The sequence below is a fragment of the Mercenaria mercenaria genome, chromosome 2 (assembly GCF_021730395.1).
Source record: "Mercenaria mercenaria strain notata chromosome 2, MADL_Memer_1, whole genome shotgun sequence".
Classification (NCBI taxonomy): domain Eukaryota; kingdom Metazoa; phylum Mollusca; class Bivalvia; order Venerida; family Veneridae; genus Mercenaria; species Mercenaria mercenaria.
In genome coordinates this window covers 32,775,442-32,900,167 of record NC_069362.1, presented here as the reverse complement: position 1 = coordinate 32,900,167, position 124,726 = coordinate 32,775,442, and the positions used below count along the sequence as shown (strand labels likewise).

Genomic DNA, 124,726 nt, shown 5'->3' with positions numbered 1-124,726 from the left:
CGCCTGATTCCTATTAATTTATTTGTTTCTGCACTTTTTATGTATTTTGTGGGCACATTTCTGGCCAGGTTTTGCTTGGTAGTCGTGGTTTTCAGCTAGTTCACGGGATGATCGCAGCAATTTGTTTACGGGAAGCTCACAGCTACTTGTTCGCGGGAAGTTCGCGGCAACTTGATCACGGCAAAACTAATTTGCATGTGAAAAGTGAACAGCAAACGAACATCCCGCGAGCATTGTATCAATTGTATCAAAGTGTTCGCGGCATGTTCGCCTGATATTCGCGGCATAATCGCAACATTTGTTCGCGGCAAACTATAACAGTTTCGTAAGGGTAGGTGTGTTATCATTCTTTCTTTCATTTATTTGTTTTATAATTTTACAAACATAAAACAAGGTTTATCTATCAAAAGAGCATATAGGTAAGTCAGTTCTCATCTTCAGAATAGGTCTGCATGGTGTTTATAGCCCTGTAACCTTACCCGATCGCTACGCTTGCTCGGTTCACTAATCCGTCACATGTCTATATAAATATTATGCAGTCTTCGAACAATAACCATTTCTTATTTATTTACCTCCCTCTCTCGCCCCCTCCCGACTACGCCATTGATCTGAAGATGACAACGATACAAACTTGTTAATTTAACCAGTTAGATACCTCACTTTTCTGCGTCCATTTTAAAGCCGCGAGAAATTTTACCGTCAGTTTATAAAATGTCGTGGGCAACTTCCAGATCCGCAAGATTTTATGTCGAAATTGTATAAAATATCGCGGCCAAGAGAAATTCTCGAGTTTTTCTGTCAAACTCCTGTCATAAAATGTCGCGGATTAAAAACGAAACCACGACATTTTCTGTCTGCATAGTAGAATAAGCCATGCAATCATATTCTTAATTTAGGTAGCCGATTGCCGTGATTTTAATCCGCGATATTTTTTTATGATGCGTACCTTATAAAAAGTCGACTTTAAACATTTAAACCTCGAGTTTTTATGCCAAGAAACGTCTCATAAAAAGTCGCGGCTTCTTTAAAAAAAAGTCGCGTATTTCCTACCCGCGACTTTTTATGAAAATGCGAATGCACAGCATGATTCACCCGGAACTGAAACGGGTTTTAAAAGATGTATAGGATGTTAACATAGCAGTGAGCAGTAGCAATAGCACTATCAAAGGTGGAAAATGTGAAACTTGCAGTAACAGTAGCAGCAGAAGCAGTAACAAAAAAGTGTAATCGGCAGTAGCAGCAAGAGCAGTAGCAAACGCGTTAGATTGGCAGTAGCAGTAGCAATAGAAGTAGCAAAAACGTGAAATTGGCAGTAGTAGCAGCAGCAGTAAAAAACTTGAAATCGGCAGTAACAGCAGTCGCAGTAGCAGCAGTGACATTAGTATCAGTAGCAGAAGCAACACTAAAGTAGCAGCAGAAGCAGTAGTAGCAGTTGCAGTAGCAGCAGCGGTAGCAGTAATGGAAATAGCAGTAGTAGCAGAAGAAATAGCACAAGTTTTATTACTACTGCTACTGCTGCTATTGCTACTGCTGATTTCATGTATTTGCTACCGCTGCTACTTCTACTGCTACTGCTACTGCTGCTTCTGATACTGCTGTTACTAGTACTGCTACACTACTGCTACTGCTGCTTCTGATACTGCTGGTACTACTACTGCCACTGGTGCTTCTGATACTGCCGGTACTGCTGCTGTTACATTGCTACTACGGCTACTGCTGCTGCTACTCCTGCTTCTGTTACTACTGCTGCTACTACTCCTGCTATTGCTGCTATTGCTACCCTGCTACTGCTTTTCTGCTATTGCTACTGCTGCTACTTCTACTACTGCTATTCCTACTGCTGCTTCTGTCACTACTGCTACTACTGCTAATCATACTGCTGCTTCTGCTACTATTGCTACTGCTGTTATTCGTACTACTGCTACTGCTGCTGCTGCTACTACTACTACTGCTAATCCTACTGCTGCTTCTGCTACTATTGCTACTGCTACTACTGCTTATCCTATTGCTGCTTCTTTTGCTATTGCTACTGCTGCTATTGGTACTACTGCTTCTGCTACTGCTGCTACTGCTACTGCTTCTATTATTTCTGCTACTGCTGCTACTGTGCTACTACTGCTGCTGCTACTGCATCTACTTCTGCTTCTGCTGCTTCTGCTGCTGCTGTTATTGCTGCTTTGCTGCTGTCACTGCTACTGCCTATTTCATGTTTTTGCTACTGCTACACCCAACTTCATATCAATTTTTAATGTAAAAAGGACAGGTGTATTCAAATCACTCCGTCTGCATAAAATGTCGCGGCTATAAAACTCGCTATTACTCGCCGCGACATTGGTTTAAGCATATTTATTCATCTATATTGTATCGCATAGTAATTACAATTATACAGTTTTGCACATAGTATAGACAAGTGGATTGAATTGAAAGCTTAAGCTTATAGAAATTCTCTCCACTGCATACTTAGTATTGGTACAAGATATAGCGATCTAAAAGGATAATTGGACAAAATAAGACTGTATGATAAAATTATTTTCTTTTATATAACTTTGAATTTAAAGTAATGGAAATGGAGACTAAAGAACTGATGTAGTAATAATGTTCAGGAGATATAGGTTTAGTACATGTAGAAGAAAGCGGTAAGAGCGACTTGGGGATGGATGTCTAATCGTTACTTTTTGGATACTTACTTTCGCCTCAGTCAAACCGTTTCTTTTTACAATGTAGAGGTGACGATGAACCAAGAAATGTTTTTTCATTGATCAGAAGTTAAAGGTATAGTTCGGACATGTAGAGGAAAGCGGTAGGGAGCGACTTGGAGATGGATGCGTGATCGCTACGTTGGGATAGTTTCTTTCGCCTCAATCAAACCGTTTGGATTTTTCAATGTAGTGATGAACAGCAAGAAATATTCTTTCATTGTCTTCATCCTTTAATGCCATATTTCCAAAGAGAATAGTCTTTAGAGTAAAAGGACAATATCTGCTAATTTCATTTGTAAGTATTATACGTATGTTGTCGTAATGTGTACATTGAAAGAAATAATGATAAGTTGTTTCAGGCCGTCCGCATAAGCAGAGGGGTGATGCGGTAATATTTTTGGAGAACAGATCATCGGCGAGTGAGCTGCAATTGGTCCGAAGGCGGGTGTGAAGAATCTGATTTTTTCGCCGTCCGCTATAGAGGTAAACAGGAACTTGATTATTTGCTAGAAAAAAGTTGTCTTTTGAAAGATGAAACTGAAGGAGAGTTTCTAATAACGTTGAAAAGCACCATTTTTCTCTTTTCACATTATCCACATGCGTATTAATTGATGACTGGTCTTTATTAAACAATATGTGTGTGTGCGCGCGTACGTGCGTGTGCGCGTGCGTGCGTGCGAGCGTGCGTGCGAAAACAGCTATACACACTGTCGTTTAGATTAGTATTATGTAATTCCTTTTTATCTAAACTCCAAACGATGATTTTGTTCAACGACAAATCACTGTTTGGGATATATTATTTCTTAAAATGGACCTGGTCGTGTTAGAATTTTTAATCGGAAATGGACTGACGGACGGACAGCCTGACCGTCCATTTACTTATGCCTTCCCGTTGAGGGACATAAAAACTATGCAATTGGAGTGTTTAATGCAATAATTAGGAACATTCCGTTTTGGTCGCCATGCCATCTTTTTAAATTTTTCAAATGATTTTATTCAGTGAAATATAGATTTGATGTTTAACATGTTACCAACCGTTAACCGGTTCCGAGCAAAACAGTTCGTGGCGGACAAAACAGTTCACCGATATTTTTGCAGGCATCTGCATTGGGATAAGTATTCTATATCCAAGAATCGGTTGGTGCAAAATATGTTAAAGATTTTAATTTCTGTAAAAAGTAGCATGAATGAAGAACATACATGTGCTTCCCGTTTATAGGTAATCTATATTTAGTAAGTTATGGCGCGAGTTAAAAGTGTTTTTTTTTTTTAAAAAAATGTGAAAACGAATGTTTATCGCGGTGTATTTAATTCACTTTTCAACATAGGGCTATTGTATTAACGTCAACCTTTAAAATAATGTTTGCTCTGAATATTATCCAACTTTTAAGCGATTAAAACGCAATATTCAACTAGTTATAGACATTCAAACATGACATGGTCGAAAAAATGTGGCGGCATTGCACAGCTCAAAATTATTGTGTCGAGCAGGAGCGTCCTGTGTCTTTTTTATTTAATTTTACTTTAATAAATGGTCTAAATAATCATAGTAATAATCATTACTATTTTCCCGAGGTTTGAATGCAACCAATCTATAAATAGTTTATTACATGAGATCTGAATTAGATTTTCAAGTTTTGTTAAATACGGAACACTGCTTGTTTATTTGTTGATAATATTTCAGTTCGGCGAGCCTCACTTGTGGTACTACACTGTTCTCCGCCAAAAATACCTGTCAATTTCTCCCAATGAATCAGAGTTGGAGGACGGATGATTTTAGAAACATTGTCTTCTTTCAAATAGTCATAGAGGACGTAAGTTCCATCCGGGGACTTGAACTCGAACTCGCAGCCTCATATGTATAGCTCTCCCTAATGATCTAAGTGAGTGGCCTTTGTTTGAACTATGGACTGACTATTTATAAGGATTCTTATAGTTTAAATAGTCTAAATGTCGACGTATCCCAGTAGGCATACATTTTATTTATTGAGTGGGTTCTATGTCAATGCCAGATAGACAACTGAAAACAAGTATAACTATACTAAATATATTATTGTACAAAGTATGTATTACTCAGTAACATGTAACTACAACGCTACAATGACCAGGTATCGCGTGTAATGTAGCGTTACACATAGTACCCAAGCATTGGAGATTTAGGTACGGATGACAGGTTAGTAATTGTTAATAATGAACAGAAGAGAAAGGGGCAAGGTTTTGAGAAAATACTGGACTGACATATAGGTCAGGTATAGGGTTAAAACAGTTATAATATGATTTATCATGGTTTATCATTGATGGCTTCACGTCAATATAGAACGCTGAAAATAACAAAATATCAGTGGTGTACTGTTAAAATAGCGTCCTATGACATAAACATCCAACCAGCTGCCAAATATTTCCATTTTTACTCAAAAACGTATTGGATTAGTTCCGGGTTACAGAGTTCCTACCAGTGAGTCAGCAAAGACACTTATTGATTTCCTTATTGATTAAGCTATTACTTTCATTTCGGTACGTCCATTACTGCAAAACGTAAATTTATTTGATGTTCTATAAATGATCTGCTGTTGTCAGAATAATAAACACGACTTTTTAAGAGTTACGAGCTCGATATCACTATTTAGACACTATTCAATAAACTAAAATCACAAAAGAGGCGGAACTGCTCTGTCTCGCCACACAAGTAATTTTGAGCTGTGCAATGCTGCCACACTTTTTAAGACCAGGTCATATTTGGATGTATATAACTCGTGGAATATTGCACTTTGCTGGTTAAAATAACAATTGCACAATATTCTGAGCAAACATTATTTTAAAGGCTGATGTTAATACTATAGCCATAAGTTGAAAAATAAATTAAATATATCGCGATTAACTTTTTTTCGTTTTCGCATTTTTTCAACAAAATCACACTTTTAACTCGCCATAACTGACTCAATATACGTTGCTTTTAAACGGGAAACACATGGTATGTTTTTTGTTCATGCTATTTTATAGAAATAAAAAGATATTTTACATATTTTGCACTAATCGATTCTTGGGTCGAAAATACTTGCCCCAATACAGATGCCGGAAAAAATATCGGAGAACTGTTTTGTCCGCCTGGGTGTGGTTACCTCTAATATAGAAATGGCATTTAAAAGACTATTAATTAATGAATGATTATGTCCTAGTTGAGAAATAACAGAAACATATTTAAGTATTGAAAGTATTCATGACATATTTCTCTTGTAAGTATTTTAGAGAAAGTCTGAAGTATTATAGAATTAGGGGAGTTTAGTTGCTTTGATTATAGTTTTGGTCATTTTTCCCCATTTCTTCAGTAGTACAATAAAGGACCCTGCATGCAATTGTAATTTTAAAGCGGCATGCTTCCAGATCGTTCGACAACAATTTTTTTAAGATATCTTGAAATAAATGCCATATTTCTTAAGAAGGTTTTAACTTAATTACTGACAAACTTTATGTTACGGAAACACATGAGAATTTGCTGTTTTTACTACTTTTTACGATGAAAATTGAAAAGCTTTTGTCATGCTTTTACTCCATGTAAACTGTCTTGATTATAAATATCTATATTTTGAAGTCATTATTCACTACTTCAGCTGAGCGCTATTGGTTACGACGACGGGAAAATGTCTTTATTGCCGCGGCGGTCCCAGCGCGGTCGTCTTTTTTTCTTGATTTGGAACTTTTATAATACTTTAGAAACAAAAATTCATATTCTAATGTTCATAATATGATCAAACTTCAATTTGAAAGAAAGATTTTTTTAGCCAAATCTTGAGGCATGCTGCTTTAAAAACTCGCAAGACTTTATGGGTTAGCTGGCACTACATATCAAATTTTCTCTGTTTTAATTACTTAAAAATATCTCAAAATATATTAATATTAAAGTACATTTGATTTTTCAGGGTTGATTTTTTTTAAGTAGAAATAAGTGATAGGATTTTATTTTTCTGTGATTGCAACATGTATTCTATGAATTGTTCAAATTTCATGTCATATTTATTTTATTTACTTTTTATTAATGCAGAGTAATATATATTTCTTATCACTGAAAATGATTGTATTATATATATTACTATAAAATGGACATGTTTGCCAAATAAAACTATAACTACCTCCCTCTCTAGCTCCCTTCATGACTACGCCCTTGATCTGAAGATGACAACGATACAAACTTGTTAATTTAACTAGGGAAGGAAAACAGTGCAACACAATGTATAAAAACATTATGCTTACCGGAGACTTCAATGCTAAGAGTAAACTTTGGGGGGAATGTGACAGACAATGGGGCAGGTGAGCTACTTGAAAATTGCAAGTGGTTGGAAAATTTTATTTGCATAAATGATGATGAATCAACTAGAAGGGAAAGTAACAGTGTTATAGATCTTTTTGTCATCAAACCTCATATAAACAAGGATGTTAAACTTTGCAAAACGCTTGACCATGAAAATGTTCGGTCGGACCATATAGCAGTTTTGTTAGATATTGAAGACTATCTAGACCAAAAGTTCACAGAAACAGAGAGATACTGTATGAATGAAATGGATATGTACATCATCACTAAAGATGAGTTTTCTTCATGGAAAACTGAGAACTTTGAACTGTTAAATATAGAAGAGATATACACATGTTTTCTAGAAAAATTTCATAAATGCATGTCAGAAGCTGTACCAAGAAAAAAGGTAAAATCAGGCAACAGAAGAATACACCAACCTTGGATAAATGACAAAGTCAAAACAATAAAAACAGAACTAAACACGTCAAAGAAAGTATTCAAATAGAGGAAAACTCCAAAGAATCTCCAAAGAATAAAAGAATGTGAAGAAAGATATGAAGAAGAAGTAAGAAATGCTAAGGATGAATGGATGAACAATATGTGCAGTAATATTGATCAATGTTCTAATCCCAAGGAGAGATGGAAATCATTCAAACAATTAACATCATATCAGGTTGAGGATTTCCAGTATTCTTCCTCTTGTAGACAGCAGTGATGAAGTGATTTTTAACAAAAAAGAAAAAGCCAAACTTCTTGAACAAAATTTTTTTGGTGGGAAACACTTAGATGGTATGACTTTTGATGAGAAGTTCAGAGCAGAGGTTGAAAATGAGTTGGCACTTATCAAACTGGAAAGCATGACAGATGGGGGTGAAGATTTCCTAAATAGACATATTACATATGAAGAGGTTGAGGCAGTACTACAAACCTTAAAAAAGAACAAAGCACCAGGTCCTGATGACATATACACTGATCTACTTTTACAGTCAAATCAACAACTCATTGAGGTGATAACCTACATATTCCAACAGTCTTGGAGTAAGGGTGTACTTCCAGGTACTTGGAAAAGTGCTACTGTAAAGTTTCTACAGAAACATGGGAAAGATTCTTACCACAAACCAGGGTCCTACCGACCAATAAGTTTAACCAGTGCCCTTGGCAAATGTATGGAAAAGATAGTATACTCCAGAATATATGCATACTCAGAACACAAAGACATCATAGATGCAGAACAAGAAGGCTTCAGGAAAAATCATAGTACCACACAAGCAGTTACGATTGGTGCAAAATATATATGATGGTTTCAATGAAAACAACTACACACTAGCTGTATTTCTAGACATGGAAAAGGCCTTTGATACAGTGTGGAGGGATGGTTTGTTGGTCAACATGTACAGATTTGGAATCAGAGGGAAGATATGGAATTGGCTATCAAATTTTTTAACAGGTCGGAAAGCAAAATGTAGTGTAGTAGATGAAATGGGAGAGGTCTTTTCATCAGATATGGGGTTACCACAAGGATCTGTGCTGTCCTCTTTACTGTTTAATCTCTACCTGGCAGACATATTCACACAGGTAAAAAGTAACAAAGTAAAATTTGCAGACGACGGTCCCCATTTGGAAAACTGGAAATGATATACACCAATTAGAAACATCATTAAATACTGATTTAGAGGCAGTGCAGGCATGGACCCAGAAATGGCGAATGAAGCTCAATACAGAGAAAACTGAATACTCAATATTTAGCCGAAGAAAGGATGACATAGATCAAATACAGATTACAGTGAACAAGAAAACACTACTAAAAACAGATAAACCAAAAATTTTAGGAGTTATACTTGACAAGGAACTTTCTTTCAAAGATCACATTGAATATGTGGAGAGGAAAGGATTACAAACATTGTCTACATTGATAACAGTAGCAAAAACAGAAAAAATAAGTGTTAAAACATTGTTAACCTTTACACTAGCTTAGTGCTACCACAGCTTGAATATGCAGCTCCAGTTTGGCAAATTGCTAACTGTCAACCCCTTGAAAAAATTCAGAGGAAAGGATTAGCTGCATGTCTGCCTAGGATTACCTACTCCTTCCAGTAAAGATGCTGCTGAAGTGCTTTCTGGGGTTCTACCACTTGACTTTAGAAGGGAGGAACTGAGCATTAGAGAGTGTGGAAAAATATTTGCAAAAAACAAAAAGGAAAACTAGAAAGTTACATGGGAAAACACACAAATTTAATTGAAAAATTCAGATCTCCTTTTGGCTACATGTTAACACAGATAGAAGATATGAAGTCACTGACCAACTTGACAATGAATAGTATAGAACCAGAATTTTCCTACCTTGAATATCTACAGCTGTCCGAACGAGACTGATTACAGGAACAATCTTGTTTGTTCCAAATCTAGAACCAATAAACAAGTAGAGGATGCAAAGCAAATTATCACAAATATACTATCAGATGTAGACAACAGAACAGCCATGGCTTTTACAGATGGTCCCTGCAGAGGAAGTCCAGGTCCCTGTGGTGCTGGAGCTTGCATCCTTCCAAACACAGAGTTAGTTGAACTGAAACAACCGGTATCAAAATTATCATCCATCCTTGTGGGTGAAATGGTGGCTATCAAGTTAACACTTAAAACAATCCTAGAAGAGTGTAAGAGATTACAAATCAACAAGTTAAAAATATTAAGTGACAGTCAGTCTGCTATAGGCATTGTTAATCTTGGATGGGAGAATAAAACACACAAATTCTTGTCATCAGAAATACTTCAACTGTGGAAAGATCTAGAAATGGCTGGAGTAGACATCCACCTTGATTGGACCCCAGGACATGCTGGTATCAGTGGGAATGAGACAGCAGACAGACTGGCCAAAGAGGCAGCTACAGAGGCAGGAAAGCATGACAGATGATGAGGTAGTTACAAGTCAAGCAGATATTGTCATGCTGCTAGAGGGTCGGTAGTATGAATGGCAAAGAAGATGGGATATCAATGAGAATGGACGACATTTATATCAATTCAGGCAAGAAGTTAAACCTAAGTACATCAATTTTCAGGGACTGAAGAATAAAAAAATATTGCTCCAGCTGCAGAGTGGGTATTGCCTTAACGAATACCAAAATAAAATAGGAAATAAAGACACGCCATTCTGCAGATGTGGAGAACCAGAGACTGTGATACACTTTATAGACGAGTGTCCCATATATGAAGTTCATAGAGAAAGGTTAAAGCAGGAGTTATTCCTTAACATGGGTATCTGCATGAGATTTCAGCGCTGAACTTTTTCTTGTAAATTCAGCAGAGGATCCCTACAAAGAACACAGGGAAAACTTTTCAGCTATAATTGATGACTTCATTGAAGCATCCAGAAGATTTGTTTAAGCCTTTTTATAAAATGAAAACAACCGAATTTCGCAAAATATTATACCAAGAGTCTATAAGAGTACATACTAGAGAAGAAAACGTACAACGTGTACGGTATATACCGGGGAGACAGCACGGCCATTAGAAATGAAACGAAACGAAAAGGAGGAAATAAAAGAATTTTTCATCACTTTTATGACGTGGCAGCGAGTTTCACGTCTGTTTACGTTGTCATATTAAAGGTTGAACCAAGAATTGTCTTTTCTAACGAGAGAAAGATGACAGAACAAGAGATTGCACGGTGAAGTATTCGTAAGTGTAACTTATTTCGGATAGTTTTAATTTACAAGATACAAGATACAAATTTTTATTTATAGTCGGGTTGTAAATATAATAAGTTAATAACATTAGCTATGAATAGCTATTAGCCGACTTAACAAATAACAGTCACATTACAATACAAACAAATAAGCACATATAAAAGCACATGAATTATCAAGCATATTAATAACCCATTATACATAATACAACTGCAGGACTTCAAATTATACAAAGTAAAAGCTGAGAGGTTTGTGCTAATCTTGACCATAGTCTAAAAATAAATTAAGATCTAATCAGTAAAATTCTGAAAAAATTATATATAACACAAGAGTGCACCAGCTAAAAAATGTCTTCAAAAATCAAATATCACCTTGAATCAGATTCAAAGAGACTGATTAGTAGCACCTATCTCTCAGGTAATATATTAAATAGTTTCTGTAAAAATGCAAACTTAATCATATACATTTTAAACAGAAACATGCAAACTAAGCAAAGAACAAAAGCAGTTACCGGTTGCAAAATACATAAGCATATAATTGGTATCTAGCACAACTATAAGCTAGCAGAGCAAATAAACAACGGCATGCTGAAGTATGCAATTGGAAAATATGTATTGAAGTTAACAGTAAACAAAACAAACGACATGCAGTACATAAGAAGCATTGGCATAAATACAGTAGCAACAGTTATGCATGTATTTGCTTGGCTTTTCCTGCAGTTATGCTTTCTTTAATTTTCTTGCTATCATGTAGTAGTTGCTGTTCAGTTCACCTCATGTCTGATCCTGAGATGATAACTTCCTTTAGCTTTCTTTTAAATTATGCATTTTTTGTGCTTGTTTTGATGGTTTCACTTTTTTACATTTATTCTCTTATGGCAGTTTTTAGGTCACTGACCTAGAACAGCAGCTGTTACATGGTTTTTTAACTCAATTACATGGTCTTAAATGTACTGCTCTACATGGTTGTTAAATATAACATCTATCAGTATCACATTCAAAATGCTGCCATGTCATTTTTATGTTTCTTTCCATGTGCTAATATGTATGGTTTGTTTTATATACCAGATCTCCTTGATTGTGCAATGCTATTATAATGTTCTGTCTTTGTGCTAGATGTAATTTTAAGGTTAATTTGCAACAATAATTATTTAAATGTTCATATGTTTTGTTTTTTTAAACCATGTCCTTCTTTTACAGCTTGTTTTACTATTGTTCCTTATTAATTTGTTAACATATAGTCGGTTCAAAAGCACCTAGAGTGCTTATGTTGTATTGTTACTTGTCTTGCCGACTCAAAATAAAATTTATCTTATCTTATCTTATAAGAACAGCGGCAACTCCATCCATTCCAAGCACTGATCAAGCTCCGGAACTGATTTAGGTTCGACTCGTCTCTAAAATGTTGAGGAAAGGAGTTCCAGAGCTTGGCAGTGCAAGAACGGAAGGAGTTGCTACCATATCTTGTTGTCCTTACCTGTGGCACTTCTGCAGTGTTTGAATACCTAAAAGAGTAAGGTTTATTATCAATATTTATAAGGTCATGAAGATAAGCTGGAGACTGTTTATTAATTATTTTAAAAGTTTCAATAGCAATTGTCCTTAGACACCTAACTTTCAAAGATGGAAGCCGAGACTGATTTAGAAGAGTTGCATAATCTGAACAGTAGTCATTATAAATGAAACGTAAGGCCCTTTCTTGTATTTTTTCTATTTTCTTAGTGTTAGTTTCTCCGCAGAAATGCCAAGCCAATGGACAGAAGTTAAAATTTGACATAATAAATGAGTAGTAAATGTTAAGTTTACCTAATTTACATAGATTATGTCCAATGCGTTTTAATACATGCAACTGCCTAGATGCTTTTTTGCAAATGCTTGAAACATGAGAATGAAAATTAAGTTTAAAATCTATAGTTACTCCTAATAGTTTTACTTCCTCATCACATGGAATAATGTTATCATCTAGATTGAAGGAGATATTACATTTCTTTGTCTTATTACCAATAGCAATAGCTTGGAATTTGTCTGGGTTTGCCTGCATTTTATTATTTGAAAACCATTTAATGAGTGATAAGCTATCATTTTCCAAAGTAGTTACAACAGTATTAATATCATGGTCTGCATGTGATAGACTAAGAGTGTTGTCATCAGCATAGTTATATAATTTACTAACTTGTACAAAATGAAAGATATCGTTTATGAAGATGTTGAAAAGAATCGGCCCTAAAATGGAACCTTGAGGAACTTCTTTATAGATGTCTTTAAAATCACTGCTAAATTGACCTAACTTAATGCACTGACTCCTATTACTAAGATAACTTTGTATTAATTTTATGGAATTTTCGGATACACCATATGCTTTAAGTTTCAAAATCAGTAAATCATGTGGTAGACAATCAAAAGCTTTAGAAAGATCCATTAAAATTGAGGCTACATATTTGTTCTCATCTAAGGCTTGTTTCCAGTCTTCTACTATCCTTAAAAGGGTCGTTTGACACCCATAACCTGACCTAAAAGCGGATAAATACATGTTAAAATGTTGTTCAAAAAAGTTTACAACTTGAATATTAATAGCTCTCTCAAAAATTTTTGATAAAATTGGTAGAATACTGACAGGGCGATAATTCCCTTTCTCTAGTGTACTTTTCTTTTTATGCAGTGGTGTCACTTGGGCAATTTTCAAGCTATCGGGGAAAACTGAAGTTGAAAAGGATTTATTTACCAGAAAAGTAAGATGACCCGAAATTGCTGGTTCAGCCAGTTTAACAAGTTTTGAAGATACATGGTCAGCTCCAGTAGCTTTCTTTATGTTTAACTTATTGATTTGCTTACAAATGAAATTTTCTGTAACTGGCTCAAAATTTAATTCTGATTGGCATGATTTATTATTTAAAATAGCAGCAATACTTGGATGGTCTTCATTTGGGATAAGATTGTCATTACCAATATCTCTAGCCACATTCACAAAAAAATCATTAAAAACTTTACAGACTTCTTGTTGATCAGTAATAAGTTTATCTTTTTCTAATAATATAGTGTCCTTAAATTTAGTACAACCTTTATTTCGTGGGCTTGGTGCATGAATGTTGTAACTATGATTTTTTGTGAAAATCATTTTTTTGCATTAAATGTATTATTTTAGACATGTTCACTATATGACAAAATATCATAAATATATTCTCAATGTAACTAGCAAAATTCAAAAAATGCACAAAAGTTGTATCTCAAATCGTATTATTTTCGTTGTGCATGAATGTTGTATCTCAACTTACAACATATGCGCACACTGGTACTTCCTGACAGTTCTGTGCATGACTGTTGTAAGTTAAGGTAAATAGAGTTATAAATAGCACAAAATTCAATATGATAGCATTTGAAGACTATTTTTAAGATACATGAGTGTAGATACTACTTATGACATCATCACTTGGTATACTTTCCTGTATAGAATGGCCTAAAAATAATGGGGGAAAAAATAAAATGTTATATTTTGATATAAACAAGAAACAAGTATTTTTGAAGGATATGACCTCAGATCAGCCTTGTCTGAACCTTTAAACAATTAAGCTATATCTCTTGCTTATGATTTAAAATCTTATTTAACATTTTAAGAAGACAAGCTTTACTGGCAATGCATTTATTAAATAATATGAGACTATTTTTATATCCGACAAATAGTCATAAGAAGTATTTTCAAAATAGTGAAACACTTATTTCTCAGCCCTGCTGGACACAACAGATTCTAGCTGCCTTTGCATCCAGTTCAGATCATGATCAGTCTGCACATCCATGCAGTTTAATCAAGATCTGCACTGTTCACCATTCTGTCAGTATATTTTTGTTAAGCACCCCTTTTAACAGTTAACGGTACTGACCAGAATGAAAGACGGAAAAGTTCATAATACCTTAAAGAGCTGACAGAGTTTTCTAAAAAAATTCCTCAAAATTATATTTTTCAATTTTAAATTTAATATAAAAAAACTGCCTCCATATCTGACATTCTTTGGCGGTATATTAAAACAAACATTCAAATAATTGTGTTAAATGCTCGGTAAATTGAATGAAAAAAGTGCATCTTTCTTGTTTTTATGAGTGAGTTTTTTTTTCTAATATAATTTCAAGCATTTCAAAAAGGAAATTTTGAGATTTATTACAGGTATGTGTACATGCACGTACATTAAGATCCATACATATATGTAAGTGTCTCCTAAACTTTGTCTGAAAAAATGTAATCAGTTAATTCCAAACACGTAAATCTATGTTTTATGACATATTGCACGTCTAAATTGCATGAAAATTTTAAAGGTCTAAATTTGGACTTCTTAGATGCTATTTGAAATAAGGAATAACATCCTTCACGCACAAACCTGTACATATATGAAACAGCAACCCTATATTGATACTTAAACAGAAATGCATGTGACTCCCGAAATTAATTATGCATGACAATGATGTGCTGCTGCCAATATATCATCAACAAGAGCTCCGCCAAGCGGGGCAATATACGCCCGATAGGTTACATCAGAGGATGGGAGCAAAATTTAAAGAATTTGACTGTTGAAGTCCAAAAGACAGGAACTCGGGTTTTTTCCCTACGGCCAGTAATGAAAAAGTTTCAAAATAAGCTATTTATAGTTACGTAAAAGGGAAGTTATTCAAAAAATAATAATTGTAAGTGAACAAAAAAGGGATCTGCCAAATAAAAACAAGAGCACTGCAATGCAGAGCAATATATGCAAAGCAATGTCATATTATGACCTTTGACCCTGAGGCAAGTCATCCAAAACGTGCTCTGCACGTCGTCTCCGTGTGATGAACATTTGTGCCAAGTTTTTTAGAAATCCTTCAAGCAGTTCAAGAGTTACAGAGTGGACATGAAATTGCTAACAGACAGACGGACACCGGGGTAAAACATAATATGTCCTTTTGGGCATATAACAACACAAATAGCTTTAGTTTCTCAGGATGAATTACCTTAATATGAACAATATCATAGTCACCTGCATAATATAATTTTATTAAAAACGTTCCATATGGAAACTTCGTTTATCAATACAAAAGCCTGTAATGTCAAAATGGCGGCGCATCCAGGGATATTTTCATTTTGATGGTTGAGTTGAATAATATTAGGTGTGTACAATAGGCAATTTTACAGATTTCCCTAAATCTTGTAAAGTTTTACTATTTAAAGAGAATTCCTATAGTTTTTTTCCTTTCATAGAATTTTTTTAAATTCACATATATGATAGGAAAACTTGTGCTGAAAACAATGAACAAATAAAAACAATAGGTCACCAGGCTTGTTTTTGTGAAAAATTGTTTTGAACACACCCACTGTTGCTGAAACTGCCAGCGATTTTTCAACATTTTCATAATTTTCTGCTTTTTTATAAATACCAACCAAAATATACATCAAGACAGCACAATACGGTTTTTTTCCTTTTACAGATTTTATTATATACTTATTTGATATTATAGTCAAATTTGTAATACTCTATCCTTACAATAATGGGTACAAATGAAAAAAAAATTGTTTCATATTTACTTTTGTGAACTTTTTTCAATGAAAAATACCCATAGTGAAGAATATATTTTTTAATTTTGAAAAAACTCTTTAATAGAATTTTTTCTTGTTTTTCTTATGTATAGGTAATTGTATTGTGAGCATAAAAATGGCTAAAAATGTATGGGTCACCAGGCTAAATTTTATGCTAAGACCGCTAGAATACAACACCTGTTCGGACGGAAATGGCACGAACCTGGCCAAATTGATTACATGTATGTCTGCTAAAAGTTAAAAAAAAGTTTTAAAAATTCTTAATTCTTTCTGTAATTGAATACTAAATAATCTGAAAGGTGATATTGTCTTATCAGTACTAAGTCAATTATCTTACATTATATGAACAACACTGTCTTTGTACTAAAATGCGATGTGAAAACACAACCACAAAAATAACAAGATACCTGTCAGGCATGATACTTGTCAATACAACATAAACCAGTATCAACATTTGATTACTGGTAAAACTTATCAAAAATGTTATTTCATTCAAGATTCGTCATATTTAAGATTGTCTGTAACATGTTTCAACTAATGTTGACTTCAGTTCAGTTTTCCATAGAAAGTGTCGGCTGCGCAGAAAGATGCGCATAAAAAACTATAGGAATTCCCTTTAAAAGGATAGTATCTTTTGCCATTTTTAGCTCAATTTTTTTAAGAAAAAGTACTAGAGATATTGCACTCCCTGCATTTGCATTGATAAAAGTTTTTGATAAAAAATATCTCTATTACTAGCAAAGCTATTAACTTATTTATTTACTATCAAAGTCTACACCACTAGAAACAATCCCCATAACTCTTGTTTTTTAATTTTGACAGAGTTATGCCCACTTTTTAACTTGAATTTTTTTATGAAAGTTTTATAAACTTTTTACGAACAAAGCTATAATTCACGAGTCAAGCACTGAGAAAAGTCAAGCATGCTGTCTTATGGACAGGTATTTACACGAAAGACCATTTTTCAATGTAATCCATTCCAATGGTTTGTTTGTTTTATTGTTCTTTCCATAAGTGCTTTTAGACATAACTAGTTAATATTATACTTTACCATAATTCTTGGAATGAACAGAGGCAGACCCTTGTATAGGGTACATGCAACTTACTGTTATAGTTACTGGATGTTCTAAGGATTTTAAGTCAGTCATGACTGCAATTATTTCTCTTGTCACAGAAAAATGAAAACTTTCCAAACATTCCTGAATTTTGTCAGATATTGTCTGAATTTTTTACGCTTTTGACGGTGTCTTTAGGAATATGACCCTGCCAAGAAACATTTATATAGTTTTCTTGGCCTTGGTTTCCTAAATTTGGTTAGTTTTATTGCTGAAAAATAAAAGATAAAAGTATGATTGTATCAAAACTGGACAAAAGTATTTATGTAACTGTATAAAGTTGTTCCTTGAAATGTGAAATACATTTTGAAGAGCTGAAAAAACTTTTTGTCAAAATACATTATGTGAATGATCTAATTAAGTAATTTTTATGTTTAATCTGTTCAAATTTTATTCCCTGTTATATTCCTGATATGATTTAGTTTTAATACTCAGCTTCACTGGAATAATGCACACTTGATGTTGTCTGGAGTTTTAGTTACAACATTTGTGCACAATATTTTCCATTCGGATTTCAGTGCGCAAATGTTGTATCTAAGTTATATTTAAAAATATCAATTTTGGTGGAAATAATCTGTGTTCTCTGTTTTCTGCTCATAAGCATTTATCATAAAACAATAAATAAATAAAGGAAACTTTAGTTTTAATTTATATTTCAAAATAAAAATAGTTTTTTCTCTCTCCTGTAAAGTTTTCAAATTATGACTTACAACATTCATGCACCAAGCCCACGATTTGTGAGGAAAGGTTTTACGGTTGACCAGAAATCTTTGGATTTGCACCCCCCTACACATCTATCAATAAAGTATTTATTTAATGATTTTCTTCTCAAGCTGGTTACTAGATTTCTATATTTTCTAAAATTTTCCCAGTTTTTAGTTGTTTTATTCTTTTTAAATTTATTGAAAAACATTCTTTTTTTATAAATAGCTTGTTTCAAAGTTTTATTCATGAATGGTACTGGCTTCTGCAAAACCCTTTTCTTTTTCAAAGGTGCATGCTTGTTTGCTACATCTAAAAAAGTCCTGCTAAAATCATCATATAATAAATTCACATCATCCTTTTGGCAGTCTAATTCAGAAATATGACAAAGTAAGTCTTGATTAAAATTTTCAACATCAGAATGTTTAAAAGTTCTGTATGTGCAAAATTTATTATTCAGTTTTTGGACATCATGTTTAAACTGAGCGCCAATAAAGTTATGGCAGTCACTCAGACCACAGTCAAAGTTACATGTATTGGAAATAAGATTTGCACTATTTGTTAAAATAACATCAAGGAGTGTAGGATCACTGTGATTTTGGAAACAAGTAGGATCTTTAATAATGTTTTCCAGTGCAAAAATATCACAAGTATAACACAAATTTCCGGATAAATCTCTATAAATCGTAAGTTCGGATTAATGTTCTCCGGATAAAGCGGTATTAGTCATGATAGTCACAGTAAAGAGCAGGTGTTCTTTTTTTTCTTTATAAGACTGAAAACCTTTTAAATGCTGCAGTACACACCTCAAAAGATTAAACTCGGAAAGGACTTATTCTTAGATCATATCAGCAAAGAAGTATAAAATACACAGAATGGCAACTGGCTATAATCTCGCGTGAGCTCGTGTCAGAGCGTGATTCAGCGTTATCTTACTAAAAACAAACATCGGCAAGCATGGAGTTACAATTTGTACCTTTAAAACTACATTTAAAATACATGTTAGCTTCTAAAACAAAATTAGGTTAATTTGAAATGGTCTTAAGACACGAAGTACACGGTTTTTTTTGCCATCGAAAGAAGCGTGGTCATATTTTACCGATGAATAATTGCTTTCGCATACAAAATGGCGCGTGGAGAAAGCACCACTTCCTGTAAACGAGATCTCGTTTTTTTGTCACGGGAGGTTGGCGAGATTTGCTCTATATGCCTTTCAAGTTGCCAATCTATTTATTTTTATAGCTCTTTGATATCCGATATTATATAAAAGAAGTCCACTTTCACCATAAAGTCACATAGATTTCTATATATTTGCCTACATTGCTAGCTGTTTTTGTTAAGATTGGTATTACATCTTGTTACTTTCCACTAGCCAAACCTAATGTATGGATTCACAGGGGCTAGGTATTTAGCAGATGGAGTTTCTTGTATGATTGTTCCCTTTAATTTATAGGAATGCATGTAACATTACTTCTTGCTTAGAAATCCTGTCTGATAATACCCCTGAATATATACCTACATCAAATACAGTATGTATTTCACTAATTTACTGTGACTAAAAAGTAAAAAACCCTGTATTCAGTTGCAATCACCTACTGAAATATATATTCTTGGAGGGAGGGTCTTTTCACCCCAAGACAGCCCAAAACACCCATAGACACCCTAAGACACCTAAAAAAACAATAATTATCCTATTGTTTGGTATTAAAATGTCAAAAAATAACATATTTTAATGATTTAGGTGATAATTTTCTTTTTTCTGAATCATAAAAAAGGAAACTTTAGAACATAATAATTCAACGGGAATAATCCAAAAAGCTTAACTATGATAGAGCCTAAATGAGATCCAGTTATTTCCCTTCCATACAGAAGTTATTGTGTTTGTAAAATATGTTAGTAAATTTGAGTAAAAAGTCAAAATGTTTTTAACTGTAAGGGCATCCGGGATCTGCAGAATGACTATATCCAAGGGAAACAAATAAATATGTAATTTACATAGTAAACTTTACCTCCCTTTCACATTAATAACAAGTTCGTTTCAGCTGATATTGTTAGATGTATTTCCTTGAACAAATCTACTCTGCATGTTATCTTAACTGTATAAGCATGTCTTTAAGATATATATTTTTAATAAATGATACAAATAAATTAATATTCTAGGTGTCTTGGGGTGTTTTGGGGTGTCTTTGGGTGAAAAGACCTTCCGTATTCTTAGATAAGGAGATTCTTTTTAAAAAGTTACAGGTGGAGGAGGAAATAAATAAAAATAAAATCCACAAAACACCTCCAAGTCAATAAGAAAGATAAATAAAACAATTTTTTCCAGACTCTCTTTATTTTCAGCTCACCTGTCACAAAGTGACAAGGTGAGCTTTTGTGATCGCGCGGTTTCCGTCGTCCGTCCGTGCGTCCGTCCGTAAACTTTTGCTTGTGACCACTCTAGAGGTCACATTTTTCATGGGATCTTTATGAAAGTTGGTCAGAATGTTCATCTTGATGATATCTAGGTCAAGTTCGAAACTGGGTCACGTGCCTTCAAAAACTAGGTCAGTATGTCTAAAAATAGAAAAACCTTGTGACCTCTCTAGTGGCCATACTTGTGAATGGATTTCCATAAAAATTGGTCAGAATGTTCACCTTGATGATATCTAGGTCAAGTTTGAAACTGGGTCACATGCCTTTAAAAACTAGGTCAGTAGGTCAAATAATAAAAAACCTTGTGACATCTCTAGAGGCCATACTTTTCATGGGATCTGTATGAAAGTTGGTCTGAATGTTCATCTTGATGATATCTAGGCCAGGTTTGAAACTGGGTCAACTGCGGACAGAAACTAGGTCAGTAGGTATAAATTATAGAAAAACCTTGTGACCTCTCTAAAGGCCATATTTTTCAATGGATCTTCATGAAAATTGATCTGAATGTTCACCTTGATGATATCTAGGTCATTTTCGAAACTGGGTCACGTGCGGTCAAAAACTAGGCCAGTAGGTATAAAAATAGAAAAACCTTGTGACCTCTCTAGAGGCCATATTTTTCATGAGATCTTCATGAAAATTAGTGAGAATGTTCACCTTGATGATATCTAGGTAAAGTTCAAAACAGGGTCACATACCTTCGAAAACTAGGTCAATAGGTCAAATAATAGAAAAACCTTGTGACCTCTCTAGAGACCATATTTTTCAATGGATCTTCATGAAAATTGGTCAGAATTTTTATCTTGATAATATCTAGGTCAAGTTCAAAACTGGGTCACATGAGCTCAAAAACTAGGTCACTATGTCAAATAATAGAAAAAATGACGTCATACTCAAAACTGGGTCATGTTGGAAGAGGTGAGCGATTCAGGACCATCATGGTCCTCTTGTTTGTTTTTATCCAAATGCCATTAAAATTTATTATGCAAATTTTTAAAGTATTAAGTAGAATATTGGTTCTTTGCACTTAGTAATCAGTTAAAATCAATTTAAACTTACACTGTTTTTAGTTTGTCTGAGCACAAAGTGCTAGTTAATCCCCCGCAATGAGTGGTGGGGGATTATAGGAATGGTCTCCGTCTGTCCTTCCATCTTCCGTCCTTCTATCCTTCCGTCTTCCGTCCTTCCGTAACATTTTGTGTCTGCTCTGTATTTCTTAAACCCCTTGAAGGATTTTCATGAAACTTGGGTCAAATGATCACCTCATCAAGATATGTGCAGAACCCATGAGTAAGCCATGTCGGCTCAAGGTCATGGTCACAACTCAAGATCAAAGGTGTGAGCCTTCCATTTTATGTCCGCTCTGTATCTCCTAAATCCCTTGAAGGATAATCATGAAACTTGGGTCAAATGATCACCTCATCAAGTCGATGTGCAGAACCAATAAGTCAGCCATGTCGGCTCAAGGTCAACGTCATAACTCAAGGTCGAAGGTTTCAGCCTTCCATTTTGTGTCCGCTCTGTATCTCCTAAATCCCTTGAAGGATAATCATGAAACTTGGGTCAGATGATCACCTCATCGAGATGATGTGCAGAACCTGTGAGTCTGCCATGTCGGCTAGTGGTCAAGGTCATAACTCAAGGTCAAAGGTTTGAGCCTTCCATTTCCTGTCCGCTCTGTATCTCCTAAACCCCTTGAAGGATAATTGTGAAACTTGGGTCAAGTGATCACCTCATCAAGACGATGTGCAGAACATATGAGTCAGCCATGTTGGCTCAAAGTCAAGGTCACAACTCGAGGTCAAAGGTTTGAGCCTTCTATTTCGTGTCCGCTCTGTATCTCCTAATTCCTTGAAGGATAATCATGAAACTTGGGTCAAATGATCATCTCATCAAGACGATGTGCAGAACCCATCAGTCAGCCATGTTGGCTTAAGGTCAAGGTCACAACTCATGGTCAAAGGTTTGAGCCACTATCCGTAACAGTGGTGGGGGATATCTACAAAGTGTTCAAGGTAAGCTGTTGTGATCACTCTGTGACCATTGTGCATTAATTGTTGTGCATCGTCCATCATGCATTGTCAACAATTTGACTGTTACATTAACACTTTTAAGGTTACAGTTTTAGCTTGATCATAATGAACTTTGGTCAGAATGTTACCCTCAAAATTTAGGACAAGCCTTTTGCTGGGTTATCCTGGGTCAAAAACTAGGTAAATAGTTCAGTTATTTGGAAAACCTTGTTAACTCTCTAGAGGCCACACTTTGTCGCAGTGTTAGTCTCAATGAAATCTAAGAAAAATTCAAAACTTGATTACCTAAAATTGAAAACTAGGTCAGTAGTACAAATCATAGAGAAACACTGTTCCATTTCTAGAGGCCACATTTTGTGTTTAGATCGATCTTCATATAACTTTACCAGAATGTTTGTCTCTATGAATTCTAAATCAAGATTAATCCTGGGTTACCACAGGTCAAAAACAGGACACATGGACAAACAATAGAAAATACCTTTTTTATCCCCCCAACAAAGGCGAAGGGGATATTAGAAATGCTCTCCGTCGGTGTGTGCGTGCGTCCGTCCGCAACGATCTTTGTCCGAAGCATAACTCCAAAAGTACTGGAGGGATTTTCTTCAAACTTCATACACTGATAGAACACATTGGGAGGAAGTGCAGTGTGCAAGAACAATAACTCTACCATGCCTATTTTTGAGTTATTCCCCTTTATCTTATTTTCTTAAAAACATTTGTCCGCAGCATAACTCCAAAAGTGCTGGAGGGATTTTCTTCAAACTTCATACACTGATAGAACACATTGGGAGGAAGTGCAGTGTGCAAGAACAATAACCCTACCATGCCTATTTTTTGAGTTATTCCCCTTTATCATATTTTCTTAAAAAATTTTGTCCGGAGCATATCTTCTTCATGCACAGAAGGATTTTGATATATCTTGGCACAAATGTTCACCACCATGAGGCAGTGTCATGCGCAAGAACCAGATCCCTAGGTCTAAGGTCAAGGTCACACTTAGAGGTCAAAGGATACAAGAATGAAAACCTTGTCAGGAGCATTTCTTCTTCATGCATAGAGGGATTTTGATATAACTTGGCACAAATGTTCACCACCACGAGATGGAGTGTCATGCGCAAGATCCAGGTCCCTAGGTCTAAGGTCAAGGTCACACGTAGAGGCCAAAGTTCAGATACAAGAATGACTTTGTCCGAAGCATTTCTTCTTCATGCATGGAGGGATTTTGATGTAATTTGGCACAATTATACACCATCATGAGACGAAGTGTCATGCGCAGTTCCCTTCTTTAGAATTACTTCCCTTTGTTGTTACTTTAAAAAGCTTTAATTATGTCTCCCCCCTCTGGGGGAGACATATTATTTTTGCCCCGTTCGTCTGTCCGTCCGTCCGGTCGTCGGTCCGTACGTCACACTTCATTTCCAATCAATAACTGAAGAACCATTTGACCTAGAACCTTCAAACATTATAGGGTTGTAGGGCTGCTGGAGTAGACGACCCCTATTGTTTTTGGGGTCACTCTGTCAAAGGTCAAGGTCACAGGGGCCTGAACATTGAAAACCATTTCCGATCAATAACTAGAGAACCACTTGACCCAGAATGTTGAAATTTAATCGGATGATTGGTCATGAAGAGTAGATGACCCCTATTGATTTTGGGGTCACTTTGTCAAAGGTCAAGGTCACAGGGGCCTGAACATTGAAAACCATTTCCGATCAATAACTAGAGAACCACTTGACCCAGAATGTTGAAACTTTATAGGATGATTGGTCATGAAGAGTAGATGACCCCTAATGATTTTGGGGTTACTCCGTCAAAGGTCAAGGTCACAGGGGCCTGAACATTGAAAACCATTTCCGATCAATAACTAGAGAACTACTTGACCCAGAATGTTGAAACTTCATAGGATGATTGGTCATGTAGAGTAGATGGCCCGTATTGTTTTTGGGATATCTCTGTCAAAGGTCAAGGTCACAGGGGCCTGAACATTGAAAACCATTTCCGATCAATAACTTTTGTACCACTTGACCCAGAATGTTGAAACTTCATAGGATGATTGTACATGCAAAGTAGATGACCTCTATTGATTTTGGAGTCACTCCGTTAAAGGTCAAGGTCACAGGGGCCTGAACATTGAAAACTATTTCCGGTCAGTAACTTGAGAACCACTCGACCCAGAATGTTGAAACTTCATAGGATGATTGTTTATGCAGAATAAATGACCCCTATTGTTTTTGGGGTCACTCCATTAAAGGTCATGGTCACAGGGGCCTGAACATTGATAACCATTTCATAGGATGATTGAACATGCAGAGTAGATGACTCCTATTGATTTTGGGGTCAGTCTATTTAAGGGGCCTGGTCATGTAAAATCATTTATGGAAAATAACTTGAGAACCACTTGACCTAGAATGCTGAAACTTAATAGGATGATTGGACATGCAGAGTAGATGACCCCTATTGATTTTGAGGTCTCTTGATCAAAGGTCAAGGTCACAGGAGCCTGAACATTGACTTGAGAACCACTAGGCCAATAGTGTTGAAATTTAGCGGGATGACTGGACATGCGAAGTAGATGATCCCTATTGCAGCCAGCCATCAGTGTCTCTTTGACTTTCGCTCCTGACCCCTATTGACTTCTTGCCTATAGGACTTTGCATTGGGGGAGACATGTGCTTTTTTCTAAAAGCAATTTCTAGTTGTAACTTTTTCATTTCTAGTTGTAGGGAAAAATCGAGACCACTTTTCTGTAGTACAACATGCATGCTACATCCAATTTTGAGGTGTATTTTGACCAATCTCTACCTGTTAAAGATTTTTGTGTGGACATACAATTTTTTTTTTTTTTTTTTTTTTTTTTTTTTTTTTTTTTTTTTTTTTTAAGATTAACTTCCCTTAGTTGTTACTATGTTACTATAAATAACTTATATTGTAACATTTTTATAACTGACCATAGGGAAAAAACAAGACCACTTTTCTGTGGTACAACATAGATGATACTTTCCAATTTTAGGTGTATTTTAAGGTATCTCTACCTGGTAAGGAGTTTTTTTGTGGACTTAGAAAAACAAAAGACTTACAATGATTACTAAACAACCACAAAATTAAAATTCCATTTGTAAATACAGCTGCTAGAGTAAAGAAATTTGCTGTGACGGGCGTATATTGTGACATTCTGGCACTCTTGTTCCCTGTTAGCTTTCCTTTCCTTGTATTTACAGTAGCCGTATAGAAAAACATCATAGCTATACTGTTCATGAAAATTAATAAAATTTAGCAGTAAACCACCTCACCACTGACTTATTCTTTCTTCCACATTTTTAAAACCCCTGATGCGGACCACAACTCAACGGTTCTTCAAAGTTTTCCCCAAAATTAATACTTTCAGACACTAACTTGCCAGGAACTTTAGCCTTCAATTATAATATGCCTGGCGGGGGGATTAGCCATGTCTAACATGGCTCTTGTTTACACTCTAGGGGTGATCTTCATAAAACTGTGTTAGAATGTTTGCCACTCAAGTTGAAAAATAATAAAAATGACATAAATATTCATAAAATGGAAGTTCTTGTCAATCAAATCCCATGTTTATATATATTGTAAATACTTTAAATGAAGTTTCTAACAGAATTAGTCATCTTGGTTCTTTCATATGTATATATAGTGAAATAAGGGATGTAATGCAAATTAGCTTTGAAGATATGATAGTAATGAAGATTTATTCCTTAGAAATTTCATAAGTATTATTTTGCAACAAAGGGAAGTAAATAATGCAGACTTGCTGAAATATTTTGTTCAAATAGGCCTTTATTCAGTCCTTAATAAAGCATAATGACATACCGGTATATGCCATGGGGGAAGGGTCGGTAACGTACACTCACATAGCAGTGATATAAAGTTGTACCTTAAACGTAAAGTTGATTTTCATTGAAAAAATCGAGCACATCAAACTTGAACAGAAGTTTAATTTAGTAAAGTTTAAAAAGCAAAGAATCTTTGTTGACTTGCAATGATTTATACATATTCTGAACTTCTTAGAAGCTGCCGGGGCTCTTTCCACAGACAGTTTATTTATAACATTGTACACATGTGACATAGCCATCTTTATACTGTTTGTCTATAAATATATTGTAACAAAGGTTTTGTTGGGGGATGGTGAGTTTTCTGTTTTGAAAAAGCAGTTAGTGTAGTAAATCACTTGCCATTTGACATAGAAATTGTGTTTTTAGCTCACCAGAGCACAAAGTGCTCAAGGTGAGCTATTGTGACCGGTCATTGTCCGGCGTCCGTCGCATGCGGTGTGCATCGTCCGTCAACATTTGCCTTGTGAACACTCTAGAGGCAACAATTGTGGGCCAATCTTTATGAAACTTGGTCAGAATGTTAGTCTTGATGATCTCTTAGACTAGGTCAAGTTTGAAACTGGGTCATGTTGGGTCAAAAACTAGGTCAGTAGGCCAGATCAAAGGAAAAACTTGTGAACACTCCAGAGGCCACATTTGTGAGCCAATCTTTATGAAACTTGGTCAGAATATTTGTCTTGTTGATCTCTAGGTCAAGTTCAGAACTGGGTCATGTGGGGTCAAAAACTAGGTCAGTAGGCCAGATCAAAGGAAAAGCTTGTGAACACCCTAGAGGCCACATTTGTGACCCAATCTTATGAAACTTGATTAGAATGTTATTCTTGATGATCTTTAGGTCAAGTTCGAAACTGGGTCATGTTTGGTCAAAAACTTAGGTCAGTAGGCCAGATCAAAGGAGAAGTTTGTGAACACTCTAGAGGCCACATTTGTGACCCAATCTTTATGAAACTTAGTCAGAATGTTTTTCTTGATGATCTCTAGGTCAGGTTCGAAACTAGGTCATGTTGGGTCAAAAACTAGGTCAGTAGGCCAGAGCAAAGGAAAAGCTTTTGAACACTCTAGGGGCCACATTTGTGATCCAATCTTTATGAAACTTGGTCAGAATGTAAATCTTGATGATCTCTAGGTCTAGTTCGAAACTGGGTATGTTGGATCAAAAGCTAGGTCAGTAGGCCAGATCAAAGGAAAAGCTTTTGAACTCTCCAGAGGCCACAATTTTGTGAGCCAATCTTTATGAAACTTGGTCAGAATATTTGTCTTGTTGATCTCTAGGTCAAGTTCAAAACTGGGTCATGTGGGGTCAAAAACTAGGTCAGTAGGTCAGATCAAAGGAAAAGATGTGAACACTCTAGAGACCCAATCTTTATGAAACTTGATCAGAATGTTATTCTTGATGATCTTTTAACAACAGTAGTTGTGCATGGGGCATGTTAGGTTCTTTCAACAACAAAAATTGCAGAGTTATGGGACTTTGGGGGGGGGGGTGCGGGTGGTGTACATTCATCACTTTTAGTGATAGCTCTAGTTATTTCAGTTCTCTGGAAAAAATAAGGACCGTTATTTCAGTTCTCTGGAAAAAATAAGGACCGTCTGACTTGTAATACAAGAAAAAAAACACTGAGGCCTAGTGATGGCATTGTAACAATCTGTGTGTCAAAAAGTTCACCATTTCAAATGAGTTTTTAGTCTTGACTGATATAACACTGCAAATAGGTATATGTATATAATAAAAGTGTCTTTAAAACATTACCTTGATTTGCAGTGATGCGTTTTGCTCTCATGGATTTGCAAGGCTGGATTACTCTTAGGCATGTGCCTAATGGATCCATTACTGGCAAAATCCAGAAGTGGATTGGCTTGCTTTGTATCTGGAAGTTGATTGATTAACTTAGTACCCAGAAACGGATTGATTTGCTTAGTATCCAGAAGTGGATTGATTTGCTTAGTATCCAGAAGTGATTTGATTTGTTTAGTATCCAGAAGTGGATTGGCTTGCTTATTTTCCAGAAGTGGATTGATTTGCTTAGTATCCAGAAGTGGATTGATTTGTTTAGTATCCAGAAGTGGATTGATTTGCAAAGTGTCCAGAAGTGGATTGATTTGCTTAGTATCCAGAAGTGATTTGATTTGTTTAGTATCCAGAAGTGGATTGATTTGTTTAGTACCCAGAAGTGGATTGATTTGTTTAGTATCCAGAAGTGGATTGATTTGCTAAGTATCCAGAAGTGGATTGATTTGCTAAGTACCCTGAAGTGGATTGATTTGCTAAGTACCCAGAAGTGATTTGATTTGTTTAGTATCCAGAAGTGGATTGATTTGCTTAGTATCCAGAAGTGATTGATATGCTTAGTATCCAGACGTGGATTGATTTGCTTAGTACCCAGAAGTGGATTGATTTGCTGTTTACCCAGAAGTGGTTGATATGCTTAGTATCCAGAAGTGGATTTATTTGCTAAGTATGCATAATTGGATTGATTTGGAGAGAACCTGGAACTGGATTGATTTGCTTAGTACCTAGAAGTGGATTGATTGTCTTATATATAATAGTACCCAGGAGTGGATTGGTTAATTTATATAGTAACCAGAACAGAAGCGGATTGGCTTGCTTAGTACACCAAAGTGGATTATTATGGCAGATGTTCCTGGATTTTGTATTGGTAGTGGCCCTCTCTGGAGCATTGTGCAATATGTTTGTGGATTCTGTATTGGTAGTAGCCTTCTCTGGAGCATTGTACCAGATGTTTGTGGATTCAGTATTGGTAGTTGTTGTGTCTTGAGCATAATGCCAGATGTGCCTGGATTCTGTATTGGTAGTGATCCTCTCTGGAGCATTGTGGCAGATGTTCCTGGATTCTGTGTTGGTACTGGCCCTCTGGATCATAGTTGCAGATGTTCCAGGATTCTGTATAGTTAGAGATCCTCGCTGGAGCATTGTGGCAGGTGTTCCTGGATTCTGTATTTGTAGTGCCTCTCTCTGCAGTGATGTTCCTGGATTCTGTAGAGCAAAGTTTAAGATGTTCCTGGATTCTGTATTGGCAGTGATCCTCTCTGGAAAATTATGGCAGATGTTCCTGGGTTCTGTATTGGTAGTGATCCTCTCTGGAGCATTGTGGCAGACGTTCCTGGATTCTGTGTTGGTACTGGCCCTCTGGATCATAGTTGCAGATGTTCCAGGATTCTGTATAGTTAGAGATCCTCTCTGGAGCATTGTGGCAGGTATTCCTGGATTCTGTATTTGTAGTGCCTCTCTCTGCAGCGATGTTCCTGGATTCTGTAGAGCAAAGTTTAAGATGTTCCTGGATTCTATATTGGCAGTGATCCTCTCTGGAAAATTATGGCAGATGTTCCTGGGTTCTGTATTGGTAGTGATCCTCTCTGGAGCATTGTGGCAGGTATTCTTTGATTCTGTATTAGTAGTGACCCTCTCTGGAACATTGGCAGATGTTCCTGGATTCTGTGTTGGTAGTGACCCTCTTTGTAGCATTGTTCCATATTTTCATGGATTCTGTATTGGTAGTGATCCTCTGGAGCATTGTGGCAGATGCTCCTGGATTCTATAGTGGTAGTGACCCTCTTTGGATCATTGTTCCCTATTTTCATGGATTCTGTATTAGTAGTGGCTCTCTCTTGAGCATTGTGGCAGATGTTCCTTGATTCTACTGTAAACCTAGAAATGTTCGTAGATACTATATTTCGCGTTTTTCAAAACATGAACATTTTCGTGGATACAAATCTTCGCGGAATCATATCCATCGCGAATCCCGCGAATATGAAGTCGCAAATGAACATATTTAGTATAATAAGGCAAGTATCACTGCATAGTTGCATTTATAGTATTCTTGAAAACATTCAGTTTTTTTGTACCCTTCAATTATAAATACACCCTAATCCTTTTTATCGGCATATCAACGGTTATTCACACCTCCAATTATTGACAGTCAGTAAATTGCTGTTATTACACTGTTATTTGTTTGCCATTTAAATAAGCGATTAATCCACACTTAGCAGAAATAGACACAATATTTTACTTACAAATAATATATCGTATTGGCTGCCGACTGCAAATTGCATGTATATGTCGTTCGATAGATGCATATTGTTTTTGTTTTTATCCCCTGTTTGCCTTACGGATCCATATTGAAAATGCTGTTGCTTCATAAATAAGTAAATTGTAAATTAATTGAAATAATGTTGATTTGTGCACTCATGTTATACAATTACAGTACTAGAATATGAATTATTAATATCCAGGTATGTATAAGCACAGAACCATTTTATAGCGATCTGTATAAGCTGAAGCTAGAATCTTTCCTGTTTTTGTAAGAACAGAGTTTTTCATGGCTATTTAATTTCATGGAAATATACTACCCGCGAAAGGTGCTAATTTAAAAAGCGCGAAAACAATTCTAGGTTTACAGTATATTGGTAGTGACCCTCTTTGGAGCATTGTTCCATATTTTCATGGATTCTGTATTGGTACTAGCTCTCTCTGGAGCATTGTGGCAGATGTTCCTGGATTCTGTATTGGTAGTGACTCTCTCTGGAGCATTGTGTCAGATGTTCCTGGATTCTGTATTGGTAGTGACCCTCTTTGGAGCATTATTTGATATTTTCATGGATTCTGTATTGGTAGTGACTCTCTCTAGAGCATTGTGGCAGATGTTCCTGGATTCTATATTAGTAGAGACCCTCTTTGGAGCATTGTTCCATATTTTCATGGATTCTATATTGGTAGTGACTCTCTCTGGAGCATTGTGGCAGATGTTCCTGGATTCTATATTGGTAGTAACCCTCTCTGGAGCCTTGTTCCATATTTTCATGGATCCTTGCACAAAACCTAGCTTGGCCTTAAATTTAGATATAACATGCTGTGATTTGGTAGTATGTAAAATTACTTTTTAAAAATCAAATAGTAAAAATGAAGTGAATTACATGAAGGTCTTAAACATTTCAAATAGCTCCAATAATATTATATGGATAACAATTATGCTGGTAGATAATTTGTATGAAATGGTCAATATGTGACATAATTGAAGTTTGTGATTCCTTACAGATAAAGAAGATTTCAAGTCCAGTGATCTACAAAGCATAAAAAATGACGCAAGCAAAATTTTTGGGTCAGTTTAAAGCGTTAGTCTGGAAAAATGTTCTCTTGAAGAATAGAAACAAAAAACAGACATTTCAGGTAACCCCAATCATTTTAATCTAAACCTTGAAAACAGTTAATATATTGCAGATTTGTGAAAAATTAGTGTGAAATCATTAATTTTCATGGGGAACTTATCTTCATGGATTTTATGGTTTGGTCAATTTGAAAGTTAATTCCAATAAAAAAAAAACACTTTTTATATATATAAATTTTATTTTATCTTCAAAAGTCCCATTCTGCACATTTATGTTCCCACAAAGTAATTGTTTTGACCAGAACCACAAAATTTCTCGCCCATGAAATGAAATGATTTGACAGTTTAATCAGATAATGTTCACTCCAATATTAGTTTAATTTTTACCAAAGGTGTTTTCAGAAAGTGGTTGCTAGATCAACTTGCTAATTACTTGTACACATTATGTGATATGGCCGCATAAAATCGTGTGGATAATTTAATCTTTTAGCTATTAAAAGAGATTAAAATCATATGATAAGAGTATTAATCAATTCTATGCAACAAAGAATAAAATTAGTAATTGATAGTTATGTCTCCCCCAGGAGACATATTGTTTTTGCCCTGTCCGTCCGTCCGTCCATCCGTCCGTCCGTCCGTACGTCACACTTCATTTCCGAGCAATAACTGGAGAACCATTTGACCTAGAACCTTCAAACTTCATAGGGTTGTAGGGCTGATGGAGTAGACGACCCCTATTGTTTTTGGGGTCACTCCGTCAAAGGTCAAGGTCACAGGGGCCTGAACATTGAAAACCATTTCCGATTAATAACTAGAGAACCACTTGACCCAGAATGTTGAAACTTCATAGGATGATTGGCCATGAAGAGTAGATGACCCCTATTGATTTTGGGTTTACTCCGTCAAAGGTCAAGGTCACAGGGGCCTGAACATTGAAAACCATTTCCGATCAATAACTAGAGAACCACTTGACCCAGAATGTTGAAACTTCATAGGATGATTGGCCATGAAGAGTAGATGACCCCTATTGATTTTGGGGTCACTCCGTAAAAGGTCAAGGTCACAGGGGCCTGAACATTGAAAACCATTTCCGATCAATAACTAGAGAACCACCTTACCCAGAATGTTGAAACTTCATAGGATGATTGATCATGAAGAGTAGATGACCCCTATTGATTTTGGGGTCACTCCATCAAAGGTCAAGGTCACAGGGGCCTGAACATGGAAAACCATTTCCGATCAATAACTAGAGAACCACTTGACCCAGAATGTTGAAACTTCATAGGATGATTGTACATGCAAAGTAGATGACCCCTATCGATTTTTGGGTCACTCAATTAAAGGTCAAGGTCACAGGGGCCTGAACATTGAAAACCATTTCCGGTCAGTAACTTGAGAACCACTTGACCCAGAATGTTGAAACTTAATAGGATGATTGGTCTTGCAGAGTAGATGACCCCTAATGATTTTGGGGTCACTCTGTGAAAGTTCAAGGTCACAGGAGCCTGAACATTGAAAACCATTTCCAATCAATAACTTGAGAACCTCTCGACGCAGAATGTTGAAACTTCGTAGGATGATTGTTCATGCAGAGTAAATGACCCCTATTGTTTTTGGGGTCACTTCGTTAAGGTCAAGGTCACAGAGGCCTGAACATTGATAACCAGTTCTGATCAATAACTTGAGAACCACTTGACCCAGAATGTTGAAACTTCATAGGATGATTGAACATGCAGAGTAGATGACCAATATTGATTTTGGGGTCAGTCTATTAAAGGTCAAGGTCACAGTGGCCTGTTCATGTAAAATCATTTTTTGGAAATAACTTGAGAACCACTTGACCTACAATGTTGAAACTTAATAGGATGATTGGACATGCAGAGTTGATGACCCCTATTTATTTTGAGGTCACTTGATCAAAGGTCAAGGTCACAGGAGCCTGAACAGTGACTTGAGAACCACTAGGCCAAGAGTGTTGAAATTTAGCGGGATGTCTGGACATGCCAAGTAGATGATCCCTATTGCAGCTAACCATCAGTGTCTCTTTGACTTTCGCTCCTGACCCCTATTGACTTCTTGCCTAAAGGACTTTGCATTGGGGGAGACATGCGCTTTTTTACAAAAGCGTTTTCTAGTTAGATATTTGGAGAGTTAACTGTGTTTTGTATGTCCTACCTTAGTATTGATATTATTTAAGAATGGGCAATAAGACTCTAAATCTAGCTCTGTGTTTGAACAGTTGTCTGTTTAAACAAAAACTACCACAATTTTGAAAATAAAAGTTGAAAAATTGTTTATTTTCTTATTACTAACATCTAACCACCATGTATATGCAAAAAGTTTTCTAACAGAACCGCCTTCATTTTAATGCAAAATAATATATCCATGCATAATTTTTTCTGTGTATTTCAGGAGATACTCATGCCGATTTACTTCATAGCCATTTTAGCAATGATAAAGTCCTTTGTTAAACCAAAGACCTATCCAGAAATAAACAGCTTTCCAGTATATTCGTTAAATGATACTAAAACCTTGGGTTCATTTGGTGGTAAAATTTTGGTAACACCAAATACCTCACATTCTCATAAAGTGTTGGATGAAACGACAGATATATTGCACAGTATATTAAAAAACAGTGTATTTAATGTCTTATATTTTGACAATGAAGATGAAGCTGTGCAGGCTTATAAAATGTCACCGCAAAACGTTGCTGCAGGTGTGATTCTGCATTATGATTCAACTAAATCGCATACCAATTTAAGCTACGCTATACGTGTTCCTTATTCAGACATAGCAAGCTCCGATCCAGGCAATATATATCAAGATCAGTCACAATGTCGTAATGGTAATGGACTTGATGGGTCTAACTGTGCTGCAGCCACATATATCTACACAGGTTTCTCAGCTATACAGCTAGCAATTGACACAGCCTTAACAAGAATAAATTTCAACAATTCCAATCTATATCCACCAGAAATTAATGTTCAGATGATGCCTAAACCTGGATATATTCCTGACACAAGCTACATACAGATTTTATCATCTTTGTATTTCATCATTGCATACTCACCTTTCATTAACTTCCTGACTGTAAACTTGGTTGCTGAGAAGGAGAAGAAAATCAAGGAAGGCATGAAGATGATGGGACTTAGAGATGCAGCTTTCTGGTAATACATTCATAATTATTTATTGTCAATGTAAAACGATATATATAGCTTTATGGTTATTGTTTAGCTCACCTGAGCACAAAATGCTTGGAATGAGGTATTGTGATCACTCACTGTCTGGCATCCACCCGTCTGTCTGTCCATCATCCGTCTGTCAGCACTTTTCTTCAAACTACATTCTCTAAAACCATGTGGTAGAAGTTGATGAAACTTAACCTGGATGTTCCTTGCATAGTCTTCCAAAGATATTCAAACCTTTCCACTTGGTTTCAGATAGGGGCTGCCAGAGCAAAAAATTGAAAATCTTCAAATGACAACTCCCGATAAACTGCTAGACAAGTCTAATTCTAAAATAATTCACACAAATGGTCCTTGACTGACCCTCTATCCAGATTATTCTGATTTGTCAGAGCCCGGCATGGTCACTATTCTGTCTATGTATAAAGTGGAAATTTTAAAAATCTTTTCATGTGGAAACTGCCGGCTGGATTTCAAATAATTTCACACAAATAGCCCATGTGTGACCCTGTATCATGATTGTTCAGATTGTTTTGATTTTCAAAAAACATGGCCACCAAGGGGCAAGGCCACTTTTCCTTATATGTATATAGTGTAAACTTTAAAGATCTTCTTGTAAGAAACAGCAGGTCCAGTTTTCAAGTTATTTTACACAAATGTTCCTTTGGTGACCCTTTAGGAAGATTGTTTTAATTATTCCGATTCGTCGAAGGCATGGTCATTTTTCCCTTTATGCATATAGTTGAAACTTAAAAAATCTTCTTGTCAGAAACAGCCGACCTGACTTTTGAATAATTTAACACAGATGTTTGACCCTGTACCAAGTTTGTTCAAGCTATTCCGATTGGTCAAAAAAAATAAAGCCACCAGGGGGCATGTTACCTTTTCCCTATTTGTATATAGCCCGCCCGCTTAGCTCAGTAGGTAAGAGCGTTGGTCTACGGATCGCGGGGTCGTGTGTTCGATCCTCGGGCGGGGCGTATGTTCTCCGTGACTATTTGATAAACGACATTGTGTCTAACATCATTAGTCCTCCACATCTGATTCATGTGGGGAAGTTGGCAGTTACTTGGGGAGAACAGGTTTGTACTGGTACAGAATCCAGGAAAACTGGCTAGGTTAACCGCCCGTGTTACATAACTGAAATACTGTTGAAAAATGGCGTTAAACCCAAAACAAACAAACAAACAAAAACTATTTGTATATATTGGAAATTTTAAAAATCTTCTAGTCAGAAACAGCAGGCCCAATTATAAAAAAAATTGCACAAATGACCCTTTACAATGATGGTTCAGATCATACTGATTCTTAAAAAAACATTGTGCCGCCAGGAGACATGGTCAGTTTTCCCTATATGTATGTAGTTTGAAACTTAAAAATCTCCTTGTTTGATATTGTCTGTTTGTATTCTATGTTATCATTTCCCCAACCTCTTACTCCTCCCACCCCCATTCCCCAACTCAAACAACCACATGCATGCACATGCAGGCATGCACACATGCAAACAGGCATTACCAGTTCATATCTATTTAGTAGAAACTCAATGTAAAAAAGTTATTCTTGTCAGAAAGCACTGGCACTATTTCAAAGTAATTTCACAGACATTTTCTTTATATAACCATCTACCAAAACTGTTCATGCAAGAGGCATAACTTATCATGGACCTCTTGTTAGCTCACCTGTCACATAGTGACAAGGTGAGCTTTTGTGATCGCGCAGCGTCCGTCGTCCGTCCGTCCGTGCGTAAACTTTTGCTTGTGACCACTCTAGAGGTCACATTTTTCATGGGATCTTTATGAAAGTTGGTCAGAATGTTCACCTTGAAGATATCTAGGTCAAGTTCGAAACTGGGTTACGTGCGGTCAAAACTAGGTCAGTAGGTCTAAAAATAGAAAAACCTTGTGACCTCTCTAGAGGCCATATTTTTCAATGGATCTTCATGAAAATTGGTGAGAATGTTTACCTTGATGATGTCCAGATCAAGTTCGAAACTGGGTCAACTGCATTCCAAAACTAGGTCAGTAGGTCAAATAATAGAAAATCCTTGTGACTTCTCTAGAGGTCATATTTTTCATGGGATCTGCATGAAAATTGGTCAGAATGTTCATCTTGATGATATCTAGGTCAAGTTCGAAACTGGGTCACGTCCAGTCCAAAACTAGGTCAGTAGGTCAGATAATAGAAAATCCTTGGGACCTCTTTAGAGGTCATATTTTTCATGGGATCTGCATGAAAATTGATCAGAATGTTCATCTTGATGATATCTAGGTCAAGTTCGAAACTGGGTCAACTGCGGTCAAAAACTAGGTCAGTAGGTCAAATAATAGAAAATCCTTGTGACCTCTCTAGAGGTCATATTTTTCATGGGATCTCCATGAAAATTGGTCAGAATGTTCGTCTTGATGATATCTAGGTCAAGTTCGAAACTGGGTCACGTGCGGTCCAAAACTAGGTCAGTAGGTCAAATAATAGAAAAACCTTGTGACCTCTCTAGAGGTCATATTTTTCATGGGATCTGCATGAAAATTTGTCAGAATGTTCATCTTGATAATATCTAGATCAAGTTTGAAACTGGGTCACATGCGGTCAAAAACTAGGTCAGTAGGTCAAATAATAGAAAAACCTTGTGACCACTCTAGAGGCCATATTTTTCATGGGATCTGTATGAAAATTGGTCTGAATGTTCATCTTGATGATATCTAGGTCAGGTTTGAAACCGGGTCAACTGAGGTCAAAAACTAGGTCACTAGGTTTAAACATTGAAAAACATTTTGACCTTTTTAGAGGCCATATTTTTCAATGGATCTTCATGAAAATTAGTGAGAATGTTCACCTTGATGATATCTAGGTCAAGTTGAAACTGGGTCACGTGCGGTCAAAAACTAGGTCAGTAGGTCTAAAAATAGAAAAACCTTTTGACCTCTCTGGAGGCCATATTTTTCATGAGATCTTCATGAAAATTGGTGAGAATGTTCACCTTGATGAGATGATATCTAGGTCAAGTACAAAACTGGGTCACGTGTCATTAAAAACTAGGTCATTATGTAAAATAACAGCAAAACCTTTTGACCTCTCTAGAGGCCATATTTTTCAATGGATCTTCATAAAAATTTGTCAGAATTTTTATCTTGATGATGTCTAGGTCAAGTTCAGAACTAGGTCACATGAGCTCAAAGACTAGGTCACTATATCAAATAATAGAAAAAACGACGTCATACTCAGTTCATGTGGTGACAGGTGAGCGATTCAGGACCATCATGGTCCTCTTGTTTTCAAATAGGGGCAATCGAGCCCTTGTAGGGGCAGCCAGAGCAAAAAATAGAAATATCTTAAAACATCTTCTTTTCATGGACTGCTTGATAGATCTTCATTATACTTGGTCTGTAACATCTTTACAAGGTCCTATCCCAGTTTTGTTCAGATGGGGCACTTGGCCCCATTTAGGTTTCACTAGAGCAAAAATAGAAAAAAACTTAAAATTACTTCTTTTAATGAACTGCTGGGTGGATCTCCATGAGGCCTGGTCTGTAGCATCATTGTAAGATCCCTTCCTAAATTTGTGGTAAAATGGTAGCACTTGGCCCATTTTTAGGGGCCACTAGTTGATACTAAACAAAGTTGTTACCATTCATGATTCAGTGTGTCATAAATATTTAAAGGTCAGACAGTCAAGGTCAGATGAGCGACTAAGGGCCACAACGGCCCTCTTGTACACTTAATTATACCCCTAAAGCATAGGTCATGGTACAGGTCATATGCACATCTGTCCATCTTTCTGCTTGGTATCTTAAGAATGATTTGACCTTTGATCCTCTATGTTTGCAGGCACATTGCCCATAGGAAATGCATGACCTTTATTGATTTTGAGGTCATATGGCCATAGGTCAAGGTTACAGTGACTTTTAGTACAAAAAATATTTCAGTGCAGTATCTAGAACAGGCCTTGACATACCATCCTCAACTTGGCAGGTACATTGCTCACGGACAATGGGAGACCTGTGGGAACTTTGAGATCAGCGGGTCAAAGGTCACTTCACAGTAACTGTTAATGCAAATATTGTTTCCAGGCAGGTTGCCAATGAACGGTGGATGGACCTTATAGATTTTGACTTTAGTGGGTCAGAGGTAAAGGTGACACTGACTGTTTGGCCGAGTGTTTGCACACATATCTTCCCTATATTTTTAGAAGAAATTGACCTGCAACTCTCAAAGTTTGCAGGCACAGTGTTGGTCGGCAGCATATTTTGACGTCAAAGGTCATGGTCACAGTGGCTGTTAGCACAAAAACCTCTTTGCTACATATTTTGAGAATTACTTGACCTTTGGCCCACAAGCATAGTCAAAGTGACCTCTAGACTGAATATCTTTACTGCTCAATAAGTAAAGTAGGCTGTCGTAGGAAAGTTGCTTGCAGTCAGTAGATGATCACTGTAGTTTTTAGGTCATTTAGTCAAAAATCAAGTTCACAGCATACATAATTGTATACCCACTGGCCTCTGACAGGCCATCTTGGGATCATATTTGTTTAACGTTATATTTATGTTACTATGGCACTTTCTATCTGTACTTTTTTACCAGGGTTACCATATAGGAATTTTACAAGCGAGTTCACTACATTTTAATCAGTTTTATATTAATGTATTTATATCTTCATTACAAGGTTGTCATGGGGATTTGTGTATTCAGTGATCATCATTGTTGTGACCTTGGTCGTCATAGCGATAGCATACGAATTTAAGTTCTTCACAAACAGTAATATGTTGCTGTTCTTCCTGATGCTGGTCTTGTATGGTCTGTCTATCATTGGAGTGTCCTTCTCACTGACACCATTCTTCAGTAAGGCTCAGGTAAGCTGATACCAGAAAATGTACATTTGTTTGTTTAGTGTTGAGTTTTAGATGATAAATTTATTTATGGCCGATTGTGATGAAAACTTGAAAATTAATATTGAAATCCAGTATTTGTATGTGAAGAATTGACTTCACAGCCTATTAAAAATTTGAAGTTGTTACACCTTGTCCTGTCCCACATCTTTTTACAGCTGCATTTAAAGTTTAGCAACATGACTTGCTTGAGAAAACTATTTTCAAATTATTGTCAAATATATCATATATTTTAAAAGCTGAAGCTTGTATATCAGTACATACAAGTTTCTTCACCATCATATTTAAAGTAATCATAGAAAGCTTACATAGACTGAAAAAGTGGCAACAAAACACAGGCAAATTATTGCATGTATACATACTACTTGCAGCTTCCCATTTAAGTCAGCTATTTTTATTCTTTATTTTTTTTATGCCCCCGAAGGGAGGCATACAGTTTTTGAACCGTCTGTCCGTCTGTCGGTCTGTCCGCAATTTTCGTGTCCGGTCCATATCTTTGTCATCCATGGATGGATTTTCAAATAACTTGGCATGAATGTGTACCACAGTAAGACAATGTGTCGCGCACAAGACCCAGGTCCGTAGATCAAAGATCAAGGTCACACTTAGACATTAAAGGTCATTTTTCATGATAGTGCATTGATGGGTGTGTCCGGTCCATATCTTTGTCATCCATGGATGGATTTTTAAGTAACTAGTTTACGCATAAATGTGTGGCACAGTAAGACGATGTGTCGTGCGCAAGACCCAGGTCTGTAGCTCAAAGGTCAAGGTCATACTTAGACGTTAAAGGTCGTATTTCGTGATAGTGCATTGATGGGCGTGTCTGGTCCATATCTTTGTCATCCATGGATGGATTTTCAAATAACTTTGCATGAATGTGTACCACAGTAAGACAACGTGTCGCGCGCAAGACCCAGGTTCGTAGCTCAAAGGTCAAGGTCACACTTAGATGTTAAAGGTCATTTTTCATGATAGTGCATTGATGTGCGTGTCCGGTCCATATCTTTGTCATCCATGGATGGATTTTCAAGTAACTACGCATAAATGTGTTGCACAGTAAGATGACGTGTCGCGCGCAAGACCTAGGTCTAGTTATTTCAAAATCCATCCATAAATGACAAACTTATACTAACTCAAGTAAGGTCAAGGTCACACTAACAAAATACCCATTTTTGGTAAGTCTTTCCCACTGACAGATAATTTTATGACCTTGACTCCTGAATGACCTTAATCTTGAAGATCCAATTGTCCTAAACTCTAACATCGGCCATAACTATTCATTCAAAGTGCCATCGGGGGCATGTGTCATCCTATGGAGACAGCTCTTGTTTTATAGAGAACTTGATGAGTGGTTGAGTTTACCCATTGTATTGTATGTAGAATAATAATCCAGGTAAATGTTCACACATACGAAAAAGGCCTTGCATTTTATAAATTTTTCATAAATTAACAGCTATATCATCCTAAATGTAGTAAATAAATTTGCCATATGTTCTATATAAAATAATCTTCTGAGAGCTGTCACACATAGCCAGGCACGTTTGAAAGAAGGAATAGAAACAATATGTCCCTAAAATTAATGATCTTCAAACCGCAAGAAAACTCCAAGAAGAGTAGTGGTCATCTCAGACATATGTTTTGTCTGACTTGACAACACTTTGGAAGGTCTTCCAATTTGATAGCAAAAATATCGGTATAAACATCTGTAAGGCGTAAAAAAAAGAATTGTTTGTTTCCGGTATCCCGACCTACCCTAAATTTTTGGCCCGACCCTAAATGTATAAACATGTGTAATATGGTATGTTTACATTTCTATAACTGCAAAATATATTCTTGAGAATGCAACCAAAAGTCAAGTGTAAGTCCACAATGAAATAAAAACAGAAACTGACACGTAACACATGAAAATGTCATTTTAACTGGGAGAAAATTGTGGATATTTTCTTTCCACCATTATCTGACCTAAGCCAGTATAATTATGCAAATTGGTTACCAATTTCGAGCTTTTATATCTGAATAGATTGATGACATTGTATTTCCAATAAATCTAAATGGTGATAGTTTTAATCATAGTCTATCATTCATTATGTAAACCTTTTTATGCCCCCCTTCGAAGAAGGAGGGGTATATTGTTTTGCAGATGTTGGTCGGTCGGAATGTAGACCAATCCGTTTCTGGATGATAACTCAAGAACGCTTGGGCCTAGGATCATGAAAGTTGATAGGAAGGTTGGTCATCACCAGCAGATGACCCGTATTGATTTTGAGATCTGTATGTCAAAGGTCAAGGTCACAGTGACCCTGAAAAGTTAAACAGTTTCCAGATGGTAACTCAAGAACACTTGGGCCTAGGATCATGAAAGTTGATAGGGAGGTTGATCATAACCAGCAGATGACCCCTATTGATTTTGAGATCTGTATGTCAAAGGTCAAGGTCATAGTGACCTTGAACAGTTTAACAGTTTCCGGATGATAACTCAAGAACGCTTGGGCCTAGGATCATGGAAGTCGATAGGGAGGTTGGTCATGACCAGCAGATGACCCCTATTGATTTTGAGATCTTTATGTCAAAGATCAAGGTCACAGTGACCCTGAACAATTAAACAGTTTGTGGATGATAACTCAAAAACGCTTGGGCCTAGGATCATGAAAGTTGATAGGGAAGTTAGTCATGACCAGCAGATGACCCCAGGCCTATTGATTTTGAGGTCAGTATGTCAAAGGTCAAGGTCATAGTTACCCTGAACAGTCAAACTGTTTCCGGATGATAACTCGAGAACGCTTGGGCCTAGGATCATGAATATAGATAGGGAGGTTAGTCATCACCAGCAGATGACCCCTATTAAATTTGAGATCAGTAGGTCAAAGGTCAAGGTCACAGTGACCAGGAACAGTAAAATGGTTTTCGGGTGATAAGAAGGCTTGGGCCTATAGGATCATGAAAATTGTTAGGAGATTGATCATGCCCAGCAGATGACCCCTATTGATATCGAGGTCATTAGGTCAAAGTTCAAGGTCACATTGGCCAGAAACAGTCAAACAGTTTCTGGACGATACCTTGAGAACGCATGGGCCTAGGATCACGAAACTTAACAGTTTCCAGATAATTACTTGAGAATGCTTGGGCCTAGGAAACTTGATAGGGAGGTTGGACATGACCAATAGATGACCCTTTAGATTTTGAGGTCAGTAGGCCAAAGGTCAAGGTCACATTGACCCGGAACAGTTAAACTCTTTCTGGACGATACCTTGAGAACGCATGGGCCTAGGATCACGAAACTTAACAGGGAGGTTGATCATGAACAGCAGATGCCCCTATTGATTTTGAGGTCAATAGGTATAAGGTCAAGGTCACATTGAACCAGAACAGTAGAACTTATGTTTACAGTGAGCATATAACTTCTGTTCCTTTTGTAATTACTGAATGCATCAAGGGGGGCATTTCATGTTCTACAAGCTCTTGTTATAAATCTTTATTTATCATAAAAAACCCCCGAAAAAACAAAAATGTTATGATGTCTGTACTAGCTGGTATTGATACAAATGCAGAACAGGAAATTATATTAATGTAGAGTGTAATTGTATACAAATATGTTTACAGGTAGCAGGGGGTGTAGCCAGTGTGTCCTCAATGTTGATCAGCTTGCTGTATCTGATAGTGAGTCTGACCAGAACGTACACGTCTGCAGGTGTGGAGTATACTATACCTGTGTGGGGAAGGTGGCTTCTCTGCATACTCTCTCCTGTAGCACTCGCTTTAGCTATAGATCAGGTAATCTGATGTATCAAGATGCAAAAATATTTGTAGTAAATTATAAAATACTGTAAACGCACATATTTTCGCGGGGTCAAAATTTCTCAAATTTGAAATTTTGAGTATGTTCTCGAGGTTTGATATTCGTGAAATTGTAAAAATGGCATCCTGTTTGAATTAGAGTTATACTAATGGTAATATTTATGGGAGGATTAATTTTTGCGAGATGTCGGGCCTTGCAAATAGAGAGAAAATTAAACCCTTGCAAAAATTTCTGCTTTTACAGTATATGATATTCAAATCAAATTTCAACAGCATTTATTGAAGTTGAATATCTTATATAAATGCTCCTTACTTAAACTAAAGAGATTTTTTACTGTTAAGTAGCGTAAATACCATTACATTACATACATTACAGTCATGGTCTTTTTGTGATATTTTTAAAAACATTTCATTGCTTACATAATAAATTGCTTTATTTTCAGGCAATATATCTAGACATAGTAAATCCAGATGGTATGACCTTTTCTACTCTCACTGTAGGAGAGTTTCCTCTACTAGGACCACTGCTCATGTTAGCTGTTGACACTGTGATGTACTTCATACTGGCTGTTTACCTGGATAATGTTATACCAGGTAAATTTTATGATGTAAAAGAGTTGTTTTACTACAGTAATTGTGTAATATATGTTTGATGAAACACTGCAAACACTGTTGATTACAGTTGTATTAGTCTTGGACACTGTTCCAGTTTTATCATTCAGGGGTCGCTGACTTAAAATCACTTTTCTCTCACTGATGAGGTTTTGAACCTTGCTTGCCGCATTAAATTCTTCATGTAATGAAGCAGTTCAGCTGGCTTATGGAACATCAGTGTTTCTACCTATGGTGAATTAATGCATGGAGGAGTACCTGGCACCGCCACCACCAAAAGCTGGAAAGTCGCCATATAATTGTGTTGGTGTGACAAAAAAAAAAGTTTTATTCAACACTGTGGAAATAGACTCTAACTTCATAGCAAAACATATAAAATATATTTTTTACAACAGGCAACTTTCTTTTCTGAAGTGGATTTATCTTTATCAAACTAGTCGCCCAGTATCAGACATCACCCTTTATATCATGACACAAGTTTCATAACTCTAGCTCAGATATTTCTTGAGTTGTGCCCCTTTTTACTTGGAATTTCATTTTAAATGTTTTGCACTTTAACTCTGTCTCTGTGTTTACTAAATCCATTTGACTCAGACCTTATAATGTTAACACAGAAACAACATTTTTTCCAGGGATAGACAAATATTTGGGGGACCCATACGTCCCAATTTTCTTCACATATTTGAACTTACCTTCTTAATTCAGAAACTTTACAGATGAAGTGTTTTGTTTCTGCTGACAAAGCAGGGTTGTAGAGGAATTAGTCATTCTGGTGATAGCTGGAATTTCCTCAGATATGCCCTATTTTGTTATAAAGGATCATAAAATCAAGTTAGCTCTCTACTCTGAAGCTGTTGTTTCAAGTTTCTGATAGATGGAACACAGTTAAACACAACAAACCATCAGGCTATACTTCATGGAAGTTCAGACTCTTAAAACACAGTATTTAGATATTTTACTTATTTCGTTGGTTTTACGTCTTGCCAACACAGTTAAAGTTATATGACAACTTTGCAACTTTTCATGATGGAAAAAGCTACAGTTGCCCCACTGAGCATTATTTCAGACAAGCCAAGGTACCTGGGTGGAACCACTGATCTTCCCCTAGCCAGCTAAATGGCTCCCTGACATGAACAAGTTCATCACTCCAAGAAGCTTTTGAACCCACAGAAGTGAGGGGCAAGTTATTCGAAGTCGGTGATCTTAACACCAAACATGGAGGTCCCTAAAATATGTAGAAACATGGCAGTGTACCATAGGGTAAATCTGGCACTATAGATGAAACACAATAATTTGATGTAGTCACATTATGTTATTTTCCAGTGACAGTGATTGCACCTTAATGATCAAGTCAATTTACCTTATTTTGTACTATAATTGTATGTAGACATAAAGACAACAGTCATCATTTTCACTTGTTTTACTTTTTTCATGAATATGATATTTGTGGTTATTGTTTGTCAACAAAATCAAATTACGGAGTTTTCACTATAGGTGAATATGGACCAAGACAACCACCATGGTATATAGTTTCACCCTCGTACTGGTGCAGAAAGTCTACGACAGCAGGATCTTTTACCAACCAGAGATTCTCACCTTTTGCATATAACAGTGATAAGGATGGTGACGCCAATATTGAGAAGGTCTCTGATGAGATGAAGGATAAAATTGCTGTTAGGTAAACGCACACAAGACATAACACTGTAGCTTTGTACAGTATAAGGTGGTGATTTATCAATGAAAACTGTTTGCTAACCACATACTTATCAGTATGAGTCCATGACATCCATATATCAAGACATTGATGACAGTAAAATTTAGGTCTGGAATTTAAACTTGTCATTTGAAAAGAAGATCTGATCGCTTTATTGAATCTTTCAACTTGTTAGGATAGTCCGAGTTCAATGGATACCTATCTGGCTTAAATAGAACTGTATTTTTTCACAAATGAGATTACTTGCAGGTTTTAAACCTTCATCAGTAATATGGTGTGTTTATCTGTTTTCAGCATTGATAGATTGACAAAAGTATTTGCAACAAGTGATGGAAAAGTGAATGCAGTGGATGGTAAAAGTTTTATATTTTAAAAAGTAATTAAGACCTGTCATCTTCTATTGCAGCCATTAAGCGTCACATGCTGTTGTAGCTATTAATTCCAGGTTCATTTGACCAAGGTTTTGTTAATAAAACAGTACTCGTTGTTTCTCAGTTTATTAGTCTCTGTGGCAAAGTTTTATTCGTTCTTGAAGTTTCAAGTTCTTTTGTCTTATTTCAATTCGTTTTAGCTTGCCTACTTGAAGAATAATGAGTGTTATTGTGTTTACACGGGCATCAGTATACTTTCATGTTAGATTGTTTTTCATGGTTGCAGTTTCACATAAACCTCATAACAACAACCACAAATTGGAATTTTTGTTTTGCATTCACAGGGTTAAGTCTGGATATATATGAAGGCCAGATAACAGCTTTACTAGGTCATAATGGAGCTGGAAAGACCACAATTATGAATATACTTACTGGAATGACTGGACCTACATCAGGAATGGTTCAAGTCGCTGGTTTGGTATGTATGCAATATGATCCCTAGTAATTGTAATATCCTGAGTCAGCAGTTTATCAAAGTGGTATAGTAAGTGGAAGTATGTTTCATTCTGCCTGTAACATGAGGGATTTGTTTGGATCAGAAGAAATCTACACTCCTCATTGGTTGTCATATACTAAAAATTAAATCAGATTGTGTGGTTTTAAAATCACAAGATTGTTAACTTACTTATCATAAAGTGAACATTTTATAGTTGCATTGTAAAATGTTCTAATTTGATTAAACAGTAGTTCAGAATGTTTTTATAATATACATGTATACAGTTGAATATCGTTACCTCGATATCGGTTAGCTCGATACTCCGTTTAGCACGATGTGTTGAGTCGGTCCCGATTTTTCCCTATTTATCTTAATGTAATTATCATTACCTCGATATGATTAGCTCGATATTTTGTTTAGCTCGATGAGACTTTTCAGTCATGTCAAACTTACCTGTATTGTTTTTATGCCCCCGAAGGGAGGCATATAGTTTTTGAACTGTCTGTCCGTCTGTTGGTCTGTCAGTCTGTCTGCAATTTTCGTGTCCGGTCCATATCTTTGTCATCCATGGATGGATTTTCAAATAACTTGGCATGAATGTGTACCACAGTAAGACGACGTGTCACACGCCAGACCCAGGTCCGTAGCTCAAAGGTCAAGGTCACACTTAGACATTAATGGTCATTTTTCATGATAGTGCATTGATGGGCGTGTCCTGTCCATATCTTTGTCATCCATGGATGGATTTTCAAATAACTTGGCATGAATGTGTACCACAGTAAGACGATGTGTTGCGCGCAAGACCCAGATCCGTAGCTCAAAGGTCAAGGTCACACTTAGACGTTAAAGGTCATTTTTTATGATAGTGCATTGATGGGCGTGTCCAGTCCATATCTTTGTCATCCATGGATGGATTTTCAAGTAACTACGCATAAATGTGTGGCACAGTAAGACGACGTGCCGCTCGCAAGACCCAGGTCTGTAGCTCAAAGGTCAAGGTCACACTTAGACGTTAAAGGTCGTATTTCCTGATAGTGCATTGATGGGCATGTCCAGTCCATATCTTTGTCATTCATGCATGGATTTTAAAATAATTGGGCACGAATGTGTACCACAGTAAGACAACATGTCGCGCGCAAGACCCAGGTCTGTAGCTCAAAGGTCAAGGTCACACTTAGACGTTAAAGGTCATATTTCATGATAGTGCATTGATGGGCATGTCCGGTCCATATCTTTGTCATTCTTGCATGGATTTTAAAATAGCTACGCATGAATGTGTGGCACAGTAAGACGACGTGTCGCGCGCAAGACCCAGGTCCGTAGGTCAAAGGTCCTAAACTCTAACATCAGCCATAACTATTCATTCAAAGTGCCATCAGGGGCATGTGTCATCCTATGGAGACAGCTCTTGTTACACCTGGTTTCGTCGATATCACAGTTTGTCAAAAAATATCCAGGTTATTTGTAAGGTGTGAAAATCAACCTATTGTTGTCCGGCAATGCATTAATCATATTCAAGATAGTTTGTGGGTTTGTTTTGTTTGTTACTTCATCTTTAATCCACTTTAAATGTCAGAGAGTTTGCATTTAATTCCCAATAATAACTCTTATAAAACACCATGCAAGCAGGAAAGCTGTTTTCCAATGTAACAACTAATGTGGATGAAATATTTTCTGTTTGACGGAGTAAAAATCTGCCATTTAGGATTGAGTAACAATAAGTGTATTTAACTGGCAAATTTTCGCTAGCACAGGCAAACTGACTGGTCCACTAGGAACATTGCCACTGCATTCTGACTTGTTTCGGGAAGGAATAAAAATGTTTATGTTTAAATGTATATTTTGAAAAATAAAAAGTTGTTTGTATGTATTTAATTAAGATGTTTTATTTATCAATAAAATTAAAATTGTATTTACGTTTTATATTATTTCTTTCCCCTTTCAAACCATCTGAAAAAAACATTGGATATAATGACTGGATATAATGACAATATAGACGTCCGACACAAGTACAAAGTAGTCCCAGATAGTCGATATCTTTAGTCGAACTTCGGATAAGTCGATGCAGTTTTAACAGTCCCTTGAATATCGAGGTAACGGTATTCGACTGTAATTATTCGATATTTATATAGCACCCTTGTCATTTAAACATTTATGGCAGTTCATCATCTGCGAGCATTTATACAGAAAGATTTGACTAGAGGGACAGAATAAGACAATGCCCTCAGTACAGAGAGAGGGAGAGACATTAAGGTGCAGGCATGTAAGGCTATATTAGCATAGCATTGTATGAATAGTTAGCATGGTTCTTTAATCTGCAAGGTGTAGGGCATTGATACATGCATAGCCTTCTTTCTTGGAAAGAACCGGTACTGGCCTCTTAGTTTGGTGGCGGGGGACACTCATGAACATCTCAGAAATTTCCAGTGCCTGGATAGGTTTTTGAACTCTGGATCTCTGAATTTGACAGTAAGGTGTCACAGGACCACTTTATAGCCACTTTGCCAACATTGCCAGAGATGAATAGTGTAAATTACACAAATTGTTAATAGCCTCCTATAAGTTAATATCAGAACTGGATAATTTTATTTTTAATAACTCCTTTCAACAGGATGTGTCTAATCCAAATGATATGGCAGAAATACGGAGTATGACTGGGATTTGTCCTCAAGCGAATATCCTGTTGAGATATGACATGTTTGGAACACCCTGAAAGTTGTTTGGCAGGATAAAAGCAGACTGAAGATTAACAAAGATGCAGAAGTAAGTAAGAGTCATTTTCATAAACAGTAACAATTTTAGCTTGTGAAAGAAAAATATGACCAAACCCGTCTGTAGAATGTCCCCTGGACAAGCAAGGTTTTCCCAGTAAAAGTGCATGGAATCCCATGAAAATATGCTATTGACCCCTGGAAAACACTGGGGGGGGATCCACCACTCCCTGGAAAATTTCCATGGAAAAGTGACGTATTCCAGGGTTACACTGGAAAGTTTTCCAGGTCACACAGGAAATTTCCCAGACACACAGAAAATTGCATGGTAAAATGTCCCTCCACTAAAAATGGGTATGGAAATTTGTTGGAAAAATTCCCCTGGACACAGAAGTATTTGCACTTAGATTATTTTTCAAAATGACTCAAGAAACATCACTAGACTTGAACTAAGTCCATTTTCTGGCTTTTTTTAAATAAAAAAGTACAATGTCAAAATATATTATTTGATTTTTAATGTCCAAGTATTCAAAATAACCGCAATGACCTGAAGATTTCAAAACGCAAAGAAAAAAAAAATAAAAAAAAAAAAAAATTTTTTTTTAAGGCAGTATTATACTTGAGTTTTTAAAAATTTGATGTAATCATCTAATTAATTTAAATCAGTCAAAAAATGTAGTCAAAATTCCCTGGTAAAGGTTCGAACTTATATTGATCATGTTTTAAAAAAAAAATATTTTTTATCTTGTTAAACACTGCAATGCTAATCATAAGAAACAATTCTTAGGAAAAGACATGACAATACTTAAAACTAGATCTTTTCCTACATATACCTGCTAAAATAAATAGCATTTTAAGAAATTAAGTCATGTACATCTCATTGATATGTATTTGTTCATGAATTAAATATTCAACACTGTCCATTTAAAACTTTATAAAATCAAAAAAGTTCCCCAGTCAAACAATTTTTCCAACAACATAGAATATACAACTTGGAACAAGTAGCACTATTCATATAGAAACAGTCCCACAGCATGATAATCCTTGGATAGTAGAAAGATCTGTACAACAATTATATCAGTTAATCCCTATGGATTGCTTACTGTTTCTGCTGCTATAATGATGTTGCAGAAGAAAAAAGTTTGCTTTAAAAGTAAATTCAGTTTCACTAGTAAGGTCCCATCTCCTGGTGATTTTATTTGGTTTTTCATTGCAAGGATCTCTAATTTAATGTCACAAACAGACATTCCCTACAGACAGAAGTCAATTATTTACTGGTCAAAAACATGTTATTGCATTCATTTCCTTTCTATTTTGTTTGGAAGCAAGCACCATATACACCTCCTACTGTATCAATACCATCAAAGTTCACCCAGATGTTCTACTGGAACTATACCATGTCATACATGTTCCTGCAAAAAAAGAAATGTCTTTCAAAAACAAGTCTTAGAATGTCACAGAACATATAATCAAATATTTTTATATATATATAAATATATATATATATTATGTCCCTACACCAAATGAAAACAAAAAAATAAATTTATATCCGTTCTAATTACAACAAAAATTAACGAAAAGCACTGAGTCATTTATAAAGAAATAATACCAGCTAAACCCTACAAACACTACTCTATTAAATTACAATGGAAATAAAGTGAATATAACCTTGAACAAAGTGGGTGAGACCTTGAACCATGTGACCTGGGTTTTTACATGCTGTAGTTGTCTTGACGAGGTACAGCCATTGATGCTAATATATATGAAAATCCTTTTCAGTGTGAAAAAGATATTAAGTGGACACAAATTAACAGGCCTCTTATCTAGTGGTACTTGAACGTTGACCTAATGACCATGGGAAGCGCATAATGGTGACAATTGATCAATTTGATGCGAAATCATACTGTATTTAGAAGGAACAGATTGGCCACTAATTAAACTATTTATCTTTGACATTCAAGTGTGACCTTGACTTCTGTGTTGCGGGCTTTGCATGTCACCCGTGGTAAGGTTACAAGGAATGCAAGTTTTATGCAAATCTTCTATGACTTTTGCTATGAGTGGAAACAAAGGTCCTCAGACCTTCACCTTGATCTAATGAATCATGCTTCTTCATCATCAACTTAAACCTTATCTTGCGTGGACCCGAATTGGTCTCCATTACGACTAGTGTAAATCATGATCATCACCCGTACATTACCATGCAGTCTGATCAAGATTGCATTGTTTGTCATTCAGTCAGCATCTTTTTTGTGTTAAGCCACCCCTATAGCATCCACATGTATAGGGTACTTATAATAATCCAAATAGAAAAATGGACAAGTTTAAAAAAAAAAAAAAAAAAAAAAAAAAACATATATAAACTTTAGCAGGGTAAGGGTTAAAATGGTAAATAATCTGATGCTAGTTTCGTGAAAGTCATAAAAGTGGTTTACAAAGTTGAAAGCAGACATGAAATAAAGCTATTTGATCTCCAATTGACTTGATCATCCGTGGCCATGGTTGTGGTGCTTTGCAAGCCAACTGTAGTCTTTGTGACCTAAACAACTGATGTTAAAATGATGGCAATCTTCAAGCCATTTAGATAAATAAAATAGTGGACACAAAGTGAAACAACTTGAACCTGAAGTGACTTGTGTTATGTGCCTCCTGTACATTGTCCCTTGAAAGGCTAACAGTTGATGCTGTTTACGGAAAATCGTTATTGTAGTTAATAAAGTTTAGTAAGTAACAAGCAGACACAATGGACAGAACTTTAGACGTGTTGACTGCAAACTGTATCCAAATGTGATCTGTGGGTATAAATATTTTGTTAAAATAAACTTGACTCAGCCCAATACAGTTTTTATATGTAGCAACAAAATATATAAACTTTACCACAGTAAGTGCAAATATCTTACCCTTGAAAAAAATTAACTCTGCAATTGTGGTACACGTCTTTGGATGATAGACCCTCTGTTTCTCCACACCTCTGCCCAGTGCAAACACTTCCTAGTTCATTTTCCAAAAGAAGCTTTTTATCCTCTACGCATTTACTTGATCAAAATTTGGCATCCTCTTACTCCAAAACAAATAGTGTAAGAATTTTTTTCTTAACTTTAGAGCACTGCATGCCGTACATCATGAAAGCCATTCTTTTTTTTTGCGTGCAATCCCTTCGAAACACTAACAAAGTCATCTTCAACATCAGAGTCCTTACCTATTCCTTCAGTTTGCATCTTCACTGTGTTGAAACTTTTACTGACAGAGGAGTCACTTTCACAACTTTACATTATAGCATCTGCATTTGAACCAAACCTTATCAGAGCTTTCCAGTCCATGTTTTTTTGCATGAACACCTTAGTTTTGCTTTCCATCTGGTAAATGTCTTGTGCAGATCAATACGCCTTTTGAATGCTGCAATGTCCAAAATCTCTGATTACAAACATTACCATTCCCATGTAATAGACTTATTGGATCCCTCCCCGTTAAAAGATTCAAAGCAAAGTACAGACCAAGCCCACACGTGGGCCCCACAACTCAACAAATCTTTACATAGGGGGTAAGGTTATGAACATTCAAACTCATGAATCTCTCTCCATACAAACTGCATGTTTCTGACAAATGCCTTGCAGAAGTATCTTAGCTCGTTGAAGACCCTGGGGACTGATTCCTTCTTGGAGAGAACGTAAACTGCTTCAACCAGGCCCCTGAAATGGTGTTAGGTAAATGTCCGGCAAGCGCTCTTTCAAACATGGCAACGAGTAAAACATAGCCAATTCCTATTTTCGGATGCTTCCAATTGGTGTATGTGTTGTTAACACCCGGGGTAATCATGGATAACATACAGGGGCTTAATCCTTTTCAGATCCTTGTCAACTTCTCCCATTCTCTGTGATATGTTGAATTGTTCAGAAGAGTGTTGTCTTATCAAACCAGAGCTCTAACATTTTTCTGAGACACCTAGTAATGTCCGCTCTTATAATCCAATACCACATTATTGTGAATGAAAAATATGGCAGATACCATAACACGCTCCAGTCCCCCACCCCCTATTACACCATTTACCCTTCTCTTGTACTTTCTTGCAGAGTCTGCATTTTCTCGTAATAGTCCTCATCTGTACGCAGTCTGCTGCGTGGTCTCTGTACAAGTAGGCCCTACAGTGACCCTTTCCGCTTGCAACAACCTGTCCTGGCTCCATGCAGTATAAACATCCGTTTAATCCGTTGTGTTGCGTCATTGCAACAACATAAGCTCTTGCTTGCAAATCCATAGTTGCTATAATCAACATAGCTTTCACGGTCCACAACCAACATCGTCTCAGGACAAGTAAAAGTAAAGCCCTGCTGGTACATAGACACTAAATCAAATCACAAATGGGTTTTCAAAAACATGTTCATTTTTGGTTTCCCCACTCCTTGCCACACCCCCCACAAAACCATGTTTTATTCTAGTATAGCGCTCCTTTGGTGGTAACCGTTATATAAGCAGGTACACTGGCCACAGGGATGTAGAAGAGCTCTTAAAAAGAGGAAGCCGTCCAAATAAATAATGACAATGTTAAAATTTGAGACATTATGAAGAAATCCACCTTGTGCCTTTAATTTTCTGTATTCATTTCACATGTGATTCACAAATATGTTCTGACTCATTGGATTCTAAATTCTTCTATGGATCTCCAACACTTCTCTTTCAAGTATTTCTTGGAGCTGAAACAATCTTGCTTGTTCAAAATAGTACTTATAACACTGAACATCTTTCCGGATTCCATCACATCCAGGTGTGATGCAAAATCAGTTCTGTGTCAAGATATTTTCTTGCATTTATTCACTCAGTTACATGTTGTAAGTTCAAGTAACTTTATTAAAGCCACAAGACGCTTTTAGTTTTCTACCACTGGTGTTCACCTATATTATTACCTGGAAGATGTAACTGCAACAAGTTGTAATAAACACCTGAGAGCTGTGTCTGACAAATTGTGTCTTGTGGCAAAGGCACTTGTAGCCACAAATGATCATTCTGCTTATTCACTTTGGTACAGGACTCAGTTTGGTGGAATTACATAAAGAGATGATCACTTACGATGGAGACACTATATTTCGGTGTATGTTTTCAGTGTCCGCACAAGCCTGTTCATCTTTCATCTTATGACTTTGAACTCATAACAGTATCAGATCCTGAATGATGAAACAACAATATCCATGGTCCCCTTGTATCATATAAACATTCTCATGATCATTTTTCATCATCAGAATCTTGGAAGAGTCCATGTAGGATGTCAACTGGATCTGAGAAAAAAAAAAAAAATTCCATGTCTCTTTCAGTTCAGATGATTGATGTTTTCTGTTAATAAAAAATAAAACTTTGATAAATTTTTTTGGACCTTATTCTTTACATTTATGACTGATAAAATACAGCTTCAGAGGAGATGATGTAACAAGAGCATCCCTGTACAACAGCAACGCTCCGACCTTACTCTGTGCATGATTCTGAATCAGAGCTTCGCCAGAAAAAAACTTATGCAACTTTAACCAAAAATATTAAGTTTAAAAAGGGGTAATAACCACTGTCAAAATTCAAATCAAGTTATGATGTTGTTTCTGCTGTGTAGACCTTTGATAGTAAATAACTGCTTTAATTTCAAGTCAATAGCTTGATAGTAACAGAGATATTTGACTGTAATCAAAAACTTTTAACGAACCGCAAATGACCAACACCAGGGAGAGAGCAATAACTCTACTTTTCCTTAAATAGAAAGTCAACGCAAAAATGGAAGAAAATGGGGGGGATGCTGACCCCAAATGTCCTCATAAACAGCTCACCCTTAACTTAATAACCTTTTTTTTTTTTTTTATCAACAACTAAAATATTTTCTTTTGAATTAAAATGTAGTGCATTTGCCTCATATTTAAATACAGCTTTACCTAGGGATTAGTCAGTGGTATTCTTTTAGATTATTATAAATTTTTTACCTCCATTGAGTATTCTAGGGACACTTTTGTTTCCTCCGTTTCATATAGCCGGTAATCCTTTGTTGGGTTTCCCGCTGAAAATATAAAAACAAACATTTTCCCCCATAAATTATTATTTTCTTACTATATACACATACTTAGAATTTTGGCTAAAAAATGATCTTTCCTTTCTCATCGAAGTATGGTCTTATTATGAACATTTAAAAATATTTTTTGTTTCAAACTTATTCAAAAATGCGAAATCAAGAAAACAATGAAAGTCTCTGTAAGACTGCTAAAGACAAATATTAAATTTGAGTCCATTTGAGGGCGGTAACTCGCAGAACCGTGATTTAACCTGAAGATTCACATGGAATATAACCTTTAGCCTGCTGCGGCAGTCGATTCTGCTTTGCGACCAATGCAGACCAAGATCAGTTGCTTGGGGCACGGGATGGGTGGGGGGGGGGGGGGGGGGGTGGTGGAAGGATGGGAGTGGATGGGAGGGATATGGGAAGTGGGAGGTATGTTTGGGGATTGTTTGTAAAAGGATATTGATTATATGCTATTTGTACAATAATTTGAATGGAGGGAATAGTCATATAATAGGAAAGGTCAGGAAGAAAGGTTTATTGATATGCATTCGTAAGAAATACATCATTAATTTCAGTTACCTAAAAAATTTAGTTTTTGTGTGTGAGTGTTTTTCCAATGATCTGGAGCTATGGCCTTTAATACCGTGAATATATGAAGTTGTTCATATTTGGCTTTACCTACAACATTATGTTGGCAGGCTATAGGACTTTTAAGTGTCGTTTCTACTTAATATTTTCCACACAACTCAATAGACCAGTACTTCCAGCAGTTCGTACTAAGCTGGCAGCACAAATGGCTGCTTTCATCCATGCATCTATGATAAAGAAAAAAAAAAAATTAAATCATTGAGCAATTTTTCTGTCTGAAAACAAAAAACGAGAAACTGAACTGAGTGACTGTTCCAGAGAATCGAGCTTTACAGTAATGCAAGTATACTTTCACATTAGGTAATGGATTTTTAAAGTTTCACGGAAGCTAAAAAAGCGCCCCAAGCGGACAGAAAGTAGTTATCTCAGCAGACTAACAGTGAATAGAGAACTTTATTTGACTGCTAAAAATTATTCATCAATCGTATGATATTCGCAGTAACATCTAAGTATGATGGCACTAAATGTAAACTTTTCACAGTGAATAGATTTCTCTTGAATTTTCTCGCTTTCTTTTGAGTTAAAAAGTGAATAGTGTCTTTGTCTATATTTTTTTTAAGTTAGATCTTATTTCTTTTGAGCTCCGCTTTGAGCTTTTGCATCGTTTCATATTATATTCTTGTTTTGATCAAAGAAATCCCACAGGCCAAATTGATACATTAAAATTATGAACTATCAGCATGGACAGTGTTACAACAATCGGCATATTTACCGCCAAGAAATTTGTAACATTCATTTCATGCAGACAATTTTTTTGCAAACCTACGTTCCTATTTTTCAGTGGAAATACAACTAATATTTGGCTCAAATTACTTTCTATAATAAATATCAAACAAATTTTTATACAGCAAGTAATCAATTTTGGCCTCTTTTTAAATGAAATCTGTCGGCAGAAATTAATGATCAAATCTGTTCAATTGCAACCAAAAACGGATGCTGGAAGAACAAATCTCAAACAGCAATTATAATTTCAAAATCCAGAAAGCAGTAGCTAAACTTTTTCATAAAAATACTTGCAAAACTTGAACACGGGGTAAAACCTGCTTCAGGCAAAAGTCTACCAGAAACTGTTGATATTTCACCTTATACCAGAAGTGGTCCTGTATCATGCATGTACAGATTTCAGATGACAAACATTTGGATAAGTCAGTACATGGTGAATCTTTTTAAAATGATTAACCGTTTTAAATGACATATAATTTTAACAGCGGGGTACATATGGTAGTGATGTTTTAGAAAAACACTGCAAGTCATTACATTAATCTTATTTACTCACAGACAGCGAGTGCAGGCGTTCATAAAAAGTCTCCCCGACATCATCTCAGTGTTTTAATTTTCTGGTCCTTCGGATCATTGATATCAACTCATTTTACTTAGATTGAGATTGAATACCGAGTGTTAGGGGGCTTGGTAGTGTTTGCATTTTCAATAACTTCTCATGAACAGACTCAATCAAACCGAGTCTGCAAAATTTATCACAGTTTGCCTTGTTCTCGTGCTTCCAAAGGATCTGCCTTCCAGAATTTATAACATACCAATGTTTCTAATATTGATAAAATTTGTGTTTTTAAAATGTTTAGCCCTTAGAAAAACGATCAAATGTTTGCAAAACAGGACGTATTTGCTTCTGATTCTAAAAATATATAACAATTTTTGATACCCAACATGGTACCCCTCTCCTAAAAAATTACTGTGATTCATCAATTTCATGTACCCTGCTGCAAGAAAAACATTAAGAGGATTATTGTTATCGGGCAACTAGAAAGCAGGCTATGCGTCCGGTTACCTGACGGTTAGACACTTACTGTAATAAAAATCTCGCCAGAAAAATGTAAACAAAAAAAAAAGGAATATCAAATAACCATTCAAAATCTTCAAACTCAAAGGGGACGAAGTGAGACGAACTTGTTGAAGACGCGATCGAAAAAACGGGGACGAAATAATTTACTTAGTCTCCATTCTGAAAGCTGATTCATTTATGATTTTCTTTAAAATATATTTACCAGAATTAACGAAGATCTGCTGAATCTTATAAATTATGTTCACACAATAGTTTGTTTATTATTTTCCAGTAGTTTGCCGAGCATCATGGGATAGTAAATGCCGGTCTTCCTAACTTATTCGAATCGTCCGTACAAAAAACTAACTTGTACGAAAATGTAATGACCTATATATAACCATATTATACATGATAATTTGTTATTAATATGCCCAAGATACGAAGAAACCAGAACAAAAAAACTGTTAATCATGTAACTTAACTATATTTCGTATCAAACTGGTTACGTATTTACCGAGCACACCTGTTTTTGGAACGGACTGTCCCGATCAATGGCGATCACTCGCATACAACAGTATAGTAAATCAGCTATAGCGCTATAAGACTTTAAAACGAACGTTTGATTGTTTTCAGGTGATTTCATTCGTAAAAAAATGCGGGGGGGGGGGGGGGGGGGGGGGGGGGGGGGGGGGGGGGGGGGGGGGGGGGGGGGGTGGGGGGGGGGGGGGGGGGGGGGGGGGGGGGGGGGGGGGGGGGGGGGGGGGGGGGGGGGGGGGGGGGGGGGGGGGGGGGGGGGGGGGGGGGGGGGGGGGGGGGGGGGGGGGGGGGGGGGGGGGGGGGGGGGGGGGGGGGGGGGGGGGGGGGGGTCACCTCCTGGAAAAAAATATAAAAATATCAATAAGTCATATAAGATATCTCGCGATATTGCAAATCACGCGAGATGCACCAGCATCCAGCCTCTCGCGCCAATTTGAAACTCGTGAGATTTCAAGACAGTCAGTTTACGACCAGAATCAGATTCCGACCAGAAAACATTAATATTCGTTGGCTTTGATTGTTTGGGTATACGAATGACCCGATTACTGGTAATATTATTAAACCTAAGTTCCATCGTAGAACCACAAAGCCTTTTCATTGAATACAAGGAAGGAGAAACGGTCCCGAGCAAAGTGCCACGGGGTTTCGGGATGTGCAGGGAGTCTTGGAAAATTACAGGTAATTCTACTTTCTAGTCGAAAATTCCTCCGCATTTCAGCTTATTGTGATATCGCCCCACAGAATGTTTTATGTAGCATAAATTAAATAAGTAAATCGATCAGTATTATCGCCACGTAATAATAACAGCACGTTGAAGGAAATTTTATACAGTGAAAGCTGCCATAAAATCATGTGCACGGCCATGCAAAGGGTAACAGAACTAATTGTAAAGAAGACTGATATATCTAGCAGTTAGCTTCCAACCACCATAACAGATGCTGTATTCTGATGTATATTATTACAATTTCTTGAAGTAAAATATTGGTAGCTACTGTAACCATATAATTTTTCTGACATGTGGCGAAACATTGGCACAATTCCATTACTGGAAAGACGAAAGACTATGTACATATTGCACTCCAGGAACAGATTTTTAGTAGAAGTGCCAATCTGTACACCCGAGTGCAGAGGTATTCATTAGCCTTACTCATTTTGCTAACAGGAAATTTGACATACATGACTGCTTCGATCCATATAATTGTACTCCAGAGTTGAAATATCGTTAAATTATTTTGACTTGTCGGAATCCGCCTCCGTAGACAACGTAAAAATATCAAAATGTAAAATCGGTCTGCCCGAGGTCTCATTATTTAGACTAAATGACTGCTATCCCTCTAGTTGGATTTCACGGGACAGTGACAGTCCTAAGTTATCACGCGGTCCCAGTTTGGACTAGTAATCAATATACATGTACAATTTTTTCAGATGAGAACGGACGGAAAGATTTGGAAGATATTTTGAAGGGCGACAGGTTCATGCTGCTTGTCAAGAAAATCAAATCAGTTTCAAGCAATGATGCTCCATCAGAAAACCCTCATCAGATTCAGACGGACAATCTGCCAGAGAAGCACGAACAAAAGAAAACCCCAAAAGGCAAGATACAGAGGAAAAAAGAGGTGATTAATATTAGTCAAAATAATTTGACAGTCAAGATTGTTTTATATTTGTGAAGGGCAATCTATCCATAAATCTTTGAAGGACCATAATGATGGAGGATAAATCACAGCCATGTAAAGTTATTCAAGTTTTATCACTTGTGCATATTGCCGTGTAGACCCGGTAACAATCGTGTACAGTAACAGCTTAAAATCACCATAAACCCCCTTTTGATACATGTAAGTTTTATTTTCAAATTTATCTCATGTTTGCAACAAAAAATCAGCATTTAAACCTAAATCGGCAGTAATGACAATTTCATCGGAAATTTTCTTCACTATTTTGGTCTTTCAAGTGTTTGGTGCCAGTTGAGATATCGCCCCTAAGAGAAATCGATATTTTCTCAGACCGCGTCAAATTAGTTAGACTAACAAAAATATATATTTACCTTCAAGGTGGTCCTTTGACACCAGGATATACAAGAATTGCTGCTTGGCTGGGATATCTATCTCTGTTCAGTATAAATTGCTGGATAGTCTTGTATTGTTAAGTTTGTTAGTCCACATCAGTGAAAAGCTGGTTCTGTGCACAACTGTGTATTTTTTTTTATAAGCACATTTTGAAAAAGCGACATGTTTTCAATGATTACATGCATATTCTGCTGGGCCAGGCATTACCAAATTGGTGTCCATTCAGTTATAACAGGGAATTGGTACATGTTTAAAACTAAACCAAACTGATAAGATATATGGGTACAGTATCAAAATGTCAAGTTCATACAAACCAGTCGCATCAATATCTTCCCAGTTATTGTCCTTGATTAATATTTACAGATCTGCTGGAGTAGTTTTTTTTAATGATCTCACAATACCTTTAAACAAGTGAGAATTAGAGAAACATAAAGTAACATTATCTTCATTGTGATCATGAGTCTTTTGAAGATGAAATATTTAATTCATGCAGCAATCAGAAAGCTGAAAAATAAAGTCTACTGAACTTTTGCACCGACTTTAATAAGGATTTATGACAATAATTCTGGCTTTACCTGGGTTGACTGATCGTTTTTTTTTTTTTTGTTTATACAGCAAAAGGAAATAAACCACCCAAAGAAAAACACTGGAGATGTGGCAGATGACTTTGGGCTTACAAGCTTGGAAACTGGGGGGGATGTGTGAGAGGTTTCTGACAAATGTAAGACACTTTTAATTATTAGTCAAAAAATTAGTAAGTTTTTCCATATAATCAAAAAAAAATGAAAATGAATTTACTTATCACAATTATATTTACCTAATAATTTGCAGGATTAAGATTTAAATAACCAAATATTGTTGTGTTTTCTCTGATACAACCAAATTTTTTAACATTTGTCCTTGAAAAGAGATATATTGAAAAACCCCATCATCTTTTCTTTTTAAAGAGTTTTGATACACAGTGTTCTTGCGACCATTTAAAAGTAACAACAATAGGACGGGGGTTCTAGTGGGATCAGGTGTGGGCCGCTCAACCCGGGTCGTGGGTTCGAGCCCCACTGTGGGTCACACCATGACTTCTCATATGGCATCAGTTCTGTTTTTCAGATAAGCGGACTTGAGACTGTTTAAAAAAACTGAAAGCTTTCATCACAGTCAAGCTAAAATAAATTAGTAAAACTAAAGTAACATGTGTTTTTCTTTAAAATAGACAAAACACTTTAGACGGTTACGGGAAAAACAAAAAAAAAAACATCAGGTCCTGCATGACGAGTCGGTACTGAGAAACCCAAGCAAGGAAATGAGAGTACAAAAAGGTAACTGAAATCTTTAATATTTTGCTTGAACAAGATATTTTAATATTTATAAAGCTTCGAAAACAACATAACAACCATTAACTGTCTTGCAGTGCAATATAAATTGGGAAAGAGAAAGCAAGTTCATCAGGCCGGGCCAAATTTTCGAATTAATTTTAGATTAAAATGGGAAAAGAAAAGCAAGTTCATCAGGCCGTCAAATTTCGAATTAAATTTAGATACATGTAGAAATTTAACATTTACAGTTTGTTTACACAGTTTTGTTATATGTGCACTTTTTATTTCACAGCTCCAAGACTGCATGGGGAGTTACCCATAATTTTAATTGCCTGAGAACCTTTGAAGTTTGTTCAGCAGGACTTGTAACAATGCCAACTGCAGAATAAAACCAGCTGGAAAACAATTTTTCAGTGTATGTGGAACTATGTCCAACAGGTGATAATTTTGCATTATATTGGATAAAATAAGCTTTAAACTTAAAATTCAATTATTATAAGTAATTTTAAACACACTAATAAAAGTATTTATTATAAAATGTAATTACATTATCCCTAATTTTCTGCAGAGCTACATTAAGTCATCTTGATCCTTGAATTGTTAACTGTATGTCCACAGGACTATAAGGAAAGGTTTAAGAATAAAACAATTTCAATCTTGTGTTTCTTTGTGGAATAATTCAATCTGTACTTAAAGTACACATGAAAATTTGTATTACAGCTCTTCATAGTTGAGGAAAATAGAGTATCTAACAAAAGTTTCAGATGCAGTGTAATGCAACACCACAGAATTTTAGTGGGAATATGTACTGTGAACACAATGCAGCAAGCGGAAATGTATCAGTAAGTGAATTTAGAGTTTAATAGTTTAACATTTAATGAAATATCTTTCAAACATTGACATGGACTAAAATCGGGGGGAGGGTTTTGGGGGAACATAACGGATTTAGACTGGTAATACAAACACATGGTTCTGTGCCGCTGTTGGTCTATAGTGTGACAAAAATTGATACCAGACAACACTTCCACTGGAAATACTAAAAGTAAACAAAAATCTTAATAAAAAGGATGAAAAAGCCCTGTCACTTGAATGAGTAATTCATGGGTTTCTAACAAAACATTTTGTGTCAGACTTTGTCCACACCAGACAAAGCTTGTTTAAATTGATCTATATGATAATTTAAACTGCAAGTCAGTGTAATAACCCATTTTCTTTCCAAGTTATAGATTTGTCCCTGTGTAGTTTTTCAAACTGTTAAGGAAAATTGGAAAAAGTCCTGTTTTTTTTATTCATTTCAGGAACAGACCTTTAGTGAATGTTAGAAACTAGTAGTGTATCGTTGGAAAGGTGCTCCCGAATGTCAGCAGATAAATTGTGTGGCGGTTATTCAGATATGTAGCTTAATTATCAAATAATTAATAATAAAACAGCTTAAAATTTGACTTTGTATAGGCTCGAATTATTGTTTACACTTGCATATCAAAAACTGATACGCTGTAGCTTTTTTAATTTTGCAGACTTGTTTATCACCACTATTTTAGTAAATGTGACTTTTCACTTCAAATTTTCAACATTGGAGACCCAATTATATAACTAGAACATTTTTCTTAATTATTAGCATTAGAAAGGTCCAACTTAACTTAATATTAAACGAGCAACAGTTTTTATCATTATAGGTTCAGCATAGAAACATAGCTTTGATCTAAGTCTTGCAGCTTGTTTATCATCAGTCAGTTGTTAAATATAAATGAGAGCAATAGACCTGAAACATTGCAAACCTTTTTATCATCATTAGAGAGTACTTTAGCCAAGAACAATAACCTGATATCCATATCTTTACACAGAATTACAGCAGCAGCTTTTGAGCCGGATAAAATGGAATGGATCATACAGTAAGCAGCAACTTTCATTGTTCCGTCTACTTTTCAAGGAGGAAGAGTACATTGGGAGGTCACTTACTGGTTTCGACATCAAGATCTGGGGAGAACGCCTGCAGAAGACCAAGATCGACTTGGCAGGATTTTACAGTAGATTTATTACCATGAGTTTTTAGCTCCACTTAACGGAGAAAAGGTTGCTTATGCTACTTGCCCCGAAGTTGCCGCATATCTGGAAAGTGGCTTTTACTTAACCCCAAAGTCGGCAGTCCTTTTTTATGCCCCCACTTTTGTGGGGAGGTGCATACAGATTTGCCCTTGTCCGTCTTGCCTTCCGTCTCTGTCCAAGAATGTTGTGTCGCGCTAGCTCCCCAAAATATTTTACGTAGAGTCACAAAAAAAAACCCTTTACAGGAATGTTGGTCCAGCATGTTAGTTGTGCTCCTGGGTTTTCGGCGTCCGGATACCTTCAGTTATGTAGGAGTTTGGCCCCTGGACTTAGTAAAAATTTGTCATTTTAATGTGTCTCCGTAAGCTCCAAAATTATTTGACTAGAGTCATCAAAGTTTACAGTAATTTGGTCACATGTGCATTGTGCACCTGTGTTTCGCGTCCGGATTCATTCAGTTTCATGTAGGAGTTATGCACCTGAATTAGTTAAAATTGTCATTTTAATGTTGTGTCGGCGGCGTAGCTCAAAAAGTATTTGACCTAGACTCACCGAAGTTTAAAGGGATATTGGTCAGCATTTGGTTGTGCCCCTGGGGTTTCGCGTCCGGATTGCATTCAGTATTGTAGAGTTATGTAGGCCCCGCCCTAGGAAAAAATTTGTGTATTTGTCATGTAGTGGGGGCATCTGTGTCCCATGGACACATTCTAGTTTGGTTAAAGTTTTTCGGCAACCTTTGTATTTCCTGTAGACACTTCTTGCCTATACTACTTCAGATAAGGGAGGTTGGAGGAAACGTGCGCTTTTTTACAAAGCAATTTTTCTAGTTGATATTGATCTGACGTGAGAGTACTCCACAATATTCACAAAACATAGTCATGAATTTCACTTATTTCAACATAACGATGTTATCCTGAAAAATGGACTAATTAACATGTTCCTAATAAAAAAATGATTTTTCTCATTCAGATGTAATAGCTCAGAATTTCCAGCATAAAACCCCCGGTGATGGTGCGGGAACGGTTTAAGGGACTTGGTCAACCATCCAGGACAAAGGCGCACTAAAATGGATGCAGCGTCACTGTGTTATAAATGACATTAATGCTTGATAAATATCAAAATGGATTGTGGTTTTGAACAAAATTTAAATGCTTTTATTCATTATACATTAATGCTTTGTTCCTTATATATTTTAAAATAAATTGTGGTTTTAAATTAGATTAATGCTTTGTTTTACTTGCATGAAATACATGCAGATGTATGTCCCTTGTTCAGAGATTAACATGTTTCTTTTTCCAACAATTTTCAGTAAATGTTTTGCACCAGAACATATCGGAGATGTGAAAGTACTTCATCTCTTTAAACATCACACAGAATTTTACTGTCTTCATTCTGTCGGTTAATGGAAAGTTTGGCAGAACAGGAGTTTGAACAAAGAAATTAATCATGAGGAATCTTTTATTCCTGACTGAGCTACTAGGGATCAAAATCAGGTTTGACTACATAATTTTTCAGTAAGAAACTCGGCGAGTAATTTCTGCTTTGAAGTCTGTGACTGACCCCATATGCCTACCTTTTCAAATTTCAAGCAGCAATACAATGGAAAAAAATCCATGGAAACTAGGGAAAATCCATGGAAATATGCCCTGGATAGACTGGACAATACACCAGGAATCCAGGGGAAAATTCCAGGACACCATGGATTATTTCCGGGTGAACCGGGGAATATTTCCAGGAGTTTTCCGGGTAAAACCGGGGAAATTTCCAGGAGTTTTTCCGGTAACCGGGGAAATATTTTCCAGGGAACTGGGGAATTTTCCATAACCGGGGAATATTTCCGGGTGTATCGGGGAAATTTTTCCAGGGTACTACTATTAAATTTTTCCATGGAACACGGGTTTTTTCCCATGGAATCCGTTCCAATACTCCTGGAAAAAATTTCCATGTTTTTTTTCCATGGAAATCCCTGGACATTCTCAGACGGGAAAGCCTTTCATTGGCACTACCTTAAAAAATTTTTCCCAGGTTTTCTAATGTTCTAAAATGTTCCATGGGGGGTTTTTTTTGCTTTCAATGTTTTCGTTTCAGAACACGGGTTTAAAAATTGCATCCTTTTTTAGCTCACCAGCGCACTGTGAAAAGGGACTTTAGAAATCTCCTTTGTCCGGGTTGCGTCTTTGCAGTCGTCTGTCTCCGCCTCGTTTCAAAAATTTACTGTTAATACCTAAGGTAAATTTTTGGGCCCAAATCTTAAAAAACTTGGCAAATGTTACTCTAAAAAACTTGATGATTCGGATTTTGGGGTCTCTGGGCAAAACTAGGTCACCATTAAAATTTCAAAGAAAAGCTTTTTAACCTCGGGGGTCAAAAATTTTGGCCCAATTTTAATGAAACTTATCAAATGTTACCCTCTAAAATCTTGGATAATTCGAATTGGGTCATCTGGGTTCAAAAACTAGTCTCAGGAAAAATAAAGGAAAAGCTTTTTTACCTAGAGTCAAAATTTTTGGGCCCCAACTTAAAAACTGGTCAAAATGTTACCATCAAAAAAATTTTGGACAAGTTTTGATAGGGGTCATCTGGGTTAAAAAACATCCCCGGTCAATCAAGGAAAAGCTTACTAACACCAAAGGGGTCCAATTTTGGCCATATCTTAAAATCTTGGCCAAATTTACCCTCAATAAAATCTTGAAGAGTTTTATATTGGGTCATCGGGGGTCAAAAAACTGGGGGCCCAGGTCAAATAAAAGGAAAAGCTTTTAACAGTAGAGGCCACATTTAGACGAATCTTCATGAAACTGGTCGGGATTTTAATCTTGATGACTCAAGGTCCGTTATCTGGGTCATTTGGGATAAAAAACGGGTCACCAGGTAAATAAAAGAAAACCGGGTTAAACACTGAGAGGCCCATTTACCCCTTTTATCAAATAAAACTTGGTCAAATGTTATCTGATGATTTTTTTGGGTCAATTTTTAATCTGGTCAGGGGGGTCAAAAAACTGGGTCACTGGGTAAAATCAAGGAAAAGCTTGTTAACACCTGAGCCACATTTAAACGTATCTCATAAACTTTCAGAATTTTAATCTTGATGATCTTTGGGTCAATTTAAAATCTGGGTCAGTGGGTCAAAAACTATCACCGGATTAAAATAAAAGGGAAAAAGCAGTTAACATTTTAAAAGGCCACATTATGACCGTATCTTAATGAAACGGGTCAAATTTAAAATCTGATTATCTTTAGGTCAGTAATCAGGTGAGCGATACGGGGGCCTTAGGGCCCCCCTTTTGTACTTCTATTCCATCATTTGTTCTGTAGAAATGGGTTATTTGGGTATAAATTTCATTTTTGAGTATAAAAAAATGTCTTAACAAAAAAGGAACTCTTTTTGTTATGAAAATTTTTACAACGCAGTTTAGCAGCTTTATTTTTCATGTGTTATTCCAAGCATTCGGGCAAAAGGTTTATTTTAATAATTTTTATACCCTCTGTCAAAGAGGGTGTGTATTGTTTTGTTCATTGTATTTTCACTTGGCAGACCATTAATTTTGCTTCCTAACCAATAACTACAGAATGTTTGGTCTCGCAATGGTCCGACTGCCTTGGATATTATTTTGGGGCCAAGTTTTGGCCATCATAGGTCAAAGGTCAAGGTCACATGACCTCAAATTAAAAATTGTTTCCCTCAGTAACTAAAAGGCTTTTGTTTACAGTTGTTAACTCACGATATTTATGTCGGGGGGTTAAAGGGACAAGGTCACAGTTCATCAAAACTCAAAACATTGCCACTTATTTACTACAGAACCTTTGGGCATAAGTTTTCAAAAAAATTAGGAAAATTCCCTGTGTTGGCACATGCCCTAGATTTTGGTTAAAGTAGGTCAAAGATAAGGTCATATGACCCCTGTTTAAAAACTGTTCCTGTTAAAGAAACCTTTTGCCTTGGGTCTCTTAGAATGGTTGTCTGTACCTAGAAAACCCTGTTTTTCAAAGGGGACACAAAAAATAACATTCCCCTTGCCCATTAGGTCTTATTAATTATTATTATTATATACCACATTTAATAGCACCTTTTCATAAAAAATACGTTAAAAAAGTGCTTTACAAAAAACATTTAAAAAATTTTTCAAAAAAAAAGGGAATTAAACTATAAAAGAATTAAAATTACTAGGGAAAAAAGATCCCAAAGCTTTTTAAAGGGAAGGGGGGCCGATCAAAACAAAACAAAAGACAATATCTAAACTTAACGCCTATCAAAGACCGGGTCAAGCAGAATAAACAAAAATTTCTTACATTTGAACAACAAAATTAAACAAAATTTTTCTCAAATGCATTCACACAGCAAAGCGACCCCAGAGGGGTAAATCGCTACCTAAAGGGCCCGGAAAACACCAATACCCCCCAAAAAAAAAAAAAAAAAAAAAAAAAAAAAAAAAAACCCCGCCAACATTTTCTGTCCCCGGGGAGTTTTTATAAAAGAATTAAATTGGGCCGGGCAAATACCTACATTTAAATCAAAAAAAATCAGTGGAATTTAGTTGCCAAAATTGTATGAAATAATGCGTCTTACGTTTTTTTTAAATTTTGCAGGGTCTTGCACTCTTTTTATACCAATGGGGGCATTCCAAAACCTCGCAGCGTTCGAAAGCTCCTTCCCAAACGTATTGTTCGACTTTGGGGGCACCATTTTTTTAATGCAAATTCTGCGTCTCAATTCTGGATGGTGTAATATTTCTACATTTCGCTACATAACTGGGATTGATTTTGAGTGCCTTATATTTATGTGTTATAATTTTGTATTTACCCTACATTGCACGGAAGCCAATGGTGTTCACCAGAACAGGCGTATAGGGTCGTATCTGGATTTTCGGTTACGATTCAGCTGCCGTTTTTTTGGACATATTGCAGTTTGTTCATGACCTTTTCAATTCCATATAGAAGAGATTAAATAATCCAAACGGATGTAAAAAGAATTGTTTAAGATTTGTTGCGTTTGGGGTTATATATTGTCTGATTACAAATTTTTCCGAAACTGTGCATAGAATCCTACACCCAATCACATTTTTGCTCCACCCATTTCGAACCCGGGAAAGCACCGGGTTCCTACCGCCTGATTGTTTGATTTCAGAGCCGTCACTTTCCAGATATGTTGAAATAGATTGTGTTTTGTTTTCAATGAAAATAGATTATTTCTTTTTTTCAGCATTGATTTCAACATTTTATTTTTCCCAAAACTTACTAACCTTTTAAAAACAATTTCACGCGAGAAGGGTCCCCCAAATAACATTTTATTTTTGGTTTAAATATTGATAAACGCAAATCGCCCGCATAAAAATATTTTTCAGTCCGTGCTTTCTGCAGATAGCCCACGGGTTTTTGTTCTTTGTGTATTTTTTTGGGTTCCCAAAAACCCCCTTGGGGGTACCTGTATTTTCATTAACTGGGGTGATGCTCCCATCATAAAGGGTTTGTACCCCCACAAAGGTATCACATCCATCAGGGGCTCCCTTAAACCCCAAAAGTGACGTTAAAAGGCGATAATCAACGTCCCTGGTCAATAGTGTCAAATCTGCAGAGAGATAAAGCTCAAAAGAATACCCACATTTTCTTACCAAGATTGAAAAGTCTTTTTGAATTTTTAAAAGGGGGGGTTTGGGTTGAGGGGGAATTTTTTAACAATTGTTTAAACTCATAAGTTCGTTTTTCCTCAGAGATTTAAATTCGAACACTACCACTTTTTCTAAGATTTTAGACAAAACCAATTTTGACACAGCTATAGTTTTTTGGGAAAATTAGAATCTGTTTTGGCTTTTTTAAAGAGGGCTTATTCGGGAAAGTTTTTAACCTTTGGGGACATCCAGCATCTAACCCCTTCATAATTGTTGTTACACTGGGTTTATTCCAAAACTTCTTTAATAACCAGTTGGGGTAGGATCTATTTTGCATGATTTTTTTCGCTGCTTTTTGATAATTGATTTCACTTCGCTTCGAGGCTTGATAAAAATCACAAATTACACCTGTGTATTCATTTTTTATTCATCTAATCAATACAATTTTGGGTTTTCGATGCTAAACGTTTCTGATTGTTTCGACTTTCCAATAAAGAAGTCACTGAAATCTTTTTGCAGATGCTGTGGAGAATTTTATGGTAAAACCCTGATTTGTATCCCCAAAAGATTTTGGTAATTTTGATAAACCTTATGATCACTGCCCCTTAGCAATTTTGCCTGTTTTATTCAACACAGCTTTTTGCTCTTTTTTCACTCAGCAACTTGTTCGGTAAATTGGGGATCGATTGTGACTTACTTTCAGCCATTTTCCCTTCTAATTTTTTTTGTTTCTGATGTTTTTTTCTTTTTGGGGTTGCGCGGGATAAAACCCAAGGGGAAAGAAGGTCTTAACACAAAAGTTGGGAGTCAAAGGGGGGGTTTTTCTACTAAGAAAATTTAAATGATTTAATTTCCGCCACAAATTCATCGATATAGTATCAATGGGGTCATTGTGTGTTAAAGAAATCAAAATTCTTTGTATGTCTTTTCGAAATAGTCAAGTCGATCGAACGTAATTTTCCTTACCACAGTTTTTTGTACTGGGGGGTTTGAACTTTTAGCGTCAAATATCACAGCAAAATATCACGGGCTCTTTTCCCTTTTAACAAGTCCAGGACTATGACCTCGATATTTAAACCGTGACAAACATTATCTCTGGTTATCACTACATCCAAATAGCCCAGCTAATTTTTGGGTTTATGACATTTAAAAGCGCCACATGCCTAACTGCTTTAAAAAATTTTTGTGTCACTATTTTTCCGGGAAATCAAAAGGGAATTTAATTTTCCCCACAATGATGGGGGTTTTTGTCAAATTTTAATATTTGTTTTAAAAATTGGGGCCCTTTTGCTCCAGGAAAATATTTTGTTTAAAAAAAAACCCTTTTTTTTTGGGAAAGGGTGGCCGGATATAATGGCAACCTAGCCTATGGAGTTCCGCCGTAAAACATTAACCAAACCAAAAATTTGGGGAAAAATTTTTGTCTTTTTTTGATTTAAAATGTTCACTTTTAGGCCCTGTGAAAAGGGGTCGCCCCCCCCCGCGCCTACCACTACAGGACTGTTTCATTTTTAAAAGTCGGCCCAGTTTTCCCCAGCACCTTTGTCAAAAGAGCTACCAGCCATGCCCCGTTATGGCAACAATGTCGAAATTCATTTTTAAGGGTGAAGTCACATATGGGGATGTTTATTTTCAACTGATCTGTATTTACGGAGCAAATTTGATGTTTTTCTGCCCCTGAACTAATGTACATTTTTTAGTTTTTTCCTATCAATTTTATTTTTTACCCCATTGTTGTGTCCCATGCTCGTCTAATCTGTTTTTCCCCTCGAGTCCCTATAAAATGAATTAACGAAACTCTTTTATCTTTTGATAATCATGGATTAGGTCCCCTTTTGTCACTTGGGAAATTGCCCCAAAATTGTGCACTCTATCTTTTTAAAATAAACCTCGGTGACATTTGCTCACGAAAAAACCCTTATTCGCAGGGTATGCGAAATGAAATTTGGCAATTTTAAATTGCAATAAAGATTTTTTTAAAAAAACAAAAAAACTTCAAAAACCAAAAATATTCACCTTTAAAATTTTCAAAAATTTCCCAAACCCCGACTTTTTTGGAATCCCCTATACCAATTTTCAAATTCTGAACAAAATAAAATTCAAAAACTATCAATATTTTAAGCACTGAAAAATCGCCCACACCCGGCGCATAAACAAAGCACAACACATTCCATTATAAAACTTTCCCGAACTTACTTGCTGTTTAGAGAAAATTTCCCCTTTTTTTATATTTTAAATTTTTTGAAAAATCCTTTTTGCTCCCCTATCCAGAAAAGGGGGCTATCACTTTCCCCCCCCGTTTTCGTCGGGGTTGGCGTGACTCTCTTGGTTAAATTTTTTTGGGACCTTTTTTTTTCTGTCAATCTTTGTTTTTAAAAATTCTTTTATCTTACTGTAAAATTTTTCATAAAAATTTTCCAGCTACAACAAAATATTTAGGGCTGAGCCCCCCCAAGTCAAGGGCCCAAGGTTTTACTTTGGTTTTTTTTAAGGTTAAAATTTTTCGGGAACCTTTTTTTTTCGTCATATCTTGTTACTGTTCTTAACTTTCTGTAACTTTACATAAACTTGTCCACATACAAACAAAATTGATCGGGCTGAGCCAAATTTACCCAAGGCAAGGTCCCCAAGGTGTTTACTTGTTTTTTTTTAAGGTTAATGTTTTCGGGGAACCTTTTTTTTTCTGTCATTCTTTTTTTTCTTTGCTTAACAACTGTAACTTCACATAAACATTGTCCAGTATCAAAAAAAGTATTTAGGGCTAGGCCCCTTATATCCAAGTCAAGGCCCAAGATTATTTTGAATTATTTTTTTGTTAAATTTTTTTGAAAGCTTCGTTTTTGACTATCTTTTGGGACTTTAAAAAATAATACTTTAAATTAAATGTATTGTTTATAAACACGCAGTGTGGGTAAAACCCCTAATTTAATTTTTTTTTGACAAATTATGCCCCTTTTTAATTTAAATTTTTTTTTCAATCTTCGCTTCGGATACTACTTAATGCAAATAAAAAAAGACTTTAAATTTAAAAAGATCTTTTTCATCACCCTTGCATGTGTGGTAACAACCCCCTAACTCTGATTTGTATTTTTGACCGAATTTTTCCCCCCCCTTTTTTAAAAACTTAATTTTTTTTTCAAACTTTTTTTTCTGACTAAAATTTTGGGTTTTATGTAAATAAGACTTGAAAATCAAAAAATACTTTTTCATCCTCATCTGCTGGTTTTAACAAACCTAATAACAAAATTTTTTGGGATTTGATGGAATTTTTTCCCCTTGTGTACTTCCTTTTAAGTAAGTCTCTTTTTTAAATATATTCATTTACTGTCAAGTCCCAAATAGTGAACGCGCTGTTTTAGGACACTTTGTTAAAAATGTCGTCAATTGGTATAAAAAATACATTAAAGTACGGAATCTTAATTGAAGCTTTTAAAAAAAATCAAAGGCTTCCTACCGCTTTCCTTTAAAATCTTTTCTAACAACTCCCACTTAACAAAATTTGCCTCAAAATGTACCTAAATTTTTGGTTTATAATTTTTTTTGCAAAACTTGGGGTTTTTTCCTTTAGATACAAGCTCTTAAGGGGGTGGTCTTGCGAACAAAATAAAATAAAACACTGGGTGGGCAAAAAAAGCTGTCTTTGCCATAGCAATCATTGGAACCCTAAGGTTGGGTTTTATGATAAATGAAAATTGCTTTTGAAACTTCACTTTGATAAAATCATCATTTCTGAAAATTTATACCATTTTTCTGTTTCGATGGAAAATTTTTTTATTCCCCTGGGTCTGATTTATTATGAAAAAAAAATTTTCTTCTTCAGCATGGAGGGGTTTTTATTAATTGGCACAAATGTTCACCCTGTCATGCATGAAAACAGTTTTTTTAGGGCAAGTCAAGGGCACAGAGGGCCCGGGCAATACAGAAGATTTTTCCAACATTTTTTATTTTTTGCATGGAGGATTTTGAAGTAACTTGGTGCAAAGTTTCCCCCGTAAGACAGGTGTCTGTGCAAAACCCGGGCCCTAGTTAAGGTTAAAAGGGCACATAGAGGGCAAAGGTCAATTACAAGAATGACAACTTAACAAGGTCTCGACAGGCGTATTGTGTGACTGTGGAATCTTTGTTAAATATTACAAAGGACAGAAAAATAAAATGCAGGCACCAGCTATGAGGGTTGTTCAGTAGATCTAAATAAATATGTAGACTAGCTCTACAACTTTGTTCCATTTATTTGCAGTTTAGTATAACAAATAGCGTTATAACCAATAACATGTCTGCTTCCAACTGTAATTGTTAAAATAGTATGATACAACACAGGATAAAACTAGAGGTTATAAGCAATAGCAATGTGCTATTGGCCCTGTCAGTGTTTTGGTATCTTAAATGTAAAAACATCAATACCTGCAAGTAAAATTACATAAGTTTCTGCAACAGAAAATCATGTTAACATTGTCGATGTATTTCTGCAAGAGTTAAGTGCTGTAACCATAATATTTATAGTAAATTAGACATTCAAGCTTAAAATGAACAACTTTTTAGCTCACCTGGTGAGTTTTTCTGATTGTTCGGCGTCCGGCGTCTGTCAACATTTAGCTTGTGTATGTGATAGAGGCTGTATTTTTCAGCTGATCTTCATGAAATTTTGGTCAGAATGATCACCTTGATGAAATCTAGGCCGAGTTCAAAAATGGGTCATCTGAGGTCAAAAACTAGGTCACTAGGTCAAATCAAAGAATAACCTTGTGTATGCAATAGAGGCTGTATTTTTCAATTAATCTTCATGAATTTTGGTCAGAATAATTGCCTTGATGAAGTCTAGGCCGAAATTGAAAATGGGTCATCTTTGGTCAAAAACTAGGTCACTAGGTCAAATCAAAGAAAAAGCTTGTGTTTGCGATAGAGATTGTATTTTTCAATTAATCTTCATGAATTCTGGTCAGAATGATTATCTTGATGAAATCTAGGCCGAATTTGAAAATTGGTCATCTGAGGTCAAAAACTAGGTCACTAGGTCAAATCAAAGAAAAAGCTTGTGTATACGATAGAGGCTGTGTTTTTCAATTAATCTTCATGAATTTTGGTCAGAATGATTACCTTGATAAAATCTAGGTCGAGTTCGAAAACGGGTCATCTGGGTCAAAAAAATAGGTCACTAGGTCAAATCAAAGAAAAAGCTTGTGTATGCAATAAAGGCTTTTTTTTTAGCTCACCTGTCACAAAGTGACAAGGTGAGCTTTTGTGATCGCGTGGCGTCAGTCGTCCGTCCTCCGTCCGTGCGTATGTGCGTCCGTCCGTAATCTTTTGCTTGTGACCACTCTAGAGGTCACATTTTTCATGGGATCTTTATGAAAGTTGGTCAGAATATTCATCTTGATGATATCTAGGTCAAGTTCGAAACTAGGTCACATGCGTTCGAAAACTAGGTCAGTAGGTTTAAAAATAGAAAAACCTTGTGACCTCTCTAGAGGCCATACTTTTCAATTTATCTTCATGAAAATTGGTCAGAATGTTAACCTTGATGATATCTAGGTAAAGTTTGAAACTGGGTCACGTGCCTTCAAAAACTAGGTCAGTAGGTCAAATAATAGAAAAACCTTTTGACCTCTCTAGAGGCCATATTTTTCATGGGATCTGTATGAAAGTTGGTTTGATTGTTTATCTTGATGATATCTAGGTCAGGTTCAAAACTGGGTCAACTGCGGTCAAAAACTAGGTCAGTAGGTCTAAAAATAGAAAAACCTTGTGACCTATCTAGAGGCCGTACTTTTCAATGGATCTTCATGAAAATTGGTCAGAATGTTCACCTTGATGATATCTAGGTCAGATTTGAAACTGGGTCACGTACCTTCAAAAACTAGGTCAGTAGGTCAAATAATAGAAAAACCTTGTGACCTCTCTAGAGGCCATTTTTTTCCATGGGATATGTATGAAAGTTGGTCTGAATGTTCATCTTGATGATATCTAGGTCAAGTTTGAAACTGGGTCATGTGCGGTCAAAAACTAGGTCAGTAGGTCTAAAAATAGAAAAACCTTGTGACCTCTCTAGAGGCCATACTTTCAAGGATTTTCATGAAAATTGGTCAGAATGTTCACCTTGATGATATCTAGGCCAAGTTTGAAACTGGGTCACGTGTCATCAAAAACTAGGTCAGTAGGTCTAAAAATAGAAAAACCTTGTGACCTCTCTAGAGGCCATACTTTCAAGGATTTTCATGAAAATTGGTCAGAATGTTCACCTTGATGATATCTAGGCCAAGTTTGAAACTGGGTCACGTGTCATCAAAAACTAGGTCAGTAGGTCAAATAATAAAAAAACCTTGTGACCTCTCTAGAGGCCATAATTTTCATAGGATCTGTATGAAAGTTGGTCTGAATATTCATCTTGATGATATCTAGGTCAAATTCGAAACTGGGTCATGTGCCGTCAGAAACTAGGTCAGTAGGTCTAAAAATAGAAAAACCTTTTGACCACTCTTGAGGCCATATTTTTCAATGGATCTTCATGAAAATTTGTCTGAATGTTCAGCTTGATGATATCTAGATAAAATTTGAAACTGGGTCACGTGTGGTCAAAACTAGGTCAGTAGGTATAAAAATAGAAAAACCTTGTGACCTCTCTAGAGGCCATACTCTTCATGGGATCTTCATAAAAATTGGCGAGAATGTTCACCTTGATAATATCTACCTGTCAAGTTCAAAACTGGGTCATGTGCCTTCAAAAACTAGGTCATTAGGTCAAATAATAGAAAAACCTTGTGACCTCTCTAGAAGCCATATTTTTCAATGGATCTTCATGAAAATTGGGTCATATGGAGACAGGTGATGATTCAGGACCATCATGGTCCTCTTGTTTCAATTAATCTTCATGAATTTTGGTCAAAATGATTGCCTTGATGAAATCTAGGTCAAGTTCGAATATGGGTCATCTGGAGTCAAAAAGTAGGTCACTAGGTCAAATCAAAGGAAAAGCTTGTATATGCGATAGAGGCTGTATTTTTCAATTGATCTGCCTTGAGTTAAGTCAAAATGATAACCTTGATAAAATCTAGGCCGAATTTGAAAATGGGTCATCTGGGGTCAAAAAGTAGGTCACTACGTCAAATCTAAGAAAAACCTTGTGTATGCGATAGAGGCTGTATTTTTCAATTGATCATCATGAAATTTGGTCAGAATGATTGCATTGATGAAATCTAGGTCAGATTTGAATATGGGTCATCTGGGGTCAAAAATTAGGTCACTAGGTCAAATCAAAGAAAAACCTTGTGTAATAGAGGCTATATTTTCCAATTGATCTTCCTGAAATTTGGTCAGAATGATTGCCTTGATGAAATCTAGGTCAGATTTGAATATGGGTAATCTTGGGTCAAAAAGTAGATCACTAGGTCAAATCAAGGAAAAACATTGTGTATGCGATAGAGGTTGTATTTTTATGCCCCCGAAGGGAGGCATATAGTTTTTGAACCGTCTGTCCGTCTGTCGGTCTGTCAGTCTGTCGGTCTGTCAGTCTGTCCGCAATTTTCGTGTCCGGTCCATATCTTTGTCATCGATGGATGGATTTTCAAATAACTTGGCATGAATGTGTACCACAGTAAGATGACGTGTCAGGCGCAAGACCCAGGTCCGTAGCTCAAAGGTCAAGGTCACACTTAGACATTAAAGGCCATTTTTCATGATAGTGCATTGATGGGCGTGTCCGGTCCATATCATTGTCATTCATGCATGGATTTTAAAATAACTACGCATGAATGTGTGACACAGTAAGATGACGTGTCGTGCGCAAGACCCAGCTCCATAGGTCAAAGGTCCTAAACTCTAACATCAGCCATAACTATTCATTCAAAGTGCCATCAGGGGCATGTGTCATCCTATGGAGACAGCTCTTGTTCAATTGATCTTCATGAAATTTGGTCAGAATGATTGCCTTGATAAAGTCTACATTAAGTTTGATTATGGGTCATCTTGGATCAAAAAGTAGGTCACTAGGTCAAATCAAAGAAAACCCTTCTGTATGCAATAGAGGCGGTATTTTTGATTTGATCTTCATTAAATTTGGTCAAAATGATCACCTTGATGAAATCTAGGTCAAGTTCGAATATGGGTCATCTGGGTCAAAAAGTAGGTCACTAGGTTAAATCAAAGAAAAACCTTGTGTATGCAATAGAGGCTAATTTTTTTTCAACTGATCTTCATGAAATTTTGTCAGAATGGTTGCCTTGATGAAATCTAGGTCAAGTTCGAATATGGGTAGTCTGGGGTCAAAAACTAGGTCACTATGTCAAATCAAAGAAAAACCTTGTGTATGCGATAGAGCCTGTATTTTTCAATTGATCTTCATGAAATTTGGTCAGAATGATAGCCTTGATGAAATCTAGGTCAAGTTCGAATATGAATCATCTGGGGTCAAAAACTAGGTCACTAGGTCAAATCAAAGAAAATACTAACTTATACTCAAGATTTTTGCTCCAATTTTAATGATAATTGGTCAGAATATTTTTTTCCATGAAATCACTAGGTCAAACATGTTTACACTGTTATGGTGTGTTTCTCAGGTGAGCGACCTAGGGCCATCTTGGCCCTCTTGTTCTCTGTAGCAGTCAGGTTTTCGTGCATAAAAGTGATGTTACAAAAAGTATAGAAATACATGTATGAACAAAAACATTAAATAGTGCAAGACACTTTCAGAAACTTTCCAGTTACTGTAGAAAACAAAAGATTTAGTTGACATGTCTTAAAAGACAGCTCAATCATCCACTATCATTAATTATAATAACTTAGTAAGGCATAATACATCTATAAACAGACTGTTACTATTTCCAGTGAAATAAATAAAAAAGAATTCCAATAACTATATACATTTACATCAATGAAATGTGTTGTTTTGCATTCACGGACAGTGACATCCTGTTAACAATGAATTTTCTTATTCCTCAAATGATACACTTGAGTTTTTAGTTGCTTTCATTTTCTGCAATGCATACCCCTTACACATCAGTGATCACAGCACAAACATAATGCATGGCAACAATATCAGGTTTGGTAACTACATAAAAGATACTATATTTTAAAATGGTGTAATGTTAATACCTCTTTATTGGCCAGTTTTGTAGTTACGGCATCAGTCTACCTTTTTCTTGAATGACTGTCAAATTACATGCTTATAATTCAGAATTTTTTGTAGATATTTTTAAGCATATGTTAATGGATATGACAATTTAAAATGTTACAGTTATACATCATTTAACCATGTTAACTGTATAATTGTTATTTTGAAAAAAAAAAACTGAATCAGAGGAGATAGTTATGATAACTTCCTTTGGCAAAATGGTTTAGTTTGAGTGTTTTGTAGTACCTACTTAAGTTGGCTTAGTACTTCAAATAATTATGTCCCCCACTCTGAGGGAGACATATTGTTTTTGCCCGTCCGTCCATCCGTCTGTCCGTATGTCACACTTCATTTCCGATCAATAACTGGAGAACCATTTGACCTAGAACCTTCAAACTTCATAGGGTGGCAGGACTTATGGAGTAGACGACCCCTATTGTTTTTGGGGTCACTCCGTCAATGGTCAAGGTCACAGGGGCCTGAACATGGAGAACCATTTCCGATCAATAACTTGAGAACCACTTGACCCAGAATGTTCAAACTTCATAGGATGATTGATCATGCAGAGTAGATTACCCCTATTGATTTTGGGGTCACTGCGTTAAAGGTCAAGGTCAAAGGGGCCCGAACAAGGAAAACCATTTCCGGTCAGTAACTTGAGAACCACTTGACCAAGAATGTTGAAACTTCAAAGGATGATTGGTCATGCAGAGTAGATGACTCCTATTGATTTTGGGGTCACTCTATTAAAGTTCAAGGTCACAGGGGCCTGAACATGAAAAACCATTTCCGATCAATAACTTGAGAACCACTTGACCAAGAATGTTGAAACTTCATAGGATGATTGGACATGCAGAGTAGATGACCCCTATTGATTTTGGGGTCACTCAGTTAAAGTTCAAAGTCACAGGGGATGAACATGGAAAACCATTTCCGGACAGTAACTTGAGAACCACTTGACCCAGAATGTTGAAACTTCATAGGATGATTGGGGGCCCGAACAAGGAAAACCATTTCCGGTCAGTAACTTAAGAACCACTTGACCAAGAATGTTGAAACTTCAAAGGATGATTGGTCATGCAGAGTAGATGACCCATATTGATTTTGGGGTCACTGAATTAAAGATCAAGGTCAAAGGGGCCCGAATAAGGAAAACGATTTCCGGTCAGTAACTTGAGAACCACTTGACCCAGAATGTTTAAACTTCATAGGATGATTGATCATGCAGAGTAGATGACCCTTATTGATTTTGGGGCCACTCTATTAAAGGTCAAGGTCACAGGGGCCAGAACATGAAAAACCATTTCCAATCAATAACTTGAGAACCACTTGACCCAGAATGTTGAAACTTCATAGGATGATTGGACATGCGGTGTAGATGACCCCACTATTGATTTTAGGGTCACTGTATTAAAGGTCAAGGTCACAGGGGGCTGAATATGGTAAACCATTTCCAGTCAGTAACTTGAGAACCACTTAACCCAGAATGTTGAAACTTCATAGGATGATTGGACATGCAGACTAGATTACCCTTATTGATTTTGGGGTCACTTGATCAAAGGTCAAGGTCACATGGGCCTGAACATGGAAAACAAATTCCATTCAGTAACTTTAGAACCACTTGACCCAGAATGTTGAAACTTCATAGGATGATTGGTCATGCAGAGGAGATGACCCCTATTGATTTTGAACTGACTCCGTTAAAGGTTAAGGTCGCAGTGGACAGAAATGGAAATCCATTTTGACAGTTTATAACTTCAGAACCATTTGACCTAGAACCTTCAAACTTCATAGGGAGGTAGGAATAACAGAGTAGGTGACCCCTATTGTTTTTGGGGGTCACTTCTTCAAAGGTCAAGGTCACAGGGGTCTGAACATAGAAAACTCTTTCCAGTCAATAACTTGAGAACCACTTGACCCAGAATGTTGAAACTTAATAGGATAATTGGACATGCAGAGTAAATGACCCCAAATGATTTTGGGGTCACTTGATCAAAGGTCAAGGCCACAGCAGCCCGAACATAGAAAACTGTATCCAATTCATAACTTGAGAACCACTAGGCCCAGAATGTTGAAACTTAGTGGGATGATTGGACATGCCAAATAGGTGATCCCTATTGCAGCCAACCATCAGTGTCTCTTTGACTTTCGCTCTTCTCCCCTATTCACTTCTTGCATATACGACTATGCAGTGGGGGAGACATGCGCTGTTTTACAAAAGCATCTTCTAGTTACTTTTCTGGTGGAATAAAATATCTAGATGACTAGTAAAAGATGCTTGCCTTTTCTATTCACAAATGGTGACAGAATGAGCAACCTGACTTGTTGGTTCTATATTTAAAGCTGTACACATGATAGTTTGATGCTAAGATATTTCGAAATGCCTTTTTATGATCTAGATTATATTCCTCGATGAGCCAACAGCTGGCATGGACCCATTTTCCAGAAGACACCTTTGGTCAGTTCTGAAAAAGAAGAAGGATGGTCGTGTTATTTTGCTCACCACACATTTCATGGATGAAGCTGATATATTAGCTGGTATATTTTTACCATGTTTACTCCAATTCTGTTTAGTTATTCAGACAACAGGACAGCCTTGTGGTTAAGTTGTAACACACTTGATGACTGTCAATCCAGAGGTTTTTGTGTTCAAATCCTAGTACAGATTCTTGAAATTTCTGAGATCTTCTTCAGTTTTGCTGACCATGCTAACAGGTGTGTACTTGTGTTATCCAGGAAAAGGGTCTTCTTGTCTATAGGTGCTTTACACAGAACACATTTAAGAACCACTCTGTCTGTTCACAAAAGGTAGACTATATGAGCCATACATGTCTCAGTCTGTATGTAAAACTTACCTGTCTCAGTTATCTGGGGAATTTCTCCCACTGTTGTCAGATTGCTCTGTATCTGCACTAGTGGAGGATAAATCTTACCTCTTATGTGTTCAACTGTTTGTATGTACGTAAAGCAACTTGAATCAGAATTTTTCCAAAAATACATCTTTGTGGCCTTGTCATTTATTTTTCTAGGTTGTAAGCCCTGTTGTCATAACTTATATGTTTTGTGTTATAAACAACACATTCCAATATTTGATAGTAGAAAATATTAGTTATTTTACAAAAGTATTACTTCGAATGTCATAAGCTGCTATGTTTGAGTTAACCTTTTATTGAAGAATGGCTTTCGTATATCAGAAATAAGATCTTTAACAGTCAAACATAAAATGATTTACAGACAGGAAAGCCATTATAAACAGAGGGTCCTTGAGATGTTGCGGTTCTTCATTGTTTCTGAAAAACAGATTTGGTATTGGATACCATCTGAGGTAAATGTTTTATATTGTTTAAAATAGAAGTGTAATCTTATGGCATCTGAGTCATGTAAGTGCTGTTTATAATTAGTCAGTAGTGTAAGCTGGATATTCCATGCCTGCTCTGAAAGGTGATTTTAATCATTATACAGTAATTCTTTTTAGCTTACTGAGACGATTTCACAAGAGCTATTGCTATATCCCTAGCATTGGTATCCTGTATAAACAACATGTTAATGATTCTTAGAAAGCTTATATTTTAGTTACTACAGTAAAACACCGCTCGCTTGAGGTCGCAAGGGGACGAGCAAACTGCTCGAATTAACCATGTGTCATGCTCGAGCGATTGAGTTACCGATGCTTGACCCAGTCATGGTAATTTCACATAGAAAATAGAAGAAAATCGGCCGGGACCACATGAATTGCTCGAGCGAGCCCAGGTACTCGAGTCATCGGTGCTCGAGCGAGCGGTGTTTCACTGTATGTATTACGACTGAATTGAACTTCACACATGATGCACCATGATAAAACTAACTGAATGATGTAGGTTCCATAAATCTTGCTACTATTTTTATGAAGTTATGCACTTTTTAGCTCACCTGTCACATAGTGACAAGGTGAGCTTTTGTGATCACGCAGCGTCCGTCGTCCGTGCGTCCGTCCGTGCTTAAACTTTTCCTTGTGACATCTCTAGAGGTCACATTTTTTGTGGGATCTTTATGAAAGTTGGTCAGAATGTTCACCTTGATGATATCTAGGTCAGGTTCGAAACTGGGTCATGTGCCATCAAAAACTAGGTCAGTAGGTCTAAAAATAGAAAAACCTTGTGACCTCTCTAGAGGCCATGTATTTCACAAGATCTTCATGAAAATTGGTCAGAATGTTCACCTTGATGATATCTAGGTCAAGTTCGAAACTGGGTCACGTGCCATCAAAAACTAGGTCAGTAGGTCTAAAAATAGGAAAACCTTGTGACCTCTCTAGAGGCCATATATTTCACAAGAACTTCATGAAAATTGGTCAGAACGTTCACCTTGATGATATCTAGGTCAAGTTCGAAAGTGGGTCACGTGCCATCAAAAAGTAGGTCAGTAGGTCAGATAATGAAAAAACGTTGTGACCTCTCTAGAGGCCATATTTTTCATGGGATCTGTATGAAAGTTGGTCTGAATGTTTATCAACTGGGTCATGTTGAAATAGGTGAGCGATTCAGGACCATCATGGTCCTCTTGTTTGTATTTAGCGATTCTTTTTTCAATAAAATTCTGTTTGCAGTTGTCAGGGGCTTAGTCCTACACTCCTAAAATGACTACTGATATTTAGCATATACTTGGGATTTACTGTCCATCTTGTAACAAGCAAATACCATAATTATTTAAAAAAAGAAATTATTTAGATTACAAAAAAAGTACAGTTCTGTAATATCTGTTCAGTGTGGTTGTGGACCAGGATGGGGATGCAGACGGAATAAAGTGTCTTATACGTGACTTCATACCGGAGGCTGAAACAAACAGAGTCCATGGTCAGGAACTAGATATAACATTACCCCTGGCACAGGTTTCTAAATTCGCAGGTAAGTCAAGAAATACTGGAGAACATTTTACAACAGTGTATCTTACTTTTACCTAGTACAGAGTACCAGCAGAAGAAAAATTCATATGTTTCTTTTCAAAACTGTAAACAGTAATCAAAAGGGGTTATGAAATTAAGGCCAAATGGCTTAATCTTTTTTTGTTGTTCATACAGTGGATTAAAACACTAAAACAGCAACTAAAACCAGAGGTCTGGTGTGTATATATCAGTAGAAATTGTGTAATTTATGTTCTCTTAGATATGAAACATATGAGAGTAATGCAGTATGAAATTAACAACTGGATATTGTCATTCAGCAGACTTTGTCGACAGAACAATTTAGTAGATTGGGACTGCATTATTTTTGTGTTATTGTCATTTACAGTTTAAGTCAATGTTTTTGTAATTTTATAGAACTGTTTAAGGCTCTTGAAGAGACAGTTGGCAGTGATGATAATCTTGGTATATGTAGCTATGGTATTTCAATGACAACACTTGAGGAAGTATTTCTAGAACTTGGTATGTATGACTCGTTTATCATCTGAAAACTAATTATGGTTAATTAGTGTCTGTTTAGATATGAAATGTATGGCTGTGCTTACTTTAAACATAGCCATATGTATCACACCCATACGGATATTAATCAAAGATTCAAGTTTTTATACCCCCGAAGAGAGCCATATTAGTTTTCACCTGTCCGTCCGTTCGTTAGTTCGTTCGTCACAACGTAAACTTTTTGCATGAAGGTACTTTACTCGCGAACCACTGCACCCAGGAGCTTCAGACTTCACATGCTGATAGTACTTATTGAGTACACGACCCCTACTGACTTTGGGGTCACTAGGTCAAAGGCCACCAGGTCAAAGGTCAAGGCATTTGTCACCATTAGTGACAGCTCTTGTTCTTTCTATTAATATTCTTCCATTTGTTCCAGTGTTGCTTACTATTGAACTGTTAAATGTTTGAAAGATCACAACTACCATTTAATGGAGGTTGTTTGAACAACTAAATTTCCAGCTAATGTAAGATTTTCGTAGGTAGAATACATGTATCTGCTTTGACATACCTTAACAAGTATGTCAATTGAACATGACATCTGCAGTAATTGTTTGGCCATTGGGGTCAATAGATCCCATAGAAATCAGAATTCAAAGGCTGTTGTTGTTTTGTCTGTAGGAACACACCCAATACATTAAATATAGATATTTAAAATACAGTAAGTTATTTGAACGAGTCAAATTTAAAAAAAAGCTAGTGAAGGTTTGTGAAATAAACATCTTACTTTTAAATAGTGATTATTTTCTTAGGCTGGTCTTACTGACTTCTATAATGATATTTTGTGTTAGTCTGTTGTTAACTTGTTAAATCCCAGAGTTTGTTATTAGCTCACCTGAGCACAAAGTGCTCAAAGGTGAACTTTAGTGATCGCCCTGTGTCCGTCGTCTGTCATCGTCCGTCCGTCATCGTCAACAATTTGACTGTTAACACTCTTGAGGTCACATTTTTGCCCAATCTTAATGAAACTTGGTCAGAATGTTACCCTCAATAAAATCTTGGACGAGTTCAATATTGGATCATCTGGAGTCAAAAACTAGGTCACCAGGTCAAATCAAAGGAAAAGCTTGTTAACACTCTAGAGGTCAAAATTTTCCTAATGAAACTTGATCAGAGTGTTATCCTTAATAAAATCTTGGACGAGGTCGATATTGGGTCATTTGGGGTTAAAAACTAGGTCACCAGGTCAAATCAAAAGAAAAGCTTGTTAACACTGTAGAGGCCGCATTTATGACTGTATCTTCATGAAACGTGGCCAAAATGTTAATATTGATGATCTTAAGGTCCAGTTTGAATCTGGGTCATGTAGGATAAAAAACTAGATCACCAGGTCAAATGAAAGGAAAAGCTAGTTTACTCTGTATATGCCGCATTTATGACCATATCTTAATGAAACTTGGTCAAAATGTTAATCTTAATGATTTGTAGCTCAAGTTCAAATCTGGGTTAGATGGGGTCAAAAACTAGGTCAAATCAAAGGAAAAGCTTGTTAACACTCTAGAGGCCATATTTATGACTGTATCTTCATGAAACTTGGTCAGAATGTTAAACTTGATGATCTATAGGACAGGTTCGAATCTGGGTCAGGTGGGGTCAAAATCTAGGTCACTAGGTCATATCAAGGAAAAGCTTGTTAACACTCTAGAGGCTACATTTATGACTCTATCTTCAAGAAACTTAATCAGAATGTTAAACTTGGTGATCTTTAGGCCGAGTTTGAATCTGGGTCATGTCGGGTCAAAAACTAGGTCACGGGTCAAATCAAAGGAATAGCTAGTTAACACTATAGAGGCCACATTTATGACCATATCTTAATGAAACTTGGTCAGAATGTTAATCTTGATGATCTCAAGGTCAGTAGGTCAAGTGAGCGATACAGGGCCTTTATGGTCCTCTTGTTTTTAATGTTGTTTTTGCTTCTTATATATATACATTTCTTAATTTTAAGACTGCAGTTGACTTGCAGCATATTACATTTGTTTAGACACTTAATCCCAACTAACAAAGTATATGGGGGCTATATGACCCTCTGTTAGTCTGTATGGTCTGTCCATCTGGATTCTTGTCCACTCCATATCTTCTTGACTGCTGGGAAGATTTTCATAAAATTTGCATCAGTTATTAACTTCATCAAGGCAGCATAGTGCATAAACCAGGTCACAAGGTCACAATTGGCGGTTAAAGGTCAAATAGCTTAACTTTGTGTCTGCTCCATATTGTAGCACTTGCAAGATTTTCCTAAAATCAAGTAACAGTTGTTTACTTCTTAAAGGCAAAATGCTGAGCGCACAACTCAAGGTCAAGGTCACATCTGAAGTGAAAACTGAAAATAGTTTGACTATGTCCACTCCATATCTTCTTACCTTCATTTGAAGTTTTTCACAGAGCTAGCATCAGATATTTATCACACCAAGACGATGAACAGGCTGTACTATCAAGGCATCTAGGTTAAAGGTGAAGGTCACACTTAGGCCATAGGTCAAATAGCTTAACTTTATGGACGCATTGGTCTAGAGGGCTAAGATGCTTTCCTACAGAGATGAAGGCCCCTGGTTCAAATCCTGGCTACTCCCATTGCAGTGTGTCCTTGGGCAAGGCACTTTATCATGTTTTTCTCAGTCTACCCAGCTGTAAATTGGTACCATCGAAACTTGCATCAAATATTTTTCCAGTCAAGATCACATAAAACCAGTGTCAAGTGTTTAACTTTATCAAGACAACATGCAGAGTTAAGATTACCTGAGTCTTAACTCCAAAGTCATGGCCACGTTTAGAATTCAAAGATCAAACGGTTTAAATTCATGTCTGCTCCATCTCTTTGTAACTGCTAGAATGCATTTTGCTGCATGAAATGAGCTTCTTAAAATGAGCACCAATAATTAATCTCATCCAGACAACATGCAGAGTGCACAAACTCATGTTATAGGTCCAAGGTCCAGGTCACAGATGTAAAGATCAGATATCTCAAATTTGTGTCTGCTTTGTAATTATCTTCTTAACCACTGGAAAAATTTTCATAAAACTAATGACAATTGTTGGCTTCACCAAAATGACATGCAGAGTATACAACCTTAGCCAGTAGGTTCAAGGTCAAGATTACACTTGAAGGAAGGGGCATAGGTCTTGATCTCAAAATTTTTGTGGAGTATCATGCAGTTACCTTTAATGACAGCTTTTGTTTTTGTTCTGGAGAAGTTTCTTTGATAGACTAGTCATTTCAAATGTAGAGAAAGGAATAATGTAACCTTTATTTGGCTAAGTTTCTGTTGTTTTTTTTTTATTTCTAAATTACATAATGTAGATTGTTTATGTATGTTTTTTTTAATTCATTTTTGGTACACAAACAGAAAAAGATGCTGACCTCTCAGAACCAAAATCAGTTATGGAAACAAGACTTGTGAATGACACTGAGAATGAGGTCCATGAGCATATTAGTATGGCACCACTTGGTGAGCAGCCCTTAGATGGTGGGAAGCCCTTGTTGGAAGGTAAGACATGAGTATATCATTATGCCACTATTTGATAAGTAGGTCGTAGATGGTTGAAAGTTAATGCTGGAAGGTAAGTTACGGACATTATCATTATGTTACCACTTGGTGAGCAGGCCTCAGATGGTGGAAAGATAATACTGTAAGGTAAGTTATGAACATTCCATTATGTTACCACTTGGTGAGCAGGCCTAAAATGTTGGAACGATAAATCTGGAAGGTAAGTCATGAACATTCCATTATGTTGCCACTTGGTGAGCAAGCCTCAGGTGGTGGAAAGATAAATCTGGAAGGTAAGTCATGAACATTCCATTATGTTGCCACTTTTGGAAAAACAGTACTTTAAAGTAAGACATAAATGTGTAGTTATGTTACCATTCCGGATGCAGGCAACCAGTGGTAGAAATGTTATGCTTGAAGTCCTGTATCAGAGCTGCCAAAATTAATTATAACGTTATAACGTTCTGCTCTGATAAAATCAGATGATGTTCACTAAAAATCCAACAGGGAAAGTCCCAGTCAGAGAAAGCAGAGGCCCGTACATCCTCATGGAAAAAGATGTCCTGTCAATGTATGCACATACAGAGCTGCTGAACAAATAACCTAAAACAGGTGAAAAAATAATAGCACAGAGGTAGTAGTCAGAAATATACTTGAAAAAGGAATGCAACTTGGAACCACTAAGATAAACTTTTCATTATTTAATTATTTTTTGCTCACCAGAGCAGGAAGTGCTCAAGGTGAGCTATTGAGACCGGTCATTGTCTGGCATCCTTCGGCGTCCGTCGTGCGCCGTCCATGGTAGTCGTGCGTCGTCAGTCAACATTTGCTTTGTGAACACTCTAGAGGCCACATTTGTGAACCAATCTTTATGAAACTTGGTCAGAATGTTAGTCTTGATGATCCCTAGGTCAAATTTGAAACTGGGTCATGTGGGGTCAAAAACTAGGTCAGTAGGTCAGATCAAAGGAAAAGTTTGTGAACACTCTAGAGACCACATTTTTGAACCAATCATTATTAAACTTGTTCAGAATGTTAGTCTTGATGATCTCTAGGTCAAGTATGAAACTGGGTCATGTTTGGTCAAAAACTAGGTCAGTAGGTCAGATCACAGGAAAAGCTTGTGAACAATCTAGAGACCACATTTTTGACCCAGTTTTATGATACTTGGTCAGAATGTTAGTTTTGATTGATCCTTAGGTCAAGTTGGAAACTGGGTCATGTTGGGTCAAAAACTAGGTCAGTAGGTCAGATCAAAGGAAAAGCTTGTGAACAAGCTAGAAACCACATTTGTGACCGAATATTTATGAAACTTGGTCAGAATGTTAGTCTAGTTGATCTCTAGGTCAAGTTAAAAACTGGGTCATGTGGGTTTAAAAACTAGTCAGTAAATCAGATCAAAGGAATAGCTTGTGAACACTCTAGAGACCACTTTGTGCCCAAATCTTTATGAAATTTAGTCGGAAAGTTAATCTTGATGCTCTTTAGGTCAAGCTTGAATCTGGGTCATGTGGGGTCAAAAACTAGGTCACCATGTCAAATCAAAGAAAAAGCTTGTTAACACTGAAAAGGCCACATCTATGACCATATCTTCATGAAACTTAGTCAGAATGTTAATCTTGATGATCTTCACCAAAATTGTTATGTTATATATTTGAATAGACATTTATGAACTGTTCAAATTTAATTCAGATGGCTCAGACATTGGACTGCTTTCTTTTTTATTTATACTAATTTATGTTTGCTTGCATGTTGTGATGACAGCACCAATCTTATTGGAATTACATTTGAGTCTGCTTCCTGGAAAAACAAGTACTTGTGTTATATGATAAATTGTGAACCTGCAACGTCAGGATTGTTTGGGTTGAGTCCAAGGAGATCATGACCTCACATTTTCATATGACTTTAAAGCTATTGATGGAAAATTTTAAACAACTTCTCATGAATTGCTTGTGTTGGATTTGCTCAAGTCTATTCAGATAGCTCTGACTGACTGCCGGAACTAAAAATAGAAAAAAACTTTGAAAAATTTCTTCTCAACATGAACATTTGAAAAGACTTTCACCAAATTAAAACATGACCAGAAGAATTATTTGATAACACTTTCATGTTGTTTTGCATGACTGCACTTATGGCAATCAAAGCTAATAGTAGCAAAGAATCTTTTCAAAAACTTATGAAATTTTTGTCAGATATACTACAGAATCCTTGGAAATACTTTTCTCAAGTATATTTTAGATAGTTACTAAATAGTCATCTGGGCTTAAACTCAAACACTTCTGAATGATTTCTTCTCATGAACCACTTGATGGAAGTTTTATAAACTTGGTCAGAAGTACCCTTAAATGGACCTCCTCAAATTGTTTTGCTTGAATGCGCTTAGGGACCATAGTAGCTAAAATTTATAGATGTTTGAACTACAGTTCACGAAATGATGGATCTTGATTGGAATCAAGGTCAAATATTCAAGGTGAGGTGAGCAACTTACTGCCTTCTTGTTATTTATCATACACTGAGCCTCGGACGTTATTTTTATTTTTATGCCCCCGAAGGGAGGCATATTAGTTTCCAACTGTCCGTCCGTTCATCACAATGTACGTTCGTCACAACGTTAACTTTTTGCATGAAGGCACTTTACTTGTGAACCACTGCACCCAGGACCTTCAAACTTCACATACTGATAGTACTTATTGAGTACACGATCCCTACTGACTTTGTGGTCACTAAGTCAAAGGTCAAGGTCACCAGGTCAAAGGTCAAGGTCCTGCGGGGGGCATTTGTCACCATTAGTGACAGCTCTTGTTTATTTTGGTACAAACTTTTAATATTTATGGTTTTAGTTGCTTTCGTTTTTAACGATGTTAACATTTGTTTGCAGTGCAGCTCAGGCATATGCCTGAATCAGGTAGGAAATATGCTCAGTGTTCTTAGTGTTTTGACTTTATAGAACTGGAGCTTGCTTAGCTGATGATCTACAACTGGATTAAATTCATTACCTTCAAATGCTATGCAAAGGATATTTAAAGGCATTTGCTGTATTGTGAAAATCCTAATTCTGCTTGCACATTTGTTTTGCTAATTGTACACAGTGCATGATATCAGTACTTTTGACACAACATTTTTGGTTGTAATTCTCGAACATTGCATGAAATTATTGATCAATATATACCAAAATTTAATCTTTTTTGGCATCCGTAGCGATACTTTTCTCAAGTCTGTCCAGATTATTACTAAGTACCCGTCACTGCTAAAAAGCAGAAACTCTTTTGAATGAAAGTTCTACAAACGTGGCCAGAAGCACCCTTACTAAGATTTTTCTCAAATGAAATGATTGTTATGCCCCCTGCACCCCACCTTCAAAAAAAAGACGGATATGTTTCCTAATGATAACTGAGATTGCTTGGGCTTAGGATCATAAATTTTGGTACATAGGTGTAACATCATGAAATACAGGTCAGGCTTGACTTTGAGGTCAGTAGGTCAAAGGTCAAGGTCACAGGGACTTGGAACAGTTAAATGGTTTCCAGATGATAACTTGAGAATGCTTGGGCCTAGGATCATAATATTTTGTAAACAGGTGAAACATGATAAAATCACAGTGACCTGGAACATATAAAAGGATTTTCGGACAATTACTTCAGAACGCTTTAGACTAGGATCACGAAACCTAATAGGGAGGTGGGTCATGGTAGCCCCTTTGAGTTCCAAAGGTCAAAGTTCAGAGTGATCCGGAGCATTTAAACCTTTTCCGGACAATAACTTGAGAATGCTTGGGCTGAGGATCATGAAACTTCATAAGGAAGTTGATCATGACCAGCAGATGACCTATATTGATTTTGAGGTCAGTAGGTCAAAGGTGAAGCAAGTTTGGCTTTGACATTGACTTAGTTCTGTGACAACGCCATATTGTGGGGATATAATTTGTCACTCCTTTGACAGCTAAGTTGATTTTGTTACACATTTACCTTCACAGCTTTCCTAGCCTTTAAAACTAAAGGACTGGCGATTGCTTTGTTGATGATCGACAGCCTGATAAAAGTCATCTTCTTTTAATGTATTCACAGAACATTATTGGATAACCGTTTACTATAGCATGGTTTTCCCTGAAGCACAAAATCTTGCGTTTTGGTACATTTTTGTCTGAAATAACTCCAAAAAATTGTTACTTTGTGCCATCGATGGTGCAGTGGTAATAACTTAGTCCATGTCAACCATCCAGGACTTTCAGTCTCATTTTCAGAAAATGTGGGTGTTTTTCTTAACTAAAAATAGAGTCTTATTTTAGCAAACCTATCAAAAGTAGCGAATTGGTCAGCTAACTGAAGAATAACATTTTAGCAGCTGCAAGACAATTTGCCATACTTAAGTAGAGAAAAAAAAGTAACAATCTAAGTGTGTCAAAATTACAGTACCTGCTCAAAGAAAAGACTAATATTTTATATGTGAAATGTCGGATCAAATCAGACAAAACTAGACTAAGTATAATAATAATCATAGGATCTTCCGAACAAACCAATTATATAGATAAAGTATACAACATTACATAATGCATTACTTTAAGTACTATGTCCCCCCCCCACTGAAATTTCAAATAACCCCTAAATACTAACCTTTGGGGGACATAATTATGTCCCCCATTTTTGAAAAGTGCTATAGTCATATTGTGAAAATATTTGTATTGCCTGCATGTTACTGTTGTTAATGGTGCATATTGTGTGTTATGCATACTTTGTTGCCTAACATTGTGGCTATAGTTCTTTAATGTTAACACTAAGGGAAGTTTTTCTATAATGCTTTTTTATTTGCAAGCTTATATAATAGAAGGTTTTAAAATAACTTCTCTTAAAACCATTTAAACATAATTTAATTTGTAGTTACCTAAATAGGGAATTATTTCAGTTCTTTGTTATTAGTATAAAATTAACATACTAAAGGAGTTGACATTCATTCTTACAATATGTAACTCATACCTCCATACATTGTTTGCAGGAACTGCACTATCCATGCAAAGATTTAAGGCATTGTTTAAGATCAGGTTTCTCAGAAACAAACGCAATGGACAGCTACTGTTTTACCAACTATTTCTTCCAATCATATTAGTTGTAATCGGACTGATGGTAAATAAGAATTCAAAGAATAATCTTGAGGTAAGTGTATTATATTACAATGGTTGAATTATCCTCTGAATGTAGACCTCAGATATCAGAATGTATTTAAGTAAAAACCAAGCATGACTTACTTGGCTTTACCTGAACCAAATATTACTTTACCTAAATGAAGCCTGACTTTACCCGAACCAGGCCTGATTTTACCTGAACCAAGCCCGACTTCATCTGAACTAAGCATGATTTACCTGAACCAAGCCTGAGTTTTCCTGATTCATGACAAGTGCCATTTAGATGTATACACTTGAGAGAAACATTTGAATTATACCAGCTCTGTATGTGTCAATTTTATTACTTAAAATATATTTTTCACAATAATATACACCTTGAATGTTAATTCTCTTCAGTAATATCAATGTATGAATACATAATTATAAATATTTAGCAAAAATATGAAATTATTTTTGTATTGAATTGTTTGCAATAAGATTGATTGTTATGAAATGAATAAAAAAGTTGTTACATGTGCAGTCACCATTCGTGGTAACATCACTTGAAAGAAATGAAAACCAAGGAGTTTGGAGTGAAAGTCCTTTCGGCAAAATATCTCCCTCCTGTAGTTCAGTACTGTTGTATTAGTGATTGCTTACTTTCTGTAAATGTCGTTTCTTATACGGTAGATAATTTATTATTGTGTTTTTCTAAATTTAGGGAAGCAATCCTAAATCTCTTGAAATAGGCCCGTACTACTACAGTAAGATGAAGAATAGCCCTTCAACCAAGGGAAGATTTGGTCCTATACCATCACTGTTGGTGCATGATGATGTTGGTGAGTCGGTATAAGGCATGTATATGTACACGTACAAGTATGAAATCACAAAGAGAGGTTTTGATTTCATACTGGTATGTGCACACATACACAGGTATGTGCATACAGTAAATCCATAGTGTATACATAATGTAATGACTTTGCTTGTTGTGTTCTGAATTATGACACCACTGATGCTTAAGGAAATAATGAATGATATTTTACATAGGCACATACATGTATAACACACCCGCCCGCTTAGCTCAGTAGGTTAGAGCATTGGTCTACGGATCGCGGGGTTGTGAGTTCAATCCTCGGGCGGGGCTTATGTTCTCCGTGACTATTTGATAAACGACATTGTGTCTGAAATCATTAGTCCTCCACCTCTGATTCATGTGGGGAAGTTGGCAGTTACTTGCGGAGAACAGGTTTGTACTGGTACAGAATCCAGGAACACTGGTTAGGTTAACTGCGCGCCGTTACATGACTGAAGTACTGTTGAAAAACGGCGTTAAACCCAAAACAAACAAACAAACATGTACAACACACGTATTAGTATGAAATCACTGACTGTAAATACAGTTTGCAACATCTCAAGAACATAATTAGCCTGATCTTGTCCTTGTCCACTTCATGCATGCCGAGCTTAAATGTTAAAATGACAAGTTCTGTTTCACCTAATTCAGTTTCAGTGTTCTGTTGAACAGGAGACTTGTACTAAGATAGAAGTTTGGAATGTTTTTACTAAACTTGGTTTAATAAGATGAATTGGTGGGTAATGTATAAATGTTTTCCTTGAAAATGAGCCGCACCATGAGAGAACCAACATAGTGCATTTGCAACCAGCATGGATCCAGGCCAGCCTGCGCATTCGCGCAATCTGGTCAAGATCCATGCTGTTCGCTTTCTAAGCCTATTGCAATTAGAGAAACCGTTAGTGAACAGCATGGATCCTGACCAGACTGCACAGATGCGCAGGCTGGTTGCAAATGCATTATGTTGGTTTTCTCATGGTGTGGCTCAAATGATTTCATTTCAGATTCATTACCATCCAGATCCTTCCTTGGGAATTTGTCTGCTGTTTACAACATAGAGAAGTTGGACAATTATAGCTCATTGATGAACATTGCACCTCACTATCTTGGTATAAACCTCACAAAGTTTGAATTTAGTTCTCAGGTATACTAATACGTTACATTTTGTGAATGAATAGAACTAATAATTTTAAAATAGCTGCACACAGTAATGACCAAAATAAGATATGGTATGCATTGCCAATCGTACTATTGTTGATTAGTTTCAGAAGATAGAAAAGGAAATGGTTAAAATGTAAATAGGAAATTGTATGGAACCATAACTAATTAACAAAGCCACCCCCGCCCCCACCCCTCCACCCACCCAAAAAAAACAACAAAAATACGAGTGGCCATGCTGGCACTTTATCTCTCACCTGAGTACCATTACTCTTAACTCAAAGTCAAGTTCACAAAGACCTACATAAAACACACTTGCATGTGAGCAGTTGTTATTTGTTTATACTGTCTGTGTCAATTGAAGGAGAGTGAAAATGAGCAGGATCTTGCAGACAGCTGTGATATTTTTCAGGGTGTTGCAACAGGATTTACAGCTTTATACAATGACAGTGCCATACATGCCATTCCTGCCATAGTAAACTTGATGACTAATAGCGTCTTTAAAATTCAAGAATATTTGACAGGAAAAACTGACAATAGTAGTTTCATAAGTACAAGTAGTTTGCCATGGCCTGCAAGTTTCGAGGAAGTAGCACTGAGCAATGAGGCATTTTCATCAGTGATTTTACTGGCAATGGCATTTGTAGTGATTCCCTCAGGCTTTGGAATAGATATTGTGGTAGACAGGCAGGTAAGCATTGTTCTGATTTAGAGAAGTGACAAATAACAACAAATGAAATTACGTTTTTGGTTGTTGTCTTTAATGTTTTATTAGCTCACCTGTCACATAGTGACAAGGTGAGCGTTTGTGATCACCCTTCGTCCGTCGTCCGTGCGTGCGTGCGTCCATCAACAATTTCTTGTCTGCACGATAGTGGTTTCATTTATGATTTTATTTTAACCAAACTTGCACACAACTTGTATCACCTTAAGATCACGGTTCCTTTCTTGAACTGGCCAGATCCCATTATGGGTTCCAGAGTTATGGCCCCTGAAAGGGCCAAAATTAGCTATTTTGACCTTGTCTGCACAATAGCAGCTTTATTTATGATTTGATTTTTACCAAACTTGCACACAACTTGTATCACCATAAGATCTCGGTTCCTTTCTTGAACTGGCCAGATCCCTTTATGGGTTGCAGAGTTATGGCCCCTGATAGTGCCAAAATTTGCTACTTTGACCTTGTCTGCACAATATCAGCTTCATTTATGATTTGAATTTAATCAAACTTGCACAAAACTTGTGTCACCATAAGATTTCAGTTCCTTTCTTGAACCGGCCAGATCCCTTAATGGGTTCCAGAGTTATGGCCCCTGAAAGGGCCAAAATTAGCTATTTTGACCTTGTCTGCACAATAGCAGCTTCATTTATGATTTGATTTTAACCAAACTTACACACAACTTGTATCCCCACAAGATCTTGCTTCCTTTCTTCAACTGGCCAGATTCCATCATGGGTTCCAGAGTTATGGCCCCTTAAAGGTCCAAAATCGGCTATTTTGGCTTTTGCAGCCATATAGAGACTTTATTTATGGTTTTATTTGATACAAACTTCCAAAATATCTTTAACAACAATAAATCTTGAATTCCATGATAAATCAGATCCAATCATAGGTTCCAGTTATTTTATATCTGATTACCTCCCCTGATTGTGATCAAAATGGATTTTAATTATGATTTATATCAGTTAGTACTTACAGGACTTATTTGAAATTTCATTATTGTTATTAGTTGGACTGAGACAATCAGGGTAGATAACTATGGACTGATTTTATGTCAAATTACCTCCCTTTATTTCAAATTAAAATTGTTATATCTCCATAACTACTGAAGATACTGATCTGAAATTTCATTTATGTCAACAGATTTATTTGGTAGATCCTTCTTTTGTCCACTTATAATATTTTTGTTTTATTACTTCCCTTTTACGTTACTATAAATAACTTATTTTTAGTAACTTTTTTATTATTGGCCGTAGTGAAAACACGAGACCAGTTGTCTGTGGTACAACATGGATGGTACCTCCAATTTTTAGGTGTATTTTAACATATCTATACCTTGTAAGATTTTTTTTTTTTGGTTAAATTTCTTCCCTTTGTTGTTCCTCTCCTTTGGACTTAGATATTTTTTCTGAGGACCTTCTTGTCCTCAAGTGCAATGATAACAGGTGAGCGAAATAGGGCCATCATGGCCCTCTTGTTGCAGTTTTATAGATTTAACATATTGCAGCCTCTGTAGCTGCAGGGTTTGTTTGCTTATTTCATATTTTTTGCCTCTCACCTCAGCTTTTGAGCCGTGATGGTGCACGCTGGGATCTGAAATATTGCCCTGAATGGCACCTTTGGTCTCTCTCTAATATTAAAAGATAAAAAGTGTCAATATGACATCAGTTCTGCTGGTGTGGCTTAAACAGTATCTCTACAAAACAAACAGATCTAACATGTATCATGACGTGATTTAGTTGGTAATCAGTGGCAATCAGAAATGTGTGCTATAAGAACTGTATTGCAAATTGCATCAGTTGACAAGTGAATAAATTTTATCAATGTTAATTCTGTTTTACAGACCAAAGTACGCAGCCAGTTGAGGATAGCAGGGGTGCCATACAGATTGTACTGGGGAGCTTATGTTGTCATGGATATCATCAAGTACATAATTCCAGCATTGTTGGTCATTTTCATTACTTTTATGTTGCAGGTAAAACTCTTTTGTGTCGTCGCAAGTTTTGCGTGGGTTCCTTAGATTTGCCTTTGTCTGTCTGTCCTTAAGTCCCTCAAAGCAAACAAGACATTTGTTGGTAACCAAGGACAGTTTGTTGCCGTAATTTTTATTCATTCTGTCCTGCTAACTGGGTACTTCCTGTCACTTGTTAAGTACTTTGTAGTAAAAGAAATACCAATAAATGCCCATTTCTAAGACTGTCTATCCAAATAACCCTCCAAATTTGTGTTGTGCATAATTATCTCATAAAATATTGTCACAGAGTCATCACAGTCAGACCAGAGGTATGAAACTTCACTTTTTATGATGATTGCCAGTGGTGAGTAGATGGCCCTGTTCGTTTGGAAGTCAATAAGTTAAAGTTCATTGACTTCAAGATTGATAGTGGTATCTGATCAGTAATTGGAGAAATTTTTGGCATACTGACATGAAACTTCATATGTAATTGTGTGTGTGTAAAGTGACATGTGTCGATTTTAGGGACAAGTAGATCAAATCTCAGGTTACAATGACTTCGAGATTGAAAGCAGTTTCTGATCAGTACAATGACTAAAAAATTCTTTAGACTACAGCTTTCAAATCACATAGGATGATTGTAAGTCATCAGGTAGATGACCACTAGGTATTGTTTTAACCCTTAGAATGCTAGATAAATTGTCGTCTGCTGGAAATGTCATCAGCTAAAATTGTAAAGTTCATTCAATTTGCTCCAAAATTGGAAGAAATATTGTCAGAGTAGCAAACAGCTTGGAACCTGATCAGACGCCGATTTAATCGGCGTCTGATCTGGTTCCAAGCTGTTTGCAAAGGCTGTTAAATTCGCCTGCAACAGGCTAAGAGTTAAAAGTCAGCTCTCAGTCTTCACAAGAACATTGACTAGGATGTCACTTGTCAAGGTCACAGTGCCTATTGAACTGAAATGGAGCCAAATGCTTTAAAGTTGCCTTTGCCAGTAATACCCCTTTCTTTTTTGAGCTTAGTACATTAGAGGTTAAAGAAACTATTACTGAGAGACTGAAATTACATAACCAGTGAAATTTGATGGGCTATCATTGGTATATAATCATTATTTTAACACAAACCTCAGGTTTTACCTATCATCATCTTGGATGCTTGAAATTTGCTACAACTTTAGTTATAACGACATGTTATTTTTTACATTTTTCAGGTTGATAGTTTAAAACAAGGAGGTGCAATGTGTGTTCTGATTTTGATGTTCCTGACCTGTATTCCGGCAAACTTACTGCTGTCCTACATTATATCGTTCGGATTTGATAAATGGGAGACTGCCCAAGCTGTACAACCTCTCATATTTTTCTTTGTAAGTAGCTACCCATTATATGTAATCAGTCCAAAAATTATACACCTTGACCGAGTAAAAGCAGTTTTTCCCCCTTGATCTGGTGAATAGATTTTAAAATGCTTATTCTGTGAAATCATTAATATTCATGGGTGACGAATTTTTGTGGTAGTGTCAATCCACAAAATTTAATCCCAACGAACAAGTAAAATTCCCATTCAATTTATGTTCAAAAGTTGAAATCCACGAATTCATATCCCCACGAAATTGCCGTCTTAACAAAAACCACGAAATTTTGTGCCCACGAAATTAAATGAATTCACAGTATTTCAAGCATCACAGAGTCAGGATACAAATTATATGACCCATGGAAGTGCTTAGGTCTTTAGTATCTTGAACAATTAAATGGGCTCAATTGCTAGCTGACAAACTAAGTAGAATGTCCTTCGTTAAAACGTATAGCTGGCGAGACCAAATATCTCATGCATAAATTTTCCTCTGGCTACCTTGACTAAATGATTCGTGTACCAATGATTTGTAAATGATTTCTATTTTAACCTAGTTAATTTTAGGGATCAGGCAAACTACTAAATGTTTCAAACTAATCATCTTCAATTGATAAAAATTAGTTCAAAACCTACAGGCTGGAGACTCTATACTTGACTGGTCTTTTTGTCGAAGTTCCCATCAGACAATATCTTTGAATCAACAACATACATAGATACGCGGCCTCTGTCCTCTTAATTGAAATCGCAACTGTATATGATTGCCCTGACTCCTGGATGCTCAGCGCCTATATGCTATCACATGTAGCATTCAACTAACATATAGGTATGTCCCTGATGCCTTGGCTGTACTTCGCCAGTAACGCTGAATGGTCTATAAGCTGGACTCTCGGATCCTACTATCTGAGAAGATTACTAATTTCTGGATCTCTGTCTCATTTGATGCTCAGCCCATATTTGCTGTCATCTATAGCATTCAACTACCATTAAGGTAAAACTCCTTAACGTTGGCCCTATAGCTTGAAAGCTTGTTGAAATTTTGCAAATCTTCTTTAGTCTATGAACTTCAAATGTCTTCTTCTTAATAATATATCAGCCCTGACAGTGTAGTTGCAATAACGTCCTTATCAAGGTACTGGGATAAATTATTAGTTGGATCCCCAATGTGTCTTGTTCAGTCGCTGGATACAGAATGATCACTCTGAGAACTCGTTCTGAATGGTCCAAATTAATACATGGCATCATATAACAAGTTGTTGCTTATCACATATCTGGTTCCCTTTAATTATTGTTTATGACATAATTGGTGTTGCTGGGATCCAGCTATCAATGTAGTCAACCCAGATCATCCATAAATGACCCATATCCTATTATTTACAGCAATTCAGCAATAATTATAGACACCATAAAAAGGGAGTAAAGCACTATCTGTGCTCATGTGTTACATTATCAATACATCAGATATACAAATTATTTTGACACTCAGCCAAAATAACCAAACCTCACATAATTAATAATTACCACATACCCTCTGCTTGTTGTATTATCCCCCTTTGATCCTGTAAAAGCAGATTTTGCCACCTTTGATTTGATAAAAATTGGGATTTTTTGATGGAGAAATAGAGGTAGAAACAAATATGCGAATATTCAGATAATTCTATTTTGTCCCTTAATTCTTTCATCAATATGTCTGTCCATCTGTCAGTTAATAAAAGGGCATGAAAGTTTGTGTGCACATATCTCAAACGTATTTGACCTAGGGTCATGAATTATCATAGGTAAATTATTGAACATGTGAATTAAGTTGTGCACTTGGGATTTGTTTCAAATTTTTCTCAGTCAAACCAAAGTTATGTCCCTTGATTGTAAAAAAAAGCATAAAAGGCATAACAATTTGTTTCATAGAATTTCATGATACTTGAAACAAGTATGAAACAACATACTTTGATGATGCGGGTTACTTTTTTTCAATTGTTCAATTTTCCTTAGAGTTATTGCCCTTTAATTGTTTAAAAATCTACAGATTTGTACATAACAAACCAACCCATTGGTTGAATTTCATTCAACTTCTTTCATTCTTTTCCATGAACATTTAGTACAAACATGTGAAGATTTGTACCCACACCTGGTCACCACCTTGCCTTGGTCACACACCCTCCCCCTCTCCCCCCCTCCCCCCCCCCCCCCCCACCAAAAAAAAAATCATTCCTTTTTACTTTTTTTTCAAACCTTCCATGAATATTTATTAGCATGCAGTGTTCTACCATTCCCCCATCTTACACTCCACTCGATCTTACCCACCACCCCGATAATGCATCTCCATCCCCCACCAAGTTTTTTTTTTCATTTTTAATTTTCCATTAATATTTATAATCAACAGGTGAAATTTTGTACCCTCACCCGGTCACCCCCACTGCCACACCTCTCCGCTGCCCCCCCCCCCCCCCCCCAAAAAAAAGCATTCATTTTCTGTTAAAATGATTTTGACTAATGAAATTATATGCTTCTGAATAACATCCTTAACTTTTTGCCAGAAATGTTTTTTACCATTCCGCACCTCAAGCCCTTTCGGCGGGGGATGCCAATTCATCGAATTTGCTTGTAAAAACTTGTGTTGCATATATCTTAAAAATATTTTACCTAGAGATGAAACAATGTAGTAATGTTATCCAGCATGTGAATTTGTGCATTTGGTTTTCTTTTTTTCACTTTGCACGTCCAGAGTTATATCCCTTGACTTTGTGAAAAAATAGAGTTTGGTTTCCTGTGTCTCAAAATGTACTTGACCTAGGATCATAAAACATTAGAGGATTGTTATAAAGCTTGCAAACTTATTCACCTTGTTTGCTCTTTAGGATTTCACTCAGCTAGGCTAGAGTAATGGTTCTTTCACCTAGTGAAATATACAGAGTGCTTTAAATTTTATATTGAACATATGTTAAGAAATATTTCACCTATAGTCATGAAAGCATGTACAGTGACAGAAGTTGGTCTTGTGTCCTATAGGAGAGATCGCTGTGACATCACACATTAATACCTGTTTATCTGGCGGTGGGCAAAACAAATGTTTTTACATCGTTTCCTTATGGGAATGGAATTTTTAATTTTTAAGAACTTTTTTCCTTATTTATGGATTTTTAAAGTTTGAAAAGTTTTGAAATACTTGCAGTTTCTCGAATTACTTGCAATTTTCACATTTTCGTATTAGAATATCTTTTTAAAACGAATTACCATTTTAAATGACATATAATAGGGGCATCGTGATGTTCAAAAATTTTAGACGTCTGCCCACCCGATCCCTGTCTTATCAGTTCTAAAAATAGAAAATACAGTGGATTTGTATACAAACATCTCTCCTATAGGTACACATTTAGTTCTAGTTAGATTTCATTATGACTGCTTAGACAACACAAAGGCACCTAGAAATACTGTTGTTATTTCAGGTAGGGTTCATGCCATATTTACCTGTTGCTCTTGTTGATTCAATGACCAGTGAATCTATTGCCAGCATTTTACATATTATTTTCTGCTGTACTTGCTCTCCATACATCATGTTTGGTGGATTATTCTACATTGATAAGGTCAGTTATTTTTGTTGGTAGTGAGTAAATTTAAAATGCCTCTGGATTATGAGTGTTCTCTTGGTATATATGCAAAGTACTTTCTTTATTTGACTATCTTAGTATTGTACTAAGTTTTCAGAAAGTCTGGTATCTTTTGCTTAACAAAAGTAATTGTAAATTTGTAGGATACTTTATTTATTTTATTCACAAGGCAAATTAGTAAGTATGATATAACTTAGAAGTCAGTTTAGTGATTTATTTAGTGTTTAATATGTAAATGTGTATTTTAGTTTCTTTTGCTGTATTTTCATTTGTTTATACGGACAATTCTTCTTCATGAATAATTCAGGTGTACCGAAATGCAGAGATGCACATGAACACAGAGAATATTCTCTTTAAAGACTATTTTTCCATGGATATCATTGTTGCTATATTTACTGTAAGTATTTAGATTCAGTTATTTAAACAGTATTAAAAATTTTAATAATTTATTGAATCATAGAAAATGTAAAAAAAAACAACAGTCAAAACCACAGTGCAGACACTTACTTATTGTATTTTTATTTAATCAATTGTTATATTAATATCTGAATTTGTACTGTCTCGGTTGTATTTCAGTTATGAGCAGGGGCTAAAGTTTAATTTAGTTAACATAACATAACATAAATTATGTTCTTTTCTAGTAATTGCATGTTCTCAACAAGGAACTAAAAATGTCTTACATGAATCAAAGTGTATGAAAGATAGTTATACATTGTAAACGTCATGAAAAAAAATTTGAATTACTATTTCAAATACAAACTATAATGTTCTCAGCCCTTAGTACAAGTTGTGCTGTATGCTGTGTTACTGAGATTACTGGATACACGAGACAGTGGTGGGAGTATAAAAGAAGCATTTGGTTGCCAAGTTACGGAAGAATCTGGTTATTCTAACCTGGAGAATATCAGGGAAACAGTTGATGAAGATGAAGATGATGATGTGAAAAAAGAGAGACAAAGGGTTCAGGAGTTACTGAAACAACCTCAGGTATGTGCAAATTGTTCGTTTGTTTGTGGAAAAAATTCTGAGTAACAATTATAGCAGTGCAGGAAAATAGTTCCTGTCTTACAGAGTTTTAAAATCATTATCGGAAGTAATGATATTCTATTTAAGCTTTTAAGAGACTTGAGGCCAAGTACACATGGAAGTATCAGTTTGTTTTTGAAAAAAGAAGATATAAATGACTATAAAATATCAAATCTGTCAAGCAAGTGTTGTGCATGATTATATTCTGTAATCTTCAGCTATATTCCTTATTCAGAAATTACCATTTGCATGACTTATGAACAAGATCAACTCTTTCCTTCTTGGCACATTCAGGTTTTAAAAGTACATTCTAAATTTTAAATTATTTGGCAGAAATATGAAATAAAATCTGTAAGAAGATCCTTTGGAAGCATAGAATGCAAAATAATAGCAGACTTGGTTTGATTGAGGCTGTTCATGAAAGGTAATGGAAATTGCAATACCCCTTGCGCCCCAGCTTGGCAGAAATATGAAGACATGCCACTACGATGATTTCCTGAGTTTTACTTCAGTTCTTTGCTTGCTCTATTATATCTGTTACAGGCCGTAATGATAAATAGAACTATTCCTTGAAAGGAGCATACTAGATAAAGGGCAGGAGATTAGTGAGTTCCATATTGATTTCCTTCCAGAATTTACTAGAATACAATAAAGTGCTTCAAATGTATTACTGGAGACAGTAATGGCATTCCAAACATTTCATTTAAGGTACCTGCTGCAGTTGTTTCTAACCTTAGGAAAGAATTTAGCAAGAATGGATCAAACACATGTTTTAGGAAAGGAAAAGATAGCAATGTTTTTGTGGCTGTTGATAATTCATCATTTGCTGTAGATGTGGGAGAAGTATTTGGCCTGCTCGGTCCAAATGGTGCAGGTAAAAGTACAACACTGAATGTAATGACAGCTGATACTGCACCTACCAGAGGACAGGTATGGTTTACAGATTGGACATTTTGGCAGATTTTGCTTTGACAATTTGCTGATGTTACTATGTAAATTGCTCACTTTTAATTTTTTTTTTTTAAAGAATTGTTATAGCTATTGGACCCACACATTCGTCAGCGTCTGTGTCACCATTTTGTTGAGTCTTAGAATGCATGCTGGTATCTCAGTAATCACTGGTGGAAATTGATTGAAACTTCACATACTTGTTCACTGATTTTCTGACATGCAGTGCACAAGATTTATAACTCCACATTGCATTTATACTAAGTTATGGACCTTATTCTACTTAGCTATTTTTTGGTCAAGTTTATGTAAAAGCTTGTATCTCAGTACCCAGGCATTGGAATGGATTGAAACTTCACTTACTTTCCACTGTGATGAGTTGATATGTATTGTACAGGTTCCGTAACTCTGTTGTTTGCATTTTTTTACCCACCTGCTTACCTCAATAGGGAGAGCGCAGATCTAGGGATCGCGGGGTCGTGAGTTTGATCCCCGGGTGGGTTGTATGCTCTCCATGATGATTTGATAAAGGATATTGTGTCTGCTATCATTCGTCCTCCACCTCTGAATCATGTGGGAAAGTTGGCAGTTACTTGCAGAGAACAGGTTTGTACTGGTACAGAACCCAGGAACACTGGTTAGGTTTTGTTTGTTTGTTTTGGGTTTAACAGCGTTTTTCAACAGTATTTCAGTCATGTAACGGCGGGCAGTTAACCTAACCAGTGTTCCTGGATTCTATACCAGTACAAACCTGTTCTCCGCAAGTAACTGCCAACTCCACTGGTTAGATTAACTGCCCGCCGTTACATAACTGAAATACTGTTGAAAACTGGCATTAAGCTCAAAAAGCAAAGCAAGCAAAAGCAAAGCAAATTGTTTTGCATTTTTACAAAATAATGCCTCTTTTTCGACTTTAGGGGCCTCCATGGCCGAGTGGTAAAGGTCGCTGACTTTAAATCACTTGCCCCTTGTTGATGTGGGTTCGAGCATCACTTCTTACTTTGAGGAAGCCACCAAGCTGGCTTATGGAAGGTCGGTGGTTCTACTAAGGTGCCCTGTGGTGATGAAATAATGCATGGAGGGGTACTTGGGGTCTTGCTCCACCATCTAAGCTGGAAAGTCGCCATATGACTTATAATAGTGTCGGTACGACGTTTAACCGAGCAAAAACAAAAAAGATTGACTTTATCAGGGTGTCAAGTTACCTATATTTACCTATATTTTCCTATATTTTAGCCCTCTACCTATAATAACCTATAAAATCCTATATTTTGCCAAAATACCTATAAATACCTATAATCTGGAAATTTTGTGGTAAGCAAGGAATTCAAAGGCCATTCAAACCATTAAAAAAGAAGTGATTCTATGATAATTGAGTTTATAAATATGCTGTTACCTTTTAGGCATTGAAATTTGTATTCCTTTCAGGTGTAGTGACCCTGCCCAGCCCAGCTTTAGGAAAGCTTTAAGTAATGGAAGTTCTTTTTTCAATTGGAATATTTTCCATTTCTTAAAGCTTTCATGTATAAAAATGTGAATAGGAAATGCACATGTTTTTATTTTGTTTTCAGAATAAACAAGCCTTAATGTTTCATAATTAAGCCTCATAATGCCTGCTAATAAGAGTCAGTTTCGAGATAGGTGGCTATCAGAAGTAGATGGCAATGGACATGAACTGAAATTTTGGTGTGTCAGGACTTCAGTATTGTTAATCAGCTTAGTGATGAAGATATTGTCTTGGGAGAAGCACGACAGGAAATATCAAACATGAAATCATCAGCAGCTCAGCACAAAGAAATCCTTGGAATTCGAGCATTCTTCACTTCAGTATCAAAATACTTGGTCACTCGACTTCCTTTCCAGAACAAACTTATAAAGTCATTAGGTTGCCTGTCTCCAGTCAGAAGATTTGAAAAAGGCTCTGTAATTGATGCTGAAATTTTGTCCAGGGAGATGCATTTTGATGAAAATATGACTGTTAATATTGTGGATGAATGGAAGGTATATCAAACAGAAGATGATTTGAAAGAAGAAGATAGAATTGACCATTATTGGAGACAAGTGTTTGTGAAGAAGCTTGATAGCGGGCAGCTCAAGTACAGATTTTTACTCCAACTTGTCAAGAAAGCTCTGGTATTACCACATGGAAATTTAGAGGTTCAGAGAAGTTTGTCAGTGAACACTAGTGTAGTGACTAAGGACAGAGTTGCCTTGGGTGAGAAAACTGTTACTGCCATCAGAACTTTGAAGGACATAGTTAAGTTCAGTGATCCTGTAGATGAGCAACCTCACAAAATACCATTAAACAGTGAAATACTTCTGGCAGCAAAAATGGCCCATAACAAGTATAAACAGAGGATTGAGACAGGAAAAGAAGAAAGAGCGAAAAAGAAACAGGAGAGAGAGAAAGAAAGGCTTGAAAAGAAAAGATTGGAAGAACTTGCAACAGAAGAGAATAATAAGACCTCCTCCATGCTTGAAAAAGAAAAAGCACTGCTTAAAAAAGAAATGGAGATTCAGACAAGGTTGACTGTAGCAGAGGAACTGTTAAAAGATGGGAACAAAAAGCTTTCTAAAGCTGTTGAAAGTAGTGACATGAAAGGTGCTTCTGTAGCACAAATGATGATAGTAACAGCCACATCAAAGATAGAGGGTATAAGAAAGGAAATGGACAGGGTACGTGAAAACCAAAGGGAAGTTGAGCAGCAAAAGAGACAGTTACTGGTTAACAGACTAGATAAGTGTAGTTCTAAATCATCAAGCAAAGGAAAGAAACAAGAATCAGCCATATCAAGTTCCAAAAGCTCTGCCACTGCTTCAACAAGAACTTCAAAATCTGAACCAGACAAGCAAGCTGCCTCTTCTTCCAAGTCAAGTCCTTCATCAGAAAAGCATTCATCCAAGAGAAAGAATGAAGATAAAGAAACAGATGCCAAGAAATCCAAGAAGGTCTAATGTAACAATATTATAGGACCCTGGGTCAAGGGACTCCATGTGTTATCATGTTTACAGAGATCATGATATTCGTAAGTATGAAACTGTTGTAATTTTGTTCTGTAGATGGTTTGATTATAATTGTTTTCTTTTTCATTCATGTACAAATGCAGGCCCAACACAATATTTTATACTTCTATTAACAATGTACTGATATATGTTGTTAGCAATATGGCTTGGTTTGCCTAATTCTCTGTTAAACTGATTTGAGTACCAGTATTGGTAAAGTTTTGTCTGTTGGCGAATTAATAGTTTATTATGAAAATAAGATATATGTTAAAATGTTATTTGTTTAAAATCATAAAAGTAGCCACTTTTTCTGTTCCTTTGTATTTTATGTTTAGTAAAAGAGAGTGCTGGTAGGTGGTGGAGGAGGATAAAACACTTGTCCGACTTGTTTTCTTCATTATAAGCAACCTATATAATCCTATATTTCTGGCCCCCAAATACCTATATTTCAGGATCCTACCTATATTTTTGACTCCCAAAAGCACTTGACGCCCTGCTTTATATTAATTCAGTTAACAAGGCTGTTGAATAGTTATCCTCCGACAGCTCTTGTTGTGTTAACACATCATATGACTGCATTGGCAGAGACATGTAAAAAATTCACCGCCGGGTTTACTTTACTAGGCAGCAGAGTCTTCCATTTTATGTGCTGTAAATTATATATCACAAACATGATCCTGAAATGTTGAAAATGTTACACAGAAAGTACTAATAGTATATTAATAGTAATAATGTGTTACAATATACTATATATGTATTATAACATATAAATATATAACATTACAACTTTAAGTCAATACTGGCTATTTACATCACTCAAGAAATCGCAGAAAATTCATTGACTAATACAATGATTACTCTTGATTCCTTAATCGCAATGTTTCACTTTTTAGCTCACCTGAGGTGAGTTTTTCTGATCGCTCGATGTCCGGCATCCGGCGTCTGTCGTCCGTCGTCTGTCAACATTTAGCTTGTGTATGCGATAGAGGCTGTATTTTTCAATTAATCTTCATGAATATTGGTCAGAATGATAACCTTGATGAAATCTAGGCCGAGTTCGAAAATGGGTCATCTCGGGTCAAAAACTAGGTCACTAGGTCAAATCAAAGAAAAACCTTGTGTATGCGATAGAGGCTGTATTTTTCATTTAATCTTCATGAATATTGGTCAGAATGATAATTTTGATGAAATCTAGGCCGAGTTCGAAAATGGGTCATCTCGGGTCAAAAACTAGGTCACTAGGTCAAATCAAAGAAAAACCTTGTGTATGCGATAGAGGCGGTATTTTTCAATTAATCTTCATGAATATTGGTCAGAATGATAACCTTGATGAAATCTAAGCCGAGTTCGAAAATGGGTCATCTCGGTTCAAAAACTAGGTCACTAGGTCAAATCAAAGAAAAACCTTGTGTATGCAATAGAGGCTGTATTTTTTAATTCTTCTTCATGAATATTGGTCAGAATGATAACCTTGATGAAATCTAGGCCGAGTTCGAAAATGGGTCATCTCGGGTCAAAAACTAGGTCACTAGGTCAAATCAAAGAAAAAATTTTGTGTATGCGATAGAGGTGGTATTTTTCAATTAATCTTCATGAATATTGGTCAGAATAATAACCTTGATGAAATCTAAGCCGAGTTCGAAAATGGGTCATCTGGGGTCAAAAACTAGGTCACTAGGTCAAATCGAAGAAAAACCTTGTGTATGCAATAGAGGCTGTATTTTTCAATTCTTCTTCATGAATATTGGTCAGAATGATAACCTTGATGAAATCTAGGCCGAGTTCGAAAATGGGTCATCTCGGGTCAAAAACAAGGTCACTAGGTCAAATCAAAGAAAAACCTTGTGTATGCGATAGAGGCTGTATTTTTCAATTGATCTTCATGAATTTTGGTCAGAATGATTGCCTTGATGAAATCTAGGCCGAGTTCGAAAATGGGTCATCTCGGGTCAAAAACTAGGTCACTAGGTCAAATCAAAGAAAAACCTTGTGTATACGATAGAGGCGGTATTTTTCAATTGATCTTCATGAATTTTGGTCAGAATGATTGCCTTGATGAAATTTAGGCCGAGTTCGAAAATGGGTCATCTTGGGTCAAAAACTAGGTCACTAGGTCATATCACGTAAAAACCTTGTGTATGCGATAGAGGCTGTATTTTTCAATTGATCTTCATGAATTTTGGTCAGAATGATTGCCTTGCTGAAATTTAGACCAAGTACGAAAATGGGTCATCTGGGTTCAAAAACTAGGTCACTAGGTCAAATCAAAGAAAAACCTTGTGTATGCAATAGAGGCTGTATTTTTCAACTGATCTTCATGTAATTTAGCCAGAATGATTACCTTGATAAAATCTAGGCTGATTTCGAAAATGGGTCATCTCGGGTCAAAAACTAGGTCACTAGGTCAAATCGAAGAAAAACATTGTGTATGCAATAGAGGATGTATTTTTCAATTGATCTTCATGAAATTTGGTCAGAGTGATTGCCTTGATGAAAACTAGGTTGGTTTTGAATATGGAGTATCTGAGGTCAAAAGCTAGGTCACTAGGTCAAATTAAAGAAAAATCTTGTGTATGCGATAGAGACTGTTTTTTTCAGTTGATATTTATGAAATTTGATCAGGTTGATTGCCTTAATGAAATCTAGGTCGAATTTGAATATGGGTCATCTGAGGTCAAAAACTAGGTCACTTGGTCAAATCAAAGAAAAAACTTCTGTATGTGATAGAGGCTGTATTTTTCAGTTGATCTTCATGAATTTTGGTCAGAATGATTGCCTTGATAAAATCTAGGTCGAGTTTGAACATGGGTCATCTAGGGTCAAAAACTAGGTCATATCTAAGAAAATGCTTGTTTTATCGCAAGAGACCAATTTTTTGGTCCAATCTTAATGAAAATTGGTCAGAATATTTGTTTCCATGAAATCACTAGGTCAAACATGTTTTACACTGTTATGGAGTGTTTCTTAGGTGAGCGACCTAGGGCCATCTTGGCCCTCTTGTTTAAATTAATGCCAACATCAAATGAAAAATAACGCATATACTTCAGGTATTTGTTGGTGGACATGATGTGAGGTCAAGTTTGTTTAATTCCTTTGGTGTCATGGGGTTCTGTCCACAACATGATGCACTATGGGATAGTGTTACTTTAAAGGAGCATCTGCAGTGTTTCTCAAAAATTAGAGGCATACGACCTGATGAAATCAACCCTTGCATTGACTTGTGAGTTAGTTTAGTCTTGCTAAGTGGTGAGAAAGACGAGTGAAATAACTTTTTACTGTTTCGAAAGATTTATTTCAGCTTTCATAACTGTAGTTAAAGAGAGAAATAATGTCACAATCAGCTGACAAGATTCACACAAGGGTATTATCGCGTCTAAATCTTTCCAAACTGGAAGTTTTTATAAGTATTTATCTAGTATCCAGTGTCATAGGAATGTTAACTTGTTTACATTAACAGGCATACTTGTTCTAGTCAGAAATGTTTTTGAATACATCACTAAGTATTATTTTGCATGTTTCTCTGTAGTTACATGAACCACTTCCAGCTGAAAAAGCATGGTGAGAAGCGGTCAAAGAAATTGTCAGGGGGAACCAAAAGAAAGGTATTTTCATGCAGATTAATTGAAACAAGGGAAATAGGATGGTTATTACCAGATTCATTCAAATAATCAATGGAATGTTAATGCTCTTGTTTAAAGCCAGTGATATTCAGAACATAACACCATATGACACCTACCATATATTGAATATTTAAGATACAATGTTTATATATCAGATGTTCACATCAAATCAGTGTACAAATCAGCTTTGTCAAATTTTTGACTTGAAAAGTACTGTTATAGAAATAAAATTTGATTTAGTTGAAATAAATTGTTTCAGTTGAGTTATTGTATAAGTATGCTGGGTCAGCCAAGATTTGTTCTCCTGGATGAACCATCTACAGGAATGGACCCACAATCTAAACGCTTCTTATGGTATGGAAATATTTACCCTCTTATAATAGGAAGTGTGACATGTAAGATTCAGGTTTTGAGTATTTGTAATTATTTCTGTTTGTTAGTTTAACTTTTAGTTGTTGTTTAATTTTAACAGGTCTATAACATCCAGTACATTTGTTGTAGCTGCAATTTGTTATCATTTTTTCCATAAAGTGTATGATGTATGAATCTTAGATAAAGCTATTACATTGCCGATATATGTTACATATATATCATAAACTGTGCAAGGAGAGGCCTGACATTGATGATTGTATTTACATTCTGTATGATATAGGGATACAATATCCAGCAGTTTTAAGGCATACCAAAGAGGAGCCATATTGACTACACATTATATGGAAGAAGCAGATGCTTTGTGTTCTAGGATAGCCATTATTGTCAATGGTAGACTACAGTAGGTTGAAAATTAGTTGTATTGAAATGATAAAAGCAAATGGTTTAGAGATAGTAAGTCATACTTTATTTTGGCTGTAACAAAATTATTCTGTATTTCTGTTTTACTGTTTTGGGAACTACTACTATTTGATTTAAATTTTCCGGAGTTCTAATTTACTTTATCAATATAACTTACTGATGAACTCTGATAGTTTGATATATTTCATATTACATGTACATGTTACTATCCCAGGAATAGAGATGAACATTATTTTTCTTACCATGATATTTTCTAGTAAAAATGATTTAAATTTACCAGAATTAGTGGTTAAGAACTACGTTTTCACCAAATTATGAGATGCTTAAATAATAGTCTAGATCTGCAAATTATTCAGTCAATTCTCTTTGTCGTGGTTGTCGCTATTGGTGTAGAGGAATTCATCAGTTTATCAGAAACAACCTTTTGGTATCATTTCAGCACTTTATATGATATAAAACTCAGTGTTATAAGACTTTTATAGTAGACCGTTAAACGTGTGTGTAGTCAAGGTCAGGTAACGTGTGTAAAGGTTTTATGCCCCGGGTGTCGAAGAGTTAGAGTTGTATGGTATTTGAACAATCAGTCCATTATTTTGTCTATCCAATACATCTTCTCAAGTGCTTAAGTCCTGCAGTTTCTATACAGATTAATGGAATTTGATATATATAAACAGCATTAAGGTTTCGATGGAGGCCTTGAGAAACAAAAATCAAACAACACCAAATCATAGAAAGAAAGAGTTGTTCGACATGAAAATTGAACAGCATGTAAAACATGTATATTACTTTACGAAACAAGTGTCAGTATACTGATATAAACATTGAATTCCGGAAAAGGGCTGCCTAAAGGGGCTCCACTTCCGGACAGTTAAACGCCTTTAAAAACTCACCATTTTCAAAGAACTGTTACACATGTTTGTTTTGATGCATTTGCAATAGCGTGCGAGCGGTGAAATTTCACGTAACAAGGTGGAACATAGTTTTCAGCAATTGTTTATCTTTTTTTCTTTACAAATGGCATTCGTTTTCAAAGGGAGACAACTTTTTCTCAGAGATTACTTAAAATAATCGGAAAAAGTTGTTTCCCTTTTAAAATGAATGACATTTGTACTTAAAATAATCGGGAACAGTTGTCTCCCTTTGAAAATGAATGCCATTTGTAAAGAAATAAAGATAAACAATTGCTGAAAACTGTGTTCCACCGTGTTATGCGAAATTTCACCACTCGCACGCTATTGCAAATGCATCAAAACGAACATGTGTAACGGTTCTTTGAAAATGGTGAGTTTTTAAAGGCGTTTAACTGTCCGGAAATAGAGCCCCTTTAGGCAGCCCTTTTCCGGAATTCAATGTTTATATCAGTATACTGACACTTGTTTCGTAAAGTAATATACATGTTTTACATGCTGTTCAATTTTCATGTCAAACAACTCTTTCTTTCTATGATTTAGTGTTGTTTGATTTTTGTTTCTCAAGGCCTCCATCGAAACCTTAAGTGTCTCAACTTGCATGTGCGATAATTACTGTCTGAGTTATGCCACGTTTTTAGCTCGACTATACGATGTCGGCGTCGGCGTCTTTCCGCGTCCCCACCTTTGTTAAAGTTTTGGTGCACTTTCTCTTTTTTCAACTTATCTCTGTAAATTCTTGATAGATTTGATTCAAACTTGAAATACTTATTCCTCATCATCATCCACATCATCTAACATCAGGGCCATAACTCTGGCACCAATATTTCATGAATTATCCCCCCTTTTCACTTAGATTTTCAGGTTAAAGTTTTGATGCACTTTCACTCTATCTCTGTTATTACTGAATGGATTTGATTCAAACTTAAAATAGTTGTTCAGCATCATCACCCACATTATATGACACATGCATAACTCTGGCACAATTTTTCATGAATTATTCCCCTTTTTACTTAGAATTTCTGGTTAGAGTTTTATGCACTTTCACTCTATCTCTGTTATTACTGAATGGATCTGATTCAAACTTAAACAATTGTTCAACATCATTACCCTTATCATATGACACAAGATGCATAACTCTGGGACCAATTTTTCATGAATTATTTCCCCTTTTTACTTAGAATTTTAGGTCAAAGATTTGATGCACTTCCACTCTGTCTCTGTTATTACTGAATGGATTTGATTCAAACTTAAAATATTTGTTCAACATCATCTCCCGCACTATATGACACAAGCTGTATAACTCTGGCACCAATATTTAATGAATTATGCCCCTTTTTGCTTAGGATATACTTATATAGTGTTTTGATACATTTTATCTTTACCTCTCTTATTACTTTAAGTTGATATTTTTGACATAGACTAAGGCTATTGCGCAATATCTTCATCCACAATTGGAGTCATTAAACACTCCAGTGACAGCTCTAGTTTCCTCAGATGTGCCCAGTTTCACTATCCAGCATCGAAATAGTCGAGCGCGCTGTCTCCTGTGACAGCTCTTGTTGGAATTAACAATTATAAAAATATTATAATTGTACCTTGTTTACTCTACTCCTTAATGTTCCAATCAAATTTAATATTAAATGAAATCTGGCAACATGAAGTAGACATTAACGTGCATTTCGCATCTGATTATGTTGTCTTAGTTAAGCCTATTTCTTAACTTAGCAATATTACGCCTACGTCTGTGCCATGTGTACTCAGCTCGAAACTTTTTTTACCAGTCAGTTGAAGCTTGGTATATATCACTGACATGAGTGGACATGTCCCTTTTGTATGATTGTGCTAGCAACGGTAATGCCTCTTTTTTTACACTAGCAAAATACATATACAACTTACGTATTCACTTCCCTATGATTTTCCAATAAATTCAGATGAAACTTGATACACATCATCAGCAAGAAATGAACATGCACGTATTGTCTGAATTGCCATGTCTCAGAATTTCGTCTAGTTATGCCCCAGGTTTTTGCATTTTGTTCAGCAATTAGGTCCTTCCCTTGTGCACTCGATTCCTTATAAGTTTCCATCCGGTTCATTGAAACTTGGTACATCGCCAGTATTGAATAGACATGCACAAATTCTTTCAATTTTTATATGTGATCATTTTTTTTTTCTTGAGTTAACGGCTATTTGACTTTATATACTATTTAGAGAAGCAATATTAAAACGCATGTGTCATGCAGTGTTTGCATCATTCTTGTTTCAGATGCATTGGATCCAGTCAACATTTGAAAAACAAATACGGCAGTGGTTATTTGTTGGAAATAAAGATCTTGACAAATGAAGATACACGTCATCATTTGGAAGATGAAAAGAAGATATTAAAGAAGTTTATATTGGATCACTTTCCAGACTCAACATGTATTGAAGAATTTAATGAAAGAGTGCAATACAAAATACCAAGGCATAATGTCAATTCGCTGGCAGTTGCCTTTTCTGTCCTGGAGCAGGGTGTGTACTTATTATTATTTTGGGCATTTTGGACTTTCTTTTTTTTTTTGTTGATATGAGTTAAAAGTATGTAGCAGATCTATACTGGGACTTTAAAAATGAGAATATTCTTTAAGGCCTCATTGGCTGAATTGTTAAAAAATTTGCCTGGACAGACTAGGATTCAAATTTTCTGATACAGAAGTCTGTCACACTAGCATGCTAAAGATCATGATTATATACGTCTAACCATTTATGCGACCTGAATTGTTCAGATGTGACTTAAATGTTTTCTTAATTTTAAAAGATATGATTTATTTTGCTTGTTTCAGCTAAAAGTCGACTGAAAGTAGAAGAGTATAGCTTCAGTCAGTCAACACTTGAACAGGTTTGTTGCAGCATCTAAGAGTTTGATGTATATGTTTTGGTTACATTCTTCGCCCAACTGTGCTCCTTTTCTTTTTAGCTCGATTATACAAATTATATGGAGAACTATCCTACTTGCTCAGGGTCCGAATTCACGTCCATATGTTTGTTGAAGTTTGGATCACTTTCTCTTCGTCTCTGTTTTAGCTTGATGTATTTGCTTCAAACCTTAAGTAATTCTTTATCATCACCACTCACTTCACGCGACACAAGGGCCATAACTCCCGCTTATATAATTCATGAATTTTGTATCCTTTTATCTAGTGGGATGAACGAAGATCGGTGGTACCCTAATTTTCTCACGGAATTTAATTTTCTTAACAGTTCAGAAATTTCACGCATGGATGGTTTTGTTTCCGCTACTGGGATACATGTATTAATAATCCCAGTAATTGCTCTGTTTTACTTGGCATCATTTCACTATCCAGCATCAAAATAAATTAGAGTGCTGTGTACAGTGACAGCTATAATTTTTGTCTTTGTGGAGTTATTTACACATCCATACACACATTAGATATTTAATTTACAATGACTAAACATGTGAAAAGAGGTCTCAAAAGCCTCATCCGTATTCAAAGTCATGTGTAATATTCTGCATTATACTTTGTGTATTTTTTCTAAGTACATTGTATTGTTGATGCTAATTTGGACAGGGCAGTCCTCTCCGTTTAAACAATCATTTTTAAAACAAACATGACAATTTCTTCAATTTAAAACAAGCAAAGTTGTCACACTTTCATCCCATGTAATTGATTAAGGTTGTGGTATGAACATAAATACATAAAGGGTTATTCAAATATATTTATCTTTTATGATTGTTCAAACAAAATCCGTTGTTGGCGTTTGGGATGGTTTTTGTTGTCAAGCTTTTAAAAACTTATTCAGTTAATAAGTTTTAACTCTCTGCATGTACAATGACTACAAGGGGTTTTAATGTATTGAAGTAAAGCAAACGTAGTATTTATCTATAGCTGTTCTCTACGGATGATGCCTATGCGTTTTGGTACATAAAAATTTGCTTTTGATGTATCAGTTCCTGCATCAACTACATCTTTTACTTTTGTTTTAGTCAGTATTAAGTGTTGCTGAAAAGGATATATGATTAATAATTGTTTGTGTTTGTTTTAATTTCATTTCTATAATCATACATTTCCTATTTTAGGTGTTCCTGGAGTTCGCCAAGATGCAGCTTGATGATGCTGAACATGTTGGAGAAAGTGCTAAATAAGATATTTATCATACAGATAAAACATTATTCAAGACAGGCTTCACAAACAATGTTTCTTACACAGTGTAGATGTTTATAACTTCATTAGCCAGCCAAATTGTATTTGTCGCGCAGTTGTGCCAAATTCTTTAGTACCAACATGAATATGGTCACCGATGTATTTTGTCCAATCAATGTGTATATGTGCAATGTGTATATGTGCAAAAGCAACATTCTAATCTTGTTCTCAAAAGTTACTAATACACAGCAGGAATGTCAATGATCAAAACTGGACGAATATACAGTTATCCTCACTTTAATGTCATTTATAATTTGTCCTTGAATTCTCCACCATACTTTTCATAACTCTGTTTGCACGAGTTGCACGAGAATGCTGTCATTCACGTAAAAAAATGGGGTCAAATAAGTTGTAAATGCAATATCATGTAAACGTAATTAATGGCTTATGCAGTTCAAGATAAACTTTATCTCATAACGTAACGAACATGTATAATGTTGTAACAACAATTTTACTTACACTGATTTAAGTAGCAGTCGGTTTATAAGTGACTTTATTGATTCATTTTGTGTTTTGTTATTGTTGTCAAAAGTATAACGGAAGTGCCTCACAACTGAAGCGGAAACCAGTTTGATGCGCAAAGTAGTCCATAATATTTTTTGACAAATGTTCACAGAAATTAATAATTTTCTAATATTAAAGACGAATATCTGAATAGGATTCATTATTTGATAAGAAATTATAATCATCGACATGTTTTTTTTAAAAATCGTACACGTGCTGACACCTAAGTTGTCTCCCGTTGTTTATTAGAGTTACCTTTCGTCCGGCGCAGTAATACATTTGCAGTGAATCGCCGAGAAGTCGTGGGAAAATTAAAAACCATGTAAACAAACTAAAATTAACCACCTTTTCAAGATGAATTTCAAGTGATCGACGTTATGCATTTAACCCGCCTGACCTGTGTAGCATCTTAGATATCTGTTCTAAGGTATTCATTGTGTAGAATGTCATGTTATGCCCTTGCAATGCTAATCCCACTCTGATTTTTTTGTTTACATTTTTTTATTTTTTATCAATGAGAAATATGGCGTCCATCCCGAGATGAACTGACGTGGCGTTAAATTTTTACATGTTTAAGCAAACCTGGTGTGTTAGAAAGAAAATCTCATCCCTTCAGCATTATTTGGAACACTGTTATTGTAAAAAACCTGTTTTTTCCTTATACAAAAGCTTAATATTTTGTGTTGAATGTTCTTTCACAAACACCTCTGTTTTCCTATTACATTCATAGTACCACATCCTTACCCACAAAATACTGAATATTACAGGTGTCCATCAGTATTATATCAGTTTAGGAATATGTTTTTTTATTTTCCCACCATCGATTTCTTGAATATGCACCCCTTCCGCATTGCTGTATGAACTGTGAATGTAGCAATATGCGTCCCCTTAATATGTAATGCAAAGTCAAGTCAAAATCCTTTATTTCCCTCATTTCATGTAATCATAAATGAAAGCCGTGACTTGTAAATACTTGTCAGGCATTATTGTCATGATTATGAAGTGTAATTTTGTTATGATTATATATTGTGAGAAACATCTCGATAATAGATCATGAATAGGCGTATTTCGAATTAAACTGAATACACCTTAGGAAAAAAGGGGAGGTAATAGCAGTTACCAAAACTCATTTTTGCCTGATATGTAATCAAGGAATAAAACCTAGTCTTAAATCTAATATGAAAAAAGCAATATTAATACCTATGATAGAAACACAATAAGAATATTTTTTTTTTAGATACTCACCGGTTATTTATAAAAGCGGTAGTTTATAACCATGCATTGTTCTGCAAATTATTAATCGCAATCTACACTTTATGTCCCGTAATGTAATACGGGTCATTTTCATTCCTCATTCTAATTGAGGAATAGTTAAGGTTTCGATGGAGGCCTTGAGAAACAAAAATCAAACAACACCAAATCATAGAAAGAAAGAGTTGTTTGACATGAAAATTGAACAGCATGTAAAACATGTATATTACTTTACGAAACAAGTGTCAGTATACTGATATAAATATTGAATTCCGGAAAAGGGCTGCCTAAAGGGGCTCCACTTCCGGACAGTTAAACGCCTTTAAAAACTCACCATTTTCAAAGAACTGTTACACATGTTCGTTTTGATGCATTTGCAATAGCGTGCGAGTGGTGAAATTTCGCATAACAAGGTGGAACACAGTTTTCAGCAATTGTTTATCATTATTTCTTTACATATGGCATTCATTTTCAAAGGGAGACAACTGTTCCCGATTATTTTAAGTACAAATGGCATTCATTTTCAAACGGAAACAACTTTTTCCGATTATTTTAAGTAATCTTTGAGAAAAAGTTGTCTCCCTTTGAAAATGAATGCCATTTGTAAAGTAAAAAAGATAAACAATTGCTGAAAACTATGTTCCACCTTGTTACGTGAAATTTCACCACTCGCACGCTATTGCAAATGCAACAAAACAAACATGTGTAACAGTTCTTTGAAAATGGTGAGTTTTTAAAGGCGTTTAACTGTCCGGAAGTAGAGCCCCTTTAGGCAGCCCTTTTCCGGAATTCAATGTTTATATCAGTATACTGACACTTGTTTCGTAAAGTAATATACATGTTTTACATGCTGTTCAATTTTCATGTCAAACAACTCTTTCTTTCTATGATTTGGTGTTGTTTGATTTTTGTTTCTCAAGGCCTCCATCGAAACCTTAAAGAGAGAAATTAAACTTGAATTGCATGAAAGATACGGAAATTACCTCCAGTGAAAGTAAAGTGGTTCATTTTCGACCAAGTTCACAGGGTAGTACAGATTGTAACTTAAATGTGGTCAAGATACTATACAGGAAATGGAAATGGCTATTTATTTTGCATTAAATCAATTTATTCAGTTTCGTGTCTTGCATGTTTTTTTGTGATGAACGCGTTATAGACAAAAGGGTGTACAGAATGCAACTATCGAAATACATAGTTACGTCTCGTGTTTTGTTAATGTTTTAATTCGTTTCTGATGAACGTTTTATAAATGTTTTGCTTGTTTTATTCTTTTCTGTTTGGGCTTCAAGTCTTTCTATGCTAACTTGTTAGTGATGTGCCTAATTTACAACAGTGCAATCATTTTTTTATCCTGTGAAGGTGCAGGTACTGAGTGCATAATATTTTATTTTATTAAGTACATGTTACATGTTTTCACTATGTTGATTTGCTTAAAGCGCCAGTGCTATTCAGAAAATATTTTGTATGTTTAATTTGATATTGTAAACTTTATATATTTTTCTGTGATAATTGAAATAAAAATCGTAAAAAAGTAGACTTTTTCTTCTCTTAGAATTGAAATACCCAAAGCAGATATCAGATCGTTTAAAATCGTGACTACTAAGGTAGTCCTGGAGTTGACAGATATAAATTTGAGCATTGCGCTGTACTTTGGTTTATAGCTTTAAGGTTAAGGTTACACTAGTAGCTCAAAGATGAACAATGCCTGTTTCATCAATGGATCTCGATATTGGCACAGATATCGCAATTATAAACGAAAGACCTAGATCCATTGCACAAATGTTGAGGTCACGGTTAAGAGGTCTTAACTTTTCGTTTGCAGTCTATAACTTGATCAGTATTGTTCTGCACCAATGTTTCGGACTATGAGGGTCACACACACGACAAAGGCCCGAAGCTACCAAGGCCAGGACCACATAGAACAAGGTTATAACGCTAGTCATTCAAGAGAATTTAATTTTGACTGAATAAAATGCCAGTCCTTCCAGGTATTTCGAAAGCGAAGGTACAAAAGTACATATATGTTCAAATTACATGAATCGAAGTTCAAAACAACGCCGCTGTCTTGTCCTTTTAACATACAGGTAACAGCCACAGCAAGCCCCCCTCTCAAAAAAGAAAGAATATATTGTCAAGTATGTGCAAACATTGTGTATAATTTCTGTGTAGAAATTACTGTAACACTGTATGCAAAAATACATTAGGAAGAATCTGTGTGAAAAAATGAAAGATTAAAATAATATTTTAGCATTCATGCCACGAGACCAGGCTGTATTCAGTGTATGAATCCAACGAGTCTCTTTCAAGAGCCTAAACCAGTCATTTTTACCAAGTCGATTGGCATGAAAGAAAAAGTCACTAAGAGAATGATTTTCAGAATTGAAATGTTCAGATACATTTGTAGGAGTATCAGGAAAACGTCTATCAAATTTATTTCTGTTCATTCTTTGTGAACATTTCTGATGTGTTTCATTTTTAGCTCATCTGATTTTTTGAAAAAAAAAATGATGAGTTATTGTCATCACTTGAGCGGTTGTCGGCGTCGGCGTCGCCGTTGCCTGGTTAAGTTTTATGTTTAGGTCAGCTTTTCTCCTAAACTATCAAAGCTATTGCTTTGAAACTTGGAATACTTGTTCACCATCATAAGCTGACCCTGTATAGCAACAAACATAACTCCATCTTGCTTTTTGCAAGATTTATGGCCCCTTTTGTACTTAGAAAATATCAGATTTCTTGGTTAAGTTTTATGTTTAGGTCAACTTTTCTCCTAAACTATCAAAGCTATTGCTTTGAAACTTGGAATACTTGTTCACCATCATAAGCAGACCCAGTACATCAAGAAACATAACTCCATCTTGCTTTTTGCAAGATTTATTGCCCCTTTTGGACTTAGAAAATCAGTTTTCTTGGTTAAGTTTTATGTTTAGGTCAGCTTTTATCCTAAACTATCAAAGCTATTGCTTTAAGACTTGCAACACTTGTTCACCATCATAAGTTGACCCTGTACAGCAAGAAACATAACTCCATCCTGCTTTTTGCAAGATTTATGGCCCCTTTTGGACTTAGAAAATATCAGATTTCTTGGTTAAGTTTTATGTTTAGGTCAACTTTTTCTCTTAAACTATCAAAGCTATTGCTTTGAAACTTGCAACACTTGTTGACCATCATAAGCTGACCCTGTACAGCAAGCAACATAACTCCATCCTGCTTTTTGCAATAATTATTGCCCCTTTTGGACTTAGAAAATCATTTTCTTGGTTGAGTATTATGTTTAAGTCAACTTTTCTCATAAACTATCAAAGCTATTGCTTTAAAACTTGCAACAGTTTTTCACCATCATAAGTGGACACTAAACATCAAGAAACATAACTCTATCCTGCTTTTTGCAAGAATGATGGCCCTTTTTAGACTTAGAAAATCATGGGTAGGACAATATTTCTATTACACAAAAAAAATCAGATGAGCGTCAGCACCCGCAAGACGGTGCTCTTGTTTATTTTCCATCAATACTTGTAATCAACATGTGAAGTTTTGTACCCTCACCCGGTCTCCTCCCCTCCCCCCTTGTACCCTCACTCGCCGCCAGCCATGTTCAAAATATCTTACTTGATTGTGCTCTCTTAATATTAAGGACATTTGTTCTCGTAAGTTAAAATGTACGTGTTAAATAGCAACACTTGGTGCCAAATTACACGAAGACAATATTTCATTCTAGTTACACTTCAAGCTCACATTTCAAATAACTCCATTTAATTCTAAAAGCTTAGCTTATTACAGTAAACATATTCCATTCAAAACAATTTCATTACTCAGGATCATCATCACATACATTTATTATGTACACTTAAAACATTCATTTTTTGTTAAATTGATTTTGACAAATGAAATTATTTGCTTCTTAGTAAAATCCTTAACTTTTTGCCGGATTTTTGCCCCTTTCTGCGGGGGATACCAATTTATCGAATTTGCTTGTTAAATATTACATTCTGCCGTCCTCAGTGTTTCGTTGTGGCGAGTATTTTCAGTTGCGTTTTGTCGTGCTATGGTATGCGCAAAATCACACACCGAAACTTCTTCAAGTTCTTTGTATAGTGGTGGGCCCTGAAAGATGACAAAATGAAATGTGCTACACAAGTGCGCTGATGTGACATAACAAAATGTTCTAAACAAACCATAATTGTAGCCGGTACATTTGTAATACTCAATTGCCGAAAATTTTGCCTTAATTTCGGAGAGAGAAAATTGCTCACCATGAGAACTATAAAATATCGACCAAAATATAATTGGTCAAGTCATTGGTTAAATAATAACTGAAAGTATTGATAACAGACCCGTGCCCAGGATTTTTTTGCTGTGTGGGGGGGGGGGGGGGGGGGGGGTATCCCCTACCGATGTCGAAAAAGTTTTAATATGGCATATGAAAAGGTGCATTTTCTTGCTACCTGAAACACCTTTAAGGATGCATGAATGTATTATATATTTAAGAAAAAGTCTATTTTTTAATCATTTTATCAAAGAGCTATAAAAATAAATTTATACTTCTTTGATTTCATCAACCTTTTCAATGTATGTATGATTGTACAGTCACAGTGCATGGACTTTATTTTTCTGTATGATACCCAGGTCTTAGTGTAATAAAGAAGATAATTGTTTGAAAATCAACTTTATTTATCATAATAAAACAAACTATATGATTGTCAGCTGTAATTATACTTCATTTTAATCAAATGAATACAATTTCTTTCATTCAACCCTTTTCTTTCAATCATAATATAAAAATCTTTTTTCTAATTGAAAAAAATAATATAGTAATTTCACTAAAAAGAAAGTTATCAAAAACTGCTCAAAATTGATATACAAAATGACATGATTTGTAGAAAAATGAAATGATTTACTAAGTTCACAAATAAATATCAATAATAAAATAAATAAAAGCACTGAAATATTTTTTTCTGCATTTCTTTTGTTCTAAGCAAATATAATGAAAAAAGTGGAAGTTTTAAGATTATTGATTTATTTGCAAAATGGCCAAATGTTTTTAGATATCCAACAAAACAAAGTATTATGGCAGTTACTATTTACATCATAGATTTCAAATGACGATGAACAGCACATATTTTTATGTATAAAACCCCTCATAAGTAACGAGTTTTATTTGCGTTTTGTAAGATTTATTAAGAAGCTACTTTTAAAACCATGAGAGTTTTTAAGTAAGGTTATTGGACCCAAAAGAGTAAAATTGAGTACAATCCCATGTATCGGGCAACCTCATTGGTCAGTTATTTCTCCACTACCCAATCAAGTACCGCGTTTAAAAAGAAGGCAAGCGATCAGTCAATCATGTACAGTTTTACCTGTAACATGCCTGGGGCTAATTTCCACTATTGGGGGGGGGGGGGGGGGGGGGGGGGGGCTGGCCCCCACCTGGGCACGTGCCTGAATAAAAAACAGGGTCTTTCAAAAATCATTTTGAGTGACCCTGTAAAAAAGTAGAGTAAAAAAAGGAACGCAAATGTTTGTTAGGAGAGATTAAATGTATTACGACACTATAACTGATAATGAGAAATAATATGACGTGAGCATGATCCGCGTGATCAAATAACGCTGACTTTCCCACGCAATGACCATTACTACTGTATATGATGTTGATAGGCCATAGTATTCAGTTTCAGACTTTTACGCGAGTTATGCTAGTTCTATGCATATCAGTCTCGGGCACCTTTTCTTGTAAATAATATAACTGGATGATAGTTGGGCCTTTCTTGTATAGTCATAGCCTCTATTCCGTCTAAACAGCTGACCACATGTATTGACATGCTGCCGTTTGACTTGTTCCATGTAAGTTCTACCTCTCATAAACAGACTAAATCAAACCGAGTATGCTATTATTTTGCTTGGTTGCATTCTGTGTTTCCAAAGGATATTTTAACATTTTTTATTAATTATCACAACAGCCATCTTGAAGTGCCGTGTGGTGGCCGTAAAAAGTCTCCAGTGTTGTTATATTTTCTGGTCTTTTGGGATCATGGAGTCCGTCCATTCAATATCTACGTACATGTATATGATAGAATTCCGCTTAGGCCGGAGCTAGTGGACGTGAGAGGTGTTGCACTTACCATTAACTCTCGTGAACAGACTCAAACCGATTGTGCTATTATTTTCCTTGGTTGCATTCTATCACCTATGCTTCCAAAGGATCTCTTTACAGATTTAGTTGGTATTATTCCAGCCAGACGTAGACACCAGGAAGAGTGCGGATGGTTTCAGTAAATATTGGTTTGGAACAGGTCTAGTGTATTATCTATTCTTGTGGTATCTTAGACTATTTGATAAACCGTTCATCGGATATCATGCAGTGAAGCTTTACAGGGGTGAATGATATAAAATCTTGTCGGTACGTCTCGTTCAGATTGTCTATTGCGGAATTATGGCCTTTT

At 36.0% G+C, this 124,726-nt stretch overlaps 2 protein-coding genes across 2 annotated transcripts; both read left to right on the top strand.

Moving 5' to 3' along the window:
• The first annotated feature begins 9,466 nt into the window (after positions 1 to 9,466).
• Positions 9,467 to 9,898, top strand: LOC123562099 (ribonuclease H-like). The gene has a single exon (XM_045354749.2). The coding sequence runs from the start codon at positions 9,467 to 9,469 to the stop codon at positions 9,896 to 9,898; it is 432 nt and encodes a 143-aa protein (XP_045210684.2).
• Positions 9,899 to 10,456: 558 nt separating this feature from the next.
• Positions 10,457 to 119,823, top strand: LOC123563660 (cholesterol transporter ABCA5-like). The gene is made up of 35 exons (XM_053525156.1): positions 10,457 to 10,662; positions 31,405 to 31,536; positions 33,887 to 34,641; positions 39,320 to 39,506; positions 43,146 to 43,316; positions 43,784 to 43,934; positions 45,447 to 45,630; positions 45,961 to 46,019; positions 46,382 to 46,515; positions 49,145 to 49,230; positions 59,321 to 59,367; positions 59,663 to 59,853; positions 80,771 to 80,909; positions 81,606 to 81,696; positions 83,115 to 83,254; positions 83,668 to 83,772; positions 87,156 to 87,296; positions 90,175 to 90,201; positions 92,286 to 92,443; positions 93,113 to 93,230; positions 94,249 to 94,388; positions 94,815 to 95,093; positions 96,967 to 97,098; positions 98,291 to 98,443; positions 101,871 to 102,008; positions 102,340 to 102,429; positions 102,807 to 103,019; positions 103,767 to 103,988; positions 110,057 to 110,229; positions 110,536 to 110,611; positions 110,889 to 110,983; positions 111,282 to 111,401; positions 114,599 to 114,843; positions 115,155 to 115,210; positions 116,411 to 119,823. Exons 2-35 carry the CDS (start codon positions 31,447 to 31,449, stop codon positions 116,474 to 116,476), a joined length of 5,172 nt encoding a protein of 1,723 aa, XP_053381131.1. The 5' UTR covers positions 10,457 to 10,662; positions 31,405 to 31,446; the 3' UTR covers positions 116,477 to 119,823.
• Positions 119,824 to 124,726: the final 4,903 nt, after the last annotated feature.

Coding starts and splice junctions, on each gene's coding strand:
- LOC123562099 (XM_045354749.2), top strand. CDS start 9,467: ATGGCTTTTACAGATGGTCCCTGCAGAGGAAGTCCAGGTCCCTGTGGT.
- LOC123563660 (XM_053525156.1), top strand. CDS start 31,447: ATGACGCAAGCAAAATTTTTGGGTCAGTTTAAAGCGTTAGTCTGGAAA. Junction 59,854..80,770: donor AGATACAGAGGAAAAAAGAG/GTGATTAATATT, acceptor TTTATGATCTAG/ATTATATTCCTCGATGAGCC. Junction 98,444..101,870: donor AACCTCTCATATTTTTCTTT/GTAAGTAGCTAC, acceptor TTGTTATTTCAG/GTAGGGTTCATGCCATATTT.